The sequence below is a fragment of the Medicago sativa genome, chromosome 3 (assembly GCF_051527215.1).
Source record: "Medicago sativa cultivar Bolivia chromosome 3, Bolivia_mono, whole genome shotgun sequence".
Taxonomy (NCBI): domain Eukaryota; kingdom Viridiplantae; phylum Streptophyta; class Magnoliopsida; order Fabales; family Fabaceae; genus Medicago; species Medicago sativa.
Window position 1 is genome coordinate 7,567,879 of NC_140751.1, and position 112,516 is coordinate 7,680,394.

Here is a 112,516-nt window from a genome sequence, read left to right on the forward strand (position 1 = left end):
CAAACTAAACTTGTTTGGTTCTGTAACAAATAATTTGTTTTGTAACAAATTATTGTTTCATTATATGACTCTGATTTCGAAACCATATTTCAAACAAATTCAACGTATTTGAATTTTTAGTGTTGTTATTTAAAACAACAATCACTTCATCGTTTCAGTCAAAAGATGTATTTCTATAGCTTGATTTATCCTTTATATATTTAGGTTGAGTCACGACCAGGTCGCTCTCTTTAAGACGTTTCGTGGCACTACCCAAAATTGTGCAAGGTAGACTATCAACCACGCCGCCTCCAGGATAAAACAAGCCCAGCTACAACTGTGCGGTTAACTACTGCACCGTAGAAAACCGTTCGAGAATTACACCCTCATATATGGTACTAAGACCACTCTTTAATACTGAAACCAATTTAATATGGTATTATTACCATTCTATATGGTGCTAAGACCACTCAAATATGGTGTTTCCACCATTCTAACTTTCAAGTTCTCCAAACTTTCAATATGGTACTACGACCACTCAAAATATGGTGATACCACCATTTCTCCTCAAATAGAAAAATATTTAAATAATTTATATACTGTTAAGATCATTCATAATTCTGACGGGACATTATTATTACGAAAGGGACTATGATCTTAATAGTACTCTTTATTCCGAAGGGACTTATATTATCGAAAGGGACTATGAACTTAAGACCACTCTTAATTCCGAAGGGACATTAAACCAAAAAGGGACTGTGGTCTTAAGAACACTCTTAAAAATATGGTTCAATCGATTGATCGAAGCCACTCGATACGGTACGTAACCGCTCTATTTGAAACCGAAAGGGACAGAAAGGAGTAGAAGCAGAAGAAACTCGTTTAGCACAAGTCGGAGGGAGAAGAGAAGAAAAGAATTCCCGACAACTCAATGAAATTCTTTTCGGTGTGTGGAATGCACTGTGTGAGCTCTCTATTTATAGAGAAAATTCACAACTAATAAGTGAGAAACTTTGGGAACAAGTAATATGAGAAACTTTGGAAACAAGTAACATATTACTTTGCGATTAAGTAATTCACATATTAGATCTAGTACAAAAATATCTTAATTGAGTACAAAAATATATCATATTATGTACCAAAATATTTTAGCAATACTTAGGGACTAAGAAAGCACTTTCTAATAATGATTAAATTAATTATTTAATTTATCATTTCCAAATAATAAAATATATATCAATATATATTTTTCCTCTAGTGCTTATGTACCCCCCATTAATTAGAGGTACACCCCCACTATATAAACACTACTAATGTGTGTGTTCCATCCGATGTGGGACTTCCACTTTTTTCAATTCACACAACACTAGTTCTACCCGACATGGGAATTTGTGTTTAGTCTTTTTTTACTCAATTTCCACACATGTTCCAACAAAAACCCAACAATTCTGATGAACCCAAAAGTCTACCTTGAGAGTTTAATATCACCTTAAGCTGGGATTCAACTGCAACGTATATATGGTTAGTTTTTTGTTTGTTATTTATTTTATGCTTTCTCTGGTTTTTGTTGACTTGTTAATCCAATGCTTGGTGGACTCTATATGGTTGAAAATGACTTTTATTTCCATCAGTTTGATTAATTTGAGTTGTTGATTCTCTCACATATTCCATTATATTTTAAATAGTTCACAATCAAATATTGCATTATATGGTTTGTTATTTGATTTTCTAAGATTTGCATTATGAATTAGATGTAATAATGTCTGCTTGGTGTTGCACAAAATTTTTAATGTTTGCTTCAAATCTTGCACAGTGCATTATGAACTTAAGTGAATATGTCATATAATACTATTGTGATGTCATTTTCTAAGAATATTGAATATCCAATTTTAGCACATATGTAGCTCTGAATATTGGTTTTTAGTAAGTGTTTTAGCAATGATAAGGAAGGTGTTTGTTAGGGATTAAAGGAAGTAGATGGTGGTAGTTACATGGTTTTGGCCTATGAAAAAGCTTATTTGGGACATATTAGATGTTTTGTAGTTAATCTGCCTTTGTTGCTCGCGGCATTCAAATTCAGCGATCCCATTCACTTTTGTTCCTGCGTCTATTTAATTCCACTCTATTGTTCTTTTGTTGAGTTAGGGTAATTCCACTCTCGTGTTCTGTTTTTGGCTTGTAATTGAATTTGTTATGCAGCAGAAGAACTTGATGAACAAAGCATATACCGAAATTTGTGATGTAAAGATAATTAGAATGTAAAATGACCATTGATGATATCCATTGCTTAAACTACAATGTTTCAAATAGTGGTAAAAATCTAACTAAGTTGTTAATTTGTTTTTGTGGTTAGAAATTTTTAGAATTTTGGCTCAGTCATTTGAAACATATTATGCCTGAATCAGTTGGTTTTTCGTTGACGAATATTCGTTTCATTTTATAGCTAATCTTTTTTACATTTTATTTAAGTTATATATTTGAGATTGTTTATTAAACTATGTTAACAAGAATTGCCCGGGTTCTTTTTGTGGTCTGGAGCTTTGCTGAAGATGGGGTGAAAAGGGTAATAGTTCTAGGGTTATTTCACTTAATTTCTGTTTGATTATTTCTTCTCGAGGCAACCTAGATGAGGTGAAAAACCTATATGTTTTGAATAGGTAGGATAAACTTGTCTCTGACCTTATTATTGTACTAGTCCTCGCACCCGTGCTGCCGCACAGGTCATACAAATTGCATATGTGTAAATCCTAAAAGCAAATTTTAATAGTAAGTATCAAACCTTGAAAGTACATCTTAGTGATCACACCTCTCTCTGTTGTTATGGATAAAATATGAAAATAAAACTGTATTAGTCTAAAAAAATAATGTGTTTTCTATGTATAATCTTATATGCTATATGTGTGGGATATATGAACTTCTTTTTGAGAAAACATATCAACCAATTTACGGACCTTCCTTAAAAAAAAAAAAAAACCAATTTATGGACCGAAAATGTCTACCCAAACACAAAAAATAAGGAAAGGAAAGTAAAAGGAGAACCACATCACCTTAACAAAGCAGAAAAGCATAAATGATCATGGTAGTAGAGTTGGGCAATCATGCATATATAAGATAAGTTGGGGCAAGATTTTATTGAAAAATTAAAACGTTCATTTTTAGAGTTTCCAATCTAATGAATGGAACTTTTTTTGGATATCATAATCATTTTAATCTTCTTATCATGTTAGGACTGACTTTTCCTAAATTTTCTGACAATTTGATTAGTGTATACGTTTTTTTATTTATTTTATGTGGACATATGGATTTAATTATTTAATAATTGTAGCATACATATTTTTCTTTGAGGTATATAGTACTAACTGTCAAGTAAGTCTTTGTTTTCTCCTTTCATTTTGTGGACGTGCAGAATGGGAAGTTCCTTTTTTTTTCAATAGTGGAGGAAACTATTCAATTTGATAATTAATTAATTCTTTAATTCTTCAAAGATAATTGGAAAGTCAAGTTGTTAATTAATAGTGTAAATTTTTTTTAGATGTACAAATTCAAAGATATATAAATATATAGAAGATAGAGATAGATGTGTAACTTGGATCATATCCTTTAACCTTCTCTATATATTGTTTTTAGAGGCACTATTCTTTATTCATCTCAATTTTATCTATCTTTATCTTAATTACACATACACAATGTTTATCTCTATCATTATACTTGGAGTAATATGTTTATTATTATTTTTATAGGAAAAAATGGTAGACACTTGTCTTCACCTTTATAAAAAAAAACAGTATTATTTATAAATATACCCCTTATTTATATTACCAATTTGTATTAATTAATAGACAAAAAATAAAGAGTAAAAAAGAGAAGAAAAACTATAACATCAAATTGAAGAGGAATCATCCAATAGTTTCATGGAGAAAGTGACGATAAATAACCATTTTTAATAAGTTTCTTCCTCACCATCAATGATGCAACAAAATAAAAAATAGAAGCATGATTTATCCTAATTCACAAAAAAAATCAAAAATCCACATAAACATTAAGGAATAAAAAAATATATAAAAGAAAGTTCGAAAAATAGACTAATAAACATTTGAAGCTTAACTATTTGATCAATCTAAGAGTAACTTGACTCCCAATCAATTATCATATCATAGAAACCAGTTAATAAATCGTCATATAATTAATATCAAGAAATATTGAAAAATGGATTCAAATCCAAATCCAACACCAAAACTCACTGATTTCTGGCTTTCATCTTTTGCAGCGAATCAAGACTACTACCACCACATAGTATTATTAGAATTGTGAATATTGTTATTTCCTTTCATATTTGAAGCTCTATGTCTCCTCATGTAGCCACCTAAAGCTTGTCCTATTGCAAACTCCAATCCACAAATAGAACACTCTTGTTTTAGACTTTGATAATCAAAAGATGAAGAGTAAAAGTGAGTGGAAAAACAACAATACAAAATTGAAGATAAACTATCCAATTGTTACTTGAAAGTGATGATGAACAAAACCCAAAATATGATGCACAAAATCACATATTTATACACAATGTTTTCAATGCAGAAACTAAAAATATTGAGATCATATTAGTGGTTGTATATATAATGAGTGAGTGTATGGTCATAATTAAAAAATGAGTTACGGAATAAAAAAAAAAAGCAGTTCAAAGGTTGTGATAGAAATGAATCCATCCATCAATAATCCATAATAAACATGTAAAGAATGTGTGAAGGAGGTATAACGTAAAATGAAACAAAAAGCATAACGCATATTAAAAGTTAATTGTGCCTTGTATTACTTGACCTTGTGTATTCTTTTTAATTGTTGATATCAACTACTGTAATAATTCATTGTTGGTTTGTTCATGATATGCTATTCATTCAGTTCAATCATAATGTATTAGTGGAAGCGATATTATAACACTAAAACAGCTACTGGTCAAGTGGTTAAAGTGCTTGGATGGAGGCTATGGGTTGTGAGTTCAACTCCCTGCAGAGACTTTTTCAGAAAGATTTTTTAACTCAAAAAAGGTAGGATTAGGTTTAGGTTTAGGGTTTCAATAACACTAAAACAGCTACTGGTCAAGTGGTTAAAGTGCTTGGATGGAGGCTATGGGTTGTGAGTTCAACTCCCTGCAGAGACTTTTTCAGAAAGATTTTTTAACTCAAAAAAGGTAGGATTAGGTTTAGGTTTAGGGTTTCACAATGAGCATGCATTGTGAACCTTAGTATTATATATTAAGATGTTTGTCTTGATAGAATATGGATTGGTTGTGTGATTGTGAAGCATAGTGAATTGGCCTGCAGAGACTTTTTCAGAAAGATTTTTTAACTCAAAAAAGGTAGGATTAGGTTTAGGTTTAGGGTTTCACAATGAGCATGCATTGTGAACCTTAGTATTATATATTAAGATGTTTGTCTTGATAGAATATGGATTGGTTGTGTGATTGTGAAGCATAGTGAATTGGATAATTGAGGGATTCTTCAATTGCAAAATGCATTTGGATGTTGTATTTTCCTTGCAAAAACATATTTACTACCTGTTTGTTTAAGATTTTTAAAAATCATTTTCATTCTCTCAAAAAAAAAATCATTTTCATGTTTTAGTTATTTTTTGTGTGTTAGTTTATTTTTAAAATCATTTTTCTGCAGAAAAAAATATATGTTTTGATTGGGTTTTAAAGAAAAAATATTAATAGAAGAAAGAAATACAAATTATGTCAATGTTAAGTATACAAAATCTATTAATTTAGTCACGAAATTGACAAACTTTCATATATTTTAGGGATTAAATTGGCGGATTTCAAATAATTTAGGGGCTATTTATGTAGTTTTAGCCTTTAGGACAAGGGCTACTTATATAGTTTAAGGACAAAATTGGAGAGAGTGATGTGATGGTTTAAGGACTATTTTAATAGTTTATTCGTTATAGGCGTTAAATGTTGAATGGTGATACAGTTGAAACAAGTGTTACCAATGTGTTCCGAGGAGGCGTGTATACACCTATGCCAGGACTAAAATAAGAACAAGGAGAGTAAGAGAGGATGGAATGGAAGATCTGCAATGAAGATGATAAGGAGATGGTGAATCGCTTGTATCCAAAAAAATTATAGCATTAGGACTCGAGAGAATTTGAATTTGATAAAGAAAAAGTATTTTCATTAAATAAGACGCGTCTCGAAATGATAATTTTATGGCACAACAACTCAACATTTGTAACCTTTATGATTAGATGGATATCCTAAAAAGGTGGCATTTAGCATGGGAAAGGGGATTTTTTTCCCACTATGGGAAAGTTCCCTTTTCCAGGACAGGTGGCGGTGGTCTACAGGTTTGGGTAAAAGAAAAGGAAAAACTGATAATACTTTTTTAATGTTGTTTCTATTTTCTGCCTCTTACCTCCCCATTTGCTATTGTATGACCACCATTCTTTTCCAGAACAAAAGTGTCGTATAGCTCATTTGTTTCCAACAACCGAAGATGAAACACACCAAATCGAGTTCAGGTATGTTCCATTTACCTAATGCTCTATTTAGTCCATTTAACTTATGGATGTATGACATGTGGCAAAATAAGATCTAAGGGTTGAGATTAAAATAAAATAAAACAAGTATTTGCTTAAAAAAATTAAAAAAATCTGTTCGGTCTTTCCATGTTTCGTGTTTCTTCCTCTTCCCATCTTGTCATCGTTGTCGGTCTCCACCCACCACCGCCATCGCTGCTGATCTCCAACCATTTCGAAACTGCAATTTTCGCATGTTCTAAGACTGAATTTAAAATTTATATAACAATTATTTGTGTTGATAAAAATAATTAACAAATCAATCCCTCACCGTCTCTCGCTTCCTCCTCTGTTACAAAACAATCCATGGCTTAAATTTATCCAATTCAATTTCTCAATGAATTAAATTGCTCCTTTCTCTGTCTTTAAACCTTCAGCAATTATCCATCTCTGAATCATTGTTCTAAATTTTGCAAATTCTTTATTCTTTTTTTATTATGATTCACATCAACTGAGATTCAATCTTATTTGAAGGAATGAAAACAATGGTGCATGAATTTTCTTCGACAGATTGATGAGCGTGGAAGAGGAAAGGGGCGAGAAGAATTGGTTTATCATGGTCATGGCAGTCCCGTGGAGGAAAGAGACAATCATGGGAGGAAGATAAAGTTTTTTTTATTGAATAAATAATTGTTGTTTTAGTTTTAAATCTCAGCCATTGAAACTTTTTTTTACCACATGTCATACATCCATAAGCTAAATGGACTAAATGGAGCATTAGGTAAATGGAGCATACGTGAACTCCACCAAATCGAAGGAAAAAATAGGAGTAGTTTATTCTGAAATATATCATCTTCATTAATGTTGAACGACCTCATTTCAAAAATCTTCCAAGGCAATCTTCCATTAATACCCTTTATAAGCATCTGCCATGGTTGAAAAACAACAACCTTGTTTTTCAAGAGGAAGAAATCGAACAAGATAACAAGGAATGCGAAATTATTGCATACATAGTAGAAATTGCATGTTTCTAATGGTATTCCATATCATTTTTCCATTTTTACAACGGTATTTCATTCTGTTTTTTATGGTGAGTTGGTGAGTCACTCACCGAGTTGTCGTTCTGGTGGTACTTTCCTTTTACAGTGTTATAATAATAAATTTATCCTTTTTTGTGCAATATATTAAAATATATAAACAGCCACGAAATTAAAAAAAAATACACTAATTTATTTTATGACACACCGTTCTGGTGGTACTTTCCTTTTACAGTGTTATAATAATAAATTTATCCTTTTTTGTGCAATATATTAAAATATATAAACAGCCACGAAATTAAAAAAAATACACTAATTTATTTTATGACACACATAATAGTCTACATTAATTTATTTTATGTATTGGTCTATTTTATGACACACATTAGTTGAGTTTTTAATATAATTTCCTTCTCTAAAACAAATTAATATGGCAGCTTAAAGTATAAACAATTGGGTCAGAACAATGACCAACAAAAAAATTTCGAAAGGCCCATTCAAAGTATTAAAATAAAACAATAAACAAAACAAATGCATAATTTTTTTTAATAGACCGGTGGGGTCAGCTTTTTTGTTACAATATAGCCAACAAAAAGTTTCAACCATTAACAGATAACAGATCTGGGTCATCCACATAAAATACTATTAAATCAATGGCTATTATTAAACTTTCCCATCATGGGAAAGAACTTTCCATTCCCATACTAAACCCCTAAAAATACACATGGCGTTGATCTTGCTGAAGTTTATTTTTTGGGTAAATTGCACTCACCTCCCCTAAGATTTTATTAAAAGACACTCACATCCCCTCTAGTTTGGAAAAAACATTAACCTCCCTTAGATTAACACCGTTAACTAACATTTTATACCTCCACTATTTATCTCTAACATCAAAAGTTATACCCTAATTTGCTTTTTCTGCTAAAAATTAGGAATATGAAACGTTTTCCCCGACCTTTCATCACTTTTCCACCAAAACACAACTACTGATGTGAAAACTTCCACCAAAACACAACTACTGATGTGAAAACGTGTTCCTTTTTGTTTGATTGAGAAAAATCAACACTAATTTTATGCATTATTATAGAAACAGCCATGTCTTGCTGTAGTATACATGGTATAAATGATACCAAATTCATCACAGGTATACATAATCAACTTATATAAATAAACCATCAATTATCAAGAGTATGTATCCTAATTCAAGCTCCTTTTATACATTGTAGAAACATGTCTTCATAATATCTTTTTTATTTCCCCCACAATTACCAATCTAAAGTTCCATTGATTAAAAAAAACAGCTTCGGTTCCATTGCTTGATGATACTGGATAAAAAACAAATAGATTTCACTCAGGCAAATCAACAAACACCTTATGCTCCAAATTCATATGCACCGAGTTAAATTTCATAGAATGTAAAAAAACTTGAATGATAAAATGCAATAAATAAAAATGATGAAGAGAGTTGAAGAGATGAAGAAATAGTGAAAATTGGAGAAAACATATAAACGACGGCGTCTATTGAACCAATGTGCAAGAAAATCGCAAAAATCCATTAATTAAGATGAAGGATGGTGATTGAAGATGAAGGGAGAGTTTTTTTGGTATGCACAGTTAAAATTAACGGATGTTAGTATCTAAGGGGGAAAGTGCCTCAATTTTGAAATAATTAAGGGAGGTTAATGTTTTTTCCAAACTAGAGGGGGTGTGTGTGTCTTTTGATAAAACCTCAGGGGAGGTGAGTGCAATTTGCTCTTATTTTTTTAGTTGAAGGGTTTAGGGAAAACAGACAACCTAACACTTTAAGATTAGGAAAATTGTTGTTCACACATTAGAGAAGGCTGGGACACATGTAAAATACGATTTTGCCCCCTCGGCAGTTAACTGCCGAGGAATTTGAAATCCGGCTGCAGTTAACTGCCGAGGTATTCCTCGGTGGTTAACTGCCGAGAAAAACTGTTTCATCAGATGAAACAGTCACCTGCTCCCCCTACACACTATTTTCATCATCTTCCATAAAACTTCATTCAATCCACCCAAATCCAACATTTTTTTTCAATGAAATCTTGCTAAAAAATGATTCAAGCATCAAGCATAGGATGTATCAACACACTTTTGACGTAAAAAAACAGGTATTGAGCATTTTAATCGGTTTATTTTTTTATTATGCAATGGGTTTCTACGTCAGTCACGTAGAACCCTGTTATGGGGAATCTCGGTAGCTTACTGCCGAGGAAAACCTCGGTAGTTTAGTACCGAGGAAAACCTCGGTAGTTAAGTACCGAGGATTACATAGGCAAAAATTTTGGAGCGAAAAAATGGCAGCTACTGCCATTTTTTCAAATTTTTTTTTCTTTGATTTTTTTTTTGTTTTTTTTGTTTTAGTTCATTATGGCATTGATGCTTATGCATTAGTTAGTTGTTAATTCATATTTATGTGTTGTTTAATTATAGTAATGACCGAGAACGCGGAAGATGTTTCGGGAAAGACAAAACGTAATTTTGTCCAAATTTCCGGAGATGTCAAGCCGCCTAAGGTTGAAGTCAAACCAAACATTGAACAAGCTTCTAAATATGTTAGCCCCGGTGTCGTCCCACTTCAAGCCCACGAAGTGGACACGGCTAGGTTTTTTTCTGACGACATTAAGTTTCAAGATAGAGAAGAATTGCTTGGGTGGGTACGGTGTCAAGCAAATAAGGCGGGATTTACAATTGTTACACAAAGATCAAGCTTGATCCATCCAATATTGTGCCTAGTGTGTGAAAGGAGTGGAGCTCACAAAGTGCCTAAAAAAAAACCAAAGCATGCGACAACGGGCTCAAGAAAATGCGGGTGCTTGTTCATGATTAGTGGATATCAAAGTACGCAAACAAAGGAATGGGGATTGAACATTCTTAATGGAGTTCACAACCATGCGATGGAGCCGGCTTTAGAAGGACACATTCTTGCCGGTAGATTAAAGGAGGATGACAAGAAGATTGTACATGACTTGACCAAGAGCAAGATGCTTCCAAGAAATATTTTGATACACTTGAAGAACAAAAGACCACATTGCATGACAAATGTGAAGCAAGTGTACAATGAACGTCAAAAAATATGGAAGGCAAATAGAGGTGACAAGAAGCCGTTGCAATATCTAATCTCGAAGTTGGAGGAGCACAACTATACTTATTACTCAAGAACACATGGTGAAAGTAATACAATCGAAGATATCTTTTGGGCTCATCCAACATCCGTTAAGTTGTTTAACAATTTTCCAACGGTTTTGGTTATGGACTCCACCTACAAAACCAACTTGTATAAGATGCCAATGTTTGAGGTAGTTGGGGTAACTTCGACCGATTTGACATATTCGGTTGGGTTTGGATTCTTGATGCATGAGAAAGAGGAAAACTTTGTTTGGGTTTTAAAAATGTTGCGTAAACTTCTTACTTCAAAGATGAATATGCCTAAGGTGATTGTTACCGACAGAGATGAGTCTTTGATGAAAGCGGTTGGAATTGTTTTCCCGGAAAGTTATGGTATGAATTGTTACTTCCATGTGCAAGCAAATGTTAAACAAAGGTGCGTCTTAGATTGTAAATATCCTATGGGAAAAAAGGATGGGAAAGAGGTGAGTAATCGCGATGTTGTCAAGAAGATCATGAGGGCATGGAAAGATATGGTTGAATCGTCCACTCAAGAGTTATATGCAAATGCATTAGTGGAGTTCCAAGATGCTTGTAGTGATTTCCCACCTTTCCTAGCCTATGCCATGACCACCTTGAATGAAGTGAAGGAGAAAATAGTGAGGGTATGGACAGACCGTGTGTTGCATCTTGGTTGTAGATCCACCAATAGGGTAGAATCGGCTCATGCTTTGGTGAAGAAATATTTAGACAATAGTGTGGGTGATTTGGGTACTTGTTGGGAGAAAATACATAACATGTTGTTGCTTCAACACACTGCGATACAAACAGCCTTTGGTCAGAGCGTTACCGTGTTGGAACATAGATTCAAAGATGTCACTTTGTACTCCGGCTTAGGTGGTCATGTGTCTAGATATGCTTTGGACAACATTGCTATGGAAGAGTCACGTTGTAGGGAAACGTTGTGCATGAACAAGGAAATTTGTGGTTGTGTTCAAAGGACATCTTACGGCTTACCATGTGCATGCGAAATTGCAACGAAACTCCTTGAAGAAAAGCCAATTTTACTGGATGAGATACACCACCATTGGCAAAGGTTACGCATGGGAGAAGAAAGTAATGAACTTGGTTTTTCGGTGGATGATGAGTTGAAGGGTATTGTAGAACGTCTCAAGAAACTCCCTTTCCAAATGAAGCTTGAAGTCAAGGAGGCTTTGCGGCAATTGGCATTTCCTGAAACCACCATGATGTCTCCACCACCACAAAAAGCAACAACCAAGGGAGCCAAGAAAAAAGTGGACATTGCGAGGTCTAAAGGAAGAATTACATCCACTAGCCGGATCCCTTCTTCTTGGGAGGTTGTTGATTCCCAAAATCCGGATAGTCAACCGTCACCATCACCAACAACATCATCATATAAAAGGAAAAAAGGTGCTCGTCTTGGTAAAGCACCAATTTCCCCACTTCCACCACCTTCTCGGTATCCAAAGCCTAAGGTTATCCCGGTTATGAGGCCTATTGATTATATGCCACGCTTCATGCCTCCATTTATTGAAAAAGTGGTGGATGTTATTGGCGATGGACATTGTGGATTCCGGGCTATAGCCGAGTTCATGGGCTTAACCGAACAAAATCATCTCATGATTCGTACACATCTTATTCAAGAATTGAAAGATCATAGAGATGATTATGTTGAAGTATTTGCGGGTGAGGATCGTTATAACTACATTTTAAATGGCTTACATCCTCCTGCAAATACAAAAAGTTGTGCACATCTTGTTGATAAGTGGTTGACTTTTCCGGACATGGGGCACATTGTTGCTAATTATTACAAAAGGTGTGTGGTTGTGTTAACAAATCTTGAAGTTGGTAACTCAGAATCTTTTTTCCCACTAAGAGGGCCACCACCGCCGGGCAAGCAAAAAACTCCCATCATGTGCCTTGGGGTAATTCCTAATCACTTTGTGCTTATTTACTTGAGGAATGGTTGTCCACTACCTCCATCATCTACGGAGTGGCACAATCACAAGAAACAAGATGCGGTGACTTGGGAAGATGAGTATTTGGATCAACATGAGTTGTTCCGAAAGCTCATGGCTATTGAAAGTGGAAACAAACCGCCAAAACCACAAAAGGAATCAAACAAAGCGGCGCCTATTTTGTTGGACACTCCCGAAAAACCAAAGCAACAATTTGAAGTTATTGCGGAAGATGAGGAAGATTTTATGTCACTTGATCTTCTCCAATAACTTGGCAATTAACAAGGGATTTTTTTGTCGGTGTTAGTCCTTTTTTTTGGTAGAAATTACACCGACGTATATTTTGGGGTCAAAATTGTAATGCCAATTTGTACTTGCAGGAAAGTACGGTAAGGAATACTAGGATTCTAGGGTTTAGACTGATGATTCCATGCCTTGGGAATGCTCCCAAGAGTGGTATTTATAGCCTGCTGTGGGCTTGGGCTTTGTTTACTTTGTCTCCAAGTAACAGGGATATTTATGTATTTATGTGTGTTTTTAGGCGGTTTCTAGAAGGCCAATGGGCCAACGCCCTTAGCAGAGCGCGCCAGGCCCGGGGGGGGGGGGGGGGGGGGGGGGTCCTTTTGGAGGGCGCCCATGCCTTTCTGGAGACTCTACGCCCCTTAAGGAGGTTTTGGAGCCCTACTGGAGGTCTTCTAGGACCCTAGGAATATTATGACGGTCCACAGCCCCCCAAGCACAAGTCTTGGGACAAGGCGATGTGATGATGACAATGGAGTGGATTTTCCGGAGGTTTCTTAAGCCCTTTTTTGGGAATACCATGACGGTCCACAGCCCCCCAAGCACAAGTCTTGGGACAAGGCGAAGAGGTGAGTACGCCTAACGTCAGTTTGGGCGGTTACTGTTTTACGTTGGCGCCTTGCTTGGAGTTTTGGCGACGTTTTTCGTGTGGCGAGCTTGACATCGATAGCTCGCCTTCTGAACGTTTCGTATTCTCCTCGTTTCCGATGATCGCCATGTGTCGAGATCTAATGACGTTGTTCCACTCAATCGTCCCAGACACGCTTCCCGAGGCGACCTTACCTTTTTAAAGGACGTGTTTGGCCTTTTCGTTCATTTTCATTTCTTCGCTTCCGTTTGTTGTGTTCAAGCTTCTTTCTTCTAACTTCCTTCCGGTTTAACCGGCTTCAGCAGATTTTTCTATTTTCCTTCACAGGTATTTCTCAACTCCTTAACCTTTCCCAATTTTTACTTTATTGTTACGCTTCGTGAGAGTTCGAAATTAGGTATGGTGTTGATTAGGGAGTGCGATGAGAAAGGGAGATTGGTTCAACCCATTGATCCTGTTGAGAAAAATCGTTTGAGGAAGGAATGCTTGAAACATGCCACCGGTCCTGATGGGATGATAAATTGGGATACTTATTATGACGGTTTATTCGGGGAGGAGTTGTTTAGCGATTTGTCTAGCGAATCTAGCGCTAATTCGGGTAGTGATAGTGACTGTGTATTCTTGTCTGCCACTTCAGGGACGAATCACAAGGAGGACGAGTGCCAGGAGATTCGTCTGTTTCAGGCTCCCTTAGGGTTGGTTGGAGACGAAAACGCTTCTAGGTTAACGGAAATGACCCCATTTGCCGAGGAAGTGTTGTTGGAAGAGTCATTGTACGTTGATGTTTCTGCTCTCGACTGCTTTAGGAGCAAGTTTGATATCTCTGCAACTGGGCGAGAGGAGGACGTAGTTTTATTGTCCTGTGATCCTGATGAGCGCGCTTGTGACCAAGAGATGATGGGCGAGGGCGACGAATCCTACTTCGTCTATACCGCGGTTTTGGAGGAGTTTGGCGTGAAAATTCCTTTCACGCCCTTCGAGATGGACGTCTTGAGGCTCCTCAATATGGCGCCCACTCAAATACGCCCTAACAGTTGGGCGTTCATTCGCGGCTTCGAGGTTCTGTGCAAATCCTTGGGTCTCGAGCCTTCGGTTGGCGTGTTCTTCCACTTCTATGGGACCAAAGACGTTAACAAGGGCACGTGGATCTCTATTTCGGCCCATTGTGGAAAAAGGCTTTTTCCTACTTATGCCTGTAATTTTAAGAAAAAATGGCGAGATACATTTGTTGGGGTACAGGGTGCACTGGAATGTTCTACATCTTCCGTGTTGGAGAATGGATTCCCCAAGTTTCCACTTAGGTGGACTAGCACTCCTTTGGCTGAGAAAGGTTATGCTCGTGACGCCATGTCGCCCTATGAGCGTGCACTTGTGGATTTCTTGGAGGAGGCCCCTTTAACCAATATTCACGAGCTGCTAAATAGGGAGGGCGACGTGGTTCGTCTGAATGCTTATTTACGTGAGTGTTTTCTTAATTACTTATGTTGGGTTTTGTTTGAGGATTATCATATGTTTTTACTAACTGGATGAATTTGGTTTTCTTTTCAGAGGAGATGTTGCCCCTTACTGGAGCGGAGATGAGGAAGTATCTCGCCGAGCTTGAGAGGAACAAGAATCCTGATGGTTATGTGTCTAGTAGCTCGGCTGGTGTCTCCCTACGGAAGCTGAAACGTAAAGAGCCTTCTGGAAAGGGCGAGGCTGGGGTTATAGAGGTGGACGATCCAGAGGGTGCTGGTGGGGCACACAACCCTGTTGCCATTGAATCTCCCTCATCGAAAAAGTCAAGGACCACCCGAGGCGCTAAGGGTGATGGAGGCCGCCCTCCGTCTGGGAAAGAGGTCGGTGGGACGTCGCTGAACGACGAGGTCATGGAGTCCTTCTGGCACTCGGAGTTCGACATTCGTCGGTAGGTCTTTTTGGCTGCCTTCTAGTTGATTCTCTTTATTTGTTTTGAACGAGAGGTGTCTTATTGTGATATTGTGACTTGGCGTCTTGCAGGTACATGAAAGAACAAGTGCCTTTTGCGAAGGTTGACGTCGAGGCCGGGGTGAAAGCTAAGTGCAGTGACCTGGTGGCTGATATTGGTACTGCTGCTTTGAGGACTTTGTTGCTGACCCATTGTCTGGAGGTTAAACAGGATCTAGTGGAGAAGAAATATAAAGACGCTGCTGAGGACGTTGAGAAGTGGAAACATAAATCCACCGGGCTAGATGGCCGCCTGAAGGAGGCGTTGAAGGACAAGAAGGCCGCCGAAGAAGCTCTCGAAGAGATGAAAACAGCCAAAGAGGCAGCAGAGGCGGCGAGGGATGAGGCTAAGTCTGCTTTGGAGAAGTCGGAAGCGGCGGTGGATGAAGGTAGGCGAGCTTTGGCGATCTATTTCGAGGATGGCTTCAGGCGTGCTAAGGAGCAAGTGCTCTTTTTCAACCCCGACGCCAAGTTGGAAGAGCTCGATCCATTTAAGGTGATCGTTGACGGCGAGCTCATCGACGATGAATGATTTTATGTCAATTCTGATAATCTTATGGTTTTGTAACTTAAGTCATGGCGACGTACTACATCGCCTTAACGCTTTGTTTTTGGATTCTGTATGGAAACTTTGTAGTTTTAAATCATGATGCATTTTGATCACATTATCGCACTTGTATGAGCCTGCCGTTTGTTTCTACTTTATTGTTTTTATGTTGCGTGAATTCCCTCTGGATGACGATGCGCTCTTAGCTTTTTCGAGGTTTTGTGATTGTCGAATTTGATTAGAACCTTTCTAAGGTTAACGTTACATTGATCAAAATTATGCGAGCCCTTATTTTGGGCGACTATCAGGGCCATTTTCAGGATTGATGTTAATTATCTACGCCAGAGCCCTTCCAGGGTTGACGGTACTTTCAGTCGAACCCCGCCAGAGCCCTTACAGGGTTGGCGTTTTGGGCGAGCATCAGAGCCCTTACAGGGTTGAAGTTAATTATCTACGTCAGAGCCCTTCCAGGGTTGACGGAACTTTCAGTCGAACCCCGCCAGAGCCCTTACAGGGTTGGCGTTTTGGGCGAGCAACAGAGCCCTTACAGGGTTGAAGTTAATTATCAACGTCAGAGCCCTTCCAGGGTTGACGGAACTTTCAGTCGAACCCCGCCAGAGCCCTTACAGGGTTGGCGTTTTGGGCGAGCAACAGAGCCCTTACAGGGTTGAAGTTAATTATCTACGTCAGAGCCCTTCCAGGGTTGACGGAACTGGCGAGCCTGCATATAAATTTTTGACAATAACATTTCATGCAATAGTAGAAGCTAGTAACTTTGGAAAAAAGGAGAGGGCGCCTCGTTAAAAACCCCTGTCCTTGCAGGGGAAAAGAGTGCTACCCTAACCCTCTGTTTATTTAATTTATGCAAAGGAATCATAAGTCATAGTGGTGGTCTTTAGGCCAGCCTTATTATTTAAAAAAAGATGACAAACTAAAAAAGAAAGGCAAAGCGAAAAATCAACTGTAATAATGGCGTAGATTAGCTATATTCCAAGTGCGGGGGATAGCTTCTCCGCTCAGTTCCTCCAACTTGTAAGCTCTATGGGAACATTTCTCTCGAACTCGATACGGGCCTTCCCAATTAGGGAACAATTTTCCTATCCTTGTAGGGGCTACCACCTGCTTTAACACGAGGTCTCCTTCTTTCATTTCTCTGTGCGCCACCTTTGAGTTGTAGCGGCGGGCTGCTCTTTGTTTGGCGGCGAATTCCCTTATGTGAGCTTGCTCTCTCACCTCGTCGATCACATCCATGCTAACAGCGAGACCTGTCTCATTAGCTTTTCAAAGAAATAACCCGTGAATTTATACGGTGGAGTTGTAAGAAGTAAAACTGTAAAAAGGAAATCTGTTTGCCTGCGAACAACAAGTTAGATGCATAGATATAAGATTCGATACCTTCTTCAGAAAAGGTATCTCTCCGCCAAGTGGGGGGTATCAATTTCTACTGGGAGCATGGCGTCTGTGCCGTAAACCATCGTAAACGGCGTCTCCATTGTCGAAGAGTGTGGTGTGGTGTGGTAAGACCATAGTACCTGTGCTTATTTTGACCAGGGCGACGTTCATACGTGTGGCACATTGTATTGGAAGTGTGGAGAAATTGAATTGAAAATAGAAATTAAATTGACAATGTCCTTACCTCGTGGAATTGTTCTGCCCAGAGACTCTTGGCGGCCTCCAACTTCTTCTTTATGCCGTTGAGGATGACCTTGTTGGCTGACTCGGCCTGCCCATTAGCCTGCGGGTGTATTACCGAGACGAACTTTGTCTGTATTCCCAGGTGTTTACAGAATTCTACTACGGATGAGCTCGCGAATTGGGTCCCATTATCAGATACTATGAATTTGGGTAGACCGAAACGGCAGATGATGTTCTTCCAGTAAAATTTTTTGACTCTCTCAGCTGTTATTTTGGCGACGGCTTCTGCTTCGATCCACTTAGTAAAGTAATCGACTCCTACTATGAGGAATTTCAGTTGTCCTGGGGCGAGAGGAAAGGGTCCTACGATGTCAACCGCCCATTTATGAAAAGGCCAGGGGGAGTATACTGAAGTAAGTTCTACTGCTGGGGCGTGCTTTTTATCAGAGAATCTTTGACATTTGTCACATTTTTTGACGAAGTCTGAGCTGTCTTGAAGCATAGTGGGCCAGTAATATCCTGCGCGGAGGAGCTTTGCAGCTAGAGCTCGCCCTCCTATGTGGCTGCCGCGCACACCTTCATGAACTTCGAGAAGCACTAGGTGGGTCTCGTTCTCCGCTAAACAACGCAACAGAGGGCTTGTTCGACCACGCTTGTAGAGTTTGCCTGAGATGATAGTGAACTTCGAAGCCCTCTTTCTGACTATCTGCTCTTCATCTTTGTTCTTGGGTGTAAAAGAGCCGGTTAGATACCTGAGTAGCGGCTCCATCCAGCCGCCGTTTTCTTCGACGATGTGGTGAACCGTTTCAACGTTGGTATTGGGCTCTGAGATTACCTCTTGGATGACGGTTCTGTTGTTACCCGGTCGTTTAGTGCTGGCGAGCTTCGCCAGTATATCTGCTCTGGAGTTCTGTTCTCGAGGCACGTAGATAGCTTCGAAGAAAACGAACCTTTTGGCTAGGGCTCGTACCTTCCCCAGATATTTGGTGAGTTGAGGGTCCTTCGTCTGGTACTCGCCCGTAATTTGGCTTGTTACGAGCTGAGAATCACTTTTGGCTCGTAAGTTTTCTGCCCCCATTTCCTGCGCCAATGTCATGCCGGCGATTAGAGCCTCGTATTCTGCCTGGTTGTTGCTTGCTTTGAATTCAAACCTGAGGGATTGTTCTATGATAATATCTTCGGGACCTTCCAGGACAACGCCCGCGCCACTTCCCTTCAAGTTGGAGGAGCCGTCAACAGATAAAAGCCACACAAATGGAAACTCCTCTGGGGACGGGGAGGTGAGTTCTACCACGAAATCTGCTAAGACCTGGGACTTTATGCTTCCTCTTGGTACGAACTGGATGTCGTATTCTGATAGTTCTACGGACCAGGCGACCATCCTTCCTGCCAGGTCTGGTTTCCCAAGCACTTGCCTGATGGGATAGTTTGTTTTCACGACTATTCTGTGGCTTTGGAAATACGGACGCAGTTTCCTTGCTGTGACGACTACGGCCAGAGCCAGGCGCTCTAACTTCTGGTAGCGTAGCTCGGCGCCTTTGAACACTCTGCTGACGAAGTAGATCGGCCTTTCTCCTTCTTCTGAGTCTTCGACCAATACCGTACTCATAGCATTTGCGGAGATCGCCAAGTATAAAAAGATGATGGAATCTGGGTTTGGTCGCTGAAGGATTGGCGGGCTAGATAAAAACTTTTTTACCTGTTGAAAGGCATCCTCACACTCTGGTGTCCATTCAAACTTTTCCTTCCTCCTAATTGAAGCGAAGAAGGAGAAAGCTTTGTCGCCGGCGCAGGATAAGAAGCGGGACAGGGCAGCCAGCCTTCCTGTCAACTGTTGGATTTCCTTTATGTTGGTCGGGCTTCTCATGTTGATGATCGCCTGACACTTATCTGGATTTGCTTCGATACCTCGCCTAGTTAAGAGAAAACCTAGGAATTTCCCGGCTTGTACTCCGAAAGAACACTTTGTTGGGTTTAATCGTATCCTGTACTTCCTTACTTGCCCTAAGATTTCTTCCAAATCTTCTGTGTGGCTTCCCCCTTCCTTTGTTTATGCTACCAGATCGTCGATGTACACTTCCAGGTTACGTCCTATCTGGTGTGTGAAAGCGGTGTCCATAGACCTTTGGAAAGTGGCTCCAGCGTTTTTTAGACCGAAAGACATGACTTCATAGTGGCAGTTTCTTGTGTTGGTCATGAAGGCTGTTTTGGGAGCGTCTAAAGGGTCCATTCGTATTTGGTTGTAACCAGAGTAGGCGTCCATGAAGCTCAAGGTGTTGTATCCTGAGGCACTGTCAATCAGATGGTCAATGTTTGGGAGCGGGTAAGGATCTTTTGGGCATGCTGAATTTAGATCTGTATAATCCACGCACATCCTCCATTTTCCGTTTGCCTTCTTTACCAGGACGGTATTGGCCAGCCATGTTGGGTACTTTATTTCGCTGATGAAGCGGACGTCTACTAATTTCCGCACTTCGTCGTCTACGGCTTTCCTTCTTTCCTCGCCCATCTTCCTCTTCTGCTGCACTACCGGTTTCACTCCAGGCTTGACTGACAAATGGTGATAGGCGATGTCAGGGTCCATTCCTGGCATTTCAGATGGATGCCAGGCAAAAAGATCCAGGTTTCTTCGTAGTTGATCGACGAGGGCGATCTCTTCCTTCTGGTTTAGAGACGTGCCGATCTTAGTTGTCTGATGTGCTTCCGGACCAATGGATACTTCCTTCAAGTCTTCGATGGGCTCGAGGCGCTCTTGTTGAAAGTCCTCTCTAGGATCGAGGTCTATCATGTTGACCTCATGAGTTTCTTCATTACTAGACTTCTTCCTTGTCTTCTGTAGTCTCAGGCTATTGTGGTAGCATTCTCTGGCGATTTTCTGGTCGCCTTGATGGTCCCGATCTTTCCGTTATCCAGGGGATACTTCATGACCAAAAACTTTGTAGACAGGAAACCCCCCAAAAGGTTGAAGGCGGGGCGACCAATGATAATGTTGTAGGAACTGGGCGCGTTCACGACGAGGTACCTTACTCGAATGGTTTTTGAATGAGAGCCGTTACCGAACGTTGTTTTGAGTGTGATGTAACCTCTTACGTGCACCTGTTCGCCTGTAAAACCTGCCAGGGTCCCCTTGAAAGGTTGTAGCAGTTCCGGGTCCAATCCCATTCGATCGAATGTATCGTAATATAGGATGTCCGCCGAACTTCCTGGGTCAATCAACACTCTCTTCACATCCCACTTGAATATTTGCAAAGTAATGACCATGGGGTCGTCGTCGTGCGGTACGACGTCTTGGAAATCTTTGGCAGTGAAAGAGATGTCGGGTTCACGCCCAGAGTTTGGAGTCTCGTATTCTTGGCACAACATCACCTGCCTGACGTATTTCTTTCGTGACGAATTGGACTCCCCGCCACCAGAGAAGCCGCCCGAGATGGTGTTGAGCGTGTGTCTCTTTCCTTCGCTCCCTTCATCCTTCTTCTTTTCCATCTTGTGTTCGCTCTCGTCCTTCCTGTCCTGAGCGTATCCTCTTAATTTCCCATTCTGTATCAGCTTTTCTATTTCCTGTCGTAGGTGTATGCATGAGTCAGTGTCATGTCCCCGTATTCGGTGATACTTGCACCATTTGTTTTTGTCTTTTCCCATGATCTCGTATCGCGGTGGAGGCGGGTCTGGGATTAATTTGGCTTCATAGACTTCCCTCAAAATGCACTCTGGTTTTGTGTTGAGGGGGGTGAATTCCTCCGGACGCGAGTAAGGCCTGTAATTAGGTCTTCGGTAAGGAGCGCGATCCCTACTAGATGATGGTTGATAAGGTCGCCGTTCCGAATTAGACGTTCGTTCCTTGGCGTCCCTCGCCCTCTTCTCAGCGTTGCTCTCTTCTCCCTTTATGTAACAATCTGCTCTGGCGATTATCTCCTCCATGGAATCGGCGGGTTTTTGAGCGAGGGATTCATTGAACTGTCCTGCCTTCAAACCGTTCTGGAAGGCGCCCACAAATACTTCTTGGTTGGGATTGATAACTTTTATGGTCGTGTCGTTGAATCTCGCTAGATAGTCTCGTAGGGACTCATTGTGTCCTTGGCGAACGTTGAAAAGGCTGGTTGCGGGTACTTTGCGATGGCGACTGGCAGAGAATTGTTGGATGAGTTTTCTTGTCATGTCTGGGTAGCTGGTGACAGAGAAACGGGGGAGGTTCATGTACCATCGTAAGGCGGCCTCAGAAAAAGTGTCTGCCAGTAGTTTGCACTTGAGGGAGTCTGGGGCTCCGACTACGGACATGCGAGTGTTAAAAGCTGTAACGTGCTCCATAGGGTCGCTCTTCCCATCGAAGACGGAGAGATGGGGTGGTTTGAAGTTCTCTGGAACCGGCGCTCCCCAGATCTCGGCGGACAGAGGCTGCGGTTCTGGATCGTCCATCTCGCCGTGGTGCGATTCCTCTTTCTCCTCCAGTTGCTTCTGTTGTATGTTCTCCATCGAAGCCTGTAAGGCGTCGTTGCGATCTTGCAATTGAGCGAGTTGAGTTCGCATGGATTCTAACTCTTCGGCTGTTGCCATGATGAAAGGCTTTTCTCTAAATCGTACGTGAGGTGCGATTTAGGTTTGTAAAAGAAAAAAAGGTTTGGGGTTTCCAAATCGTAAGGGGGTCTTACGATTCAGAGGTCTAGTTTTAGGTTTTCCAAATCACGATTTGCGATTTAGAAACGTGGTCAAGGCTAGTTTTACCTCTTCCCACAGACGGCGCCAACTGTACTTGCAGGAAAGTACGGTAAGGAATACTAGGATTCTAGGGTTTAGACTGATGATTCCATGCCTTGGGAATGCTCCCAAGAGTGGTATTTATAGCCTGCCGTGGGCTTGGGCTTTGTTTACTTTGTCTCCAAGTAACAGGGATATTTATGTATTTATGTGTGTTTTTAGGCGGTTTCTAGAAGGCCAATGGGCCAACGCCCTTAGCAGAGCGCGCCAGGCCCGGGGGGGGGGGGGGGGGGGGGGGTCCTTTTGGAGGGCGCCCATGCCTTTCTGGAGGCTCTACGCCCCTTAAGGAGGTTTTGGAGCCCTACTGGAGGTCTTCTAGGACCCTAGGAATATTATGACGGTCCACAATTTTTTGTGGCCAATATATAAGTAACATTATGTAATTTATATTGATATATATGATAACATGACTTTTATTGACTTGAAACTAGTGCAATACTTATTTATAGCTTATTAATGTTTGCGCATTTGATTTATTCGTTATTACATTCCATTTAATTTTGTTCTAATCTATGATTATTTTGTTAAAGCTTTTGTCAAGTGAAACATGTCAGAGGTTGCAAGAATTGAAGGGCGTGTTAGGTATTGCGCGTTTAAAAAGACGGTTAAGGTTATGATAACACCGACGGACTCTATTGATGATTTGAAGACACAACTTAACACTTATTTTGAGCATCTTGGTGAAAATCAATATACACGTCACTTGTCTGCTCTAATGCCAATGATAGACCTAGGAGAAGATAGAGATGAATTCACATGGAAAACGGCAAGCTATATGCCTTGGCTTATTAAAGACGATAGCGACGTCGGATTTATGTTTAGGAATATGGTGGAAAATAATGTATTATATATATATGTTCGTTCCATATGCAATTGTAATGAATGTAAGTAGGGATTTAATTTAATGATGTGTAATGATGTGTAATGACTTGTAATGTGTTGTTTGATTATGGACACTATGTTCCGTTTTGATGAATTTCAAACTTTTGTGTGGTTTGAACCAAATGTCGGTTTGATTTAATTATGGACATATGTAAAAGATATTGTATTTTTCTTGTTTATGACCGAGTTTCATTGTTGTATAATTTGAATTGCCTATGGAAATGCTCTGGTGAAATTACAGGTCAAAACTGGCCTAAAAACGGCTTGGTAAGGGTTAGCATTAATGCAGGACCTGCTGTCTGCATAAATGTTTTCCTCGGCAGTTAACTACCGAGGAATTCCTCGGCAGTTAACTGCAGCCGGATTTCAAATTCCTCAGCAGTTAACTGCCGAGGGGGCAAAAGCGTATTTTACATGTGTGTCCCAGCCTTCTCTAATGTGTGAACAGCAATTTTCTAAGATTAGAATTACATGGGGATTATTTATTTTTGCCTTGAGTAATTTTTTGACTAGACTTCAGTTTCATGATTTTAAGTGTGTCATGATGAAATTTTATACTATTCCTTCTTTATATAAAAATTTCATTTGATATGTCTTGCGTTCCTGCTAGCTTGATGAGAAATGTGGAAACAATTTTGGATTGAAATTGTTTCATCTAAGGAGCGAGCGAGTGGTAAATAGGCATGGTTTTATTACCAAGGCAAATAGGTTTACGTTTCATCCATGCCCACCAACATCCCACATTGAAGAGGTTAGGTCAGGGATATATCCACATTTTTCGGGATGAAAACCATCAACATTTAGACATGACCACAAGGTTAGGGCGTATCAGAGATTATGTCTTATTTGTCATGGACAGTGATGCAGTGGAGAGGATGAGTACTAAGTGGGAGAGTTTGGAAGCAATTATGCAAGAGGCTCGGGGGAGGGAGGATTTATCGCCGTAGGCGTCTTAGGGGTGGTAGGGGTTATAGCCTATAGGGCTACTCAATAGTTTTATGTGGTTGTTGTATCATTTGAACAAATTATGTTTTTAATCTTATGTTTGAATATTTGGATGTAACCTACGGATAATTTGTGTTATTTCATACCGTTTACATTAAACTATTTTCTTATAATTTGATTGAAAGCATGTTTAAATCAATCCGATTATTTTGTATATTTTTATGTGTGTAAAATCATTTAAATATATATTTTTTTACATGAACCAAAATCCAAATAACAGGGATTTTTTTTTCTGTGTATTTTAATTTATGTCTTAAAAAATGCAAGCTAGGAGAAACTAGTGTAGTGGGTACTCAAGCACAGAATTGGAAACTGGAAACGGCGCAGGCTAACGAAGGGGATGACGACAACCTAATCTCAGTCACTCATGGAGGAAACAACCTCCACTAAGAGGAGGCAACAACTGACCACCGGAACCCTAACATTCCCACCGCCGGAGCTTCCAACTCTTCCTGTTGATCTCCTTCCTGAGATTCTTTGTAGGCTTCCGGTGAAATTACTCGTACAGCTTCGATGCGTTTGTAAGTTCTTCAATTCTTTAATTTCTGATCCTAAATTTGCAAAGAAGCACCTTCAATTCTCAACCAAGCGTCAACATCTCATGGTATTTTCTTTAAACAACTCAGTTGAGTTAGTTCTGAATGATTCCTTAATCTTCTCAGTGTTTTCTACTTCTAGCGTTGTTACACAGACACAAATTAACCCTCCTATTACTTTCACAAATCCACTTAAACTTGTGGACGTAAGATGCTCTTGCGATGGCATCTTTTGTGGTTTTCTCAATCCTGGTTCTTATTACTTGTGGAACCCTTCCATTAGAAAATTTAAGTTATTGCCTCCTTTGGATAATCCACACAAAGATTACTTTTCCATAAGCTTTGGGTATGATCATTTTATTGATAACTATAAGGTCATTCTTGTTTCTGACAAAAACAAAGTTAGTGTTAATACTTTGGGGACTGATTATTGGACAAGAATGGAGGACATCCCATATTCTGACCCGACTTTTGGACCGGGAGTATTTGTTAGTGGCACTGTTAATTGGTTTGCATGGGATGTCATTATTTCTCTTGATTTAGACAAGGAGTCATATCAACAACTTTTCCTACCTGATTTCGAGAACGAGAATGATTCGTTGACCTTGAGTGTGCTGAGGGATTGCTTGTGTGTTTTTGCAACCAGTGATATGATTTTGAATGTTTGGATTATGAAGGAGTATGGAAATCAAGATTCTTGGACAAAATTATATAGAGTTCCTAACATGCAAGATCGGGGTCTTGAACCCTATACTGTTTCATATATTTCTGAGGATGACCAACTGCTGGTAGGGTTTGTTGATACGCGAAGTCGTAATAGGAAGTTGGTTGTTTATGATTCCAAGACTGATACTTTGAATATTCCAGAGTTTGAAAACAACTATCAACTGATATACTCAAAGGTCTACATTGAGAGTTTGATATCGCCCTAAGCCAGGATTCAACGGCAATATACATATGGTTAGTTTTTTGTTTGTGTTATTTATTTTACGCCTTCTCTGATTTTCAATAGTTTGGTTAATTTCAGTTGTTGATTCTCTCGCATCTTGCATTGTATTTTAAATAGTCCACAATCGTGAATTGCATTAAATGGTTAGTCTTTTGATTTTCTAGGATTTGGGTTACGATTTCGATGTCATAAGGTTTGCTTAGTACTCCAAAAATTTCTTAATGTTTGCTTCAAATCTTGCATAATGCATTATGAATTAAACTGAATATGTTATATGTGATGTCACTTTTTAAAGAATATCGAATATCCACTTTTAGCATATGTAGCTCTGAATATTATAGTTTTTAATATGTGTTTTAGCAATGAGATTGAAGGTATTCGTTAGGGATTAAACGAATTAGATGGTGGTAATTACAGGAATTTGGCTTATGAAAAAGCTTATTTGGGACATATTAGATGTTTTGCAATGAAGCTGCCTTTGTTACTCGCAGCTTTCGAATTCAACAATTTCATTCACCTTTGTTCCTGATTTTGTTTAATGTCATTCTATAGTTCTTTTGTTGAATTTGGGTAATTGCCTCTATCAGTAAATGTAAATCATCATAAACTAGTAAGCCGCGTCAACCATTGGTGCTGCTTTCTTTTCTTCATTCTATCAACTGGGAAGAGTTTGCATAATGCAACAGGGATCATGAAGTTTTAGTGAAGAATAAGCTTCAATGATAATTTTGAAAGCAGCACCAATGGCCACAAGTTTTCTGAGTCTCAGTTACAGAAGGTCCATCTTTTATTTTCTTTCATGTTATGTTGATAGAAAAATCCAATGGCAATGGTAATGTTGAAGAATCACTCAATGCTACATCACCACCACCTTTATTCTGTTGGCGCTCCTTCGTTTTTGCTACTTGCTACGTCATCACCACCACTAACCTCTTACTGATCAGTAGTGGATCAGATCATCTTCTGAGTCTCGTTCTTAAGATCCTTCTCCATATGTTGGCCACAAGATATATTTTGATTTTCTGCAATCTATAATTATTGTCAAGAAATTCTATAGAATGTGAAAACTGAGAAAGTATCAAGTTGAGTTGGAATCGGAGTCAGTTGGATTGAAAGGTGAATGTATTGGAGATGAGGATCAACCAAAGTAACTTTTATTTTTTTTTTGTGGGGGGGGGGGAATTTAGATTCTTGATCAGAAACTTCAAGAACCAAACAGAAAGAAGTAAAAAGAAACTTCAAGAATAAAATAGAAAGAAATGGTATTTAATAGATTCACTTTTTCCTATTTATTTTCTCTGGTTTGTGTCTGCATCGCTATAAGCCGTTATTTTTCTTTAGTACCCTTCAGTTCATTGTTCTTAATTTCTGCTAAGATATTTATAATTATTTTTTATTCTGCTACTATGTGTTAGTTTTAAATAGTTTATGAAGTAGATGAAAAAATTGGAGTTCCAGCTTAGCCAGGTGTAAGTTTAATTGCTTCTTTAAATAGTTTGTTGACTTGGTTACTTTATACGCTAGTCTTGTATGATTGTGTTGATTACTGAAAATGATAACTTTTAACAAGGTTTTCTTTCAATATTAATTAACCTTCTAGAAATGTTAGTGTCTAATATTGCTAGATGATTTGACTTTCTTGCATTTGTTGGTTAACTTGAACTTGTTTCATGTCATACTGATTTTCGGCTCACTCTTAGTAGAAACAATTCTTAGACACAACTTTATCATGACATTGGCTTGCTCTTGTGCTCCCTAATATATAGTTCTCACCGCCGCAATTCCCATTAAATCATATCCCTCTTCTCTTGTATATATATGAAACTCATAGGTTGTTATATCATTGCTCTTAAATATGTAGCAATTCAATCCTCCAAACCTCGCAGTTATAAAATCAGCACAATTTTTTGTTGTGAGGATTAGGTTCTTAGACCACTCGCTCTTTTGATTATCATACACTTAACTTTTGTGTGATAAACTCTTATATCGCTTTCTGAAACTTATATTGAGATTGTAATGCATTTCTATGCCACATTTTTGTTTCTCTTGTTTTGAGAATTAGAAGGAATGCTGCATATGTTTGAGTATTTTCCATGATGAAATAATCATATAGGACATTCATTTTTCTAAAGAATTTCACTTGTTATTAATTTCTTGGCAAGTTTATGTGTTGTTAGTGCTGAAATAATAATAATATAGGACATTCGTTTTTCAGTTTTCAATTATGGGTTACCATTACCACTCAATTGGTTTTGATGGTAATTATTATTTGAAACATTTTGGTTTATGTTTTGACATAATACTGGCCTTTTAATTGTGCATATGATTCTTGTCAAAAAAAAAAAAATTGTGCATATGATTGATTTTTTTTTCTTTTGTTGTTACTGATAAGTGGTGTCAAGTTTTGTGATTGGCTGGCTTGAAATGTTAACATCATTTATGCCTTGCATTTTCCTTAGCTTCTAAGTATTCACTGTCTTGTGTGTTGATAGAGAGATGTGGGAGAGGGAATAAACTGAACAAAATCGTAACAGGGGAGAGAAAGAGCGTAGTGATTCAGAGAAAAAAGGCTGCAATGTTGCGCGTGGCATAGAGAGAGATAGAGTGAGAGGCCACACTTTCAGCACAAAAATCCGATTCATATTTACGATCCTGGCTACGATTATTGCGATCTCATGATCTTGGCTACAGTTTTCTCACCAAGTGATCTTGTACAAGATTGACGATTACGATCTTACGATTTAAATTGTGATTTGGATAGTATTCACAAATTCAAATTGACAATAACCTTGGCTACAGTTTTTATGTTTTATCTCTTACCTTTTGATAGTGTTTAATGGATTACAAGATAACTGATTGTTCTTGTTGACTGTTAAATGTGAAAATGAAAGTTTTGTATATCATAAACTTTTATTTGCAGGAGATTTAAAATTGTTTTGCTGCTAAGATATATGATCATCATATTGTTGTGTAATTGATATTATTGAATTCTTAGACGCACACAACAGTGTACAATTCCATAGCATTGGTGAAATGAGATTGTAATGAAGTTCATTTCCATGTCTGTTTGCCTTCAAATATGTCTCAATATTTTAATTTTAATTGCATATGAAGCCTCAAAATAGACTTATAACATCATAGTTGAAATGCCACTTTTTCAGGTTGATTGTGTTTGTACGTTTCAATAGAAGGGTTATTCGCTGGCTGGTTGAGTTGCTCATGTTCATTTTGTGGTCTGGAGCTTTGCTGAAGATGGCGGTGAAAAGGAGTAATAGTTCTAGTGTTGTGGAATTCCTAAGTTCAGTTTAATTATTTGTTGTGGAGTCAAACTGGATGAGATGAAAAAACTATATGCTCTGAATAATTAGGAAAAACTTGTCTCCGACTTTTTTTTTTTGTATGTTTGTAGGAAAAATACAATCTGTAAAGTCTAAATTAACTGATTGACTTGTATGTTTCACTGTTATTCTTGTTGTACCAGAAAAAGAGTTGCACTCTCCTGTTCCACATGTTTATGTTAGGGTACCCCCATGGCAATGTTGTGTGTTTGATTCTGATCATCTCTGCATTTTTCATTTTGAAACCCTGAGACATCGTATCTATGTCATTTCAAGTCGTATCTATATTTATTAATGCCGGCAAAATGGCTACATGAAGTTTCTAGAAATTGAGTTGTGATATAGTCCGTGAAAAGTTGTGATATAGTCCGTGAAAATTAAGTCCGGAGGACAAGGCTATATATGAATAAGAAAGACACAAGGCTAGAGATCACAATCACCATATGCTTGGACATCAAAAGACTCTGGCAATTTCGAGTCGAATACAGCAACATGGTGACAGGATTATGCCGGTTTGGTGTCTGAGGCTCACAAACGATGGAATATTACCAACGAGAGCGCCCATAATTATATTTATTTATTATTAGTTGTGATTACGAATGATGTTGTAGTGGAGTGAATGTCATGTAACTCAATTGGGGGGGAGAGGAATTGTTTCCGTTCTATTGCAAATTGTGAACATTGTTTTTTATTTAAATTATTGGTAATTTTTGTGCCACTGTCCGTCTAGCATCTCAATGAATAATCTTGTCATTTCAACAAAAGGAATTGATGCTATTTGATTGTTTGTATGATTATGGTAGTCCAAGTTGGCAAGAACTGGAACTTGGTATCTCTCAATAAGCATTCTATAATATCCATACTTCAATTACTTAAAGTTGACTATGATGCTAGATTATATAAAAGTAGTAGTAGTAGTAACTAGTAACACTCACTCTTAACATTTTTTACAATACTCACTCATTGCTATTGTAATTTGCATGGATAAGAAAAAAAAATTCCTTTTTGTTGTCTCTGATATAACTTTGAAGGGTTCAAGATGAACATCATTTACTAACACATCTACCAAGCTAGTTAAAGGTGGTTACTATTGAGTCCTAATTCTAGCGTAAAATGCAAAAGTGGTGAAACTGTCATGACTTAGAAAAGGGCATCAACCATAATTGAGGTTCTTCATGAGGCATATATTGTTAGAATTTGATGCTAGGAGTTAAACTTAGAAACTATAACATGTCCAAATTTGATTATTTCAAAAAAATTAGTCTATCATGGGTGTTTTTTATTCTCCACCCTATTTTCTATACGAGTCATGCTAGCAAGTGTTATTGATGCTATTTAATTTTAAAAATGTTAATATCCAAAATGTTATTGAAATTGGACACATCAGAGGAAATCGGGAAAAAAAAACACTATGGAAGACCTCCAAACCATAAAGGGGTAAATGTGGATGGCCAAATCGAAAAAGAAAAAAAAGAACAGGGTGGTTAAAACCATCAAATTCAAAAGAAAAATATACTCATGTTTGGTATAAAAAAACTAATATATCCATGTATTTGAGTCTATTATCCAATTGTATTATTTATTTTTTACGTATCCAATTGTAATTTTTATGATAAAAAGTTTTAGATTTAAATCACGAACTTAAATTTAATCCCTATTAATTTATATTGGTAAATTTAGTCATTCATAATTTTGCAGTTTGTAAGAATAATTTCTATTTCAAAAATATTTAACAAAAAATTGATGTTTTTATAAAATGCAAATAATGATTAAAAGCGAATAATTTTTTTTAAAGGATTAAACTTGAAAGCTCATGATTTTGTAAAAACTAAAAACATATTTAATTAAAGTTTTATGGTAGGTAAAATATGACTCAATTGACAATGTCAAAATTGTAAGATTGGACAAAAAAATATCAATTGGAAATCAATATAAAAAGAAGGGTTAATATGTCTTTACCCCCTGTAATATAGGCGAGTTCCGGTTTTCCCTCCTGTAAGAAAGATTCTTTCGATTCAAACCCTGTAATATAAAGATTCCGTCGAAAACCCCCTGGTCGAATATGGAACCCCCAGCTGATGACGTGACGTGGCGCGCTGAGTCACCCTTTTCTGCTGACGTGGCGTGCTGATTGTATAATTAATTTTATTTTTTATTTTTTTATAGGGTACACGTTGCATTTGTCTTTTTTTTTTTAAAAAATCTAAAAAACGAAAATGATTATGAAAAAATAAAAAAAATTCCAAATTTTTTTTTAAAAATTGGAAAAATTAATAAAAATGAAAAAAAATCTGGAAAATTTTAAAAATAAAAAATAAAATCAGGGAAATTTTTTAAAAAAAATAATTTAAATTCTGGAAAAATAAATAAAAATTGAAAATAATGAAAAAATTCCGAAAAAATTTAAAAAATTAATAAAAATGAAAAAATAGATTTTTTTGAAATTTTAAAAATTATAAAAAAGTTCAATTTTTTTTTGAAATTTAGAAGATATTTAAAAATACTGGAATTTAATTTTCAAAATAAAAAAGTTTAGATTTTTTTGCGAAATAAAAAAACTATAAAATATTTAAAATTTTAAAAATCTGGATATATATTTTTTAAAATCCAATTACAATATGAAAATTAAATTTTGAAAATCATATAATCTGAAGAAGAAAAAATAGATTTTAATTATATGTATGTATGACTATATTTTTCATGAGACAAATTCTCATCTAAAACTTCTTGCCTATGTAATTAGCATTTTAATTTTTAGGTAAATGCAACTTATTATATTTCCTAACTAGTTTAACTATAAATTCACAGAGAAATCTCAATAGCAGACACATTGAAGCAACAAATTGAAGTTCAAAAGACATTAATAAGACACTTTTTAATAATTCTTTTTACAAAAATATTCCAATGTAATTCAAGCTTCTCATATTTTTTTCCTAAATTTTTAATTAAACTAAAATCGATTTTTTTTCTTCAGATTATACGATTTTTAAAATTTAATTTTCATATTGTAATTGGATTTTAAAAAAATATATATTCAGATTTTTAAAATTTTAAATATTTTCCAGTTTTTTTATTTCGCAAAAAAATCTAAACTTTTTTATTTTGAAAATTAAATTCCAGTATTTTTAAATATCTTCTAAATTTCAAAAAAAATCCGAACTTTTTTCCAATTTTTTAAATTTCAAAAAAAATTTAAATGTCTTTTCTGCTTTTTTATTTTATTTTTCGAAAAAAATAATCTGATTTTTTGTTGTTTTTAAAAGATTTTCAGTTTTAAATTTTTATTATTAAAATGATTTAATGATGTGGTATGTATATACACACATGTCATGCGAAATTTTTTTTTTCTTCCAGATTTTTGTTTTCATTTTTATTAATTTTTCCCATTTTTTTAAAATTTTTCAGTATTTTTTTCATTATTTTCAATTTTTATTAATTTTCCAGATTTTTTTTAAAATAATAATTATTTTTTTAAAATTTTCCAGATTTTATTTTTTATTTTTAAAATTTTTACAGGGGGAAAACCGAAACTCGCTTAAATTACAGAGGGGTAAAGACATAAAAAAATGACAAATGTCACGTGTACCCTATAAAAAAATAAAAAATAAAATTAATTATACAGTCAGCACGCCACGTCAGCAGCAAAGAGTGTCTCAGCACGCCACGTCACGCCACGTCATCAGTTGGGGGTTCCATATTCGACCAGGGAGGTTTTCGACGGAATCTTTATATTACAAGGTTGGAATCGAAAGAATTTTTTTTACAGGGGAAAAATCGGAACTCACCTGTATTACAGGGGTAAAGACATACTAGAACTTTTACCCATGCTACCGCCCGGGTCATAAACAATGGAGAAGTTAATATATTGCAATATGATCCATTACATTAATAAAATGTAATGATATCTCCTATTTACGTACGGGTCATATCAGCTATAATATATAAAAATCATATATATCATTTTATTGATTTGAAAAGAAAAGTTGTATGATATGTACAATTTACTTTTTTTTTTTTTTTAAGAAATACGTACAGTTTACTTAACATTAACATAATTAATTATAAAATACGAAATACTTCTCTATAGACTATGATTGAAGTTACAGAAATATATTTACCGTTTTCATCGGTTATTATAATCTTCAATCCTTCTCATGAAATAACTCTTGAAAATACAACATATAATTGACTATGTAAAAACACAAATGTTGACAAACATATTCCAACATTTTTATGTGATTGACCATGACTTTTGTTAATAGTCTATTTCAAATGAAACAGTATCCGCTTAGGAAAATAACATCTTTTCATCGGAAAATCCTTTGATATTAAATTATGATGATTTTAAATAAATAATTAAAACTCAAAAAAGAATCTCCAAGGAAATATCCGCTGACACGCTTAAAATCATAGAAACACAGAAATTGTAAACAACTAAGAAAAGATCAGCAAGGGGGACAGCAAAACGATACAACAATCTTCCTGCTAATTCTTTTTAGCGTTAATTAAGTTTTTAGTCCCTATAAATATTCACAGTTTTGTTTTTAGTCCATACAAAATAAAATCACACTTTTTAGTCCCTGTGACATTTTTCCTAAGCATTTAAAGGATTAAAAATGCTGATGGAAAAATTTTATAGGGACTAAAAATGCTGATTGAAAATTTTATAGGGACTAAAAATGTCGATTAAAAATTTTATAGGGACTGAAAAGTGTGATTTTATTTGGTAGGGACTAAAAACAAAATTCTGAATATTTATAGGGACCATTTACTTAATTAACCCTTCTTTTTAATTTATATCTAGCCCTTGAATACCATGACATAAAAAATAACATCTCTTGTCATTTTGTAAACACCAACTTGATTTTTGAATCTCTTGAGCAGCAACAAACACTTTGTTTAATCAAATAGAATAGGATGGGGTAAACCAAATTCTGATGCTGATGCATATGCATATAGTTATCATAGGAGAAAACAATTCTCAACAACAAATCTTACGATCCAACTTCCCAACATATAAGTACAATCCATGAATTGAATTTCTTAATTATATCTCCAATTGATTAATATACTTAAAACATGTGATTCATTTCCTTCTTAAACCAACGTATCGAACATATCTTTTTTTTTTTTTTAAATCTTTACTTTGAATGAGATGTAGCATAGATTAACTAATTGAGATGATAGAACAACAAACACAATCATACCCTCAAAAATTAGATTGAGGGTAATAGCCTTTTTTTAAGACTAATAGACATTGCAAATGTAATGATTAAAGGAAATTATGTTCTTAACACTATAAAGGAATTCTTAAACGTCTAAAGAAATTATCTCCTTAAATTTTTGAAGGAATTCTTAAGTCAGAAGGTGTCAAATATAACCTTGATAAGAAAACGTTATCACCTATATTACTTCTTGGTATATTAACCTTTGATATAGGGACAATTATGTTAGACTTATATACTTTTTTTTTGTTGAAATTCTTTAACAAAATATATCTTTAAAAATTGATAAATTTCGATGATATAAACAATGACTCTTGTACTGATACAACATTCTACATAATTATGTAGAATTGTAGGAGCAGCCCAGTTCATTGCTTGTTTTAAAATCAAAGTCCCTTGATAATTTAAAATCAAAATAATGAGTAAAACTCACACCAAATGTTTTTAGTTCTATATACCTTGAATTAAAAAGAAGATAAATGTTAGTAATCTATTTTAGAGAAAAATCAAAACTTGTCACTTAAACCCATTTGCAAAGTGTGTTGCTTCATTGAATTAGATCACTAAATCTTGTCTCTTTATATAAGAAAACGAAAGGCCTGAACATTAGTTCACCATTAGCAAAAACGATTTAAAAAAGCCCAAAAAATCATTTATAGCAAGAATGAATCAGGAAGCAATAGAGAATGAGAGAAAATGGAGGTCACCTCTTAGAAGAATAGTGTGTTGAGAAGAACAACACACACATTTATGTTGAAAAAAAAAACAAAGCCATTTTTGAATGGAATATAGAAAAAAAATCTACCAAATTGTCTCCTCTCATCAAATGCTTGCACAAGAAAAGGCAATAATATTTAACTTAGAAGTTAAAAACCAATAGGCAGTAGGCACTATCACATCTTCAAATTCTACTACATGTTATGAATAGTATGATATTTCAAACATAGAGAATGGCGTTGCTTCTCAAAGTGCAATAACACATTAAACAATGATTCAAACATATTTTAATCTCAACAAAATATTAAAATATGCAAGGAATCTTTTAACATGGATCCATTTAGGCCTTAATGTATGGTAGTAGTGTTATACTGCCAATAGGAAAAAATGTCAGTTTCTTTGATGATAGTTAACAAAAAAATCTTATAGCTTTATTTTTATATTGGAACAGAACAAAATAAGAGAATCCCTTTGCAGTTTCTTAGGACCAGCTCTCTCCCACCATTGTGAGTCAATCGTCAGTGTTCTGAATCCCTTTGCATTAACCGTTGCTTGATTTTCGATATTACACATTTTTCAGTTGTTGTATAATCAACTTCCTTGCAACTAAGAATACAAATAATAAGGAATACAAATGAAGAAAAATAATCAAAAAAGTGAATATGGAGGTAAGGATATTACACATGAATAAGAACAATAAGTAAATTCTTCTCCAATCCTTCCAAGTGATTTTTGATGTGGTTAATGTTGAATACTTAACAACCCGTAGACTTCATTCCCTTTGAACGTATATCCATTGGTGTTGCACCATTCCAGTCATATTGAAATTTCTGCAAGAGGCACTATCTTTCCATCGAGAGTTCTACCAAAAACTCACAAAATGCAGAGTAACTTTGACCTGAGCGCCAGAACAGTAGAGTTATGAATTCAACCTATGAAGGAAATATAATTTACAATCATACAGACATTCTGGAAATATAGTGTTTATGGGAGAGGGAGAAACAAAGGGAATTACAACTAAAGAGATCAAGTACTTGTTTACATTGATGGATTCAAGAAACCAAAAATCAAATCTATATGCAGAAAAACTACAATGTCAAAAATGGTGAAATAAAATGTAAGAGTGTACAACATTGCAGGCCATACTTTCATCGTAAGCCACTGACAATTGTAGACAATAACCACCGCGTACAACACCATTGAAAGCCTTCTGCCAACAGCCATAGCAAAAACGTCAGTGTTGATAGATATACTAATTTGTATGTTGTAGCATCTCTCTTTCAGAAAATAAAAAGATGAAAAAAAATGAAGAAAGAGAGAGAAAGAATAAAAAAGATGAATTGAAGAAGCCAAGAGGGTGAAGACCAATGAAGCCGCCATGGAACTTGTGAGGGGTTGAGCTATGTTTTTTCCTCTTTCTCCTGACTGAAAATTTGAGGTGAAAGGGAATTAAGGTTTGAAGCTACCCTGGAACTTGTGATTTATTAATGAGAATGCATAGGAAATAGTTTTTCTTCTTTACCGTGAATAACAGATTGGATAATTTGGAACATGTGCAAAGTTTGTTGAGTAATTAAAGCAGAAATCTTAGGATAGAGACCACAATTAATGACCAACATTAAGATCTGATCAATGATAGTGATCCAATGGCCAGGAATGATTGGCGCCCAAAAACAGTAGAATTAGGGTTGGCAGTGCTATTAGGAATGTTAACTAGGATTAGGAATAAGTTAGATTAGATTAACCCTAAAAAGAAACTGGGAACCATTACCAATATACGATTCGAGAATAGGCTGAAGAGTGAAGAGAGTGTAAACCATTGGAAAGTAAAATTCACGTAGTGTCTGTTCCTGTTCTATTTCGCCGGAGCAATGGCGCAGGGTAGTGACGCCGTTTCTTCTCATCCACTCACGGTGGAAACAACCACCACTCAGATGCAGCGATCCACCGGAACCCTAACATGCCCACCACCGGAGCTTCCAACTCTTCCTTTTGATCTCCTGCCTGAGATTCTCTGTAGGCTTCCGGTGAAATTACTCATACAGCTTCGATGCCTCTGTAAGTTCTTCAATTCTTTAATTTCCGATCCCAAATTTGCAAAGAAGCACCTTCAATTGTCAACCAAGCGCCACCACCTCATGGTAACCTCTAGGAACATCTCACGTGAGTTAGTTTTACATGATTCTCCATTCCCCTTGGTTTTTTCTACTTCTACTTCTACCGTTGTTACACAGACCCAACTTTACCCTCCTAATACTCTCACAAATGGATCTAAATTTTTGGGCGTAAGGTGCTATTGCGATGGCATCTTTTGTTGCGTGGTGCTTAATGTTCATCCTTATTTCTTGTGGAACCCTTCCATTAGAAAGTTTAAGTTATTACCTCCTTTAGAAAATCCACACAGAGGTTATCATTCTTCCATAAGCTTTGGCTATGATCATTTCATTGATGATTATATGGTCATTCTTGTTTCTTCCGAAAATGAAGTTAGTGTTTATACTTTGGGGACTGATTATTGGACAAGAATAGAGGACATCCCATATTCTGACCTCATTTGTGGACAAGGAGTATTTGTTAGTGGCACTGTTAATTGGTTGGCATTTGATCATTCACATATTCTTTCTCTTGATTTAGAGAACGAGTCATATCAACAACTTTTCCTACCTGATTTCGAGAATGAGAATGATACGTTGACCTTGGGTGTGGTGAGGGATTGCTTGTGTGTTTTTGCAGGTATTGATAGGATTGTCAATGTTTGGATTATGAAGGAGTATGGAAATCGAGAGTCTTGGACTAAATTGTATAGTGTTCCTACCATGCAAGATCGGGGTCTCGAACCCTATACTGTTTCATATATTTCTGAGGATGACCACCAACTGCTGGTGGGGTTTTTTCATTTTCGAAGTCGCATTAGGAAGTTGGTTGTTTATGATTCCAAGACTGATACTTTGAATATTCCAGAGTTTGAAAACAACTATGAACCGGAATACTCAAATGTCTACATTGAGAGTTTGATATCACCTTAGGCTGGGATTCAACTGCAGCATATATATGGTTAGTTTTTGTTTGTGTTATTTATTTTACGCCTGCTCTGATTTTTGTTGACTTTTTGCATCATTGTTAATGTAATGGTTGATGGAATCTATAGGGTTGAAAATGACTCTTATTTTCATCAGTTTGATTAATTTGAGTCGTTGATTCTCTCACATATTGCATTATATTTTAATTAGTTCACAACCAAATATTGCATTAAATGGTTTGTCATTCGATGTTCTAAGATTTGCGTTATGATTTAGATGTAATAATGTCTGCTTGGTGTTGCACAAATTTTAATGTTTGCTTCAAATCTTGCACAATGCATTATGACCTAATATTGCATTATATTTTCTCAGACATGGAACCAAATATTGCATTATATTTTATTTGTTTTGAAGGAATTGTACAACTATTTACTATTATTATTGATTAATGGAGGCGTTTTAATATCTCTTAACCTTCTATCAATGCTTTTATGTTTTATCTCTTACTTTTTGATAGTGTTTAATGGAGATAACTGATTATTCTTGCATGATTAATATGAAAACGAAAGTTGTATATTTTAGACTTTTATTTGCAGAGTTTTAAAGTTGTTTTGCTGCTAAGATATATGGTCATCTCATTGTTCTGCAAATGATAGTATTGAATTCTTACACGCACGCAACAGTGTACAATTCCATAGCCTTGGTGAAATGTCCTGAATATGATTGATATAGCGTCTGAGATTGTAATGAAGTTCATTTCCATATGTGTGTTTGCCTTATAATGTCTCAATATTGTTATTTTAATAGCACCTGAAGCCTCAAAATAGACTTATAACATCATAGTTGAAATGCCTCTTTTTCAGCTTGGTTGTGTTTGTTCGTTTCAATAAAAGGGTTATTCGCTGGCTGGCTGAATTGCTTAGGTTCGTTTTGTGGTCTGGAGCTTCGCTGAAGATGATGGCGGTGAAAAGGTGTAATAGTTCTAGTGTTGTGGAATTCCTAAATTCAGTTTTAACTTTCTTGTGGAGTCAGACTAGATAAGGTGAAAAAACTATATGTTCAAAGTCTAAATTAATTGTTTGACTTGTTTGTTTCACTATGTTATTCTTGTCATACCAGAAAAGAGTTGTACTCTTCATGTTCTGCACGTTTCTTCTAGGGTAGCCCAGCCCCCATTATATGGTAATGTTGTCCATTTGATTCTGATCATCTCTACATGTTTCATTTTGAAACCTCATGACATTGTATCTTTGATTGCATTATTATGTAATTTCAACTCTTATCTATATTTATTACTGCCGGTAAAATGGCTACAATGAAGTTTCTATAAGAAATTGAATTGTGATGACAATGGTCCTTGAAAATCAAGTCCGGAAAAGGCTACATCATATCATGTGAATAAGAAATGCATAAGGCTAGAGATCACATCTTTTAATTGGTTTATGCAAGCTAACCTATATTTTCTTCTTTTCTTAATTCTCGTATTTGAAGGACATACGCAACAAAAATGGTAACTGGACAATTAACACTAGAGAGTAGAGACCCAATAAAAAGGGACACATGGAGTGACAAGATAAACAAAGCAAAGGGTCTATGATAATAAGAATAGCAAATAGATGAAATTCATAGTCTTATTTATTTACAGAATATATAATAAAAACGTGTGTGGTGCACTTGCCTACAATAATATCTCATTGCTACCACTTAAAAGCAACTATCCGATACTAACGGTCTAGCTAAAGAGGTTAGACTCTCACAACGTGGTGAATCAAGGTTTGAATCTCGATTGAGATAAGTATCCACACTTGGTGTTTGACAAACCTTCAATAATATTACTCCTTGCCAGACAAACCTTCAATAATATTACTACAAGTGGAGTGAAGCCATGGAAACCAAATCAAAAAACAAAAATGCACCAACAATAGTTGGATCTAGCGGAATGAACTAAATTTTTATAATGTGAAAAATCAATCTCTGAATTTTGACTAAGGAGTGTATTTCTATTTAGTGTCTAACACATCTAAAATAGAATGGCCTTCAATGAATTAACATGTATAAGAAGGGTCTTAGTTAAATGTAATGTTAAGAGTAGGTATATATATTCACTCACATCTACATCAACATCACCCTTCCTATTCAATTGTTTTAATAATGTTTAGGGCCATTTTTGGAAGGTGCAAACAACTCTATAGAGCTAGATCTCCAAAATTTAAGAGTCCAATTTATTTTTATTTTTTTTTTGTATACAATGCATGTAAAATATGAATATATACCACTGTCACAACTGCAAAGTTGAAGAAGTGGCGCAGTGGTAGAGCTTGGTGGTGGTATACTTGGATTTTTGTTCTTTTTCTTTATTTAATTTTTTATTTTTTACTTGTTTACAAATAAAAATACAATATGTCCTCGTGAGCTTAGCTCAGTTGGTATGGACAATGCATAAAATATGCAAGGTCTGGGGTTCGAATCCCGGACACCACAAAAAAAAAATAAAAAAAATATAACTTTTTTTCAGAGCACTTCATTTTTGGCTCATACTTGTCGAATAAATTAACAAAACTTTAACAACAAATATTATAATTATCCTCTCAAAAAATAAAATGAAACAAACATTATAAAGTTATTTTTTTTCTCTTTTAAAAAAATTGTATTTCTTTTATCAGGGGCGTATCTTTATTATAAGAGCCGAGTTTTCAATTTCGCAGGAACGACCCTGATAATATTTCGTGATCGGAAGCTAGACTCTGACTCAAGTTAGCTGCGGGTTTTATGGTGTTGTCTACGGTGACTCTGGAGTAGAGAGGTGGTGGAATCCAGAGAATCATGTTCAGGTGTCAAATTGTGCTCAGCTGTGGCGTGGAATAGCGGTTGTTTGGTTTGGAGGGATGTTTTCTCTGGGTAGAGGTGAGTAGTGGGTGACGAGTGTTTTTTTGGATTTTGTTTATTCAGATGTTGTTTTTGCGTTGGGGTTTAATTTAGGCGGTGTGTGTTGGTTGTCTTTTATTGGTGTTTTTGGGTCTTCCGTCTATATACGGCGCTTTTGTTTGTAATGTTTCACTGTTGAGTTTTTTCTAGCACACCTTGTGCTTGAAATCTCTCTTTGGGTTTTTAATATATTCCATTTTAGCTTGTTCAAAAAAAAAATATTATGTTCAAATTGGAGATAAAATGATAATTTAGAGATTGAATTGATAGTTTATTCTTTAATAAAATACTATTCTACCTCTTTCATTTATTTATTTTTAAAACGAGTGTTAAGAACTATTACACTTGCTCTAACACTCATTCTTTATAAGATGAAATCAAGGTGAGTCATGCACTTTAGAAATATGTCCCACATAAGTTGGCCAGATACTTATAGTTTTCATTTAACAAAAGAATGATTGTTAAAAAGAGTGTTTTGTTAAATCTTTTTAACAAGGAGTTTTGTCATTTATTATGATTCTACCTAACTCGATGGATTAATCTTTACAGTCATACATATTATACTTGATTTAAAAAAAAGACGATAATATTAGTGTTCATAATACTTTTTTTGTGTGTAAATTCATAGCACTTTTTTTGTATGTATGAAATACCTTTATGTCACTTATTTTTGGATCGTATGTAGTAAAACTAGTTGTCAACCCGTGCTTCGCACGGGGTGGATTGCTTTTTTTCGGATAATTTTGTTGGCAATCACATTTGTTAACGCTTAAAAGTGAACTGATTGCGAACATAGATATTACATGCTTATAAATATAAAAAGTCATGATTCATAGCATATTAAATCCTAGACAGGTCTATCTTAAATGAAACCAAAACAGAAGTTATACAAGATAGATTCTAAAATAGTTGTGTTTGATGGATAACAAAGTTAAATTTCCAAAACGATCCCATCGTCTTCAATTTCAAAATTAACCACTACCTTTCGTTGTTTACATTAGAAATCTTTATCAAAATATTTATGAAAGCCTTACCAAGTTTTGATTCATGAAAAGAGCATATATTTTGTTCATGAGACAAGGAAAACATCATAATAATTAAGATGAAATTAATTGGAACCAATAAGGGAACCAATAATGTGCAAATTACGATTACATATTAGATGCCGCAAAAAAAAACTATGAGGTTCTCTAGCCTAGCAAAAACATTGATTACATATCGTGATTTAAATGAGCAAAATTGAATTATGAATGAACAAAAGAGATATTTCTGTTGGAAATTAAAATAAGATATATTAGATGCTTACATATTTATGAGATAATAGAAATATCTCATTTTAGTTACATCAAATACATACATCATTTTACATTTTGAGGTATTTTAACAACCCGATCCTTGAGCTAACCTGGTAATACATCATTTTACATTTTGTAAATTAACAACCCGTGCCTTGCAAATTTTAATTTGTCTAGTCTATTTTCAACAATCCACCTGCATTTGATAGAAAACAGTTATATATCTAGCTCGGTAAAATACATGGTTCTTTTGCAGAATTTTTAGCCAAAGTCCATGACATTATATTGATGACACATTTTTGGATTAACTTTCTACAAAAAATATAGGCTTTGTATTACCAGGTTTATTTTGGAACTAAAAGCTATTTTAAAATTGAAACTAATAAAAGAACTTTAAAAATAAAGCTAAAGTTGTTCGGTAATTTTGGCTATGGTTTGCATTACAAAGACGATAGTAATTTTTCTTTATTATTTTCCAGCAAGACATATGTAGTTCGTGAATTTTAAAAAGAATAAAAAGAAAACTATTTACCTTTCAAGTTGTTTCAATTCTTGATTGGCAGAGATTGAAATCTCCTACTGCTAACTTCAGAATTTCTTTGCTTGCAAGATTGCAACATCTGTTTCATAAAAACATTAAAAAAAATTGACCACAAAAAAGAGGAATGAAAATAATGGCACACTTGTATGATGTTTTCAAAGTCCTTGTTTCGTTTGCATTGCAATGCTCCACTGACCTATTATAATGTGCAAGAACATTGCAGTATTCAGGATAGATTGTAATATTGTCTACACTGATGCTAAAATCCGCAATATAAACATGTCATTGACGCCTATGGCCATATGGTGGCGCTATGGCGGACATCCCTTTACAAATTGTCTATGGCTGTTGAAAAGAAAAAAAAAACCACACGCCATGGCCGCGATTTACACCTACTGATTGTATATATGTTATTATTATGAAAGATTGAGACAATAAACTACCTCGTTATCAACATAAATCTGAAGTTTATTAGCGTATAATTGGTAAGGGGAAGAATCTTGCTCCAAAAAATGTCTTGTCCAAGAACTTTGTTTAACCAAAATTGATTCATCAGGATGTATAATGACTTGTGAAGCCTTATATAGCTCTAAAACAGAACTAACATCCTGAAGAATATATTTAGAGAAGTTAGAAACACTAAAACCTCAAAATAAGCTCAACTGTATAAAAGTTTAGAGTAAAACTTATCAACTCAACAATATAGCAGATAACTTAAGCATTATTACCTATTATATATTTAGAGAAGTTAGAACCACCAAAAGTATCCTCTATGAGCTGTACATAATCCAAAGAGTATCAAAATTATTGTTTCACCTGTAAAATGTAGAAATGAGGAAATTAGTTGCACTGCAGAAGGTAAGGAAAACATAGAAAAGATCTTCCCCAACCAAAATTAAATAAACCTTTGAAGAATACCATATATAATGAAAGACAATCTATGATAAGATTTTGTTTCAAAGTAAATTTTAAATCACACCAAAGAGAGGAGTGAATCAACCAAATTTTAACTCACAAGATTTCTCGACAATGGCTCCTAAAGCAGAACATAGTTAGTATTTATTGTAATCGACCAAATTTTCTGAAATATAAGTTTTTATCATAAAGTAATCACAACCAATTGATCCAAAATTACAATGGATAGTTCTTCATAAGTAATAATATTAGTTCAAGTAAAAAGAATTACTGCATCAATTAAAAAGAAGTAATAAAAATTACATACAACTTGATCGTAAGTTGCTGCTGCTTGTACTTTGATTATCAGATATTGTTGGAAGTTGCTCAAGATATTCAACTGCCAAGTCTTCTAACACCAAGACACTTAATCCCTCTGATTGATATTGTTTCCCTGCTTTATTATTTACACCTTTGGATAACATCTTTCTTTGTTCACAGTGTCTCTCCTTGAGTGCAAGTTCATGTGAAAACCCCTCTGCAATCATATTGAATCTCTTGCAAAGATCCTTTGACCCTTTGAACAGAAAAATTGAGCACAACATTATTACCTCTCATTGAAAATGCAGCTTGATCGTAAGCCAAAGCAGCATCCTCAACACTATCAAATGTTCCAAGCCAAACCCTTCTTCCTCTTCTTGTTGTGTCTCTGATCTCTGCTGCATATTTTCCCCTAGGTCTTTTTCTCACACCTATATATGAAGACTTTTGATTCATCTAATTATTATTCTGCAACACTTCCTTTGCTTCAGATGATGATGACTTCAACATCAATTGTTTTGGCTCATTTTCGGTAATTGTTGTCTGCGAACTCGATGAGAAATCAATCATATCAAAGGAAAGAAAACCACACAAACAATGTTGCATATTTAGCAATGTAATCAAACAGCTAACCATCTGAATTTTTGACAATGAAGCAAGAAACAATAATCGGATCAAGTACTTCAAATTATAAAGTAATACAACAACAATTGGATCAAGTACTTCAAATTATAAAGTCAAATATTCTTATTTACACTCACAAAACTCATTTTTATTGTCAAATAATTATTATGAAACATAAAAGTCGTTGTGCAAGTATCTTGGATTTAGCTTTGCAGATAAATAAAGTAAATTGTTGAAAGAAAGCTTCCAAATACTTTACTATGCTATGAACGTCGGAAGCTGATCATATGGTGATTAATCGGCTTGCAGCAATTCAGAATCAATTATCATACCTGATTCATTTTATTCCTTACTCCAGTTTTGAACTCCATCAAGGCTCTTGTATCAGTGTTCACATTTCTCCTGATATGTAATCATCATCTGCAGAAAAATTAGAGAGGTAACCTAAGCAGGTTGCAATAGAACTGAAGCATCAATGAAGATGAAGTCTTACACTATTTGCAAAGCTTGCATAGCCTCTTCACTTAGGCTTGGAGCATTTGTGTCATTAAGAATCCTTACAGATTCCACTGAATCTGAAGAAGTTAAAATCTCTGGTGTATGCAACAAGAAGTGTGAGGTCTAAATCTTTCAAGGATGTGCAGCCTTATGAGGGAATGCTTCTACACGTGATGAATCCTTCTAATTTCTCGAAAAAATTGCAATTATTCAAATAAAATTTCCTCAAAGAATTTCTGCTATGTATGCAGGTAGAAATTGTAATTTATGAAAGAGGTCCAACTCTTTCACCTTGGCCAACAAAGAAACACATATTTCAAGTAAATCATCTGACATAAACAAAAATAAAAGTTTTTATAAGAAATCACCTAAAGATGAAGAGCTGAATATAGAAATCCTCCTTCTCTTTCTAGTTTCTAAGATATCCTGTTAATTAGAAAATCTATCATGTACAGATCTAAGAGCTTGACGAACAGATCCAGCAAAAAACTGTCGATACTCGGCATCTTCAAAATTCTGTTCTTTGCAGCTAATTATGACAAAGATATTCTTCATTCTACCTCCCAAAGTTGCATTCTCTGCCCTTATTATCATAAAATGAAGTGCATTAAGTGCTTTTCTTATATCAGACAACAAACCTGGTTTGTGTTCACAACATAGTGATGCTCTAATTGAATAAGGGAAACCATTTAATCCACCTTCTTGTGATTCAAATCTTATCTCATGATTGTCTTTTGGAATAATTAACCCTTCACTTGCTTGTGCTGCATTTGTTTTCAGCTCTTTCAAATGTGTAATAACTTCAGCTAGTAAGGATGTTTTGTCAAACTAAGTTAAAAAGGTACACAAAAATGTTAGATTCTGAAAGTAACATATATACCATGTTTGTATATTTGTGTAGACAGCCTCCAAATCTTTGATGTCTTTGTATTTTACTTGTTTCTCCATTTTTCTGCACAGGATTAAGCTCCCTCATTAAGCACTCTAAATGTCACCATGAGACTAAGACAGGTAGAATCTACTCATACAAGAACTTGTAACAAAAACTATTAATGTCACAATTGACTTAACACCAAAAACTTTACCTTAAATATTTCTTTACTATTAGTACCTATGGTTTCCTTTGTCGCTTCTACATCAGGCATACACATTGTGTTTTTCAATATTAAAAAAAAAAAAAAAAACAGAATTAGCTAAAATTTTCAATTGCCAATGCAGATATAGAGTTATCATAAACACATACATGCTTCCCTATATAATTCTTCTTAAGTTATAGTATTTTGACATTTTTAGCTGTAATTACCTTGCTAGCAATGAGTTTCTGTAAGGTTTCAGTTCCATTCTCTTTCATATATCTCTCTGCATGCAGTAAAAAGTTATCTTTCTCAGCAAAACAATCTCTCCAGTAGCTATTTAACCTCCATGTGACTATTTGTGGTTTCATGGAGCGAATAAGGTAGTTATAAACATAAGAAGTTCGTCCAAAATCCGGTATGATGAGCCATAAGATGATCATTAGCTTAATGTACGGCCAGAGCTGAAACCTGATGTCAGACATGGTAATGAAGTAGTTAAAAACTACCTTAATATTGGTTTTAAAATAACACAAAAAAGGTGCAATTTGCAACATTTCTTTTATTATGGGGAAAAAGACATCCCAGAAGGAATTTCATGCCCTAATAATCTCAATTAAAAATTTGGCACATTAAAAGTGCATTGATTAATCTCAAGTTCAAATCAGGTACTCATTCTTGGTGAAAAAATGAACTTGGTCATTCTTAATTTCTTAATACATATTGAATTGCCGATGAATTTGGGAGAATCCAGGTACGTCATTGTAATTTTGGCAAAAGCTAAACTATCAAGATTCAACAAAACCAGTGTCAGTGATTTCACCAAATTCACGGTGTCCGTGGTAATACCAAGGTTCTTTCCATATTTGAGGGAAGACAAAAAAAATACCATAGAAGAAGGTTCATAAAAGCATATTCAAAGAGGTAAATTAAGGAAAGAAGTATCCAATATGAGATCAATTCCTTAGTTTTTGCACAAGAGTCGGTCTCTATTGCTTGTATGGAAGCACACCTGTCCAAAAAAGGGTAGTCACAAACTACTATGTTGTATTAGGTGTTTTCAAGGTGTTTTTCTTTTCACTCAATGTATCCATAAAAGCATATCAGTGGTGAGTGAATGAAGAATACATTTTAGAATAAATAAAACAGAAGTAAAGTGAGGGCTGTGGACACATATCATAGTGTTCGAAAGATTTAGATGGCAAATATATGTAGATTAAATCAAAACAGTATCAAATACACAACTTGAGAAAATAACAACAGCTAAAAAAGGATAATAAGAATGTTACCTCCATCTCAAGGTGCCCTCTAGAATCCTTAGCAGACAGGGAAATATGGTTTCTTACTTTGCTCACAATGAGATCCACATTCTTCAGGGTCTCACATTTTCTCTCAAAGCATTGTTTTATCCTAAGAAATAGAGTATCGTCTTTCATAAGCACTTGAAGATCATTAAGGAATCCAATGAGCTCTAGAGATTTGTTCTCTAAGCTGCCATTCTTTCCAGCTAACTCATCCATGTATGAATTTAACTTAAAAACTGAGCGAAGATATCTCCTGTTTGGCAATTTTATTTGCATCTTCCAGGGTAGAAATATCATCTTGCGCCTTCAACAATGCATCTTCCAGTGATTTTATAGTTTCAGAGGAACCTACCAACTTGCTAGCATTATTTGCTGCTTCATCTTGCAGCTTCTACAATCCATCTTCCAATTCAGTCTTGACAACTTGATCAGCATTATTTTTTTGGGTCAATAAATTTACCTTACTTTCAACCTGAGATAGTTCAAATTCTAGATCCTTTATGGTACTGCTGGCCTCTGATAGTTCTCTTGTCTGCCTGTCTGCTGCATCTCTAATTCTCTCTAACTCTGTCTCTGCAGCAACTCTAGATACTTGAGCCTGCTCTTTCTCCTCGGAAAGAACAGAAATATCTTTTTTCCAATATCTCAGAGGAAGTCTGCTGCAGTTCAACTTTCACTGTTGAGGCTGCACAATAGAAATGTAAAATTTTCAACCAAGTAGCAAAGAGAACAGTCAGAATCAAATCACAATTCAAAATCAGTAGTGGTAGAGATTCATAACAACGAATTTAATACCATATGATGTTCTTTGAATTTATCAACAATTATTTGAGGATCCACTCTTGTCTGTGTATAAGCATCAATCTTGTTCAGCTCCTACAAAAAAAAAAACATTTTCATTAACAAAAAATGAATCTCTCTACTTCTTTTCAAATGCATCATTATCTTGTCTGTGTCTGTGTCTGCAGAGTTAGTAGTTAGTTTAGTTAGCTCTACTTCTTTTCAAATGCATCATTATCTGCCAATACTTGCGAAGCTAATGGATAAATTTTCATCTACTTTAGATTGAAGACTATGGTGAATACATACAAATGAAAGTAAACCAAGGTATGAAATTCTACACATTTTTTTTATTATTAATAACCCTTGAGATTACAAAGTCAGCTTTGGAACCCAATTTCACACAAGCCATTTAGGAGAAAACTTGGACTCAAATTTCAATCTTGTATCCAACAGTGTACCTTCTTTCAATTTCAATTCCCCAAAAGACTCAACCTTTAGAAAAAATTCCAGAAACCCATAAAAAAAAAAAAAAAAAACCCAAATCCACAATCAAATTCAATTCAACAAAACCACTTTCAAAACCCTAGAACCACTCCATTCAATTCAATTCTAAAACGCAAACAAAAACGACCCACGTGCAAAAACCACCTCAAAATCAAAATAAAACCCTAAAAAACACAAATTTTCTTATCAATGTATCTAATCAACAGCATAAAATTTTAAAATAACCATCGATTAAAAAAAAATCCAGGAAAAACAACTACAAAACCGAAACAAAATAACTGCGATCATCATCCAGAAAGATTCAAGGAGCGTGAATATACCTGAGATTAGGAGGTTGTTGATCTGGAAAGGCAGAAGAAGAAGCGGAAGAAGAAGATAGAGGATCCATAGAAGACATCTCAAGAACAGCACGATTGTTAGCCAAAACGGGACAATATTTACGGCCGACCGGAGAACGAAAACAAAAACGACATGCATGGCTTTAGATTGGAAATTACCTTCGTCACTGGCCGTCTCTCTCTTACTCTTCCTCACCGGCGCCGCCGTGTTCCGCAGTCGTGACGGAGAAGAATGGATTCTAGGGAGAGATTGAGACTGAGATTGATTTTCTGGTCAAGAGAGATGGCGGTTGCCGGTTGTTGTCGCCGTTCCGATGGGTGGTCATCGGAGAGAGTTGCAGAGAAAAAGGAGAGAAACCATGGGATAAGGAGAGAAACGATGGGATAGAGAGAAGTTTTGGACTGATTTTTTTTTCATACCACTCCATATATATAGGGGAAAAGCATGAATTACTAATTTACCAAAATACCCCCACAAGGGTAAAATGGTAAAAAAAAAACAGACAATGATTTTTCTATTTAGTTTAGTAGATAACTAAAATATCTAATACACCAATGTAATTTTTGTCTTAAATAAAATAAATAAACAAATAAAAAATACACTAATGTAATTTTAATCCATTATCCAACTAGAAACAAAACCCACTCTACTCTATCCTCGAACCTTGACTCCACTATGGAATTCACATAGTTAGGAACTAAAACCCTAGATAAAGTTGCTTTTCTGACATAGAATACTTCCAATTGACACATGGAAATGACCGTGTTACCCCCAGCGGCAGTTAACAGCCGCTGGCTAATGCGCCGGTAGTTAACAACCGCTGGTGTCTTCCAGCGGCAGTTAACAGCCGTTACGTGCGTTCTAGGATGCACCGTCCTTTTCACCATTCAACCTCTTTTCCTTCATTCATTCAACCCATATTTTCCTACATTTTTCCCCTATAAAAACCCTCACATTCTCACATTTCCTCACATTCTCTCCTCCTTACTCTCATTTCCACTTTACTTCTTTACTCTTACTTGTGTTCCTTTATTTTAGTTTTTATTTTCATTTATTTATATAAAATCCGAATAAAATTCGAATAAAATCTAACGTGAATTCAAATAATTAAAATTCGAATAAAATCTAACGTGAATTCGAATAAATATTGCGTATCGAATAAGTAAATTATAATAAGTACATAACATTAATGCAAATAAAAATGGCGTATTGAATAAATAAATTCGATAAGTACACAACATTAATTCTTAGACAATTTTATTTACATATAATTACATTACGTAAAAGACATGTACGTCAACTATCATTACATTACATTCGGAAATGTACCTTCCAACTACAACAATTATCTTACCTTTGAATGGGGTCAATTCAAACTAGCTAAACAACAAGACTCCAGCATTCGTCCAGAAGTGCTTTTGTTCCATTCCAAATGTTAAATTCTTGTTGGTCTTGGTTTAAAATGATAGTATCTAAGTGCCAACGGAATGAGGTCAAGACCTTGACACTTCGATACCATCATTTAAACGAAGCCAACAAGAAATTAACACTTAGAATGGAACAAAAACACTCCCAGACGAATGTCGGTGTCCTGCCATTTAACTAGTTTGAATGACCCCATCCAAAGGAAGACAATTGTTGTAGTTGGAATGTGCATTCCAACTACAACAATATTCTTACCTCTGAAATGGGGTAAATTCAAACTTGCCAAACAACAGGACTCAAGCATTTTGCTGGGCATTCATGCTTTCCTTTGAAAAGAATAAATTTTTGTCAGGCTTGATTTAGATGATGGTATTCAAGTGCCAACGAAATGAGGTCCATTCCTTGACACTTAATACCATCATCTAAGCAAGCCTAACAAAAATTTAATCTTTTCAAAGGAAAAACATTAATGCCCAGCGAAATGCTTGAGTCCTTGCCGTTTGGCAAGTTTGAATCACCCCATTTCATAGGTAAGACAAATGTTGTAGTTGAAACGCACCTTACCCTAACTAATGACGATCTTCTGGCGGAATCAAGCTGTTGATGATATCTTCAGTTGATCTCAGCAACGTCACCCACATATCGATCCACTGGAACTTGGTGTGCTCCCAAAACATACTCGTCACGTTTTCGTCGTTCTTTAACTCCACCCAAGTAAATGATACGCTCCCCTCGTCGAGCTTTGGACGTTTATACCGAACATTTTGCACCCTCCTTGTGTCTCTTGGGTTGACTCCTTGGTTGAATTCATTCAGTTGATCCTTGAGATCTCTTAACGTTACATCAAGGCACCGAACCTTCAACCTCTGAGGTTCTCCGCCGTTGAATGTTGCATGAACGTCGATCCACCCGGCCATTGTTTCAAATCTACACATAGAAATTAAAAATAATCAATGAAAAACTCATTCAAACACTTGTAGTGAAAATTTGACATAAACCCTAAAAATCCTAAACAAACCCTAAAAAATTTATAAAATTCGAAAATAAATTATAAATTCAATCAATATAACTTCATTATAACAAGTATTCATAATATATGTCAATAACATTTCAGATCTACAACATAACTATATTAACAACAAATATTCAAACCCTAAAAAATTTATAAAATTCGAAAAAAAAATTAAAATTCGAAAAAAAATTATACATTTAAGCAATATAAGTTCATTATAACAGATATTCATAATATATGTTAATAGCATTTCAGATCTACAACCATAACTATATTAAAAACAAATATTCAAAATTTAATAATTAAACAACAACTAAAATTATAAACATATAAACACATATACTAACTAAAATGTATGACAATAGCATAAGTGATAACTTACTTGTGATTTAGTGGAAGAAATTTTGGATGATTTGGTAGAGTTTTTAGAGAGAGAGAGAGTGAAATTTTGAGAGAAAAAATGGTGATAGTGATGATGGAGGGACTGTCTGAAATATGGCCACTGGCGTGAATATATCACAAAACCCAGCGGTAGTTAACGACCGGCGTGTTTCCCAGCGGTTGTTAACTACTGCAGGGGTATTAAGGTCATTTCCATGTGTCAATTGGAAGTATTCTTTATCAGAAAAGCAACTCTCAACCCTACTTAGTTGTTGTTGTTGTTGTTGTTATTGTAGAGAAATGGCGATGGGTAACGATGAGGATGACCCAACCGCCACTCGGAGGCAACGATTGACTGGAACCCTAACATTCCCACCACCGCCGGAGCTTCCAACTCTTCCTTTCGATGTCTTGCCTGAGATTCTCTGTAGGCTTCCTGTGAAATTACTCGTGCAGCTTCGGTGCCTCTGTAAGTTTTTCAATTCTTTGATTTCTGATCCAGAATTCGCAAAAAAGCATCTTCAATTGTCAACAAAGCGCCACCACCTCATGGTAACCTCAAGAAACAACATGCTTGAGTTAGTTCATCATGATTCTCCATTCCCCTTGGTTTTTTCTACTTCTACCGTTGTTACACAGACCCAACTTTACCCTCCCACTAATCTCACAAATGGACATAAATTTATGCACGTAATGTGCTATTGTGATGGCATCTTTTGTTGCGCGGTGATTAATGTCGGTTCTTTTTTTCTGTGGAACCCTTCCATTAGAAAGTTTAAGTTATTGCCTCGTCTCCGTCTGGAAGGTTATCATTATTGCATAAGCTTTGGCTATGATCATTTCATTGATGATTATAAGGTCATTGCTGTTTCTGGCGAAAATGAAGTTTTTGTTTATACTTTGGGGACTGATTATTGGACAAGAATACAGGACATTCCATATTCGGACCTCATATGTGGACAAGGAGTATTTGTTAGTGGCACTGTTAATTGGTTGGCATTTGATCATTCACTTATTGTTTCTCTTGATTTAGAGAAGGAGTCATATCAACAACTTTTCCTACCTGATTTCGAGAATGAGAATGATAAGTTGACCTTGGGTGTGGTGAGGGATTGCTTGTGTGTTTTTGCAGGTATTGATAGGATTGTCAATGTTTGGATTATGAAGGAGTATGGAAATCGAGAGTCTTGGACTAAATTGTATAGTGTTCCTAACATGCAAGATCGGGGTTTAGACGCCAATGAAGATCTCGAACCCTATACTGTTTCATATATTTCTGAGGATGACCAACTGCTGGTGGGGTTTTTTAATTTTCGAAGTTTCATTGAGAAGTTGGTTGTTTATGATTCCAAGACTGATACTTTGAATATTCCAGAGTTTGAAAACAACTATGAACTGATATACTCAAATGTCTACATTGAGAGTTTGATATCACCTTAAGCTGGGATTCAACTGCAGCATATATATGGTTAGTTTTTGTTTGTGTTATTTATTTTACGCCTGCTCTGATTTTTCTTGACTTGTTGTATCATTGTTAATCTAATGGTTAATGGAATCTAAAGGGTTGAAAATGACTTTTATTATGTTTTTAAATAGTGTTTTAGCAATGAGATGGAAGGTATTTGTTAGGGATTTAAGGAAGTAGATGGTGGTAGTTACATGATTTTTGCTATTTGAGACATATTAGATGTTTTGTAGTAAAGCTGCCTTTGCTGCTCGCGGCATTCAAATTCAACGATGCCATTCATTTTTGTTCCTGCTTCTATTTAATTCCACTCTATTGTTCTTTTGTTGAGTTTGGGTTATTGCCTATCAGTAAATCATAAATTAGCTTTGTTCTGTTTTTGGCTTGATGAACAAAGCATAGACCAAAATTTGTGATGCAAATATAATTAGAATGTAAACTGACCATTGATGATATCCATTGCTTAAAATACAATGTTTCAGAAGTAGTGGTAAAAATCTAACTAAGTTGTTAATTTGTTTTACACAGTCATTTGAAACATATTATGCCTGAATCAGTTGGTTTTTCATTGACGAATATTTGTTTCATTTTATAGATACACAAGCAATAGAAAAGAGTTATGGCAAGCTAATCTTTTTAAAATTTTAAGTTATATATTTGAGATTGCAATTCTACAACTTTTTTTTTTGAACGAATTCTACAACTATTTACTATTATTATTGATTAATGGAGGCATTTTGATATACATCTGGAATATTTGTCGCACTTATTTGGTTGGTAGTGCCATAATGTTAACATTTGAGAAATGAGTTTAGTTGGAAAACTATTTTGTAATCCTGTTCTCATATTCATTCACTGGTTTTTGAACCATGCAATACTGTTACAGACTCGGAAAATTCATTTATTAAACTATGCTAACTAGTTCAGAACCAAAGAACCAATTTTAAATCGTTTCATCAACTGTCTCAGTTTGAAATCACAGTTTTGTTCTCAAATTTTAAACAATATCAGTTCATAAACAAAAGCATGGTGCATCAAACCTCAAATCAGTCTGAATTGGGTTGAACCTCAACATGTTGCACAGATGACATTAATTGTTTGTTCTTAGTTGTTGTTGTTGGTTCGAGACTCTAGCTAGAAGTTGTTTGAGTACCGTTTTCCTAAGAGTATGAATTTTGTTTTAGGAGTGTGTATATTGGAGTATTCGTGTGGACTGAACGGTGTCAAATAGAGTAGGAAATCGGTGCTGGTTTTTTCTGATTTAATGTTAAATTGCTTAATTCTACATTTGTTGTGGAACGAATTGATTGTGTGGTAGTTTCAGCTAGTTGTTGGTTGCATGTATAACCTTGTTTTCCGTTTATTTCTATAACCTACATGATTACATTTCTTGTTTTCTTTGCCTGTTTGCAAAGTATGTACCAAGAGATAGATGCATGTATAACTAAGATATCTATGACTAGTTTTTATTCTTCTATACCATGTGAGTTTTAAATAGTTTGTGAAGTACATGAAGAAATTGGAGAGTTAGCTGTGTCATGTGTATGTCTCACCACTTCTTTAAATAATATGACTACGACTGAAAATAATTCATCAGACCTTTATTATTGTAAAAAAGGTTATGTGTGAGGGATTATATTCTTGCAGTAATTGTAAGGTTGTTCTTGATGTCAGGTCCTTTTCCTCTTTTTGAAAGATCTTAAATCAATTAGCTATCTAGAGATTGGGAGAGAATATAGTCATATCTTGAAAACTTCAGTTTTCCCATGATAGTTTGGAATTAGCATAGGCATTCATTCTGTGCGTTTGTTATTGGCTTAATTGAGTTGATTACTTCACACACACACATTATGGAACGAGGCACACAAGATAGGAATAATAGATTCACTTTTCTTAGATTTTAGAGTCCTTTTTTATAATTGTTTTTACAAGGTTTTCTTTCAATATTAATTAACCTTCTATCAATGGTAGTTTCTAGTATTGCTAGATGATTTGACTCTTGCATTTGTTGGTTAACTTGACTTTGTTTCATATGATGCTAGTTTTTGGATCACTCTTAAAAACACATTGACTATCGAATTGGCTTACTCCTGTGCTCTCTAATATATAGTTATCACCTCTGCAATTCCCATTATATCATTGCTCTAAAACAAGTAGCAATTCAATTCTCCAAACCTTTGCAGTTGTAGAATTAGCACAAGTTTTTGTTGTTGTGAGAATCAGGTTCTTACACCACTCGCTCTTCGGATTATCTTACACTTCACATTTGTGTGAAGAATTCTTATATAACTTTCTGAAACGTATAGTGAGATTGTAATGCAATTCTATTTTTCATTTTCATTTCTCTGGTTTTGAGAATTAGAAGGAATGTTGCGTATGTTTGAGTATTTTTCAAGATGAGGAAAAGGTGAGAATTAGAAGGAATGCTAGTGTTTTCAATTAAGGTTTACCATTACCAGTCAGTTGATTTTGGTCGTACTTATTATTTGAAACTTTTTGGTTTATGTTGACATAATACTAGCCTTTTAATTGTGCATATGATTGATTTTTTTATTTTGTTGTTTTTACTGCTTAGTGATGTCAAGTTTTGTGATTGGATGGGTTGAAATATTAACATGATTTATGCCTTTCATTTAATTCCCTAGCTGCTATGTATTCACTGTCTGGTGCGGTGATAGAGAGATGTGGGAGAGGGCAGTAACTGAACGAATTCTAACAGGGTATAGACACAACGCAGTGATTCAGAGAAAAAATGGCTGCAATGTGTAGCGCGGCAATAGAGAGATCGAGTGCGAGACCGCACTTTCGACACAAAAGACCGATTCATTTTTTACGATCCTAGCTGCAATTTTGCGGTCTCAGATCTTGGTTACGGTTTTCTTACATAGTGATCTTGTGCTCTATTGTGGTGGATGATTAAGATCTTACAATTTAAATTGTGATTTGGATAAGGTTGATAGTGTTCACAAATTCAAATTGACAATGAGCATCTTATGGTTTTTATGTTTTATCGCTTACTTTTTGATAGTGTTTAATGGAGATAACTGATTATTCTTGAATGATTAATATGAAACGAAAGTTTTGTATATTTTAGACTTTTATTTGCAGCGTTTTAAAGTTGTTTTGCTGCTAAGCTATATGGTCATCTCATTGTTCTGTAAATGATATTATTGAATTCTTACATGCATGCAACAGTGTACAATTCCATAGAATTGGTGAAATGTCCTGGATATGATTGATATAGTGTCTGAGATTGTTATGAAGTTTATTTCCATATATGTGTTTGCTTTATAATGTCTCAATATTTTTATTTTAATTGCACCTGAAGCCTCAAAATAGACTTATAACATCATAGTTGAAATGTCTCTTTTCAGGTTGGTTGTGTTTGTTCCTTTCAATAGAAGGGTTACTCACTGGCTGGCTGAATTGCTTAGGTTCATTTTGTGGTCTGGAGCTTCGCTGAAGATGGCGGTGAAAGGGGGTAATAGTGTGTTGTGGAATTCCTGAATTCAGTTTAACTATTTCTTGTGGAGTCAGACTAGATAAGGTGAAAAAACTATAAGTTCAAAGTCTAAATTAATTGTTTGACTTGTATGTTTCACTGTGTTATTCTTGTTATACCAGAAAAAGTGTTGTACTCTCCTGTTTATATGGCAATGTTGTCTGTTTGATTCTGATCATTTCTACATGTTTCATTTTGAAACCTCATGACATTGTATCTTTGATAGCATTATTATGTATTTTCAACTCTTATCTATATGTTAATGGCTACATGAAATTTGTAGAAGAAATTGAGTTGTGGACTTGTGGTTGACAATGGTCCTTGAAAATTAAGTTCGGAGAAGGCTACGAATAAGAAAGGCATAAGGCTAGCGATCACGCCTTTAATTGGTTTATGCAACCTCTATGAGCCGTTAGTTTTTTTTGAAAAAAAAAGTAATATTTTTAACCGAAAAAATCATTTTTTTTTTTAATTTTTGTAGAGTTTGTTTCAGATTATTAAGGAATCCATTTTTAAAATAAAAAAAAAAAATAAAATTTTAGCCTCAAAATGAAAAGCTATTTCTAATAGCTTTTCTAAAATCTATTTTTTTAGAAACTAGGAACTCTGCAAGCTACCTATATTAAAAATGGTAACCAGACGATTAACACCAAGAGACCCAGTAAAAGGGACATACTGAGTGACAAGAATAGCTAAAAGATGAAATTCATAGTTTTATTTATTTACAAAATAGATAATAAAAATGTATAAAAATGTGTGTGGTGCACTTGCGTACAATAATATCTCATTCCTACCTCTTAAAAGTGACGATCAACATTTTTTTTGAGAGAAAAAAATGTCGGATGAATATTTGTTTTATTTTTAGTTTTTTTAACGATAAAAATTATTTATAATAAATACTAGGTTTAATAGCAGTTTTCGCCCTCTAACTTTCACAAAGTTGTGATTTTGGCCCCCTAAGAAAAAAAAAACTACAAAACTGCCTCCTAAGTTTTGCAACTGTAGCAGTTTTGACCCCCCAAGGCCAAAAAAAAAAACATGCGGCACCTCACTTAGAGTGCCACGTCAGCGTAGACCGAGTCAAAATTGGCCTTGGGGGCAAAACTGCCACAAGTGCAAAACTTATGGGCGGTTTTTTATTTTTTATTCCTTAGGGGCCAAAATCGCAACTTTAGGAAAGTTAGGGAGCTAACCTAAATAACTATCACTAATAATCATATGTGGCAAGACACCTCAATATTTTTTTAATAAAAAATGAAAAAAATGACTACTTGTACTTGCTTTAATAGATTTTTTTTTTTTTGAGAGGATACTTGCTTTAATAGATTAAAAATTTGAACAGGACAAAGAAATAGGAGAAAGTACTCGGGTGTTTCAAATAAATAAGATAAATGATTTGAATGAGACAAAAAAAAAGATAAAGGACTTAAATGTTACAAATAATGACCTCTGGAATAATTTTACCTAAAATTTATGATAAATAGTGAAATAAGTTTGGTTAAATAAAATTAATAATAAAAAGTTTTGTTAAATAACAAATGTTAATTGAATTTATAAATACATTTATAGTTTTGAAAATGAAAGTAATTTGAAATAAATTTAAACATTTAAAAAGAAATACATTAAGCAGTAAAAAAAAATATATGATTTATAAAAAAATATTAAACAAATATGTCCTTTCATGTTATTTTATATTTATCAGTCATTATAAGTACTTATTTTACCACACACTTTTAATTTAATAAACTAACTTTTAAGCAATAAACTATAAGTCATCAACTATCTATGAACTAACTTTTTTTTTTTACAGAACCATCTATGAACTAACTTATAGCTTATTTTTACCAAACACACCTTTAAATGAATTGAACGTTTGTTCATTATACATATCAAATGAGAGGACTCTTATTATGAGAGGGTGAGAGGGTTAAATCTCAACCTTTAGATCTAATCAAACGGTTATGATTATATGGCTTTTCTGTGCATCTCTTTCCACTTTCTCTCCCTCTCTCGTATCCCATTGATTATATGGCTTTTCTGTGCATCTCTTTCCACTTTCTCTCCCTCTCTCGTATCCCATTGGTGTTTCTATCTTTCTGCTTCGTCCAAAATTCTTTGATATTTCATCCCTTTTCCATATGAATCTGAATTGGTTTTCCCCAAATTAAAGGGTTATTGAGCCTTTTAATGCTAGTTATAGTAAACCAATAGAGAATTTCTTCCTTCCTCTGATTTTCCCTCAATCCAGTTTTATTTCCTTAAACATGAAAAAAGAATTATGGCAACGATTCCATAGAAGATTTAGAGGCAATTAATTCGTCATAGAATCCAACTACTCTTCTTGTACGAATCTTCCCGTTTACCTTTTATTCTGCAATTGTTTCATTTTATCCCAAATTAATTCATCATTAAAGGAATTATGGCGAGAATCAAAAGCTTGCTGAGTTTCATAGTTAAAAGATAATTTGAATAAAACAAATTATCATGTCATGAGTTTCATAAATTAATGGAAAAGTCATGACAACGAAAAATCATGTGCACTTTCTAAACTCATACACTTTTCCATCTGCACCGTACACATAAATCCAACGGTCAATATTTAATCCTCTCACCCTCTTACAATAAGAACTCCACTCATTTGAAACATCCCATATATATATATATATATATATATATATATATATATATATATATAAAAGCTACTCCATCCATCTCAGATTAACCGAACCATTTACTCATTTCACACATATTAAGAAAAAATGTACAAATGAAGGAGATATATGTAAGGACTTTAAAAGCATTTAATATAATGTAAGGACTACTTTTCAAAGAGGCGCAAAATCTAAGGACTAAAAACATATTTAACCTAACATTTTTTTATCATTCTCGGTCTAAATTTTTTAACATATATGTGTCCAATGTTGCTATACTCTCTTATCAAGTTATAGTTCTCTTCTCTTAAAAAAAAAAGTTATAGTTCTCTTCTCTCGCGATTTTCACTTCTGTAGTTTTAATAAAGAAATGGCGCAGGGAAACGACAACCGAAAGGACGTCGTTTCTTCTCAGTTTCTCACGGAGGAAACAACCAACACTCGAAGACAGCGATTGGCCGCCGGAACCCTAACATACCCACCTCCGGAGCTTCCAACTCTTCCTTTTGATCTCCTCCCTGAGATTCTGTGTAGGCTTCCTGTGAAATTACTCATACAGCTTCGATGTCTTTGTAAGTTTTTCAATTCTCTTATTTCTGATCCTAAATTTGCAAGGAAACATCTTCAATTCTCAACAAAGCGCCAGCATCTCATGGTAACCTCTAGGAATAACTTCGATGACTACTTCGATGAGTACGTTCAGTATGATTCCCCAATCCCCTCGGTTTTTTCTACTTCTACCGTTGTTACACAGACACAACTACACATTCCAAATGGACATGACTACTTGAACGTGTTGTGCTCTTGCGATGGCATGTTTTGTGGTAAGCTCAAACGTGGTGGTTCTTATTTTGTATGGAACCCTTCCATTAGAAAGTTTAAGTTATTGCCTCCTTTGGAAAGTGACAAATTCTGGACATCAATAAGCTTTGGATATGATCATTTCATTCATAATTATAAGGTCATTGTTGATTCTAACAAAAATGAAGTTTTTGTTTATACTTTGGGAACTGATTATTGGACAACAATAAACAACATCCCATATGATTACTCAATCGATGGATTGGGATTTTGTGTGAGTGGTGCTGTTAATTGGTATGCAAAGGATAAATCAGATAATTCTTTGTACTTCATTCTTTCTCTTGATTTAAAGAATGAGTCATATCAACAGCTTTACCCACCTGACTTTGAGAATGAGTCATGTTCCTTGTTAGGTGTGTTGAGAGATTGCTTGTGTGTCTTTGCAACTAGTGATATCTTTTTTAATGTTTGGATTATGAAGGAGTACCGAAAGAAAGAGTCTTGGACTAAATTGTACACTATTCCTAACCTGCAAGATCGGGGTTTACATGCTTTTACTACTTTATATATTTCTGAGGATGACCAACTATTGGTGGAGTGTTGTGAGCTTGATGATGACACTGGCCATATCAAGTTGGTTGTTTATGATTCCAAAACCGGCACTTTGAATAGTCCTGAGTTTCAAAACAATGATGAACATACAGACGCAAAAGTCTACATTGAGAGTCTCATATCACCTTAAGCGTGGATTCAACTGCAACATGTATATGGTTAGTTTTTGTTTATGTTATTTATATGGTATGCCTGCTCTGATTCTTGATGACTTGTTAAATCATTGTTAATCAATGGTTGATGAAATCTATATGTTGAACATTGCTTCTTATTTTCAATAGTTTCAATACTTTGCTGATGTAAAAAATGTTATTTGACGAGGATTATACTTTGCTGCACAGTGGAATTTATTCATGAACATGATCTAATTCTTGCAGTGCTTCTATGTTATGATGTATGGTTACATTTATCAAATGACTAATGAGGATTCTTTACCAATTAGCCTTTTCTTTCCTTGATGGTGATGATAGTTGTGCAATTATAGAGCTGTTCATGTACCTAGGTCCTTTCTTTCCTCTTTTTGAACGATATAAAATCAACTGTTATCTAGAGATTGAGAGAGAACAGACTCATATCTTGAAAACTTTAGTTTTCCAATGACAGGTTGGGATATCATGATCATTCTCAGTGTTTGTTATTAACTTAATTGGCTTAATTGCTCTACACACTTCTCTGGTATGATAGCGTTGATTACTGCAAATTACTTCTCAGTGTTTGTTAATAATTAAAGTATACACGACTCATAGTACCGCTGAGTTGCATCTCTACTTAGGACAATATGAGTTTGGTTGAGTTTAATTATGGAACAAGACAACAAAGATAGGAGTAGAAGATTCATTTTCTTAGATTTTAGAATCCTTTTTGTCTTATTGTTTAAGAGGGTTTTTTTCAGTGTTAATTAACCTTCTAGAAATGCTAGTTTCTAGTATTGCTAGATGGTTTGACTCTCTTGCATCTGTGTCAATTTAAACTTGTTTCATATCATGCTACTTTTTGACTCATAGGTTTCTATATCATGCTCTTAAACATGTAGCAATTCATTTATCTAGACTTTGCAAATTTAAAAGAGTAGTGCTAGCAACACTCTTTTCAACACTCTCTCAAACACTCATTTTCTCATTGGTTTAAACCAAGGTGGGTCTCACACATTGGAAATGGGTTCCACTTAAAGTGGTGGGACATACACTAATTTCACCCAATAAGAGAGTGAGTGTTAGAGAGAGTGTTTAAAAGAGAGTGTTCTTAGCATTCCTCAATTTAAAATCACCACACATTTTTTTTAGCATCAGTTTCTTGCACCACTAGTGAGATTGAAATGCAATTCTATGCCTCGTTTTTATTTCTTTGGTTTTATATTCTTATACACACACAGCTTATTGTACAATTCATAACATTGGTAAAATGGCCTAAATATATTGATATAGTGTCTGAGTCTCTGAGATTGTAGCGAAGTTCCTTTCAATATGTGTTTTGCCTTATAATGTCTCAATATTTTAATTTTAATTGCACCTTAAGCCTCAAAATACACTTTATAATGTATTAGTTGAAATGTCTCTTTCAGGTTGGCTGTGTTTGTTTGTTTCAATAGAATGGTTATTCACAACCAGAATTGCTCGGGTTCTTTTTGTGGTGTGGAGCTTTGGTGAAGATGGGGTGAAAGGGGTAATAGTTCTAGGGTAATTTAACTTCTTAAGTTCTGTTTGATTATTTCTTCTGGAGTCAAACTAGATGAGGTGAAACTGTAAAACCTATATGTTTTGAATAGGTAGGATAAACTTGTCTTTGACTTTATTATTGTCTGTTGTTTTCTTAATAGAATGTGGATAGGCTGTGTGATTGTGAAGCATAGTGAAATGGTGAAATGGATAATTGAGGGATTTTTTAATTGCAAATGCATTTGGATGTATTTTCCTTGCAAAAACATATTTAGTACCCGTTTGTTTAAGATTTTTGAAAATCATTTTACATGTTTTAGTTATGTTTGTGTGTAAGTTTATATTTAAAATCATTTTTCTGCAGAAAATGAAAATCTATTTTGATTAGGTTTTGAAGATAATGGAAAAGTTATTATTGTTGATTTGATTTGTTCTAGTTGTTACTATTGATATTGCTATTGATCTTATTGTCTAATTCTAAATATTGAGATAAGTTTATGGTGCATGAGGAGTGATTGTTATCCTCTTTATGACAATAATTTGAGCTAGAGGAGAGGTAACCTCGGTTTTATAGACTCTTAGAACAATTCAGGGTCACAAAGTACAAAAATTTGTGGCACCAATTGGACTTAATGGTATAGTTTATTTTCATATTTTCCTTTAAAATGTACTTTTGAGGGGGCAAAGTCTTTGAAAACTTGAATTGTGACTGATATCTTGCCTCATATTCATTCACTCACAGACATTTGTCCCTGCCTCACATACAAAAACTCCTCGATCTCATGCCTCATCACTTGTCCACATTGTTCTTTAAATAGTTCCCCAATTAAGATTCTTCCTTCAACTTCCAACAAACTACACGTACTCATTCACTTCCATCAGTACCCTGGATCTCCAACTATATATGATGCATTCCTATCTTTACGGCATGACACTGTTGCAAAAATCTTCTCAATCTCTTGCAACCATTGAAGTAAGGACACCTCTTAGACTATGTGTGTACAATGTGTATTAGTGTCTGCCACTCGTAAGTTCGACAGTTTAGACAATTGTTCAAAAAAACTTTTTTTTTCCTTTGTTTGAACATACTTTGCCCTTGGATACTTGTTAAACACATCTATGAGCGTTAACAATGTGCATATGTGTCGATGTATTGATAGTCTATGAGAAGTTACAGACATTTAAATTGATCACATAATCTTTTCGATATTTGATGGATGCATTAACGTGAAAGACTATCCTAACTCGATTTAGACTTTTTCTTTCTACTAAAAGAAATTGTGCAATTTAGATGCACGTATATATTTGAACTCTTAATTTAGATCTTTTATAAATAATGTTCATTATTTATATGATCTAATTATAATACATTAATATGTGTCATAGTGTCATGTGTTTTTGACATTAGCAGCAATCTCAACTTATTGGTGTCTATGTCTTAGCTGGTGCAAGGCACAAGAGACCAGCCGAGTCAACTCACTAAAGAGTAGACCAACGTTCTTGGTCATTTTTCTATCTTTCATGCTTATTCTTAATAACCCTATTAGCACAAAAATGGCCTTTCTTTTTTTTTTTTTTTTATCTTTCATGCTTTTTGTTGTCAAGTTACTCATTTTCCTCCCAAATTAATTCATTAGAAACAGATATCATAATAACCCAATTCTTTTCTCTTCGTGATGGAAGCACATTGGTTGATGAAACATTTGCTTCATTTAATATCATGCAAGTATTTAAAAAATCAAAAAATTTGTTTCCAAAGTTAACAAATAGGTTGTGCAAAGAGTATTTTTATTTACTATGGATTATGAAAGCATGAAGCTTTTCATTAATATCATGCGAGTACTAAAGAAATTAGTCTCCTTTTTCCACCCTATTGATTTCTTATGTGCCATATGCAATTGATATTATAGAATTCGAATGACATAAACATCCTGTAAAAATCTCCAAAACACGTTGAAACATTTCAGATTTTAGAATTCAAATAAGGCGCGCGAAAAACTTATAGAATGGAAAAAGTAATAACAAAAAATTATAGTATTCTACGATAACAAACAGACCATGCAAAAAGTATTTTCATTAATGCTTGTGTTTAAGTTTATATTTTCTTACGTTCAATGCAACTCAACATTGAAAGAACTACATATGTAGGTCATGAAGCTCGATTCCTTGTAGACAATATCTTAAAGTCGTTGCAATAAGCATGTCTGAATAGCTAATAGAGAAATCTCATAGCTTATTGTGAATTTCTTTTCCCACCCTACAAATCTACTTTCGATTATGAAATCCTAAAAAAATCGAGGGTGTTGGAAGGTGTCTTTAATGTGCTTTAAATTTTCTGAAATTCGTAAAGCGCAAAATACATGCAGAGTGAAAGAAAGAAACTATCAAATATTTTGGCAGATTATGAATTCAAATTCTGAACTATTTTGACAGGTCTTTATCAATGGTCAAAGATCACCACCGAATATTTTGGCAGATTACGAATTTAAATTCTGAACTATTTACGATAACTCCGATGATTTTTGACTTAAGAAATACGCGCGAACGAAAATTAATTCAAACAAAACATACTATATACTTAAAAAAAAACTAAACCAAACAAAATACGGTGTGACAGAAACACTATTATAACTCATTTTTCACAAACAAACTGGTTAATTTATTTGTTTATACGTAAATTTCTGATTTAATCATTTTATTTAACCTGTTACTTCATTACAATTTTATAAGTCCTCGGTCCGGGGTTCAAACTCAGGTCACTACAAAAAAAATAAATACAATTTTATAACATATTGTTATTGAGAAGGGATCCATTGACTCCAAGAGTAACTCTTTTGAGTTACTCCAAATCTCAACCCTTAATCTTAATACTCCCTCCGTCCCATATTACTTGACCTATTTAGAATATTTGCACTATTCATGTAACATGCTTTGACTCTATTTTTCTACTAATATATAAAAACAAAATATAGCATATAAGATGTTGTTAGATTCGTCTCGATTAATATTTTCAAAATATCAAATTTTCGTAATTTTTTCTACTAGATTATTAAAGAAATTTAAGTTTAAAATTGTGCATTGGCATACGTGACAGAGTCAATTAGGTCAAGTAATATGGGACGGAGGGAGTAATAATTAATGATTGTGATTAATTGCAACTAATATCTATGGTACACCCTCTCTCTAAACAACCCATTAGAATGCAAGGGTGAGAAAACTACTGTTTATTCATAATTTATTCAATTTCAAAGAATCATGAGTATTCCTATGGCTATGAACACGTGTATCCATTCAATTTCAAAGAATCGTAAATCATCACCAACATATAATTTATTCATAATTTTGTACTACTAATGCTTAATACACGCTTCAATCAGATCTGATATTAGTTCGACGAATAAACAAAAATCTGATTCAGTTTTTTTATCAATGAAATCTAATACAATTAATATCACACTCGTCAATTGGATCAAATAAAAAATTATTGTTGAGTATGTTAAAGGCATATGATAGATTTCAAGACATTCACGGCTTAATTTTATGGCAGAATACTATTATCCCTTTGATAAAAGAAAAATTAGGAAAGAACAAAAGAAGAACAAATTTAAACGTGAACACGAGAAAGAGTGAAACGATACATGTGAGGGAATTCGGATTTTTTCATCAATGGAAGAAAGCAAAACAAAGGTATGGTAGAGAATTAGTATGGGAGAGTATAATTTATTGCTCATATGTGAGATTATTATTAATTAACTTTTGCAGATTATAAGATTGATAGAGAGAAGAAAAGGAAAATGAACGATTATGAAAATTGAGACAGAGAGAAGAAGAAGAAAAAAAGGAAAACACCCCACCTTAACAATTATTATGAATTAATCACAACCATTAATTATTATTAAAATGAAGGGCCATGATTTGGAGTAAGTGTTTAAACTTACTCTTGGAGTCAATGGATCTCTTCTCATTGTTATTATATCAAACTAGCGTCCAGACGGGCACTCCCGTGCCCGTCTGTCCGCTTTTTCTATTGCGCATACAATAATTAACCACATATTTGTTTGTAATGCATAACTACTTCACAATAATTGTAAAGATATGAACAGTTAATAGTAGCATGAATTAAATCTAGTGATCCGAACCAAATTCAAAAAGGTGTGTAACTTGAATCAGAGCAAATGTATTGGAAAAGCTCTTAGTAGCCATACCACGATCAAGTTGGCTTTGAACATTCCCCTTGTTCGCTACCCTTTTACCAAGTATATGGACAGCCCGTGAAACCTAAATCCAACAATATGCAATACTAATTGTATCTCTTTCTATCTTCAGTTGAGCATAGTTTCTTGGATTCCCTCCCTTTTCTGTTCTAATAATAGTGTATCATTAAAATTTTCTAAATATATTTGTAATTCAGAAAACCAAACCAACAATGGTTTAGATAAGTTCCCAAGTGTTTTTACTTCTAGACTCATCTGAAAATCTCTATATAGCAGTTAAAGAACTCCAATCATTCTCTCCTTCAACTTCACTTAGAATATGATTTAGTGAAAAAGGAAAGAATAGAAAAGGTTACTCGCTCGCCCCAAAATAAAGTGATCCTTCCACCTCTCTATTTGTCTTGCCCTATACTCTCTGAAAAATGAAGAAAAAGAAAGAAATAAAAGATTGAAAACCAAAATAAATTACATCATTTTTTCACACTTAAAAAAAAAAAAAGGAAGTCAGATGTATCTCACCATAATTTATGTGTGATCATCGTTAGAAATCATTTTCACCATCTTCCAAATTGCTCTCTTTCTCTCACAAAATATAAATGATCGGTGTTGTTGTGCCAAGGGTTGGCCACCACGGTCTCTCACTCTCTCTTCAATGTTGTTGTTGTTGAAAACCCAAAGTTGTTCCCTATTCACAATGAAGAAGTTAACTATGAATAGTAATCAATGTTCATAAGGATCAATATATACATGGAAATGAGTAAATGAACAACCCTTGCAAAGCAAGAAATCAAGGAGAAGGCAATATGAACATGAAGTCCGGTAAAATGTAGCTAATTGATAAAAGAAAGTTTTATTTCTGAAAGCAATAATAAATTAAATCAACGTGACTTTGTAACAAAAAAAAAATGTGATCAAGAGATGTAATGATCATTGCAGTTCAGAAAGGCCATATGGCCCCTTAAATTAGTTGACTAATTTAAAGGTAATATTTGCGCACACCAAGTTAGTCAATGAAATATGGTTAGGAATGGCTATTAAATGTATTAGCATGTATAAAGTGTCGATATATACGCAGAGACACTAACATGTGAACAGCGACAATTATTTGAGAAATAACACAATTAAATGTAATAATATGTATCTATTTCATATCGAATATGGGGACGTTTCGGACACCAGACACACATATGATGGTAAGCGCTGATGCTACATAAATTAGCATTGCAATTCACTAAATGAAAATTTTACATTCACTTCAACTGACATGAAGGACGACACGATAATATCTTCAATGCCCATGTGATCCCAACCTTGACCTCTTCAAGACTAATGCTTTGTTTGGTAACACAAATAAGCTAGCTTATAAACTTGTTTTTGATAGGTTGAGACATGTTTAGTAAAAACTTTTTATATAAAAAAATTAACAGACACTAATAAAACAAATAAGAACATAAAAAAAAAGTAATCCAAACAAAAATATTTACATATTGAAAGAAGAACAGTATATACCTTTCCTGAAATAGGGAAGAAAGAACAGGAAAGTTTTCTCATCTCTACGTTAGCATAGCATGTCCATCGCCATCTCCCGGTTAAAAACTTGTCCCCCACAGTACCGACTACTTTGTGACTTCTTCAAAGCCACCAAAATGTCTCAACTTCTCTATGAATAAAGTGGCTGATGAAAAATGTGGCCTTGATGCCCCACTCCTTTCCTATTTCTTCATCTTTTCTCTGTCTTTACAAAACCAAGTGTAAAAAAGATCATTTGGTAAGGATGAAATTGGAATGATAAAAATCGAAATCAAAGGTCCACATCCTTTTTTTAGTCTATGGATAAAGATATAGATTAAAATGACTTAATATGAAAAACTAATTCTCTCAAAAACATAAAATATGAAAAACATACTTGAAGGGAACGATATATGTGTCCATTGTAAATTAGAAAATATATAATTGTCAAATCTAAAAAAAGAAATATCATGAAGAATAAAAACTGCTAATCACAAAGAAGTCTCATATTATAACTCAATAATGAGTATAGTCTTGAGTCTTCTAAACTCGTGATATATGTTTGATATGAAAGTGTCTCTATTGCATGAAAGAAGCATTTAATCACAAAGAAGCTTTTTTAGTACAATTGTTTATCTTTCTTATTCTCAAACTGTAAGTAGTTTTTGCAAATACCCATCTGATTCACATATCATGCAGAAGACAGCATAAAATGTAAATGCTGGAGTGATTTAATTGAATATGTTATTTATATTGATTTTAAAACACACGGGAAAAAAAGTTGCTATGCAAATACAGGACACATAACATTTAGTTTTATAAATTCAAGTGATCGTAATCATATCATAATCGTAATTTCATTAATCCTATCTACTCCAAGCCTAAAAACCATACTTTTTGGCGGTCAAATATGTTCACGTGATGATAAGATAATGAAGGCAACTTCTTATGAAAAAAAAAGGAACAAATCGAAGATGAAACAAAAATTGTAAACCTGCAAAGTAGAAAGACTTAATTCATCTCACTTTCTCTTTCTCTCATGGATGGTTTCTGCGTCGTCGCTCTATTTCTAGAATTTGTTTAGAAATGAGAGAAAGAAGTAAAAAAAAAAATTTGAGCCAGAGTTTTTCCACAATTGATATTTTTCTAGGGGATCAAATGGTAACCGACTTTGTTCAAGGAGCAGTTGCATTTTGATTTTTGAAATATGGTAACCTCCTTCCATTTCTTTAGTGATTTTTTTTCTTTAATAATTGTCATCGTGTGTGTGATCATTAGTGGGTAAGGCAGACTTTTTTTTTAATAACTGTCATCAAGGGTATTTTGGGATTTACCAAAAAAGGCTACACCAAACAATAGTATTGCCTTTATTAATAGGTATAGATACAATATTTACTCTTCTTTGTTTAATTTAATTTTCACATAACTTTGCATATGGATCACATGAAATATGCATATCCTTATAAGTTCAGGGTAAATAACACATATTAAAACATAGATAATATAAACATAGATTTAAAAAAATTGCATTTTAAATCATACTCAACAACTTAAAATCAGAATCAGAAGCATTACTGCTAATATTGTATTTTTATCATCACTAATATTGCATTTTTGTCTATTGGTGGTGCTTGATGGGGAGGTCAAACATGAAATCAGGATCAGAAGCATTTCTCATTTTTTTTGCATTTTATTTGATTGAAATGAATTTTATTAGTCGTTAATCAAAAAACCCAAATTGTACGGGAAAAAGGCTATAAAATATCATTTAAAATTATATCATTTAAAATAAAAAAAGTTGATTACCTTTTAAGAATTGCAGCTAATTCTTCGTACATTCCTTTATCAATAATTTATTGTCTTTCAAAAAACTACAAATTAATTACAGAATGTTAAATGCAAATATAATTTATGGAACACCATGTAGAAGAGTACTATATAAAGCTTATAACAAAAAAAAAAAAATATCAATAAAGATATCTTGCTTTAACTTAGATGTTGTAGATTGATAGTTGTCCGTAGTTAATGGATTGTGCAAATTGCTAAAATAAATAAATTAGTTAACAAATTTTATTTTATATATGAGGGTAATTATTGATTTGTCTCAAAGTTGAATAAGTGATACATAATATATTTGGTAAATAATATTTTTCCAAATTAATGCAGTAAATACCTATTTTTTCTTTGAATCAATATTTCTCTTTTCACAACACATATGTGTTTTATCTATTATTATTGTTGAACCCCACCCAAAAGAGTACACCTTCAGACGATGAATCTATTATTAAAAAAAATATTAAGTGTTATTGAAATGATGATAAGGAAGTGCTTTAGACGATAAATATTTGTTTCATAGGAAGACGTGGTTTTCGACACTTAATTATCTCATATTGCCCTCTAGCGTCCAAACATGCATGTTTGTCCACCTTTTCTACTGCGTTAAAGTATATATACACCTGACTATGTTTATCTGTATAGATTAATATATAGTATTGACATATAAATATAATTCATTTAACACCATCTAAAAGAGTAATTAGAACATGATGAATAGAGATCTAAACTTGAATTTATCTTTAGAAAAAAGGAATAGAGGGTTAGTTGAGTCTTCTGTCGTATTTTTCCTTCAACACTTCTTTGTCACAAAACCTTTTCATGGTGAAAAAACTGTCATTTCTATTTCGCTAGAATTCACTCCGGTATATCTAATTAGATGCAAATTTTTAATGAAGTAACCAAATTTCAACGAAAAAAAAACGATATATAATACGATACAAATTTAGTAAAACAAATAAAAAGGGTTGTGCATTGAGTTTCATGATAATCACAAAACGTGATATTTAATATTTATGAAGCATCAATAGCCACTGTGAAAGAAGAGAGGTTTTTTTTTGTTCAAAAGAATCATAATCTTTTTAATCCCAAACCCATACAAAAATGGACGTCAGACTCTCTAATCCAAACCCATACAAAAATATTGCTCATTTAGTGTTTCATGCAAAAAATGGAATGAAGACAAAGTTTTCAAATCCCTCTATCAAGAAGCGTATAATCTTTTTTCACTTGGTTATCATGTCATTTATTTATATGACCCAATGTGAGAATATCATCATGATACAAATTATAGGCAAAAAAGAAATAAAATAACGAAAGATAAAATTACTAAATGTAGAAGGAAATAAAAAATTGGAATCTTTCAAATAGAAGAAAACCAAAAAATGTGTGAGAAAGAGCATAAAAGAGTGAGAATAGGGGGGGTTGCACCCTCTGCGAAGCCACCGTGAGTCTAGCTTCACTCTCACTGCCACCGTGAGTCTAGCTTCACTCTCACTGCCACCGTGTCGGTGACCTAATTTCTTACATTGTGTATCCTTTCTTAGTAAAATGCATTATGTTGGGTCTTTAATTTTGAGCCAACTCATAGATGAAACACAAAATTAAAGAAAAAATGATAAGAAAATAGAAGCATGAAATAGAAACAAAAATATAGAAGTATACAAATTGAAGAGTGTATTGTTAAAATTAAAATTATTGAACAACATAATTGAAGAATATGAAACTCCATTTAGACTCCTCCATGGAGTGGTGCCGAGATATTGGTATATGAGATGATTTCTTTTTGATGAAGGATTAAAAACCTGTAATAGAAAATCAAAAGGAGGAATGAGCATATAAAAAAAGGGAATACAGTTAGGACTGAGGAAAGAAAATTGAAGAAACAAATGGTAGAAAATCCCTACAATTGTAAAGGTTGCACCGTTGCCGCTGTGATAACCCATTGTACTCACAATTGATGATGCCTCCTTGGTCTTCCAATCAACCACATTGCTTCTCTTTGCTGGCAGCCAAGAATAACACCACCCTCCCCGTGAAAGAGCAACGTTCACAATGTTGCTGCCTTCACCACATATACCTGAATCTCAGTTTTCCTGTTAAAAAACATTGTTGCGATGCTCCATTGATATTCATAAATCCTGATTTCTTCCTATTTTTGTTATCTCACTGTTTCGGACCATTCCTCAAGACGCCCTAATACCTCTCATGTTTATATACCGCTCTCAATTAATGTTTTTGAAATATTAGTTAGAATAAAATAAGAAGATTAAATAGAAAAACATAATGAAAAAATGAACAAAAAACCCTTAGCTTGGTACAATTAAGTTCTTTTAGCATACATTGAAAACAATAAGAAAACATCTACGTCTATCTTGGATGATGGCAACACCTCTACTCATCCCCTTCATCCCCTTCCATGATCTTGTAGACTGCTTCATATGGAAACAGGAAAAAAAAAAAATTAGCCATTATTAAAGAGATAAAATAGTAGACGATAATGATTTGAGAGAAATTCAACCTAAAAATCATCCATATATAAGAGATGGTGATAGGATATTCAAGCTATGAGCACAAACACATATATTGGACACAACACTGAGATATCGACACATGTAAATTTTTAAAAAGATATAGACGAACCTAATATATGATCTCTGCGGTGTAACATGTACCCTTTGTTGCAATTTTGTTATGCGTGACCACCAAATTTAGATGCATCTTTGACTTCATCAATGGACCAATATTGATCTTGCCCATTTTATTACCAAGAATATAAAAACAATTCAACCAAGCAAAAATATATAAAACCTTGGAATGTTTCCGATGTGTTATGTGTAAATATGATCTCATCATAGTTCATGTTGAAGAATAGGATGTGTTGTGCTATTGTCCACTTCCTGCATGCGTGTTGTGCTATTGCCCACTTCCTGCATGTGTGTTGTGGATCGATTAAAAATTAGTATATTGAGTATTTGACAAAAGTTCTGTTGCAAACACACCAGAAGAGACCGTATAGTCACAAAGCATATGCATAGAATTTGAGTATTTGACAAAATAGATATCCCCACTCACCATGTTTTTTTTTGTGAATAATTTTCTTTCTATTGATTCAATTTTTGATGTACACAAAGCTGTGACGTATATCAATAAGATGTACTAACATCGCAATTCACCAAATGGTAATTACCTTCATCAAGGCGTCAAAGAAATTATTCATTGATCCATGCAATCCAAATGCCTTTATTTCACTCTCGCAAATAAAAATTGATATCTTCATTGCATAAAATTGCAAACAATAAAAGCAAATTAAAAAAAATCAATCTAGAAAAAAGCATTATAGAAAAAGCAGAGCACTACACAAAAATGGGGAAGCAATTCTCCCTCTCTCCATATTTCTTTCTCGTTTCTATACGTTCAAGCCATTGCTCCCAAATCCATGCTGCCTTGCCTCTAACATCCCCCTTACGTTGGAAGTAAGAACGATTTACTGTGAGTGGACAACATCATTCCAAGAAGAAATGAATTAAAGGAGAGATAGGAATAACAATGGATAGAGAAGTGTTAATAAAAAAATGGTTGAATTGATGATTGTTTGTAGCAGATATGTGTTTTTGAAAGAGTAAAATGGGGAAGTAGTTATTAGCAATTGTGTAAGGTGAGAAGTTTATGGGAAGAACCGTATTAAAAACTAATTGATTGTGTGTGATGAGAAGTTAATAGGTGGAAAATATAACTGAAAGGGCATTTTGGGATTTTTAAAAAAAGGCTACACCAAAAAATAGTATTTCCTTTATTAATAGGTATAGATACTATTTTTTGGTGTAGCCTTTTTTTAAAAATCCCAAAATGCCCTTTCAGTTATATTTTCCACCTATTAACTTCTCATCACACACAATCAATTAGTTTTTAATACGGTTCTTCCCATAAACTTCTCACCTTACACAATTGCTAATAACTACTTCCCCATTTTACTCTTTCAAAAACACATATCTGCTACAAACAATCATCAATTCAACCATTTTTTTATTAACACTTCTCTATCCATTGTTATTCCTATCTCTCCTTTAATTCATTTCTTCTTGGAATGATGTTGTCCACTCACAGTAAATCGTTCTTACTTCCAACGTAAGGGGGATGTTAGAGGCAAGGCAGCATGGATTTGGGAGCAATGGCTTGAACGTATAGAAACGAGAAAGAAATATGGAGAGAGGGAGAATTGCTTCCCCATTTTTGTGTAGTGCTCTGCTTTTTCTATAATGCTTTTTTCTAGATTGATTTTTTTTAATTTGCTTTTATTGTTTGCAATTTTATGCAATGAAGATATCAATTTTTATTTGCGAGAGTGAAATAAAGGCATTTGGATTGCATGGATCAATGAATAATTTCTTTGACGCCTTGATGAAGGTAATTACCATTTGGTGAATTGCGATGTTAGTACATCTTATTGATATACGTCACAGCTTTGTGTACATCAAAAATTGAATCAATGGAAAGAAAATTATTCACAAAAAAAAACATGGTGAGTGGGGATATCTATTTTGTCAAATACTCAAATTCTATGCATATGCTTTGTGACTATACGGTCTCTTCTGGTGTGTTTGCAACAGAACTTTTGTCAAATACTCAATATACTAATTTTTAATCGATCCACAACACACATGCAGGAAGTGGGCAATAGCACAACACGCATGCAGGAAGTGGACAATAGCACAACACATCCTATTCTTCAACATGAACTATGATGAGATCATATTTACACATAACACATCGGAAACATTCCAAGGTTTTATATATTTTTGCTTGGTTGAATTGTTTTTATATTCTTGGTAATAAAATGGGCAAGATCAATATTGGTCCATTGATGAAGTCAAAGATGCATCTAAATTTGGTGGTCACGCATAACAAAATTGCAACAAAGGGTACATGTTACACCGCAGAGATCATATATTAGGTTCGTCTATATCTTTTTAAAAATTTACATGTGTCGATATCTCAGTGTTGTGTCCAATATATGTGTTTGTGCTCATAGCTTGAATATCCTATCACCATCTCTTATATATGGATGATTTTTAGGTTGAATTTCTCTCAAATCATTATCGTCTACTATTTTATCTCTTTAATAATGGCTAATTTTTTTTTTTCCTGTTTCCATATGAAGCAGTCTACAAGATCATGGAAGGGGATGAAGGGGATGAGTAGAGGTGTTGCCATCATCCAAGATAGACGTAGATGTTTTCTTATTGTTTTCAATGTATGCTAAAAGAACTTAATTGTACCAAGCTAAGGGTTTTTTGTTCATTTTTTCATTATGTTTTTCTATTTAATCTTCTTATTTTATTCTAACTAATATTTCAAAAACATTAATTGAGAGCGGTATATAAACATGAGAGGTATTAGGGCGTCTTGAGGAATGGTCCGAAACAGTGAGATAACAAAAATAGGAAGAAATCAGGATTTATGAATATCAATGGAGCATCGCAACAATGTTTTTTAACAGGAAAACTGAGATTCAGGTATATGTGGTGAAGGCAGCAACATTGTGAACGTTGCTCTTTCACGGGGAGGGTGGTGTTATTCTTGGCTGCCAGCAAAGAGAAGCAATGTGGTTGATTGGAAGACCAAGGAGGCATCATCAATTGTGAGTACAATGGGTTATCACAGCGGCAACGGTGCAACCTTTACAATTGTAGGGATTTTCTACCATTTGTTTCTTCAATTTTCTTTCCTCAGTCCTAACTGTATTCCCTTTTTTTATATGCTCATTCCTCCTTTTGATTTTCTATTACAGGTTTTTAATCCTTCATCAAAAAGAAATCATCTCATATACCAATATCTCGGCACCACTCCATGGAGGAGTCTAAATGGAGTTTCATATTCTTCAATTATGTTGTTCAATAATTTTAATTTTAACAATACACTCTTCAATTTGTATACTTCTATATTTTTGTTTCTATTTCATGCTTCTATTTTCTTATCATTTTTTCTTTAATTTTGTGTTTCATCTATGAGTTGGCTCAAAATTAAAGACCCAACATAATGCATTTTACTAAGAAAGGATACACAATGTAAGAAATTAGGTCACCGACACGGTGGCAGTGAGAGTGAAGCTAGACTCACGGTGGCAGTGAGAGTGAAGCTAGACTCACGGTGGCTTCGCAGAGGGTGCAACCCCCCCTATTCTCACTCTTTTATGCTCTTTCTCACACATTTTTTGGTTTTCTTCTATTTGAAAGATTCCAATTTTTTATTTCCTTCTACATTTAGTAATTTTATCTTTCGTTATTTTATTTCTTTTTTGCCTATAATTTGTATCATGATGATATTCTCACATTGGGTCATATAAATAAATGACATGATAACCAAGTGAAAAAAGATTATACGCTTCTTGATAGAGGGATTTGAAAACTTTGTCTTCATTCCATTTTTTGCATGAAACACTAAATGAGCAATATTTTTGTATGGGTTTGGATTAGAGAGTCTGACGTCCATTTTTGTATGGGTTTGGGATTAAAAAGATTATGATTCTTTTGAACAAAAAAAAACCTCTCTTCTTTCACAGTGGCTATTGATGCTTCATAAATATTAAATATCACGTTTTGTGATTATCATGAAACTCAATGCACAACCCTTTTTATTTGTTTTACTAAATTTGTATCGTATTATATATCGTTTTTTTTTCGTTGAAATTTGGTTACTTCATTAAAAATTTGCATCTAATTAGATATACCGGAGTGAATTCTAGCGAAATAGAAATGACAGTTTTTTCACCATGAAAAGGTTTTGTGACAAAGAAGTGTTGAAGGAAAAATACGACAGAAGACTCAACTAACCCTCTATTCCTTTTTTCTAAAGATAAATTCAAGTTTAGATCTCTATTCATCATGTTCTAATTACTCTTTTAGATGGTGTTAAATGAATTATATTTATATGTCAATACTATATATTAATCTATACAGATAAACATAGTCAGGTGTATATATACTTTAACGCAGTAGAAAAGGTGGACAAACATGCATGTTTGGACGCTAGAGGGCAATATGAGATAATTAAGTGTCGAAAACCACGTCTTCCTATGAAACAAATATTTATCGTCTAAAGCACTTCCTTATCATCATTTCAATAACACTTAATATTTTTTTTAATAATAGATTCATCGTCTGAAGGTGTACTCTTTTGGGTGGGGTTCAACAATAATAATAGATAAAACACATATGTGTTGTGAAAAGAGAAATATTGATTCAAAGAAAAAATAGGTATTTACTGCATTAATTTGGAAAAATATTATTTACCAAATATATTATGTATCACTTATTCAACTTTGAGACAAATCAATAATTACCCTCATATATAAAATAAAATTTGTTAACTAATTTATTTATTTTAGCAATTTGCACAATCCATTAACTACGGACAACTATCAATCTACAACATCTAAGTTAAAGCAAGATATCTTTATTGATATTTTTTTTTTTTTGTTATAAGCTTTATATAGTACTCTTCTACATGGTGTTCCATAAATTATATTTGCATTTAACATTCTGTAATTAATTTGTAGTTTTTTGAAAGACAATAAATTATTGATAAAGGAATGTACGAAGAATTAGCTGCAATTCTTAAAAGGTAATCAACTTTTTTTATTTTAAATGATATAATTTTAAATGATATTTTATAGCCTTTTTCCCGTACAATTTGGGTTTTTTGATTAACGACTAATAAAATTCATTTCAATCAAATAAAATGCAAAAAAAATGAGAAATGCTTCTGATCCTGATTTCATGTTTGACCTCCCCATCAAGCACCACCAATAGACAAAAATGCAATATTAGTGATGATAAAAATACAATATTAGCAGTAATGCTTCTGATTCTGATTTTAAGTTGTTGAGTATGATTTAAAATGCAATTTTTTTAAATCTATGTTTATATTATCTATGTTTTAATATGTGTTATTTACCCTGAACTTATAAGGATATGCATATTTCATGTGATCCATATGCAAAGTTATGTGAAAATTAAATTAAACAAAGAAGAGTAAATATTGTATCTATACCTATTAATAAAGGCAATACTATTGTTTGGTGTAGCCTTTTTTGGTAAATCCCAAAATACCCTTGATGACAGTTATTAAAAAAAAAGTCTGCCTTACCCACTAATGATCACACACACGATGACAATTATTAAAGAAAAAAAATCACTAAAGAAATGGAAGGAGGTTACCATATTTCAAAAATCAAAATGCAACTGCTCCTTGAACAAAGTCGGTTACCATTTGATCCCCTAGAAAAATATCAATTGTGGAAAAACTCTGGCTCAAATTTTTTTTTTTACTTCTTTCTCTCATTTCTAAACAAATTCTAGAAATAGAGCGACGACGCAGAAACCATCCATGAGAGAAAGAGAAAGTGAGATGAATTAAGTCTTTCTACTTTGCAGGTTTACAATTTTTGTTTCATCTTCGATTTGTTCCTTTTTTTTTCATAAGAAGTTGCCTTCATTATCTTATCATCACGTGAACATATTTGACCGCCAAAAAGTATGGTTTTTAGGCTTGGAGTAGATAGGATTAATGAAATTACGATTATGATATGATTACGATCACTTGAATTTATAAAACTAAATGTTATGTGTCCTGTATTTGCATAGCAACTTTTTTTCCCGTGTGTTTTAAAATCAATATAAATAACATATTCAATTAAATCACTCCAGCATTTACATTTTATGCTGTCTTCTGCATGATATGTGAATCAGATGGGTATTTGCAAAAACTACTTACAGTTTGAGAATAAGAAAGATAAACAATTGTACTAAAAAAGCTTCTTTGTGATTAAATGCTTCTTTCATGCAATAGAGACACTTTCATATCAAACATATATCACGAGTTTAGAAGACTCAAGACTATACTCATTATTGAGTTATAATATGAGACTTCTTTGTGATTAGCAGTTTTTATTCTTCATGATATTTCTTTTTTTAGATTTGACAATTATATATTTTCTAATTTACAATGGACACATATATCGTTCCCTTCAAGTATGTTTTTCATATTTTATGTTTTTGAGAGAATTAGTTTTTCATATTAAGTCATTTTAATCTATATCTTTATCCATAGACTAAAAAAAGGATGTGGACCTTTGATTTCGATTTTTATCATTCCAATTTCATCCTTACCAAATGATCTTTTTTACACTTGGTTTTGTAAAGACAGAGAAAAGATGAAGAAATAGGAAAGGAGTGGGGCATCAAGGCCACATTTTTCATCAGCCACTTTATTCATAGAGAAGTTGAGACATTTTGGTGGCTTTGAAGAAGTCACAAAGTAGTCGGTACTGTGGGGGACAAGTTTTTAACCGGGAGATGGCGATGGACATGCTATGCTAACGTAGAGATGAGAAAACTTTCCTGTTCTTTCTTCCCTATTTCAGGAAAGGTATATACTGTTCTTCTTTCAATATGTAAATATTTTTGTTTGGATTACTTTTTTTTTATGTTCTTATTTGTTTTATTAGTGTCTGTTAATTTTTTTATATAAAAAGTTTTTACTAAACATGTCTCAACCTATCAAAAACAAGTTTATAAGCTAGCTTATTTGTGTTACCAAACAAAGCATTAGTCTTGAAGAGGTCAAGGTTGGGATCACATGGGCATTGAAGATATTATCGTGTCGTCCTTCATGTCAGTTGAAGTGAATGTAAAATTTTCATTTAGTGAATTGCAATGCTAATTTATGTAGCATCAGCGCTTACCATCATATGTGTGTCTGGTGTCCGAAACGTCCCCATATTCGATATGAAATAGATACATATTATTACATTTAATTGTGTTATTTCTCAAATAATTGTCGCTGTTCACATGTTAGTGTCTCTGCGTATATATCGACACTTTATACATGCTAATACATTTAATAGCCATTCCTAACCATATTTCATTGACTAACTTGGTGTGCGCAAATATTACCTTTAAATTAGTCAACTAATTTAAGGGGCCATATGGCCTTTCTGAACTGCAATGATCATTACATCTCTTGATCACATTTTTTTTTTGTTACAAAGTCACGTTGATTTAATTTATTATTGCTTTCAGAAATAAAACTTTCTTTTATCAATTAGCTACATTTTACCGGACTTCATGTTCATATTGCCTTCTCCTTGATTTCTTGCTTTGCAAGGGTTGTTCATTTACTCATTTCCATGTATATATTGATCCTTATGAACATTGATTACTATTCATAGTTAACTTCTTCATTGTGAATAGGGAACAACTTTGGGTTTTCAACAACAACAACATTGAAGAGAGAGTGAGAGACCGTGGTGGCCAACCCTTGGCACAACAACACCGATCATTTATATTTTGTGAGAGAAAGAGAGCAATTTGGAAGATGGTGAAAATGATTTCTAACGATGATCACACATAAATTATGGTGAGATACATCTGACTTCCTTTTTTTTTTTTTAAGTGTGAAAAAATGATGTAATTTATTTTGGTTTTCAATCTTTTATTTCTTTCTTTTTCTTCATTTTTCAGAGAGTATAGGGCAAGACAAATAGAGAGGTGGAAGGATCACTTTATTTTGGGGCGAGCGAGTAACCTTTTCTATTCTTTCCTTTTTCACTAAATCATATTCTAAGTGAAGTTGAAGGAGAGAATGATTGGAGTTCTTTAACTGCTATATAGAGATTTTCAGATGAGTCTAGAAGTAAAAACACTTGGGAACTTATCTAAACCATTGTTGGTTTGGTTTTCTGAATTACAAATATATTTAGAAAATTTTAATGATACACTATTATTAGAACAGAAAAGGGAGGGAATCCAAGAAACTATGCTCAACTGAAGATAGAAAGAGATACAATTAGTATTGCATATTGTTGGATTTAGGTTTCACGGGCTGTCCATATACTTGGTAAAAGGGTAGCGAACAAGGGGAATGTTCAAAGCCAACTTGATCGTGGTATGGCTACTAAGAGCTTTTCCAATACATTTGCTCTGATTCAAGTTACACACCTTTTTGAATTTGGTTCGGATCACTAGATTTAATTCATGCTACTATTAACTGTTCATATCTTTACAATTATTGTGAAGTAGTTATGCATTACAAACAAATATGTGGTTAATTATTGTATGCGCAATAGAAAAAGCGGACAGACGGGCACGGGAGTGCCCGTCTGGACGCTAGTTTCCTTTATTAATAGGTATAGATATTCAAATGTAACTAGAACACCACAATCAACTAATCAATGGTCTTTGTCGAGAGTGTGATACTTTAAACATAAATGACTTTGAATCAACTCATTTTTAGCAAAAACTAATTTATTAAATATCAATTTTTGTCGAATCATAACCAATTTTGCAAAAAAAAATAATTAATTGAATATCAAATTTAAACACACAATTTTTATATCAATTTGAGTCAGTATTCATGATGATTTAATTCGCTGGATCCTTAGTAGAGAAATTGTATAATATATGTAGAGACAAGGACAAATCTCTGACATCCCACTTCTACACATTTAAAACATGTGAGTTACAATCACTCGACTATTTGATCAAAAGACTATGAAAATTAGAGAAAACAATATTTGGAGGATCACGACCTCCTTGAACACGTGAGCGCACTGAATGAACTAATGCATTGCTGACCGTCAACTAAGATTCTTTGATATTTTTTTTTCGGAAAATGATTAATGGTACGACAACATTTGTCGCACAATTTGCACGATTCTTAAAGTTCAATTCCAGACATCTTTCTCTTTCTTATTCTCCATTAATTTAAATGGTAATTTTCCTTATCACTTTAACACGAAGTTTTGGTTTTTGGTTACTGCACTTGCCTTTGATAGCAAAAAATAGAATGACTATGCTGTTCTGTGTGATACAGACCGTACAGGCTTTGTTGAATTCACGCTACAATGTTTTGAAAGGATGATACATATAACCTGCCAAGTCTCCTGGCTCTTATTGTTGCAGGAGCACCACCGCAAACTAAATGGAGAATCGGTGGAAGCGGTTGGTGGATAATATTTTATAGTAAATCCATAACAAAGACACTACAATTCATATTGTGAAAAAAAATAAAACACTAGTTTATTATTTATTTTACCTATGTCAAAAATCAATATTTTAATTTACTTTTGTCAAATAAATTGATAAACAGCATGATGTGTGAGTATATATACGGGCTAAAGCTATTCGTGCAAAAGGTGCGACAAAGTTGTCGTACCATATAGCATAATTTTTTTCTTTTTCACGGTAGTTAATGTTCATAGTTGAAGGAAGGTAATGCTAGAAACATTAACTTTTTTTTTTCAAAACTTTTCTTATTAAAATCACCTGCAAGGCTATTCATATAGAAGAGAGAGAAATATATTACTTTTTTGGATTGATAAATAAGCCCCTAGCTTAAAAATATATTTACTTTAAAAGTTTTACTAGAAGACACTATTTATGAAGATGTCTTTTAACAAATTATTTTATAGACATTTACTAAAAGGCACCAATTAATTTTTATGAAAGTGTCTTTTAACTAGTTATAACTAAAAAACTGATAATCACACATTGAGGTGTGAATTGCTAAAAGACACATTCATTGGTGTCTTCTAGCAAAACCCTACTTTAAACTTAAAATTTATTTTTTCTGTTAAAGTTTGTTTCTTGTGTCATGTTAAATACAACTTGTCATTGTTAACGACAACCATATTTTTTTATGAAGGAAAAAAAGAGACAACCATCTTTCTTTTAATTTCTAAAAGAAATCGTGTTATTTGAACAACCTTTTGATTGACAATTTTTGGGACAATCATAATTTTACAAAGAAAAAGAGGTATTGAGACAAATTCCAAAGCAATAGAGATAGAAAGTAAAAACATAATGTAAGTATGAGAGAGAAAGTTATCACAAAAGCTGTCAAAAAATGGTTGTACAAATATCATTTCTCTTTCTAAAAACATTATTTTTTTTAGGAGAAGGAAAAAAAAAATAAAAATTGTGTTATTTTGGTACAACTAAGCATATATGTGTCATTGTAGTGACATATGTGTCATTGTCGGTGTCATTTGTTTCAGCAATGTCAACATATTGGTGTCCATGTCTTAGTGGGTGCAACACACAAGAGACCATCCTAAATTTATTTAGAAATGGTGCAATTTAGATGCACATATATATTTACTCTTAATTTAGATCTTTTATAGATAAAATATTCATTTTTATATAATCTATTTATAATACATTAATATGTCTCAGTGTCAGATATTTGTCACTGTCATATGTTTTTGACATTAGCAGAAATCTCAATTTATATATGTCTCAGTGTCATATAATACATTAAAACGGCAGACGATCTATGTTTATAAATATGGCTACATCAAAGTCTCCAAAAAATTCATGTCTTTAGATCTGCATCATTGACTACATCAAAGTCATTGATTGAATATGCATTTGTTCAAATTTAATCTTTCAACCTGAATAAAAAAAACACTGCACTAGAAAAACAAAACCACACCACACAAAGACGAGAAATCAAAATAAATAGAGTCGTACAAAGACGACGAAATGACAAAAACAAACGAAAGAAAAATAAAATTTGTGGATATTACTAATTTTACTATAATTTAAGCAAAAACAATTTGGATGAGTGATTTTGGATCAAAATTGACCATAAATCACCCCTCTTCGGGATTAAAATAGAAGTGTTTTTGCCATAAAATAATTTAGAGATATTTTATTTAGAGTAATAAAAATCATTTTTTAAATAATTTAGTATTTTTGATACAACTATATAAAAGCGATTTCTTGTTACAAAATCAATTCAATCTTTTGATCCATATTTGTCTCTCTCCTCTAAAAAAAATCTATCTCTTAAGAAGCCGCTCTTAACAGCTTCGACTTCTCATTTGAAACTGTTTTTAGTTTTTTTTTTTAAGTTGTAACAAACGGATGTGATACTCTTAAATGATTATTTTTTTCAAAAAAAGTGATTTTTTTCTTAGAAATCTATAACAATTCAAAATCTTTATAAAATAACTTAGAGATTATTTTACGGCAAAATCACTTTATTTTAATTCGCAACAAACAGAGTCTTAAAAAATGTAGAGTAAATTACACTCTATTCCTCTCAAAGATGCTTGAATTACACTTTCCTCCTATCTTATGTTAAAATATACACCCCCATCCCCTCTTATTCAAAACATATTAGAAAATTTTTCACTCCCCTTCTCTAAGAGAAGCTTAAATTACATTCCCCTCCCCCTCTTATGTTAAAACCTACACTTTACTCCCTCAATATTTTTTTTATATCTAATAATCTTTCAAAAAAATAATGATGACACACTTCCAAAAAACTAGTACTGCGGGTTTATTTTAATATGAAAAAAAAATTGAATACATATTTTTCGCTATTTTTTATTCACAATTTCATTAACATGTAGTTTTAAACTCTATTATAAAATATGAAAAAACCCAAAATAAAATTAAAATATGTGAAAAATTACTAAAGACAATAAATCATGGTTATTTAAAAGTTAATTTTATACTCTAAATTATAAAATCAATAAACATATTTAAATGAAGGGATGTTAGCCACTTTAGTCCCTGAATAGGAAAGAAGTCGTCACTTTAGTCCTTGAATGTAGATAAATTGAAAAATAGTCCTTAAATATAGACTTTGTTAGTCAATTTAGTCCCTGAATGCAGACTCCGTCAATCAATTTAGTCCCTGAAATTGACCAACAGAGTCTACATTCAGGGACTATTTTGCAATTTCTTTGCATTTAGGGACTAAAGTGACTACTCATTTTCCATTCAGGGACTGGGACTAAAGTGACTAATTCCCCTTAAATGAATTGATTTTTCTTAAATGGTGGTTCAAACATATTTAAAGAGGGGAAGTGTAATTTACTCAAAAATGTAAGCCATGAACCAGTGGGTACTCGAGACCACCGTACCCCGTTAGGATTAGAAACTCAAACACGGAATTGGAAACGAAAACCCAAACTGGAGGAAACGACGCCGTTTGTTGTCACTCTCAGTCAGTCATGGAGGAAACAACCTCCACTAAGAGGAGGAGGCTACAGTTGACCACCGGAACCCTAACAGTTCCACCGGAGCCGGAACTTCCAACTCTTCCTTTCGATCTTTTGCCTGAGATTCTGTGCAGGCTTCCGGTGAAATTACTGGTACGGCTTCGATGCGTCTGTAAGTTCTTCAATTCTTTAATTATTGATCCTAATTTCGCAAAGAAGCATCTTCGTATGTCAAACAAGCGCCACCACCTCATGCTAGCAAATGATAATACGCTAAGAAATGATTTTAAGTTAGTTATGTATGATTCACCAATCCCTTCGGTTTTATCTCCTTCTACCGTTTTTACACAGACACAACTTTACCTTCCTGATACTCTCACAAATTCACATCACTATCCGTATGTGCTGCACTCATGTGATGGCATCTTTTGTGGTAAGTTCGATAATGATTCTTATTTCTTGTGGAACCCTTCCATTAGGATGTTTAAGTTATTGCCTCCTTTGGATAATCTGTGCGAAGATTATCCTTTTTCCATAAGCTTTGGGTATGATCATTTCATTGATAATTATACAGTCATTTCTGTTTCTGACGAAAATGAAGTTTGTGTTTATACTTTGGGGACTGATTATTGGAGAAAGATAGAAGACATCCCATATTCTGACAACATTTGTGGACATGGAGTATTTGTTAGTGGTACTGTTAATTGGTTTGCATCCGATGTCATTATTTCTCTTCATTTAGAGAACGAGTCATATCAAAAACTTTCGCTACCTGATTTCGAGAATGAAAATGATTCGTCGACCTTGAATGTGGTGAGAGATTGCTTGTGTGTCTTTGAAACTAGTGATATGTTTTCGAATGTTTGGATTATGAAGGAATATGGAAAGAAGGAGTCTTGGACTAAATTGTACACCATACCATACCGCGGAATTGGAAAGAAGTATTTAGTAGGTTGTACTGCTTTATATATTTCAGAGGATGACCAACTGTTGGTGCAATGTTATGGGTTTGATGATAATCTTAATGACAATATCAAGTTGGTTGTTTATGATACCAAAACTGGCACTTTGAATATTCCTGAGTTTCAAAACAACTATGAATATACAAAAGCAAAAGTCTACGTTGAGAGTCTCATATCGCCTTAAGCATGGATTCAACTGCAATATATATATGGTTAGTTTTTGTTTTTGTTTATGTTATTTATATGTTATGCCTGCTCTGATTCTTGATACTTATTAGATCATTGTTAATCAATCGTTGATGGAATCTATAGGTTGAACATTGCTTCTTATTTTCAATAGTTTCAATACTTTGCTGATGTAAAAAATGTTATGTGACGAGGATTATACTTTGCTGCACAGTGGAATTTATTCATGAACATGATCTAATTCTTGCGATGCTTCTATGTTATGAATTCTGATGTATGGTTACATTTATCAAATGACTAATGAGGATTCTTTACCAATTAGCCTTTTCTTTTCTTGGTGGTGATTATAGGGTTGTTCATGATACCTAGGTCCTTTATTTTCTCCTTTTGAACGATATAAAATCAACTAGTTATCTAGAGATTGAGAGAGAACAGACTCATAACTTGAAAACTTCAGTTTTCCAATGACAGGTTGGGATATCTTGATCATTCTCGTGTTTTTTATTAGCTTAGTTGGCTTAATTGCTTTGCACACTTCTCTGGTATGATAGCGTTGATTGCTACAAATTAATAATTAAAGTATATACAATTCATAGTACCGTCATAGTACCGTTGAGTTGCATCTCTACTTAGGACAATATGAGTTTGCTTGAGTTTAATTATGGAATGAGACAACAAAGATAGGAGTAGAAGATTCATTTTCTTAGATTTTATAATCCTTTTTGTCTTATTGTTTAAGAGGGTTTTCTTTCTCTTTCAATGTTAATTAACCTTCTAGAAATGCTACTTTCTAGTATTGCTAGATGGTTTGAGTCTCATGCATCTGTTGGTTAATTTAAACTTGTTTCATATCATGCTACTTTTTGACTCATAGGTTGCTATATCATGCTCTTAAACATGTAGCAATTCATTTCTCTAGACTTTGCAAATTTAAAATCACCACACATTTTTTTTAGCATCAGTTTCTTGCACCACTAGTGAGATTGAAATGCATTTCTATGCCTCGTTTTTATTTCTTTGGTTTTATATTCTTATACACACGCAGCATATTGTACAATTCATAACATTGGTAAAATGGCCTGAATATATTGATATAGTGTATGAGTCTCCGAGATTGTAGCGAAGTTCCTTTCAATATGTGTGTTGCCTTATAATGTCTCAATATTTTAATTTTAATTGCACCTTAAGCCTCAAAATACACTTTATAACGTATTAGTTGAAATGTCTCTTTCAGGTTGGCTGTGTTTGTTTGTTTCAATAGAATGGTTATTCACAATCAGAATTGCTCGGGTTCTTTTTGTGGTGTGGAGCTTTGCTGAAGATGGGGTGAAAAGGGTAATAGTTCTAGGTTAATTTAACTTCTTAAGTTCTGTTTGATTATTTCTTCTGGAGTATGAGGTGAAACTGAAAAACCTATATGTTTTGAATAGGTAGGATAAACTTGTCTCTGACTTTATTATTGTCTGTTGTTTGTTTCTGATTTTTTAATTGCAAATGCATTTGGATGTATTTTCCTTGCAAAAACATATTTAGTACCCATTTGTTTAAGATTATTAAAATTCATTTTACATGTTTTAGTTATGTTTGTATGTAAGTTTATTTTTAAAATACTTTTTCTGCAGAAAATGAAAATCTATTTTGATTAGGTTTTGAAGAAAATAATATTAATAGAAGAAAGAAATGCAAAATATGTCAATATTAAGTATACAAAATCTGTTAATTTAGTCTCGAAATTGACAGACTTTCATACATTTTAGGGATTAAATTGACGGATTTCATATAATTTAGGGGCTATTTATGATATTTATATTGTTTGAGGACAAAGTTGGAGAGTGTGATGGTTTAAGGACTATTTTAATAGTTCATTTGTTTTAGGCATTAGCTTTGAATCACTGATAGAGTTGAAACAAGTGGTAATGTGTTCCCATGAGGCATGTATACACCTATGCCAGGGCTAAAATAAACACAAGTAGAATAAGAAAGGATGAAATGGAAGATATGCTAATAATCTTCAAAAATAGAAGTGAATGAAGCACCCATAAAATAAAATGTGCTGCAGATACAGAATTAGTTGAATACTGAGATAAGCCTTTCAAAGCTGAACATGTTGATAGTTAGAGATGAGGCTGTGTTGAAGAGAAATCAAATTGTTCTTGATGAGTTGTGATTGGAAGAAGTGGTGAAACAAGAGAAGATAGTGATGATGTGAAGTCTACAGAGGCTGTTATGTCATCGTCAATTTCTTCTTGTGAGTCAAAGATAATCGAAAGGTTATTATTGTTTGATGTGTTATTGCTGCTGTTGTTGTTGTTGTTGTTGTTGTTGTTTGTGGTAGTATTGCTATTGCTATTGATCTTATATGGTCTAATTCTAAATATTAAAATATGTTTATGGTATATGAGGAGTGATTGTTTATTCTCTTTATGACAACAATTTGAGCTAGTGGAGAGGTAACCTCATTTTTGTTGACTCTTAGAAAAATTCAGAGTCACTAAATACAAAAATTTGTGAACCAATTGGACTTAATATTCCATCCTGTAGTGTATGACAAAAACAATGTATAGTTTATTTTCATAATTTCCTTTAAAATGTACTTTTGAGGGGTTAAAGTCTTTGAAAACTTGAATTGTGACTGAAATCTTGCCTCATATTCATTCACCCATAGACATTTGTCCCTGCCTCATACAAAAACTCCTCGTTCTCATGCCTCATCACTTGTCTACATATTGTTCTTTAAATAGTTCCCCAATTAAGATTCTTCCTTCAACTTCCAACAAACTACACCTACTCATTCCCTTCCATCAATACCCTGGATCTCCAACTACATATGATGCACTCCTATCTTTACGGCATGTCATTGTTGCAATAAATTTCTGTCTCTTACAACCGTTAAAGTAAGGACACCTCTGAGACTATGTGTGTCCATGTGTACAACTTGTATTAACGTCTGCCACTCGTAGGTCTGACAGTTTAGACAATTGTTCAAAACAACTTTTTTTCTTTCTTTGCTTCAACACACCTTGCCTAGGGATGCCAATTGGACCCAGACCCTATGGGCACCCGCAAAAAATACCCACAATGGGTAGGATAAAACCCCGCTTTTATGGGTATGGGCTTGGGTCCGAGTAATTACCCGCAAATTTAGATGGATATGGGTGCGGGTAAGGGCATTATACTACCCAGCCTCGCAACCCGCATATACATATTTATATAAATATAATAAAAAATTTATTTATTTTTGGTATACAATTATTTAATTTATTTAGCTATTTAAGTATAAACCTACACCTAAAAACTAATACGGTAATCGTTTCATTCTTGCCTTCATAAGCTAACGAGCTACATACTTATGATTTAAACTCATTCTTGCCTTCATAAGCTCACGAACTACAAACTTCTAATTTAAATCAATTTGATGTTTATTTTGGCATACACTTTTTTATATGTATTTTGAATGTTTTTATTTTAATTTTCGAGGAATATTTTGGATGTTTTTTTTATTTGGCTAAATACTACGATTTCTACTATTTTATGAGTTGCTTTAAAAAAAAATTGGATCATAGTTTTATTTCAATTGTGATATTTTTTATTGTCTTTTTATAATTAAAGTGCGGGTAATGGGTACGGGTATGGGCACTTAGGTGCCCATAGGGTATGGGGAAGGGCACTAAAGTTGTTACCCACGAGGGTACGAGCTCGGATGTGGCCATTTTTTACAAATGCGGGTATGGGAAAGGTACTATAGTACCCTACCCATTGGGTACCCATTGCCATCCCTATTGCCCTTGGATACTCGTTAAACACATCTATGAGTGTTAAAGATGTGTCGACATATTGATAGTTAATGAGGAGTAACCTTGCCCTTTTATTGTCAGTGTCACTGTGTGATATGTTTTTGACATTAGCAACAATGTCAACTTATTGGTGTGTATGTCTTAGCGGGTGCAAGTGCAACGCACAAGAGACCAACCGTGTCAACTCACTAAAGAGTAGACCGACGTTCTTGGTCTTTATATTATTAGACATTCCTACTAAATAAGCTATATATTTTTAACTTTGTGTGGTTCTTGGGAAATGATTGGTCTCGTGTGAATTTTTTCTCCTGTTTTCTCCTGTGAACTAATCTCAACCATTCATTCCTTTTAATGATAGCTGAGCTCATCTCAACCCTTCATTCATTAATTTTTTTTTTTGACAAGTTCATTCATCTTGTATTGTACCGTGGTCAACCATCGTAGAGCAATCCTCAACCACACCGAAGTTCCTCATCCACTACATTGGTTTGTTGTAGCACGAGCACAACAATTGCGACATCCTTAAGCCTTGCTCCCAGACATGCCAACATTAAATGATTACAAGTTTGTAGTGATGTTCTATATTTTCATATCCCTTAAAAGCGAACAATGTCTAAAAGGCTATTCAAAAAATTAAAATGTAAAAGAAATTTAAATTGAAGTATGAGAAAAATCACAAATGTAACAGTATTATGACGCGCACACACACACGCACACACACACGCACGCGCACACACACACACGCGCGCGCGCGCACACACACACACAATAGGCTTAAAAGTAACAAAACTATTTTATAATCTTAACTATTAAAGATATTATAATAAGCGGTATGGTGGGAAAGAAAATATGATATAACTGAATTGAAGTTCATGGGGATATATCTAAAATAGGGAGAGAACAAGATAATGCAAACAATATGCGTTGTTGTCTTGTTTCATTTCATTATCATTATTTTAGAGTGCTAATATCTAACTAAAAAGTTCTTGAAATTATAAAAAGGAAAAAAATCAATTTATTTGGTGGCAAGAAAATAACTAAATGACAGTTTGTGGAATATTGTAGCAGAGTATTTGTGTATTATCTTGGGTCTAACACTAAATGAAAATTCATGGCACAAGGTATTTTCTCCACCCTATCGGAAGACATTTACACATTCGACGCACACACCTCGGTTCCATACCGGGGGGGCACATACGTGGTGGACAATCAGAATCAGTATTACATAGATAACCCCCTGTAATAAAGAAAGAGAATAAAAAGTGTAACTAAAATGGGATATTATATTATGTGCGAAGTAGAGAAGAAATATTTAAATGGTTAGAAATGGCTTACGTGCAGCCTTCGTTGCAACCAAAAATAGGGAAAGAAAGACAATCATACTATAAACAAAATTGACAATTTTAGCCATATTCCCCTCTCTCTTTTGTAATATATGTGTGTATAACTTTTTAATTTATGACGCTCATCTTCTTTTTAGCATTATAAATATTAAAAAAAATATTCATGTGTTATGTTTGTCTCTTCTGCATACTAAAAAAAGAGGTCACACGAAAAAATTCTTCTAAAATCTTTTATCTATTTATATATTAAATTATTAATATATTATTTATCAATTTATATTTTAGAAAGCACATCTTCTTCTTAACATAATAAATATTAAAAAAAATATTCATGTGTTATGTTTGTCTCTTCACCATACTAGCTAAAAAAGGATATAACACCAAACAATTCTTCTAATTATTATATTTATCAAAAAATTCTTCTATATGTGTCAGTTAAAGTCCAACATTTAATAAAAAAGTGGAGGTTGAACAACAAATACGTGAAAAACTCATATTTTAGCCTTCAAATTTTGGATTAAGATGTGGCATCATTACCCCTTTTCTGGTTGCTCTTTCTGGAATGTGTCGATTCACATCAGTGTTGACTTCTCTAGAAGGCTCAACAGTGGTATCATATTACGATTCAACACTGTTGGGGAGAGGGAGTAGTTTTTTATGGTGTATCACAGACACTGAAAGTCTTATATTTAATGGAAATATGTTAATGTATCAAATGTGAGTTATAATTCGACATTGGATGTTGATAAGTGCCAGAAATTAGTTAATACAAGTTATCTCATCAAAAGCTCCAAAAAAAAAGGTAAATGCTACTTTATGTTTTTTATGTCTAATACAAACCATTTATATAGGAATTTACTTTCCAAGGGACTTAAAGATCAAAGAAGGAAGAAAAAAATGCAGCTAAGCTCGCCACAGTGAGCCCATAGCGAGCTCAAATCGAAGATAGGCAAAAAACATCCAAAATTATAATTTCAGGGTGTGGCCAAGCAAGCTGCAACGAGGTCAAGACGAAAAGGCTCGCCACAGCGAGCCTGCAACGGAGTCCCAGAGAGGATAGGCAGAGAGCGTAGATTTCCATCAAAACAGGGTTTGAGCTCGCCATGGCGAGCTAAGGCAGTTTTAGGGCCACTTTGCTGATGTGGCACAAACCCACTGGTGAAGAAAGCTTCGCTCGCCAAGCAAGCCTAGGCGTGGCTAAGCATGCAGGCACTTTTCAGAAATGGTATAAATAGCTCCAAGTCATTTCCAGATGGGAATTATCACTGACTTTAGGGCGAAAAACAGAGAGAAAGGGAGAAACACCAACTAGCAAAGACTGAAGGTGGATTAACAACATTTTTTGAGAAATCAAGGCTTGATGGCAAATCAATTCATCTCTTCTCATCTTTGTAAAGCTTCCATGACAATGAGTAGCTAAATTTACCTTTTGTTGGGATTAAATGTAATCAATCTTTTTAAGTATGTACTTCTATTAATTATGCAATTATATGATTCTAGTTTATTCATGATATTAATGTTGTTCTTGTGTTTAGTGCTTTAATCATATGATTTGAATAAATATTGAAAAGTATCTTTTAAATCTATATTAGAATAACATCTATTGAGTACTAAATTCTAGAAATACGATTTGTTATTATCACGACCCAAAAACACTAATCGTGACCTGCGCACGAACTAGAACATTCTAGCCCGGCAAGCCTATTGATTTATCTTGACAAACTATAAAATAAAAACAATTCCAATTCGGTTTTCACTTCAAAAAAATATTTACTGAAATTTCGACAAAGTTTCCTCTGTAAATTCAACATTTCCAAGATATGAATCCTGTTTTAAAAACCTGTTTCATCATCCAGTATCTCAAATAACATTTTTCTCATACTTGTGTTACCATTAGAATATCAAAGCGACATAACTAAATGTTTGTACAACTCAAAACAAAACATTTGTAAACAACCAATAGCTGCAGATACATTGATCATTCAATTTATACACATAGGAAACCTACCAAAAGATTGACACTGATAGATCTTTAACCCTGCTAGAAGCTTTCTACGCACTTGACTTTAAATCTGAAAAAAAAATGTAAGAAGGGGTAAGTCACAAAGACTTAGTGAGCAGACAACAACCACCACCAACTAGAAGGGAAACACACAAGAGCACGCTTAGTTACTTTTCTCAAATCTAATTTTAATTTACAAAGCTAGTACCCGTATAAAAATATGATAAACTCACAATCAAGTGTCCCATGAAAATTCGGAAAACTTTGTAACTTTAGCAAACCAAATAAGACTATGTCAAAATTCCAATGTCGTAAACAAAATGTGAACCCAAATCCACAGCTTTAAAGAAAATATAGAAATCGCGTATATTGAAAAAGGAATCAAATCCAAATAGAATATAAAATCAAATTCCATTTAATGATACCAAATAATCAACTTTGAAGAAAGTATAAAAATCCAACTTTCATGAAAATAATCAAATGGGTGAATCGAGAACTAACTTCATCTCGTTGATAGCCCTCTCCTCCTAATGGTGGTCTTTCCATAGGGCGGCTCCATCTAACGGATAGCTCTTTTCTCTCGACTCAAAACAAAAATATTTTTAAAGTATAGTAAACTCAATTTAGTGAAAATAATCAAAATGGGTGAATCGAGAACTAGCTCCATCTCGTTGATAGCCCTCTCCTCCTAATGGTGGCCTTTCCATAGGGGCGGCTCCATCTAACGGATAGCTCTTTTCTCTCGACTCAAAACAAGTGTAAAACATTTTCAATTAGGTAGTTTACCTCTCGTTGATAGCCCTCTCCTCCTAATGGCGGTCTATCCATAGGGGCGGCTCCATCTAACGGAGTAACTCTGCCTAATTGAAATCACATGCTAGGTGCACCTAGGTCGTCGTCATTATAACCGTAATTTTCAAAACACCATTCTTAAAACACAATGCCAAAACCATATTTCACAACATAGCGTAACTTATTTCAAAAATAGGTATATCAAAATTCAATCGAAAATCTACTACTTATAAACATAAGTAAATCCAAATTCAAATCCAATTCAAAATCCAAATCGCGTACAAATTAATATCAAACCTTTCGAAAATGCATATTTCAAAACCACGTTTCACAAGATCTCAACACAACTACAAAAATACATACAATCAAAGTCTCCGTTTCAATTTCTCTACTTTATAAATCACAAGTAAAATCCAAATCGAAATGGATCGCATATTAATATCAAAAATCCCAAGAACATATATCTCAAAACCGTATTTCTTCATTTCTCAAAACTAATGTCATAGTATAGGCAACCAAACCTCAATTTCAAATCTTTTGCTCAACAAGTCATAGATAAATCCAAATAGAGTATAATTAAATTTGATGACTTTAAAATTACATAACAATGACGAGAAAAATGTTCAAAAGGTGTGTTCCCCAATTTGATAAATACCTTAACATATAAAATCATAAAAATAGCAATAATAACGATATTGAAAATAAGCGATAATGATCGTCATCAACTCACAGTTATGTCGAATGAACTAAGTTTGCTCTCTAACCACTCCTGAAGAAGCATCTGAAGCGTCCGATGTCATATCTGAGCATCAATAATATATTCTCATGAGTTAGAAACTCATTCTACTACTTCACTAATTATAGTTAACCATAAAATCCCCATTGTATATATTCTAGCCTCTAAATAATTTCTAAACAAACTAATCATTTCTAAATTAGCACTAATTGAATTGTAAGTTGATAAATATACCTCAAAGAGTCTCAATAGACAAGTTTTATGAGATGGGTATTCTTCTCCTTCTTTGGAGCACTAACTCCAACTCCAAAAATTTACCCAAAATCGCTTGTACCATGAAATAACTTTGATTATATGTGTAATTTTTCTCATGGGGTTTGATTTGGTGATGGAATTTGGTGGTTTGTGAAAAGAAGAAAAAACTGAGAAAAAAAAATGAGGAAAGGTGGAACCGAGAAAGTTCGGGAGAGAGAGAAAAGAATGGGAAAGTGGTATGTGTCATGTGTGGAGTAAATAGGCAATTTCCCCCCGAAATTGCAAGGTTTGTCAAATACCCCCATATAGTTAACGAAACATCAATTACCCCCCTGAAATTGCATAACGTTAATCAATTTATCCCCTCCGTCAATTTTTCTGTTAACTGTTTACGGTTATGATCAATTACCCCCTGAAATTTTACACTTATGTGCAAAATGGCCACTGAACTTGAAAAATTTAAAAAAATTGAAAAAATTCTGGAAAAATATTAAAAAAAAATTAAAAAATTCTGGAAAAATGAAAAAACAATAAAAAAATTGAAAAAAATATTAAAAAATTCTGGAAAATTGAAAAATTAATAAAAATGAAAAAAATCTGGAAAAATTAATAAAAATAAAAAAAATCTGAAAAAATTAATAAAAATAAAATAATCTAATAAAAAAAATAAAATTTCAAAATTTCTAAAAAAATTAAAATTCTGGAAAAATGAAATTTTCGAAATTTTAAATTTTAATGAAATTCTGGAAAATAAAAATTCTGGAAATTCTCGAAAATAAAAATTCTGGAAAATAAATTTTAATGAAATTTTAAATTTTCGAAAATAAAAACGAAATTCTGGAAAAATGAAATTTTAATGAAAAATTTTCAAAATTTTTGAAATTTTCATTAGTATTTCTCAAAAATTTTCCGGGAATTTTTGTGTATTTATAAACCGAGAATAAGGGAAAAAATATGTGTCTTTATAAACTGAGCTTCGGTTTTTTATGTATTTTTCGAAATTTCGAAATTTTCATTAGTATTTTTTCCGGGAATTTTTGTGTATTTATAAACCGGGAACTTTTTGTGTATTTATAAACCGACAATAAGGGAAAAAATACACTGAAAAAACCTACGCTCGACATATATACTAATCAAAATTTTGGAATTTCGAAAAATACATTTTTTCCAGAATTTCGAAATTTCGACGTATATACTAATCAGAATATTTTTTATTTTCCAGAATTTTTTCATTATTTTTCATTTTGTTAGATTATTTTATTTTTTTAATCATTTTTTATTTTTATTAATTTTTTCAGAATTTTTAAATTTTTTCAGATTTTTTTTTAATTTTTTCAGATTTTTTTTATTTTTATTAATTTTTCCAGATTTTTTTAATTTTTTCCGTTTTTTTCATTTTTATTAATTTTTCAATTTTCCAGAATTTTTAATATTTCTTTTCAATTTTTTTTTATTGATTTTTCATTTTTCCAGAATTTTTTCAATTTTTTTTTTTAAATTTTTCAAGTTCAGGGGGCATTTTGCACATAAGTGTAAAATTTCAGGGGGGTAATTGATCATAACCGTAAACAGTTAACAGAAAAATTGACGGAGGGGGTAAATTGATTAACGTTATGCAATTTCAAGGGGGTAATTGATGTTTCGTTAACTACAGGGGGGTATTTGACAAACCTTGCAATTTCGGGGGGGGGGGGGGGGGGGGGGGGGGGGGGGGATTGCCTATTTACTCGTCATGTGTGTGTTTTGTTATATTTAATTATAAAACAATATTATTTTGTTTTTTTATTCATTTATTTTTAAAAAAAAAACTGTTAGTGAAACGGTGTGTTTCAGTTATGATATTCACTCAAGAATTGAATCATAATGCCTTCTTATTGATTAATAGGCTGAGAAATCGTCGATTAATCAATACGATCGAATTCACAGCGTTACATAGACATAAATAACACTTGTTGAGCAATACGTGAAAATATCGAATAAAACAAGGATTGGTAATTCTGAACATGGGAGTACATATACAACAGGTTGACGAAGTTTAATCCCGACAAACTTATCTCTTTGCTAAACACCATTTCATTTATCTTGCTATAATTCTATTAGATTACTCAAAACAAACATTTTATAAATCCATCACTTAAAACGATGTTGATTGTTGCACGACTTATAAATATCGCACTAGTCCCTGTGGAAACGATAAAAAACTATAATTACTTTTGATACTACATCAAAATGGCACCGCTGCTGGCGACTGACGTTAAGATATTATAAGCATAGCAACAAAATTTATTGTTTTAAGCAATTTTGACCTTTTAATTTGCTGTATATGTATTATTTGTTCTCCATCATGTTGCTAACTTGTTTGGTTAGGTATTTGAATTCTATTTATGCGAGGAAAAACATCGGAAAATCAATTAATCTTTGATTCTGAAATCTAAATAACAGCTCGGAAAAACAATAGCAAGAACAGAAAGAAGAAGCAACTAGCCAAGCAGAAAAAGCAACAAGAAGGAACTTCTGTTTCTATTCCTTCAACATCTCCTATACCAGAAGAAATCATGGCTGATCAAGGTGATGCGAACGTTGACAACACTAACAATACCAACAATGGTGGTGGCATACTACCTTGTCATAATAGTCAGAGACAACTTGCTCACATTGTCAAACCTCCGAGAAATACCAAACAAACGGAGATGAAGATCGAACTCCTTCAGATTTTATATGTTAACCCTTTTGCAGGTTTGGATCATGAGGACCCCTTTCATCATCTCACAAAGTTCTACAAGTTTTCCAGTACACTCGGAGCATCTGAAGAAGAAGACGAAGCTGTATTCACAAGATTGTTTCCTCATTCATTGATTGGGAAAGCAAAGGAATTGTACTTTGATCAACCAGCTCAGGTTATGACAAATTGGAATACACTTGAAGAGAAGTTTCTCAATGTTTTTCAGTCATTTTCAGTATGTTTTAACAGCGAAAAGGATGAGTATTAGAACAATTGATCCATCAAGTTTAGTAAAATTGTAATGTGTCTTTTGACACTATTATTTAATTTCTTAATTTGTGTGTAAAATCCTTAAACTTCACTCATTTTAAGAATGACAGAGTATAAAATAAGTAATGTTTAACGTATAAGTTGTAACTAAATTATATGTTGAAGTGACACAGTGAATGCCAACATTCCAATGTCTATAACAAGCTTCACACACAAAGTTTATGTTTTCAAATCTCTAAAATTATAAAAAGGATCACTTTTGAAGTCATAAATAATAAAACTTTGTATTTAATATTTCTCTAGACACCAATAACACCGCTGAGTTAGGATCCTCTCTATTTTACAACATAAACTGAGTTAGGATCCTGTCTATTTGACAACATAAATGAAGTATGCAATTTGGAGAGAGACAGACACATAAGAATTTGTAAGCAAAATTCTTTATTCTTACGATCCGTTACTATTTTTTTCACATTTAATAAATTGGATCCATCGAGTTTTAATATATTTTTTTTAGGTGCACTCCAAATTATTATTAAGCCATGTAGTATCACACATACTAAACATGCTCACTTCCAAATTTACATGCAAGAGATAGTAAGTAAACAGTTAAATTCATGTTCCTTTCATTCTCTAAAAGTTATTTTCATATGACTGTTACCTTCTTTTAGTCCTTCCTTTCCCTTCTTTATTCAGGTGTTGCTTTCTACCTTTTCATCATTTTTATTTGTTTTTTCCTTTTCTTTTTGTTATCTTACAAAAACTTGTGATCTTGTTTCATTTTTGTTCTATTCTTTTTAATGAGTTTGTGGTTTTTGGAAGGTAATGAGTTTGCGTTGTTTGTTATCCGTAGCCTTTGTAGCACTTGGGTTGTTTAAGTGCTTTGTGAACTCTCTTTCTTTGCTTTTGTTGCACAAGTGTTTCATATTTCTACTTTTTTGTTAATTGTTTATTCTTAAATCCATGCTATTGTAATCAATTTTTATTTTTAATTAGTGAAAATTTAACAATAAATCTTCCATCTTCAAAAAAAAAAAAAAGTAATCAATTTTTATTTTTAATTAGTGAAAATTTAACAATAAATCTTCCATCTTCAAAAAAAAAAAAAAACAAACTTAATCATCCACAGTTATTTAACCCACCACATTGTGCTTTTTATTTATTTTTCATTTTGAGTGTTTTTTAGAATAGCATTTAGGGTTTATATAATATGTTAGTTATATGATGCTATTTTATTTATAAAAATATATCTTTTGACGAAACTAACAGCCAGTCCAACTCTAATATATTTTGTCTTCATTTTAATTCAAATATGTGTCCCTATTACAAAAGTTCGTCACATTTATTTCACTCTCAATTTAATTTAACAATAAAAAGTCATCACATTTATTTTCTTCTTTTTACTAAAACATAATAGTATCCCTATATACTAATATATACTACCATATATAAAGAAAATAGGCTTAAAACACGAGTTTGGACTTACTTTCTTATTACCTTTTTACCTCTCATTTAAACTAATATCTTTTAATAATATTATATTATTAATAATATTATTTCAAATTTTAATTAAAAAAATTAAATCTCATTAAAATAGGAAATATCCTTTAATATTATATATGAAGGGGGGTAGAGATTTTGGGTTGAATTTTTTATAATTTCAATTATACCCTTAAACAAATTTTCCTATACTTTTGGGAAAATTAAAAAAGATAAGGATTTATATTATATTTGTTAAATTGTTGTTATTGAAAAAGATAAACATGATTTTTTTTTTTGTGGTCTCTGAAGTTTAAACCCCGGACCTTGCATATATTATGCATTGTTCTTATCAACTGAGTTAAGCTCACTGGTACACATGGTTGTTTTGGTTTGTTACAATTTTAAAGTCACGTATATTTATACTTATAATTTTAATCAAAAACAAAATTTGTGAGATTTTAGCGTTTTCAACGCATCATTCACGTCAAGGCTAATTGGACTATTCTTCATCGACCTTGCTACCTCTACCAATGAATGTACAACTAACAGGAGTTCATAATCATTTATATCAAACTTTTTAGAAAAGTTTGATTTTTGTTTGTAAACTTTTTCTTTGTATCCAACAATTGCATTTAATGCTGTAAAATTGATCTGTACGTAAATAAAAAAAAAATAAAGCTCATATTAATTAAATCATTAAATATTGTTGACTATTGAGAAAGAATTTTGACAAAACCTTGACTCTACAACAATTGTTCAAGAAAATTGCGTCGTAACGTCAACAAATCTTTCCACTTCATTAAATATATGTGACATCGGTTTGCAGTTTTATTTTGGATTGATCTTATGGTCATTTGCCAAACCTTTGTCCTTTACTATCTAAGATATAAGGACCCTCCTTATCCTCTATATGAAAACCTTGATTTGTCATGTTTGAACCAAAATGGCAAATCATAAGCAAAGTAAACATAAGAATAAAACACAAAGTATATAATAAAGCACATAGTATAGTTATCTATCTTTCACCAGGATTTTTGTTTGGAAATGCAACAATGTATTCAAAATGACAAAAAAAGGTCAATAACTACAAAATGTATCCTTTGAGATATTTTGTAATGATCCAAGATATGTTCATTAGAATAATATAAGTCCAAGTTATATTAGGTTAGAAGGATCTAGAGAGGGCGATTGTGATGATTCATAGGTGAAGTTGTTAGAATATCAAGGTTATAAATAAGTGATTGGTCATGGTAATCAATATCTAATGAATGAATGAAGAAATTAGATTGTTAGAATAGTATAGTTGTAGCTTTAAACCCTTTGTAGAATAATTCTCCTCCATTAATGAACAACACCAAAAGTTGTTCATAACATATTCCCATACGAGATACATATCTGTGCAACGAATGAAAATAATAATATTCGTGAGGGTTATGGATAAATCCCCGTCTCCAATTTCAAATTTTTGCATCTGGCTCCTTATTTGCCTATCTCTTCATATGTTGTCATGTCTTAAATCGTACTTAAATTTCTGCAGATCCTCATCTCTATATATATTGTATGTCTTTGACACACAACATGAGCTTTAGTTTCACATGGTAGGAACTAGGAAGTGTATTAAAGTCTTGCATATATTGGTTTCTTAGTATATACAACCTCAAATAGTGTCATCCTTTTGGAAATATGAAATGTGATATTATTGCAGATTTTTCCCAAGAAAACCAATCCACCCAATCCTAATGTTTTTAATTTCTTGGACATCGTAGATATGTCTTCAAACACCAATTTATCATCTTCAATTAACCATCAATTTAAAAAAGGTAAGAAGATGTTATTTTGAATATAGATAACTTTGCAAAAAAAAATCACGAATGAAAAAAGGTAAGAAGACTAGTTATAAGATCACTTTGCAATGCAGTTATAATGTTAATGTTGCAGCACGAATGACCATTTACCCTTATAAGGTTTTCAACTCAACTATAAATCACGATTCTTAGAGGACTATTACTCTCTCGTGGTTCATACATCAATTAAAATCATGGAACAATAATAGCATGAAGCTTATGGACTTAAACACTAATTCTAGCGAGATGTTTAACATCATTATCTCTTTCAAGCATAATAACTTAATCCACATCACATTATAACAAGCATTTTCCATCTATATCTTTTTCCAAGCTCAAAAGGCTAGCAATGAAACCTAAGTGATTAAGTTATTTTTCAAATATTAGAGTTAACACAAGTTTAAAATAGGCAAACTTACTACAAGATACTGGTATGCAAACATCAAGTTATAACCACAAAAATGTTTAGCTCATGACGAGCTGAAGAACTGAAATGGAAGTGGAAATGAAATAAATCAACAAAGAGTAATTACAATGATATTCAATAGATAAAATGAAGTTACAAGAGAAAAAAAACACAAGCCATAAAGCCATAACGAACATAGTGAGTTTATTTGATCAACTCACTAAGTATCAACGCTCTTAGGCTTCAATCTCCAAAAATGGACTCCAAAAGCTCTAAGATATTGTTGGTATATGACTCAAAATTGAGTCTTCATGAAAGTGAAGAATCGTGACACGATTTGGCAACCGTGTCACGATTTCTGATGCCGAATGCATGTTTGGTTCTGAAGGGAAAACGTGACACGATTTTGGAAAACGTGACACGATTTTGACAGATCTGAAACACGTTTTAAGCACTCCATGGCCCATTTTGTTGAGTAAGCTTGGTGAATCTCATGGAAACCAAAGGAGGGAACTTTCAGGGTTTTAGATACTAAAGGTTGAGGGTCTTTGGGTGAGGTTCAAAGCTTCAAGATGTGAATCTTGGAGAACCAAAAGAGGGGGCTCTTGGGAAAAGGGTTGGTGCCTTTTGGGGAAGATTCATGGGGTTGGGAAACACATGAGTGAAGAGTCTTTAGTAAGCAACATGGGTGAGTCTTGTGAAACCAAAAAGAGAAGATCCTTAGTGAAATCAAAGGCTAAGGGTTGGTTCTCTTTTGGGGGTTAGATTCTAGTGTTGGGAAACAATTGTAAACACCTTGGGAGAGTGAAAATTCATGAGTGTCTTGTTCATTGGTGAGATTGGGAAAATGGGTAGAAATTAGGGTTGTTCTTGTGAGCTTGTTGAAGCTAATTTCTTGTAACCCATTTGTATTTTTTTGTAAGAACTCATTGATAGTGGATTGGAGAGATCAATCTCTCCCCCAGAGTAGGTCAAGTTGGATCGAACTGGGTGAACATTTCTTGGTGTTGTTATTTTTCTTTACTCTCTTTATCTTGTTTATTCCTTGGTTGAATTGTGGTTTTGCTATGCACTTGGTTTATAGACTAGGTTTATATTGTTGTTGTTGCTTGTGGTTAATTTTGGTTGTTGGTTGCCATTGATACTTGCTCCACACATCAAAGTTTGTATTGGTGTGAAATTTGAGTCCGGAATTCACAACAGTTGGCGCCCACCGTGGGGCAAGGGGAGAAGTTTGTCAAGTGTGCACCATGGGTACCAAAGGTTACATCTTGGAGATGGAAGCAAGCATGGTTCAATGGAAGTGTATGGAAGCATTGAAGGTTGATGTTTTGAAGCCGGTCATCCTAGCACAATCGAAGAAGGTAAAGTGTGAAGAGAGGAGGTCATGATGGTAGTGTCATGGCGGTGATGTGTGTGTTCTCAATGGGTAAGTTTAGCCTGGAGAGGCGGTGTGAAGAATACTCGCAATCAACCTTTGAGGTGGAGTGGCAAGGTGGAAGCATAGTGTGAGTACGCATTTGGAAGTTGAGGTAGAGAAAGCTCAACTTGAGGTGGAGTTGATGACACCGGGAATGGTACGACTATGGAGGCCTTGGGTGCTATGCTCTAGTTGTGAGCATGTGAATTCTTCATGAGGACGGAAGGCATTCCGGGGTTTGAAGAATGTTTGGCATGGCTTGTGGGATTACCGGAAAAGACCAAAGGTAATTGGAGGCAAGTGAATCTTCGGGAGGACGGGTTTGATCACTCCGGGGGCCGAAGAGGTTATGGTGTAGGCTTGTGGAACTACCTAAAAATCCTAGTGTAGTTGGATGCAAGGAACTTCAAGAGGGCGGAAGGCATTCCGAGGTTTGAAGAGGTAAAGGTGAGAAACCTTGTGGAACTACAAAGTGTAGTTGGATGCAAGGAATAAGACTTGGAAGCTTGTGGAACTACCGAGGGTGGTTGGATGCAAGTGGAGGTCGGTGTGTGGATCAAGGTTCAAGCGGGTATTTGGTCTTGATTGGTTTTGTCTTGGGGAATAGTTCAAGGCAAGGTTAAGGAGCAAGATGGTTGATGGTTAAAGTGGCATCGCCATCAATTTAGAGTCAAGGTGGAGAATGTTGGTATATGACTCAAAATTGAGTCTTCATGAAAGTGAAGAATCGTGACACGATTTGGCAACCGTGTCACGATTTCTGATGCCGAATGCATGTTTGGTTCTGAAGGGAAAACGTGACACGATTTTGGAAAACGTGACACGATTTTGACAGATCTGAAACACGTTTTAAGCACTCCATGGCCCATTTTGTTGAGTAAGCTTGGTGAATCTCATGGAAACCAAAGGAGGGAACTTTTAGGGTTTTAGATACTAAAGGTTGAGGGTCTTTGGGTGAGGTTCAAAGCTTCAAGATGTGAATCTTGGAGAACCAAAAGAGGGGGCTCTTGGGAAAAGGGTTGGTGCCTTTTGGGGAAGATTCATGGGGTTGGGAAACACATGAGTGAAGAGTCTTTAGTAAGCAACATGGGTGAGTCTTGTGAAACCAAAAAGAGAAGATCCTTAGTGAAATCAAAGGCTAAGGGTTGGTTCTCTTTTGGGGGTTAGATTCTAGTGTTGGGAAACAATTGTAAACACCTTGGGAGAGTGAAAATTCATGAGTGTCTTGTTCATTGGTGAGATTGGGAAAATGGGTAGAAATTAGGGTTGTTCTTGTGAGCTTGTTGAAGCTAATTTCTTGTAACCCATTTGTATTTTTTTGTAAGAACTCATTGATAGTGGATTGGAGAGATCAATCTCTCCCCCAGAGTAGGTCAAGTTGGATCGAACTGGGTGAACATTTCTTGGTGTTGTTATTTTTCTTTACTCTCTTTATCTTGTTTATTCCTTGGTTGAATTGTGGTTTTGCTATGCACTTGGTTTATAGACTAGGTTTATATTGTTGTTGTTGCTTGTGGTTAATTTTGGTTGTTGGTTGCCATTGATACTTGCTCCACACATCAAAGTTTGTATTGGTGTGAAATTTGAGTCCGGAATTCACAACAGATATAGTGATAAAATATGATGGGTGATGGTAAATGTGATGAAATACAGGTTGTAGATGCCGACTAGGGTTTATTTGTGATATATGGGCAATATAACTCTTTCTTACAAATGCAAAGTTTTTGTCCTTAATTAGGGCATGCAATAGTACGATTGTCCTTCCCATGATTTTTTAGCCTTCTGGTCTTTTACCAAACCTTTGTCCTTTACTATCTAAGCTAAGGACCCTCCTTCTCCTCTATATGAAAACGTTGACTTGTCATGTTTCGACCAAAATGGCAAATCATAAGCAAAGTATATTTATCTATCTTTCACCAGGATTTTTGTTTCTAAATGCAACAATGTATTGAAAATGACAGAAAATGGTGAATAACTACAAAATGTATCCTTTACACCGATACTTTGTTTTCACGCAATTAAAAGATTAAGAGTGTGTTTGATCTGCTAAAAAATGAAGGACAAGACAACCCCGGTTATACAGTGTTTGATTTGTAAAACTGTTTCAGGGACAAGACAAATTGAAGGCATGGGGTATGACAAAAACTAAAATTTTTGTCTCTCACTAAACCACAACACAACTTTTTGTCTCACGTATAAGTTGTCTAAAATACCAAAATAATCTTTTGTCCACCGAAAATCGTATAATTGGCCAAAAATTATTCAATATCATAAAATTTTGTTATATGTTGTTCTGTCTTATGTTGTTTTGTCTTGCTTCTGTCCGGTACTTGTTGTCTTAATATGACAACAAAACACTTTTTCATGCACTGTAGACATACATTTTAAATAAGAAAAACCTCATACTAACATGGATGCACACAAATACAATTAGGAAGATGCCTATGAGAATTTAACTTCTCCCACAAAGATCTCATCTATAGGAAGTAATCCAACATAATTCGTGAACTTTGCTTAAGGTTATAGATGGAAAGAACGCAAAGTAGAGATTCAAATCCTATTAGCATTGGAAAAACGCTTTTTGAGATATTCCCATAGGTCTAATTAATGCATTAGGATGGAAAACTATGATTTGTGCTATAGAATCACAACTAAAATTAATCAACCCAATTATGAATTAGGTGATTACACCTTTCCAACACACCTCTATTCAAATCCAATTGATTTGGAATTGTAGTGGAACCATTAACAAAAGAAAGCTTGTTCTTAGCATCCAATGCACATTGGAGGGACTCCAAGCAAGATAGTTCGGTTTGTTGAGTTTAAGAGTAATTGTAACTGAATTGGGTCCTTTGCTTGGATGAACATAAAATAAATGGAGTCATAATCATGTTGTTGGAGCTGAATATGTACTGTAATTTAGCACAGAGGCATGGTGAATGAAGATCAAAAAAACAAAATCAGAAGAGAGATGTAATTCAAGTTGAGGAAAATTAATGAAGAATTGAAGAATTAAAAGATCGAACCAAAATGTGATGAAAATCACCAATAGCCAATTCACAAAAATGATGAAAAACAAGCAAAGAATTAAAAAAGTTTCAAAGAAACCACAAAACACTTGAAGAAATCATGAATAAATAAGCAAATAATTGCTGCAAAGTAACTGGAAAACGATGAAGATCATTGATGAAGATGAAGTGTAGCGAAAAAATGCATAACTGAAAAACAATTATGAATCAATTAGGATCGTAACTAACTTTCTCTCATGAGAAAGAAGAGAAAATCGGATACCATACTACTATGAAAGAAGCAAATAGAATGAAAGTAGAATGTTTTCATTGATTGAATGTTTACAGCCCATGTTTATATACAAAATTAGAAATCATATCTAGAAACTAACTAAGGTGTGTTAGCTAGTATTGGATACAAAGACATGGAATCACAAGCTATCTTGAATCATAAGTAACCTTGTGTATCAAAACATCAAGGTGTGTATCGAAATAGGTGCAGAACTAAGTGTATTGTATCGAAACATTAGGTGTAGAACTAAGTGCATTGTAATAACAACATTAACAGCCAAACCTTAACACATTAAATGGATGAACTAAATAAACAAAGATCTTACAAAATCATCTTACAAACCACGTAATATGATTGTAAATTATATAAAACATAATTTTGTAAAAAGAAAAAAACTATATATAAAATAAAATATAGGACGAGAGAACTCATAATTAACTCCTACTAACAAATAAATGAAAAACAAATATAACGATTTCTCAAGCTGAGGAATCCATCATCAATCATCTCTTATTCTTAAAGCTTATTAGGTTAAGCAACACCTAAACCTACAAATTTCCTTCTAATAGTGCTCCATTTTATATATTAAACACTCTATTAAACTTTTTTACTAACATTATATTGGTCTTAGAGTACTATATCTATTCAAGTTCATCTGAAATATAACCATTGGTGATGACCACTTCTTTTTGTTTGTACTCCCTTCTCCACTCCTTCTCTATCTTTTTTACTATCCATCCTTTCAGAGCCTTATGTGAAACAAACCACTAAATTTAATTTAATTTTTCATGATTCCATTTGCAATTGACAAGATGATATTTGTTTTCCATCTATTTTATCTTACATATCGAAGACTTATGGGCTCATATTTTGATATATTTTTACAAAAATTTTCTCTATATTCTTCATCATTTCTTGAAAATTCTATCATATAGCATGTGTTTCTGTAAATTGGTTAATCAATTACTTTAGGAAGGGCATCATATGACTGATGGTTTACGAATCTTTGATTATATATATATATATATATATATATATATATATATATATATATATATATATATATATATATCTTTGAGAAAATACCTTTGATGTTTGAAATAAACATGTCTATCATTCATCTATAACTTCATGTAATTGGTTATGGCATATTCTTAAAGGAACAAATGCATTAGATTTGGAGTTGTACTTCTGTTTGATTGACGGGTATTTTGTGCATGCAACAAATAAAAGATGATAAACAAATGAAGGAATGGTGGTTATGTTTTGTACAAAAGAGGAATAAGGCAGGCTACTGGTTGTGTCGGAGTCAAGATGCCATATGGAGGATTAGTTTTTTATTTGAATTAGTTGTATTATTTTTCTAGATTTGCAAGATTGAGGCGTTACATTATGGGGATTTGTTGAAGTATACTAATCCTCTTGATCTTTAATCTGAGATATTAATGAAGTAAATTGTTTATTATATGATATCGTACAAGATAATGTTGCCCAATCTTATACTTAGAAGATTTATTTTTATGAATTGGCTCATTCAACTACTTTTGACATGATTTTACGATGAACTTGAAACTTAGGTCCTATTGTGATGCAAGCTACTTTTTTTGGTACAAAAGAATGATGCAAGCTACTCCTATCTGGTTGTAGTCACTTCATTTATTAAAAATATTTTGTATTAGTCCCTAATGAAGTCTAAGGTGGACTTAATTGTAGTTTTAGATTATTTGTTTTATACTTTTGTTACATGAATTTGTAGGTGTACTACTATTGTCTCGCTCACTCTGGATATTTGTAAAATAAGTGTCATTTTAGCAACAATAAAAATATTGTTGCTAAAACGACACTTATTTGGTTAGTTTGAAATCTCACAAAAATAGCCATATGTTATCTCACATATCAAAGATAATTTTTTGGTCTCTATTCTGGGTGATAAGACCCGTGCATCGCACGGGTCGAAAATCTAGTTAATTAATTAACAATAACCCATGAAGCCGCTAGAAATCAAAATAAGCAATCCTTCCGTTTAAAAATAAGTGTCGTTTTAGCAACAATAAAAAAATTGTTTCAAAATGAATATCATTTACATTTTTCAATGTAGAATTATTATTTTACTTCCAATTGTATACTCTAATTAATTAAGTGTACACTACTTCTAAAACATTACACTAACAATAGATAAGGCTAGTTTAGTAAAATTGTAATGTGCCTTTTGACAATGTTATTAAATTTCATAATTTGTGTGTAAAATCCTTAATAGTCACACATTTTAAAAATAACATTACACTAACAATAGATAAGGCTAGTTTAGTAAAATTGTAATGTGCCTTTTGACAATGTTATTAAATTTCCTAATTTGTGTGTAAAATCCTTAATAGTCACACATTTTAAAAATGAGAGAGTATAAAATAAGTAATGTTTAACATATAAGTTGCAACTAAATTATATGTAGAAGTGACATAGCGAATGCCAACATTCCAATGTCCATAACAAGCTTCACACACAAAGTTTATGTTTTCAAATCTCTAAAACTATAAAAAGGATCACTTTTAAAGTCATACACAATAAAACTTTGGATTTAATTTTTCTCTAGACACCAACAACACCGTCGAGTTAGGATTCTCTCTATTTGACAACATAAATGAAGTATGCATTTTAGAGAGAGATGAACACATAAGAATTTGTAAGCAAAATTCTTTATTCTTATGATCTGTTACTATTTTTTAAACATTTTATTAATTGGATCCATCGAGTTTTAATATATTATTTTTTTTAGGTTCACTCCAAATTATTATTGAGCCATGTGGTATCACACATACTAAACATGCTAACTGCCAAATTTACATGCAAGAGATAGTAAGTAACAGTTAAATTCATGTTCCTTTCATTTTCTAAAAATTATTTTTGTATGACTATTGCCTTCTTTTAGTCCTTCCTTTCCTTTCCTTCTTCATAAACATATGTCGCAACAAACATCAGGTGTTGCTTTCTACCTTTTCATCATTTTTATTTGTTTTTTCCTTTCCCTTTTGCTATCTTACAAAAACTTGTGATCTTGTTTCATTTTTGTTCTATTTTTTTTTTAATGAGTTTGTGGTTTTTGGAAGGTAATGAGTTTGTGTTGTTTGTTCTCCGTAGCTTTTGTTGCACTTGGATTGTTTAAGTGCTTTGTGAACTCTCTTTCTTTGCTTTTATTGCACAAGTGTTTCATATTTTTACTTTTTTGTTAATTGTCTATTCTTAAATCCATGCTACTATAGTCAATTTTTCTTTTTTAATTAGTGAAAATTTAACCATGAATCTTCCATCTTCATAAAAAAAAAGAAAAAACTTAATCATGCCAATTATTTAACCCGCCACGTTGTGCTTTTTATTTAAGGAAAATGTTAACCAGTGCCCCGAGAGCACTGGTTAAGGAAACAAATATAGTAATATCTGCATTGAAAATTGTGTAATCAATGCATTAAAAACTTAAAAAGTGTCTTTTTTAACTTACAATTTCTTCTTTTGGCTTCCTTAACCAGTGCCCCGGGCACCGGGGCACCGGTTAACATGACCCTTTATTTAATTATTTTGGATTTAGAGTGATTTTTAGAATAGCATTTAGAGTTTATAATATGTTAGTTATATAATGCTATTTTATTTATGAAAATATATCTTTTGACGAAACTAACAGCCAGTCCAACTATAATATATTTTCTCTTCATTTTAATTCAAATGTGTCCCTATTACAAAAGTTAATCACATTCATTTCATTCTCAATTTAACAATAAAAATTCATCACATTCATTTTCTTCTTTTTACAAAAGCATAATAATATCCCTACATAATAATAACAACGATGACGATGATATGTAAGGTTCTATCCTTAAAAAAAAAATGTAAGGTTCTACAAAAAAAATAGTATATATTGTTTATAACGCTATCTTTTATATTTAAAAGAGTTTCCCATACTCTTTACTTCTTTCTTGAGTTTCTTCCTCTCTTCGATCAATTTCCTTATTTTTCAATTATTATTCATGGAAAAAAAAATGGTTGTGAAATAGAGAAAGCCATAGAGAAAAAAATATTTCCCCCTGAGGAACTGCTTGCCGGGAGGAGAAGGTTTGACATAAGAAGGACCTTCAAGATGCTGCGACAAAGCCTAGTGAAAAGATTCGAAAATTAAGTCTAATTGACTAACAGTATTAACAAGTTTGTTATACATAAAATTTGATTTCATTCTATCCCGTGTTGCCTCAGCTCAAGTGAAACGAGCTTGTTTTTTATTTGTTTTATTTGGTGTTGCCTCGGTTCAAGTGAAACGAGATTAAAGGGAGCGGGTTTTCCAATTGAACTAAAATCTTTGAAGAGGAGTGTTATTTACAACGAAATGTTTCCTCGCGAATTCATCCCGATTTGTTAACATGTCACTGCATTGGTAACCATACAACCTAGGAGTGGATCGAAAAGTCAAGAAAATAAAATTACACACTTGTTATGTTCTTTTTAATGTAACCCTTGTCATGGCTACTGCATAACACCTCATGATTCATCCGGTGCAAAGCTCAAATAAATTAAAAGTGGGAAATAACATGGTGTGACCTCATCGGTTACCCATTGCACATATTGTGTTTTAATTCAAGAGCTAATAAATTAAAAGTGGAAAGTAGCATAAAACACCATCCAACGGTGAGAGACTAGCGAGAAAAGTAAGGATCTGCTGGCACATCACTCGGGATCTCTCGGGACAAAATAATTCGTGACATTAAGCATTTCTCATCTTTGAAATTGTATTTGTTTTACGGTTGTTTACGTCGATCGTTTTAATGAATTAGTAGTGCAATTTAATAAAATTGAAATAATAGTTCGGATTTGTATTCTAGTTTGTTTACGTCGTGAATGAGGATAATATTTATGTCAATAATTGTGATTTCTTGTACCACAGAGTTTCTATCGTAATGGTACCATGGTTTTGTTTTGAATTGTTTACTATTGAATAACAAGCACTTACACTATCAGTTTCAAATATTTAAGTTTAAATTACTCATAAAAAAGTTTATTTAGTTGACATAAAAAACTAGAATCAACAATGGTAGTAAGGTAAGAATTTTGAATTTTATATAAAAAAAAAACTAGAATCAACAACGTGGGTCTCAATATTGGATGAGGAAGACATTCTTTGCCAATAGAAGAGAATTTATTTATTTTTTATTTCAAGATGAAAATTTTAAATTAATGTAAAATTTTAATCATAAAGATAGATGATAAACGTTTACAGTCATGATTTGAAAACATACTTATAATAAACAATACTTGAAGATATTTCTTGCTCAAACATCAAGTCACAATGACACGTTTAAACGGAGGAAACCGCTTGGGAATTTGTGTGTGACTAGACGTTAGTTGGAGCAGTTACTAGGGTAAAATGCAAAAACATTACAATTTCCATGACTTCTTTTGAAATTCAGTAAAGAGTTACTTTTACTTCACCTAAAATGTAAGATTCAAAATGCTTTTGAAAAGTGGCATTTGCGGGGCACCGTTATGCACAAAATTTGAATAAATATTTTCGAGCGAGATAGGCTCATTTTCCTCGCGGACCAAGATAAACTATTTTACTTCAAGTGTCAGAGCTCGAAGGTCATTATTTCGAATACACATTTGAAGAAGGTTAGAGACAAAAGTCCAGGACTATTTCAAATTTGAAATTGCATAACTTCTCATAATTGCAATATCAAATTGTGTTAGGAAT

General features: G+C 33.6%; 8 protein-coding genes, 6 long non-coding RNA genes and 2 pseudogenes across 25 annotated transcripts; 9 read left to right on the forward strand and 7 right to left on the reverse strand.

Moving 5' to 3' along the window:
- The first annotated feature begins 14,858 nt into the window (after positions 1 to 14,858).
- On the forward strand, positions 14,859 to 16,023 carry LOC146935356 (uncharacterized). Its single transcript, XM_085749038.1, has 2 exons — positions 14,859 to 15,432; positions 15,525 to 16,023. Exons 1-2 carry the CDS (start codon positions 15,053 to 15,055, stop codon positions 16,021 to 16,023), a joined length of 879 nt encoding a protein of 292 aa, XP_085605164.1. The 5' UTR covers positions 14,859 to 15,052.
- Positions 16,024 to 20,514: 4,491 nt separating this feature from the next.
- LOC146935357 (uncharacterized) lies at positions 20,515 to 22,224 on the reverse strand. Its single transcript, XM_085749039.1, has one exon. It carries the CDS (start codon positions 22,222 to 22,224, stop codon positions 20,515 to 20,517), a length of 1,710 nt encoding a protein of 569 aa, XP_085605165.1.
- Positions 22,225 to 24,195: 1,971 nt separating this feature from the next.
- On the forward strand, positions 24,196 to 29,348 carry LOC146935358 (F-box/kelch-repeat protein At3g23880-like). Its single transcript, XM_085750525.1, has 2 exons — positions 24,196 to 25,808; positions 28,959 to 29,348. Exon 1 carries the CDS (start codon positions 24,680 to 24,682, stop codon positions 25,778 to 25,780), a length of 1,101 nt encoding a protein of 366 aa, XP_085606651.1. The 5' UTR covers positions 24,196 to 24,679; the 3' UTR covers positions 25,781 to 25,808; positions 28,959 to 29,348.
- Positions 29,349 to 35,400: 6,052 nt separating this feature from the next.
- On the reverse strand, positions 35,401 to 36,778 carry LOC146935359 (uncharacterized). 2 transcript variants are annotated; one of them, XR_015030206.1, is made up of 3 exons: positions 36,224 to 36,764; positions 35,759 to 36,009; positions 35,401 to 35,683 (listed from the first exon to the last, which is right to left on the reverse strand). It is a non-coding gene; the product is annotated as an uncharacterized LOC146935359 (long non-coding RNA). The 2 variants fall into 2 exon arrangements; XR_015030205.1 differs by having other exon boundaries at positions 35,401 to 36,009; positions 36,224 to 36,778.
- A 102-nt stretch (positions 36,779 to 36,880) lies between these two features.
- On the forward strand, positions 36,881 to 39,445 carry LOC146935360 (F-box/kelch-repeat protein At3g23880-like). 2 transcript variants are annotated; one of them, XM_085750527.1, is made up of 2 exons: positions 36,881 to 38,131; positions 38,941 to 39,445. In XM_085750527.1, the coding sequence occupies exon 1, from the start codon at positions 36,949 to 36,951 to the stop codon at positions 38,101 to 38,103; it is 1,155 nt and encodes a 384-aa protein (XP_085606653.1). In that variant the 5' UTR covers positions 36,881 to 36,948; the 3' UTR covers positions 38,104 to 38,131; positions 38,941 to 39,445. The 2 variants fall into 2 exon arrangements, with proteins under 2 accessions (XP_085606653.1, XP_085606652.1); XM_085750526.1 differs by having other exon boundaries at positions 38,961 to 39,445.
- Positions 39,446 to 43,065: 3,620 nt separating this feature from the next.
- LOC146935361 (ethylene-responsive transcription factor 1B-like) lies at positions 43,066 to 45,525 on the reverse strand (annotated as a pseudogene). Its single transcript, XR_015030204.1, has 6 exons — positions 45,191 to 45,525; positions 45,030 to 45,117; positions 44,081 to 44,616; positions 43,587 to 43,674; positions 43,302 to 43,466; positions 43,066 to 43,203 (listed from the first exon to the last, which is right to left on the reverse strand). The product of XR_015030204.1 is annotated as an ethylene-responsive transcription factor 1B-like (transcript).
- A 20-nt stretch (positions 45,526 to 45,545) lies between these two features.
- Positions 45,546 to 46,346, reverse strand: LOC146935362 (transcription factor bHLH30-like; annotated as a pseudogene).
- Positions 46,347 to 46,504: 158 nt separating this feature from the next.
- On the reverse strand, positions 46,505 to 49,595 carry LOC146935363 (uncharacterized). Its single transcript, XR_015030207.1, has 4 exons — positions 49,180 to 49,595; positions 48,368 to 48,448; positions 47,558 to 48,257; positions 46,505 to 46,739 (listed from the first exon to the last, which is right to left on the reverse strand). It is a non-coding gene; the product is annotated as an uncharacterized LOC146935363 (long non-coding RNA).
- A 2,622-nt stretch (positions 49,596 to 52,217) lies between these two features.
- LOC146935364 (F-box/kelch-repeat protein At3g23880-like) lies at positions 52,218 to 62,968 on the forward strand. Of its 3 annotated transcripts, none has more exons than XM_085750529.1 (2): positions 52,218 to 53,484; positions 56,856 to 57,272. In XM_085750529.1, exon 1 carries the CDS (start codon positions 52,317 to 52,319, stop codon positions 53,454 to 53,456), a length of 1,140 nt encoding a protein of 379 aa, XP_085606655.1. In that variant the 5' UTR covers positions 52,218 to 52,316; the 3' UTR covers positions 53,457 to 53,484; positions 56,856 to 57,272. The 3 variants fall into 3 exon arrangements, with proteins under 3 accessions (XP_085606655.1, XP_085606657.1, XP_085606656.1); XM_085750531.1 differs by lacking the exon at positions 56,856 to 57,272 and adding an exon at positions 62,609 to 62,968 and having other exon boundaries at positions 52,264 to 53,484; XM_085750530.1 differs by having other exon boundaries at positions 52,264 to 53,484; positions 56,916 to 57,272.
- Positions 59,869 to 88,000, forward strand: LOC146935365 (F-box/kelch-repeat protein At3g23880-like). Of its 3 annotated transcripts, none has more exons than XM_085750532.1 (2): positions 59,869 to 61,205; positions 62,609 to 62,968. In XM_085750532.1, exon 1 carries the CDS (start codon positions 60,005 to 60,007, stop codon positions 61,175 to 61,177), a length of 1,173 nt encoding a protein of 390 aa, XP_085606658.1. In that variant the 5' UTR covers positions 59,869 to 60,004; the 3' UTR covers positions 61,178 to 61,205; positions 62,609 to 62,968. The 3 variants fall into 3 exon arrangements, 2 of the variants coding, with proteins under 2 accessions (XP_085606658.1, XP_085606659.1); XR_015030208.1 differs by having other exon boundaries at positions 59,919 to 61,722; XM_085750533.1 differs by lacking the exon at positions 62,609 to 62,968 and adding an exon at positions 87,654 to 88,000 and having other exon boundaries at positions 59,919 to 61,205.
- Positions 71,875 to 74,021, reverse strand: LOC146935366 (uncharacterized). 2 transcript variants are annotated; one of them, XR_015033082.1, is made up of 5 exons: positions 73,619 to 74,021; positions 73,449 to 73,532; positions 72,902 to 73,188; positions 72,166 to 72,690; positions 71,875 to 72,063 (listed from the first exon to the last, which is right to left on the reverse strand). It is a non-coding gene; the product is annotated as an uncharacterized LOC146935366 (long non-coding RNA). The 2 variants fall into 2 exon arrangements; XR_015033081.1 differs by having other exon boundaries at positions 73,449 to 74,019.
- LOC146935367 (uncharacterized) lies at positions 74,125 to 76,238 on the forward strand. Of its 4 annotated transcripts, none has more exons than XR_015030202.1 (5): positions 74,125 to 74,495; positions 74,582 to 74,780; positions 74,926 to 75,212; positions 75,423 to 75,947; positions 76,050 to 76,238. It is a non-coding gene; the product is annotated as an uncharacterized LOC146935367 (long non-coding RNA). The 4 variants fall into 4 exon arrangements; XR_015030201.1 differs by having other exon boundaries at positions 74,146 to 74,495; positions 74,582 to 74,665; XR_015030200.1 differs by having other exon boundaries at positions 74,146 to 74,780.
- LOC146935368 (uncharacterized) lies at positions 80,512 to 81,357 on the forward strand. The gene is made up of 2 exons (XR_015033083.1): positions 80,512 to 80,677; positions 80,782 to 81,357. It is a non-coding gene; the product is annotated as an uncharacterized LOC146935368 (long non-coding RNA).
- Positions 85,157 to 88,000, forward strand: LOC146935369 (F-box/kelch-repeat protein At3g23880-like). The gene is made up of 2 exons (XM_085750534.1): positions 85,157 to 86,445; positions 87,654 to 88,000. The coding sequence occupies exon 1, from the start codon at positions 85,284 to 85,286 to the stop codon at positions 86,415 to 86,417; it is 1,134 nt and encodes a 377-aa protein (XP_085606660.1). The 5' UTR covers positions 85,157 to 85,283; the 3' UTR covers positions 86,418 to 86,445; positions 87,654 to 88,000.
- Positions 88,001 to 93,366: 5,366 nt separating this feature from the next.
- Positions 93,367 to 95,559, reverse strand: LOC146935370 (uncharacterized). The gene is made up of 3 exons (XR_015033084.1): positions 95,321 to 95,559; positions 95,081 to 95,152; positions 93,367 to 93,628 (listed from the first exon to the last, which is right to left on the reverse strand). It is a non-coding gene; the product is annotated as an uncharacterized LOC146935370 (long non-coding RNA).
- Positions 95,560 to 97,896: 2,337 nt separating this feature from the next.
- Positions 97,897 to 98,331, forward strand: LOC146935371 (uncharacterized). Its single transcript, XM_085749040.1, has one exon. The coding sequence runs from the start codon at positions 97,897 to 97,899 to the stop codon at positions 98,329 to 98,331; it is 435 nt and encodes a 144-aa protein (XP_085605166.1).
- Positions 98,332 to 112,516: the final 14,185 nt, after the last annotated feature.

What these genes read in the sequence shown, in the direction of transcription:
- LOC146935356 (XM_085749038.1), top strand. Translation starts at nt 15,053, where the DNA reads ATGAATTTGGTTTTCTTTTCAGAGGAGATGTTGCCCCTTACTGGAGCG. An exon ending in TCGGAGTTCGACATTCGTCG is followed by an intron (nt 15,433 to 15,524) that starts GTAGGTCTTTTT and finishes GGCGTCTTGCAG; the next exon opens with GTACATGAAAGAACAAGTGC.
- LOC146935357 (XM_085749039.1), bottom strand. Translation starts at nt 22,224, where the DNA reads ATGGCAACAGCCGAAGAGTTAGAATCCATGCGAACTCAACTCGCTCAA.
- LOC146935358 (XM_085750525.1), top strand. Translation starts at nt 24,680, where the DNA reads ATGGAGGAAACAACCTCCACTAAGAGGAGGCAACAACTGACCACCGGA.
- LOC146935360 (XM_085750527.1), top strand. Translation starts at nt 36,949, where the DNA reads ATGGCGCAGGGTAGTGACGCCGTTTCTTCTCATCCACTCACGGTGGAA.
- LOC146935364 (XM_085750529.1), top strand. Translation starts at nt 52,317, where the DNA reads ATGGCGATGGGTAACGATGAGGATGACCCAACCGCCACTCGGAGGCAA.
- LOC146935365 (XM_085750532.1), top strand. Translation starts at nt 60,005, where the DNA reads ATGGCGCAGGGAAACGACAACCGAAAGGACGTCGTTTCTTCTCAGTTT.
- LOC146935369 (XM_085750534.1), top strand. Translation starts at nt 85,284, where the DNA reads ATGGAGGAAACAACCTCCACTAAGAGGAGGAGGCTACAGTTGACCACC.
- LOC146935371 (XM_085749040.1), top strand. Translation starts at nt 97,897, where the DNA reads ATGGCTGATCAAGGTGATGCGAACGTTGACAACACTAACAATACCAAC.